The 126,466-nt window shown below is 38.5% G+C and overlaps 1 protein-coding gene and 1 long non-coding RNA gene across 5 annotated transcripts; one reads left to right on the forward strand and one right to left on the reverse strand.

Moving 5' to 3' along the window:
* Positions 1-4,011: 4,011 nt before the first annotated feature.
* Positions 4,012-99,135, reverse strand: MIB1 (MIB E3 ubiquitin protein ligase 1). Of its 3 annotated transcripts, none has more exons than XM_055559356.1 (21): positions 98,763-99,135; positions 80,016-80,187; positions 78,075-78,204; positions 71,633-71,737; positions 70,274-70,340; positions 68,757-68,961; positions 64,182-64,365; positions 62,790-62,934; positions 60,542-60,675; positions 55,952-56,059; positions 46,585-46,782; positions 45,329-45,480; positions 28,363-28,495; positions 26,329-26,415; positions 24,524-24,685; positions 22,239-22,420; positions 20,554-20,746; positions 16,123-16,201; positions 13,136-13,249; positions 11,662-11,762; positions 4,012-9,299 (listed from the first exon to the last, which is right to left on the reverse strand). In XM_055559356.1, the coding sequence occupies exons 1-21, from the start codon at positions 98,989-98,991 to the stop codon at positions 9,159-9,161; spliced, it is 3,021 nt and encodes a 1,006-aa protein (XP_055415331.1). In that variant the 5' UTR covers positions 98,992-99,135; the 3' UTR covers positions 4,012-9,158. The 3 variants fall into 3 exon arrangements, with proteins under 3 accessions (XP_055415331.1, XP_055415332.1, XP_055415333.1); XM_055559357.1 differs by lacking the exon at positions 98,763-99,135 and adding an exon at positions 86,363-86,514; XM_055559358.1 differs by lacking the exon at positions 98,763-99,135 and adding an exon at positions 86,279-86,492.
* On the forward strand, positions 34,252-38,679 carry LOC129636089 (uncharacterized). Of its 2 annotated transcripts, none has more exons than XR_008706633.1 (4): positions 34,252-34,266; positions 34,464-35,819; positions 36,215-36,380; positions 37,539-38,679. It is a non-coding gene; the product is annotated as an uncharacterized LOC129636089 (long non-coding RNA). The 2 variants fall into 2 exon arrangements; XR_008706634.1 differs by lacking the exon at positions 34,252-34,266 and having other exon boundaries at positions 34,569-34,583; positions 35,230-35,819.
* Positions 99,136-126,466: the final 27,331 nt, after the last annotated feature.

Below are 126,466 nucleotides of genomic sequence, written 5' to 3' on the forward strand. Positions count from 1 at the left end.
GTTCTAGGGTTCTTTTTACATTCTATATACAAGCCCCTTTATGTGTTTTGCAAGTATTTTTTTCCAACCTGTGGCTTACTTCTCATTTTTTCAAAAATGTCTTTTGCAAAGTATAAGTTTTTAATTTTAAAGAAGACCAATTTAACAATCGTTTCCTTCATGTGTCATGCTTTTAGTGTGGTATCTAAAAACTTATAACTAGGGAGTTCCCTAGGGGTCTAATGGTTAGGACTGGGCACTTTCACTCCCATGGCCCATGTTCAACCCCTGATAGAGAATTCCTGCAAGCATGCGGCAAAAAAATAAGTAAAACAAAAAGGGATGGAATGAAATGAAGTAGAATAAAATACATACACACTAAACTCAAGGTCACCTGGATTTTCTCCTGTGTTATCTTCTAGAAGTTTTATATTTGGCATTTCATATTTAGCTCTATGATGCATTTTGAGTTAATTTTTGTGAAAGGTGTAAGGTCTGAATCTAGGTGTTTTTTTTCCCTACATGTATCTGCCCAGTTGTTGCTGGGGTTTTTTTGGTTTGTTCTAGTTACTAAGTCATGTCTGACTCTTTTTGATATCCCAGGCAAGAATATTGGAGTGGATTGCCATTTCCTTCTCCAGGGGATCTTCCTAACCCAGGGATCAAACCTGCTGTCTCCTGCAGTGGCAGGATTCTCTACTGCTGAGCCAGTTGTTTCTGTACCATTTCTTTAAAAGCCTACCCTTTCTCCATTTCATTGCCATTATCAAAGATCTGTTGACTATATTTGTGTGGGTCGATTGGTAGGCTCTCTGTTTAATCAATCCACTTGCCCAATCTTTTGCCAGGATCACAGTCTTGATGGGTTTTTAAAAAATTGAGATACAGTTGATCTACAATATCTTATTTTAGCTTTATAGTAAGTCTTTAGGCAGATATTGTTTGTCCTATGACTCTGTTCATTTTTAGTATTTTTCTAGCTATTCCAAGTCTTTTGCCTTCCCAAATAAACTGTAGTATTGGTTTGGTGATGTCTATAAAATAACTCGATGAGATTCTGTTTGGGACAGCACTCAATCTATAGATGAGGTTGGGAAGAACTGATATCTTAACAATACTGATTTTTTCTATCTATAGTCATGGAATCTCTCTCCATTTACTTAATTTTTAAAAATTTCTTTTATCAGAGTTTTATAGTTTTCCTCATATAGATCTTTCACATGTTTTGTTATATTTATACACAAGTATTTTTTTGGTGCTAATGTAAGTGGTGGGTTTCCCTGATAGCTCAGTGGTAAAGAATCTCCCTGCCAGTGCAGGAGACATGGGTTCAATCCCTGAGTTGGGAAGATCCCCTGGAGAAGGAAATGGCAACCCACTCCAGTATTCTCGCGTGGGAAATCCCATGGAGAGAGGAGCCTGGTGGGCTACAGTCTATGGGGTCAAAAGAGTTGCACAGGACTTAGCGACTAAACAACAAATATAAATGGTATTATTTTAAATTTCGAATCTCAACTTTTTATTGTTGGTATATAGAAAAGCAGTTAACTTTTGTACATTAACTTTTTATCTTGCAACCTTGCTATAATTGCTTATTAATTCCAAGAGTTTTCCTGTCAGTTCTTTAGAAACTTGCAAATAGACAATCATGTCATCTACAGACACAGTTTTCTTTCTTTCCAATCTGTATAGTTTTTACTTCCTTTTCTTGTCTTATTGCATTAGCTAGGACCTTAGAAGGGGACCTCTTTGCCTCTTTCTCAACCTTATGGGGAAAGAGCACCTAGTTCCTAAGTCTCAAAGTAATGTCAGCTGTAGGTTTTTTGTAGATGTTCTTAATCAAGTTGAGGATGTTCTTTTCTGTTCTTAGTTTGCTGAAAGTTCTCACCAATTCATTTGCCCATTCATTCTTTTGCCATGGGCAAAAAAAAAAAATGGATTCTTAACCACATTTGCCCATTCATTCTTTTGCCATGGGCAAAAAAAAAAAAAAATGGATTCTTAACCACTGGACCACCAGGGAAGTCCTAAGGATCCTTAAAAGTGGAAAACTTCAGGAGGCAGAAGAGGCATTGCTTGTCAGACTCACATGCAGTGTGAGACTCAGCCGGCCACTGATGGCTTTGAAGACAAACAAGGGCCAAGGAAAGTGGGCTGCCTCCAGAAACTAGAAAGAGCAAGGACACGGAACTTCCCTAGGAACAACCAGAAAGCCCCGACAGCAGGTTGAATTGAGCCCAGGGAGACTCAAGTCAGACTTCTGACCTCCCAAACTCCTACTGTGTTAAGCCAAAACATTCATGGTAATTTGCCACAGAGCAATAGGAAACGAACACAATACTCTTGCACTATTACATTCATACTAAAGGCATATAATCTTTGTGAACTTCAGTCTTTCTTCAGTGTGGTTTGGCCATGGTCAGCAGCCAAAGATACTCTGATTCAATTGTCTATTTTTGTATTAAATCAGGGTTAACTTCACCTATAAAGGCTTCTCCCAAACTGTACATCAATATTTCACTCAAGATATTACTTGTTCTGTGGAACTAAAAGGAAGTAAGGTCAACAGTCTTAAACGAATGAGAAATAATATTTATACTGATTGAAAATCTGCCTTTCAGAGAGTTGCCATATCTAAGAGTGAGAACCTAACATGAAAAGGCATTTTAAGCATGAGTACATGGTATCTGATTCTAAAATCAGTGCAAAGGCAGCACTGCCCAGTGGTTGCACGGACATAGCATCAACTCTGGGACTGACAGTCACTGTTCCAGGTCTTGTCTTATCTTTTCATATAAATGTTTATCATCTTTTTATCCTTAACATAAAAATAAATCTCTCAACTAGTTTTGTTATAAGGAGAAAAAAACTATTAGCCAGATGATCATTCTTTAGCAATTAATTTATGGGAGAATCATTTTAGTGTTCTACTTTAATCCATGCACTCGTTCTATCTTTTAAACTCCTATCACTGCCCTGCAATGTATCATTTAAAAGCTTTCATTATTAGTCAGTCTGGGAAATGCTACACTGTATGACTAACAATTTTAACTTCTCTGAAGAACAAATACCTACCAATGATAAAAAGTAGAAATCAGATTTTCTAAAATGGGTTTATTTTAAAAACCTATACAGAGTTTCAATTTAATAAAAAATATTGCCATGAAATGACTAATTATACAGCAATAGAAATAAACCCCCAAATACAGTTAATTAGAGGTTATAAAAAAAATTAATTCACAATTTTAAAGGTGGAATACATATGCTTTTTTTTTTTTTCAAATAAACAATTTTAAAAGGTTTTTGTTTTAGATGGTTTTCCTATTAAACATCTGAGTTATATACATACTTAATTTTTGAACTAGACAACCTCCCAGTAACTTCACAAATAAGTACTTCTATTAACTTGAAAAATAAAATAACCCACAAACCCTTCTATTACTGATTTAGTCACAAAATGCTAACAAAGTCAAGTAAATCATTGTTTTAAAATGTTTACCTCTTGAAAATGAAATCTACGTTGGAGTTGTGAAGTATAATAAACTTTTTATAGAAGTTGAGTCTTTCATGACTAGTAGATTTATTTTCTATCAAGTTTATCCTTTAGACTACTTTTACAATATCTCTTAATCCTGAGAATGTGAGGTGTTAAAATAGAAAAACCTTTGGCCCCATTGATAGAGAGGTACCTTAAATGTAAACAATTGCAATGAGAGCCTTCTAGACGTGAGCACCCATGTCTTGTATAGAGTTGGAGATATATTTCCTTGTTTCTCAAAGACATGATAATTTCCTTCCCAATAAAAAGATTTGATGTATTGAGATTTGTTTTCAAATGCCATAAGGAATCAAAATTCATGTTTACATCTATAGAGAATAGTTTTAAAAGATCAGCGAAAAGCATTATATAATGATATTACATCATACACTTTATTAATGGTAAATGTTTGTGTTTATTTTTAAAAGCTTAGCTCTTGCTAAGCACTTTTTAAGAGAAAGCTAATAAATGAGAATCATTTGCCATACAAAAACTGTATTCACAAACAAGACTTTAATCAAATGAAAGCTAAAAAACACTGGAAAAAATACAAAGCAAATCACTGCTATGAGTCAATTAAACTGCCTTCTATCACTAAATATAATGTATCTAGAATGACACAAGTACACTGAACAGAAAATTCTGTGGATTCAGTCTAAGTAAGACCAGCGTTAAAGAGTGTCATGCAATTCATGATTTTCTTAAAAAAAAGTTTTTTTAACCGAATCATTTAAACAAAAGGTCTTCTTTTCATTTGAGGGGAAGACAATCTGTTTTCCAAACAGATTCTCCTTTTTTGCTAAAATAGCAAAAGGTATGAATTCTAGCTCCTCTTCCCAGGTGCTACTGATATAGGACTTGGCATAATGACTTAACATAGAAGTACTTTCCTGGTAACAGTGTCATGGCCATAAATAATCCATTAAAAAAAATGATCAAGTGCAAATCTAAGAAAACTTCCTTTAAAGAATTACCCAAACCCAGCACACAAACAGTATCGCTATTACATGAGCTAAGAAATACAACTTATCAATGTGTGTATGATGATAAACGCACACCAAAGACCACCTTCTATCAAGTTTTAGTAGTGCTGCCAAGTTAATAATTCTTTCAAGGCACTGAAGAATTATGTAGATGGATTTTCCCAAAATATAACTAACAATTGCTTAAACTGTTAAAAAGCCCTGAGTCAGAACTTTCAATAACTTCCTGAAATTATTGATTTCAGACCAAAATGGCACATTTGTTTATTCTATAGAAAATTACAAGACCACTTTGCTTTTTGGAGGGAAGAAGTCATGTTTATGAAACAAAACTAAATAGACTGCACAAGAAAAAAAAATATTCACCAATATTATCTCTCTTACACATTTCATTATTAATTGTAACTTGCAGTTACGGATTTAGGCACCAAACTGATGTGGCAAGTCACCTTTGCTTCCTCAACAAAATAAAAATCTCCATTTTTAACCTCAGGTTTCCATCTCCTCCTTAGTCACAAATATGAATAAACGCTGGAAAATACTCTGGCAGAAAAGGAGGCAGAACGTGCCCATGCAGCAGCTTACACTTTAACTCACCAGTTCTACTATCTACTTCCTATCTTTATGCTCTAGTTTCACCCACTACCAGCCACTTACCAGCAAACTGAGGCTCAACCTAAAAAAATGTCCCCCTCGTTGTAGCAAAGCAATGTATACATGAGACAGCATTAAATAGCTTTTCCTCAATTTTAGTGTTTTAAAGAAGTACAACTGTAATTAATACTGTTATAGTTTTACATCTATGTAAAGGTTCCAAGGCTATACATGATTCATCAAGTAATGTCAGTAAGCATTCCTATTATAATACTCAAGCAAATAAAATTAAGATTCCTTTTTGAGAGGAAAAAAACATCTTGAAAACAGTTACAAGTAGACTTAAAGAAAACTAACATTTTCAACAACAAGGCACACAAAATTTGTGAAGTTCTAATACCTTGTCAATTTAGTATAAATTCAAAGCTAACCTAATTACAATGTTTAAAAAGTGTGCTTCTCCCCTCTGACTCAAAATGAAATAAATCCTTCTAATTAACAGATATTTAAAACCTACTCAATTACGACTGATGATGACTGGGAGGGAGAAAAGAAATTCTGTCTTCCCCAAACTTGATTATTCACCATCACTGTAGGTCTTGCAAATACAAACTCTTAAGATAGTCAGCTGTTTCTCCAGTTATATTTAATCAAAATGCTATTCCACTGGAGGAGGGAGAAGAGGACTGCTGCTTGAGGGGTACAGTTTCAATTCTGCAAAATGAGAAAGGTGAATATACTTCTACAGTTACTGCTTTGGTAAAATCTACATGATCTCCATTTTTCTCTAAACTCAAAAACTGACTTTTCTTTTCCTACTTGCTGCAATCCCTGTCATCCCCTCTATCCAATTCCATCACCAATTCTCCAAGTTCATAAGTTTAAATAATTCTTAGTCCAAAAGGGTCCAAAATTCACAATAAACAAAAAACAGCATTGGGCAATACATTACACTACAATACAAGACCAGCTATTTCTGCCACGTAAAAATGACCTAGCAAGCTTTGAAATTTGAATTGGACACATCTTAAGCAGCATGCATTGCAATTTCCTAAATGCTCTTACAGGCTAAAGCCATCAAAGACATAAATTTAAGAAAATTATTTTCAACATTATCAATTAATTTTATGCCTCAGTAGCTAGATGGTCAATCTGCAATGTTTAAATTTACATACAATCAAGCATAATTTGGCCAGCTAAACTAAAACACTTATGTAATATAATATTCCAATACTAATACAAAATGACCTTCTCTTGAAAAACTTCCTTGCTCCCAACAAAATGAAATATGTTTATAGTTTAAACAGCAATGTTAAATTATGGGAAGAAAAACTATTAGAATAGCACCATCTGGTTAAGTTGTGTGTATGTTTTGGGTCACAAAGCTGACAATATTAGAATAAAAGAAAAACTATGGTAGAGGTGAGAGGGTACAGAGAGGGAACCCTAATGACAGCTCTTCCAAAGCATTAGGAAGAAATGCTATCAGTATCTTTAGATCCCTTCTTTTTGAAAAGAATACTTCAAATACGCAATGGCTGCATGATAAATTCTGTATGTGCTTAGAAACTGACAATTTTTTCAGTGTTGTGTATCTTGCTCCTGAAGCCCAATAAATACGTTTCTGAGTGAATGCATGACAGTTTTGGTGTGTTTTTTTTTTTTTTTCTTTCCTAACGATTCTAGGAAAAGCAAAAGCTCCTTCGAGGCACAAGATAAAAAGATGATCATGACAAGGACACATCCTAACTGGGAGTACTGCTGAGACTTATGATAAGAGGTAGCCGTTTCATAGAATTAAAGGAAAGTCACTTAAATAATGATGCTCTTAAACTTATTCTCTCTCACAAACCAAAAATAAATTTAAAATTATTTTTCAGGTGCTTAAAAACACGAATGAAAAAACATTTTCTTTTCACTAGACAAATTTCAAAGTGGTACAAATGGAGAAAATCCACAAGTGTACAACACTACAGTTACAGTGACTTTGTGACTTTTATAATAGTTCACAGGTTACTGTATTTTTAATATGGAGGAAATAAGCTAGTCTGGAAGGTGAAGCTGCCTTTTAGGGATGTAAGCTTGAGCACTGTCGCTCAGAAGACCTAAAACAAGAATTTAAGTGAAGTAAAGCTCCGGACTGTACAATTCTCTGGTTGGTCAAGCTAAGCACGAGTCAGCCAGGTGCTCCCTCCTTATAGTCGGCCTTGTGGAAAAGAGATGGGCAGCACGTGGAGGAAAACCCTGACTTACACTGTTTACAGATCTGAAAGAAAATAGTCTTGTCTCTCTATGTGAACATCACTGGACAGACATTCTATGTTTTTATAACTTCAAAATATGGCTTCAACAACAGCCTCAGTAGCCTGTTATTAGGTAACTGAGTACAGTCAATATAAATTTTCAAATTTAAAATTTATAAAAACTTTTACTGTTCTAAATGGTAAGTCACGCCACTAAACGCAGATACGGAATTACCGAGACTAGAAAGGCAGCAAAGTGCACCATTGCTCTCACCAGGGCTTGCAGAGGCAGCAGGCATTAATGAGCCAGAAACATGGTATTATGAGGGCTAGAGACCTTGTACTTTCCAATTTAATTGTTGCAGCAGGAGAAATGAAATAAGAACCAGAGTCAAAGGGGAAAAAACCCACAAAAAAGATACTTATCCTTAGGAGTCAACTTATACACATATAGTAGATACTACTGTAAACAGGTGATATTTGTATAATCTAGCAGCAATGAACCCCAAAACACTTACTTATGTGTATATTCATTCCAGATGTTGAAAGAGAAAAAAATAATTAGATGCTCCAGAGTAAAACAAAACAAAAACACCGATAATCAGACATATTTCTGTAAATATCCTAGTCACTCTTTCTAAATTAAGTTATTTACAAGGTCTTGGATATTGCTGACAGGTTAAGTAATATCCCCATTGTTAGGTATGATGAGAGACTGCTTTCTTTATAGTCAGCTCTACTATCTAGAAGATGATGGAAGGAGGCCTCTGAGGAGGACAGCGACAGTGACGGTGGCAGAACTGACGCCGAGGAGAGAGGGCCAGCGCCTTACTGAGGACAGTGCTTTTCCCTTCCCGGATTCCTGCTACTCGGCGCATCGGGAAAGGTAAACTGAACCCCGGGGGCCCAAACAGGGCAACACCATTTCACTGGTCAGATCAAGCCTGAGTAAGGAACCACAGGGGAAACTGAGGCCCATTTTTCACAGTTTTTTACAAGCTGGCTGAACAAACAGTGTACAAATTGATGTAAGAAGGGCAACTCTAACAGTTAATAGGCACTCTTTTATTGGATGCCCCCACCCGCCCTGCCTTCAGTTACCCACTGTGATTGCTTAGTTTTACTTTTCATGTCTCAGTCATTTTGAAACAAGCAAAACAATTTTCCTTTGATCCAGAAAATAAGTTAAATGCAAAGTCACTATTCTCTCATTCTATATCTCCATTTTCTCTGAGAATTTAGAGACAATCATTTGGATAACTTTATGTTACCTTATAAGGAGAATCCTCACTTCAGTATTCCTTTAATCATGCAGAACTTGTACTATAATTTTATCATGTAATATATGAAGCATAATGGTTTGACTTGCACCTTTCATATGATACATGACCTTTCTGGGTACCTGTGTCAACTCACTGTACAAATCATGATAAACTGAAAGACAGCTGACCATAAGGAAGTATATCTTTTGAGGTCTAACATTTATAAACTATGAGAGAAAATGCAATGAAAACAAAAAATAACAGGAGATGCTTAAAGGACTTTCTCCCTTAGATGCAGAAGGCAAATTATATATGAATTACATGGATTTGATGTTTCAATTGAAAGGAAAACAAAAAATACACAGCTTCAAACACTGTTTTGTAGAGTTTTTGTTGTTGTTGTTGTCGTTGTTCTGGTATGTTTAGAGTCTAATTACACTCTAGCAAAGACACTATGAAATTAAAAATTAATTCATTAGAACCTCCAACTAGCTTAAAAAGCTCACTAAGATCTCACAGCCAAAATATTTTCGCTAACAGAACACAGGGGGTTTCTTAGTTAATACAAAAGAATCCTCCGTTCGATAGCTTTTCGACAGATGGGACATTCACTCATCCGGTCTCCGCAGAGCTGGCACGTCCCATGGCCACAAAGGAAGATCATGTTCTTCAGACGATCCAAACACACAGGGCACATTGTCTGCAATATGAGATAATAAACAAAGTAATAAATGCTGAGCTATTTTCTAGTTTGAAAGTATAATCTGACAACTCTGCAAAGTCATTACTTTTTTTGTTGTTGTAGTCAAATAATCTTTGGCTGCTGGACACTTTTAAATTTTGAATCTTTAAGATATCATCCTTATAAAAATAGAAATACTGGCTGTACTGTCAGGTCAGTATAAAATGGTACTATATAAAATAAATAGTACATAAAATTAAAAATGCAAATGCCAAAATCTAATAGGAAAAGGATGAAAATAGCCCCTTCAGCCTGACTCAGATTGTTCAACTCTAGGTACCAGGTTGTTCTTGTATGAAAATAACACAGTGTATTGCAGGAAGCAGCGGAGGATATTGCTAAGAACATACACACACGCCAAGCACGATGCTAGACGTGATCCAGGCCCAAAGCTTGTATCACTCTCACTTCAAAAGAGGAAACTGAGGCTTAGTGACGCTAAAGACGAGCCAGAATGTGAGCTTGGGCGCGTGTGGCCCCAGAGCTCCTGCTTTTAGACGTGAAGCTGCGCTGCACAGCCTTCAGTACAGACCCTCTGGTTAAACACAATTAACCTTAGCCATTGCTAAATGTAGCTTCATCAACTGAGAAGAATTCAGGAGTGTATTTCTATGAACTTTTCTAGAAAAAAATCACACACTCACAAAGTACATTTTACGTTTATAAAAACATTATATATCTTAATACTTCATTCTGAATTATATCTTTCCCAAATAACACAGAAATGAAATAATTAAATAAAAATGTCCAGATTAATAAATCAGCCCTAAAGCCTATAGGAAAATGTAATTACCAACTCTGACAATATCAGAAATCATCGTGAAGAAAACGATAGAAAAAAAGAACTACAGTCTCACTTGCTGGCTCCATTCTTCCAAGGTAAACTTTCACATTTATCGTCGAAGTTTTGAGAAGAAAAGGGATAGAAAAATCAGTTTTTATTTTAAAAAGCCAAAGCAGCTTTTTAAAACTACAATAGTTTCTTTTTCATTAAACTTCCCAGAGGTTTATGTAGTTAATTAATAACTCTTATTTCCAAAAGTAAACACATCTGTGCAGTCCAGGGTTAAGTTACTTTGGATTAATATAGCCTTAATAGCATATAAAATAAATCTTTGTTTTTTAAAGAGACATTGGGGTAAGAGAGAGATTGGAGGTTTAAAATTTAAAGAGACTTATTCAGATGCTTTCTCTTGGTAACCTTGAAGGGGTAAGAAACCTCAACATTCCACAGAAAATGAGCTTTAACTATTTAAATACTTTAGTGATGAAATATGGACATAAAGATTATCTAAGAAAGAAGAAACTTCAGATAGAAAAGACAAGCGTGGGACTCTGCACCACTGCACGGCAGCACTGCTGCGACTGCGACTGAAGAAAGCCCTTCCTGCTCAACCCTCTGAATTAAACCAGATTTAACTGCTGGGTCAAACGGTAAGATAAGAGGGGAAAAAGACTGTTTTTTAAAACCAGAACCTCTAAGTTTTAGGTAACGTCTTCATTTTAATGTTGCTTTTGTTAAATATTAAGCAGATATGAAAGAGTACTTCTGTTGGTATGTATAATATATTAAGAAACAAATAACCACCACCCAGCTTAGGCATGAATACGCCCTCCACACCCCTCACTGATAACGACGTTTCTGAATTTAACATTTATCTTTCCCTTGCTTTTCTTATGGAGAGTATGTGTGTGTGTATCTTTTTCTCTTTTTCACTGAAGTATCACATCTATAGAGAAATGTGCACAGGTCATAATGTACAGTTTAATAAAAGCTCACAAACTGATCAAACGTAAGTAAATAACTTAGGTCATGAAACGGAACCATCACTACTCATCAAACTGCCCCCATGTCCCAGCCAAAAACAACCACCATCCTTCGATTTTAAACACTATCTGTGTGATTATTTTTTCCAAGTTTTCATCCCCAAACAAAATCTTATTTAGTTTTATGAGATGATGACAGACTTTCCCAAAGTGTTTTTACTAATTAATATTCCCATCAGCACTGTGTGAGTTGCAGCTGCTATGTACTTTGTCTGAACACTCGATACTGACAGTTTCTAACATTCCCCCCTCAATCTGACAGGCAGGAAATGTGTGACGGAGCATTTTCTCATGTTGGGTGTGGTGCGTCTCCTAGTTTGTCAAGCACTTGATGAAATCTTCTAATCAGATCTTGCTGACTGCAAATATTCAAATACTACAAGTGATACACTAATATGAACCACGCTTGCTATAGACAACGCTAGTAGTTTTTTAGAAAAAGATGCACTGGCGCTCTTGGGAGTCGCTCTTCACTGTGGAGAAGCGCCGTTACCTGCTCTTTGATGTCCTGCAGCTGCTGCTGCAGCTTTTGCACATCTGCATTGACATTGGTATTATCCTTGTCCTTCTGCAGCACCGGAATATTCCCACTGGCTAAAGCACACACAAAGAATCTTAATGTTATGACTGTTGTGAAGCAAAAATGATTTTTTTATTTCAAAATTATTACTTTTATTTATTAAAAACACGATACTATTATTCGAATGCTCTTAAAAAACTTTTTTCCCATGTGGACAACAGATACAGCAGTGACATTCATGTTAAACTTCTTCATTTATAATCTTCAAAAAGTAATAGGTTTACACATTAATTTCTAATCATGTTTAACTCAGGTGGACAATAATCCACGCTACAAAGAGACTTCCGGGTTTTCCAAGGCTCTCCTGTTGCTACTGATCCGAGATGAAGAACTCCATGAAAGAAAGGTCCATGATACCTACTCAATGGAGGGAAATTTTTCACCTCACTTTTCCTATTCTCTAGATACTTGGACTTTTACTCTGGTTAATCTGTCCCCAGGATTTTTACCCTGCTCTATTGGGGATAAAAACAAAGTGGCTACACTAACGTTATTCCTCATCCTACACAGAACAAAGAAATCAAAGAGACCATCCAGTTTACGTCTCGTGCAGAGATGAAAACTATGTTTATACCACTATACTACAGGTGACCCTTGAACAACACAAGGGTTAATCAACAAATAACTTACAGCAGCCCTCCAAATCCACAGTTTCTTCACATTACTGGACTCAACCAACCACACACAAACCATGTAGTCCCGTAGTATTTACTACTAAAAAATATCCAAGTTTTGGGAGTTCCCTGGTGGCCTGGTGGTTAGGATTCCAGGCTTTCACTGCTGTGGCCTGGATTCAATCCTTGGTTGGGGAACTGAGATTCCACAAGCCATGTGGTGTGGCCAAAAAAAAAGATTCAAGTTTAAGTGGACCCCGGCAGTGCAAATCTATGATGTTCAAGGGTCAACTGTACAGAAGATTGAAGGTAAATAACTTACTTTTCATCTTTCCACTGTTCACTGGGTTACACTTCCATTTATCTATAGTTACTCTGTCACAAATAATGACTATTTCATAAAATAATTAAACACACTAGGTAAACCTATTACATAAAGGAATAAGGTTAATACATGTGTAAACTGAAAAAATAATTTTTAATATGATGTCCTCCTGCCCTGAGACACAATAAATTTCATCTTAAAAATAGTCAAAGTATCTTTAAGAACACAACAATACTTTGTTATAAAACACACATGGGTACTTCCTTAAAAGACTAATGCTTAAAGCTCCAAAATATTACAAGTTAGAAAAACACAATTGCAGGTTTCCCATAGTGCACCTGTTCCTTGTAGATTCAGGTCACATACCTTGCGTTACGAGCAGGCAGTACAGTGCACTCTGAGAAGACGTGTCTATGGAAATCCCGACAAAGTAAGAAAACCCACTTACAGATATCATCGGTGGCGTCCTCTGCACTTTTCCCTCCACAGCACATGATGAAGGGCACTCTTCGCTCAACTACTGCCCGACACTGCACACACTTCTTCATCAGGCTGGCACAGTCTGCAAATGGCAACACAACACATCTCACAGAAGAAAACGTGAACAGGGGTGCCTCCCTCCACTCATTTAACAGTGAGATAAACACTAAGTTACAGCGATACACAATTCTACCTTCTCAAGATGTTACCCACCGAAGAAAGCATATTTTTCACTGGTAGCCTCTAGAGTAGAAAGCCCACTGTTATGAAAATAACAGCATTTTCTAATACACTGGAATAAACTGAGGGGAAGGTTCAAATTTTTTTTTAAATATGTAACATAAATATTTCAAGATCTTAAGGCTTAAGAATAAAGGAGGGAGAGACCTTTCATGAATTTAACTACTGCAACAAGAATTATAAGGCTGCCAGCATGATATTTTTAAAGACTACTTTCTTTTGTAAGTATTTTATCACTAGTCTCTTAAATTCCTAAAATATACTATACAATTCTCTTCCTCCTATCAAATTGATGCAATCTAACAAGGAAATTGCTTAGTGACTACTTTTTTAATGTTAGCAGTCAGGACAATTCATCATAATGGACTATCTTTCTAATACCTCTGTATTAGAGGTAGAATGCTTTCCCATTCAAAGAAGACATTCTCAGGCACAATTCTATGTTATGGACTATTAATGTTACACCTAAAGTTATTAATTAATTATAAAATAACACATAGCGCTTCAAAACAACCTTTCCCATTAGCATTTATTATGAAAAGTGTACTCCATATCTTAGCCTATAGTACCAAGTGTCTTTGTCAATTCAAAAACAGGAAAAATAACAAAAACTGTGGCAGGGTATCTTTATGATATGATAGTAAACCTTAACAAAGCATAAAATCACCAATGTGGACAAGGGGGTCATAGACTCTCAGCAGTGCTGATGCTGGTGGACCGATGTTCTGTCAAGGTCGATCTTCTGCCAAGGCCTAAACAGAGATGGGTCAGATGCTGGCCTCGGCAAGATGAACCAGGTAGGAGCTATTGCTAGCAGACAACTGGTTTGGGATTTGTCTTCAATTTGAGGGCAGACTTTTTTCTCTTGAGTTTATAATTTAACAGCCTGAGTATGTAATATGTAGCCACTATTATTTCAAATAGATAGCATCCCCAACTCAATGGGCAGGAATTTGAGCAAACTCCAGGAGATAATGCAGGACAGAGGGGTGTGGCAGGCTACAGTCCATGGTGTTACAAAGAGTCAGACACAGCTTAGCAACTGAGCAACAACAAGTTATTTCAAATTCCTGTAACTATTAGGTTAGGTTGTTATATTATTGATATAAAATCTGTCTTCAGCCTGTCCAAAGGGCTGTAACTTCTCCTTCCTTGATTACTGTGCTGTGGAGACTGGACCACCTGCTGTACTATATATTCCTTGAGAAAGGGACATTTTTTCCCCCGCAATTTCAGCTTCTCTAGCAAATATATGTTTACCAATAACAATATATCTGTAAAATGGAGAAAGCAATCTACTTTTTAGGTTTCTTATGAAAATAAATGAGGAAATACTCAAAAAGAGATTACAATAGTTGGCACAAATTAAGAACGCAATATAATCAGCAGTTGTTCTCATTATATTCTAAAGCAAAAATAATGTAAAAACTTTGGGGAACTCCTGAGGGAAAATATTACACTAAGGCTCTAGAGTCCATATTACCAACTATTAACTATAACCAGCTTTATGACAGGGTCAGCAAACCACAGACTGCAAGCCAAACTCAACTGGTCACTAAGCTTTTATAAATCAAGTTTTAATGGAAAACAGTCCCACCCATTTGTTTACATGTTGTCTAAGGCTGTTCGTGAGCTACAATGACAGAAGCAAGCAGCTGGAAAGGGCTGAGTTGTTACTGCAGAAATCACGGGGCCCACAAAGCCAAAAATGTTTTCTAGTTGACCTTTTACAGAAAATGCTGGCTGACTCCCAGGCTATGAAAACTTGCATAACCTGAGCTCTTTTACTTAAGACAGAATTCTCTTTTTTCTTGCCCTCTGACAGCTGATAATAGCCATTATACCAGTCTCTGTAAACAGAAACAATTAACTTGGAGCAGAATGTTACAGCAGAAAACCTTGATCATTTCTTAGTTGACAAGCGGCCAAAAAAAAAAAAACACACCAATGCTTGAAGCAAATCTGTGCCAATGAGATTAATCTATCACACAGTTTTTTACTTTAGTCAGATTTTATATTAAAAACCAACACCTAAGTGACTGAACTATTTCATAAGAGGAAACACCATATTTTAGCTTGGGCCCATTTAAGTACAAATTGTTAAACATGTTTAAAATCTTTCACTGACAAGTAAAAATTAAAAGGGAGAACATTAATACTAAATATATTAACTTGCAAAGAACAAGGGAGACATGTAAAAGCAAAGGTTAAAACGCCTCTTAAATTTTAATATTACCTCCATAAAGAAAAGATTTCTATAAGCTCTCTTGACATAGAGGTTAAGGAAGGTTAAGAAGGCCAGAAATTATTGCCCCAAATGGCTGCTGTGAGTGGTTCAGCAGTGGAGAGTGTACACAGGAGAGGCTCCACAAAGGTGTAGACAAATGGAGATGTGTTCATTTTATACGTGGAAAAAGGCCATACTAAATGTTTCAACGTTCATTTTTGGAAACAAAGAGGTCATTTTATTTCATTTATGCTCACACATAAATGAAATAAAAAGTTGAGCTGGGGGAATGCAGTGCATCCAGCTTTCGCTAACACTTGGGACTAAGGAGGGAGAGTGGTGGCATCTGTACCGCGTACAAATGGGGAGTCTCAAAGGCTACCAACACCTCTGTTCGTGAGTTACTTTTTAAAAAAATTCAAAGGTATAATTTACTTCGCTTTCTATTTTTATGATAATTCTGAGAAAGTTCTATTTGGGCTACTTACTCTCACAAGCACACATGTGTCCACACGGCTGAAAAAGAACAGCTGCTTTCTTGTCAGAGCATACCACGCATTCTTCAATCTGTGAAAAAGAGGGTACAGCATAAGCGTGAACATCTACAAATAAACCGAGTGACTCTAACAGCTCCTTTTGTATCCAAATGCATTGCTTCTCTGTAAGGAAACTCTTCCACACAGAGGAATTTACCACAGGCTTCTCCTCTGTCCTCGATCTAGTCTCTTGGTCACTTATTCTCACATTTTTTTAAACACCCCAGCTAAGCTGGCCTCGTTCCACTTCAGTCTCCCTACCTGTCTGAAAGAATGACACCGAAAATTCCACTTCCTCCAAGGTCAGGGAAAACAGACTAGATTTCAGTTTTCTTTTTGTGCTTAAACTACTTTTGAAAGAAACATTAAAAGGACAAACGACTGAGATAAGATAGATTTCTAACATTCATAAAAATCTAACCAGATTAGCCAGACTGCTAAAGCTTGAGGAGGAGGAGGGAGGGGTTTACTGATCCACATCTGAGGACTGCCACCTAGCACATCCTTTCCCAGAACATGGACCCTCCCCCCAGCCACTGGCTGAAGCCCAGAGCTCTGAACTAGTCTTTTCCCTGATCTCTAAAGCCAGAGCCCTCCACAGAGTAATCATGATTTCCCTGTTTTTCTTCCTCTTCTCCACTTAATCTGCGTTCTGCGTGTATAATGATTTCTTAAGCTTGCTCTGGTTCTCTGACCCCCACCTGCCCACCACCCTTGGCTCCACCTTCACCTTTCACTCATCCTCCTTCCTTCTGACACACATTCACCCCTCCTTGTGTCACTTAACAATACTGTTCACTGATCACCTCTTCACCTAAACAACCGAATATTGGACCTTCCCAGCTTAGACCTTGCTATGGACATAGTAACTTCATGGGAAGCAGTAAGACATGGTTGGTCAGAATCTTAATGTTCCTGGATTCCAATTCCAGCTCCAGTACTAACAAGTTACCTAACACTGTGGAGATGAAGCTTTTAAAAACTGAACAATAAAGAACAATCCTTCTTCACAAGGTAGTAAGAGTCAATTAGAAGACAGGGAGAGGAGTTAGGTGGCGCTTATTCAGGTATATCCTACAACAATTCTAACTATCAGATTGGGAGGGGCGGTGGTGGTGGACATCTGAAGTAAGACAGAATATGATAGAGGAGTAGAAAGAGTTATGAGAAATATTTAAGAAGACTTGGTAACTAATAAAATGTACAGAATAGAGAAGAAGAAATCTAAGATATCTGCTAAGTTTCTAACTTGATTTAAAACAGTTGAAAGAAACAAATTTCAGTCTCCTACAGCTTCTAAGATGCAAGACCAGGGTGGTCTTTCCAAGTCTACAATTACACAGCCAGGCTTTAGGCCTGTTCAAGATGTGACTACAAAGAAGGGAACGATAACCGTAAGCCCCCAAGCTGCTAGCACTATGCAGTACAGCAGCACAACCACAGGAAGGGGAGCAAACCAGGAAGACTCTGGAAAAGTGGCTAAGGGGCCCATACCCTGGAGACACGTACATTTTTCATAGCTCCCAAGAAAGTCTTTCCTTTCTCTAAAGGAAGGAGTGAGGACCATGGTAAGTTTCAAAGGTGTGCGCGTTAGCTATCTGCTGGCTAGTAAGCTAAAAAGAAAAGCAGGCACAATCTGGGTGAAAGAAGAAATGAAAATCCCAAACATCAGCAGCTAGAATTCTGACTGATTCAGCCATCTCTATGTAAGGGTATCTTCATATAAATATTGTAGGAATTATATGTGCTAAATACTGGCCAAACATTAAAATGTGACAGTTGAAAAAAAAAAAAAAAAAAGAATAAATTAGATACTATGTGTAAAGTGTTTAGTTCAACCCTTAATATACAATCAGTGCCTAACACATGATGATTCTCTGCTCGTCACTATATAAAAAATGTGTTGATTCCCAACACAACTGTCTATGTATCTGAATTGCTTATAAAGACGTTAAAATAATCTAGCAAACCAATATAATAATCACTTACCCATTCAGCTATTAGTTCTTTAAAAAGACCTTTCCATGCATAAATGTTACCCCTTCTGGATTTTCTCCCCAGGTTACATACCCAAGAGTGGAATTACTATATCAAAGCATGTTTATTGTAAAGGTTTGTATGTATATTGTCAGGATGGTCTCTCAAAAATTAAAAAAGTGATTCAGCCAACTGCAGTGTGAAGAGAGTACTCATTTCCCACTTCCCTGGCTAGCAATTTTTGAAGTTTGTTTTTGCTAATTTGACAAGAATGGTTAATAATAGTTCATAATTTCACATTTGTATTTCTTTAATTGCTAAACAGACCAAGCTCATTTATTCTTCCTCATCCAAATAATAGTTTTACAATTTATCTTCATGAAGATGTTCATGATCCTTTAGCCACTAGGGGTCACTATTTCCTTATATTCAAAGGCTCCACAACCAACCCGACAAACCTCCTGGGAGGGTATGTGTAAGTTTTCGCACTTTTGCACAGGAACGAAAATTCCGTAACTTAAAATACAAACAGAAAACTTTCTGATTCCTGGAGTTCAGAACTAGACTAAACAGGAGTAACAACACATTCCTTCCTTTCTACCTTCCTGTTCTGTCAACCCTCTCTTGTAGACACTGTTTATGACACAGAGGAAAGAATAGGGACTTAAGAATCAAGAAAACTGAGTTCAAGACCCAAGTGTCAGTGTACTTCTTTGAGACTCAGTTTTTTCCACTGAAATCACCAGAGCGACTAGAGGATCAATAAGAGTTACCAGCTGAGACTCGCTTTACACAAGCCTGGGACCTGAACTCACTTCACATGTGTCTCACAGCACCGACGACATCCCTATACACAAGAGTAGCTTTTACTGTTAAGTCACAGTTTGTCAAGAGATTACTAATTTATAGCAGGGAACGATCATATACATCTCTGACTTGGTTATAAAACAAGTGCTCAAGAAACGTTTTTGAAATAGGGTTTAATCTAACAAAAAGTTTCAAGCACAACAGCAGAATACACAGAATCTAAAAACAAGAGAATGACTTAAATTTTTATTCTTTCAGATTCTTTCCCAAACTGTCACTCTGCCAGCAGGTAACTAAAGCAAATTATAAATACCAAGTAAAGCGATTCACATTAATTTATTAAAGCAGGGTTGACACAAACATAATGCATATGAAATGCCAACACAGTGCCCGGCATACAGTGAGTGCTGCCAGTATATCCTTCTCCCCTTTATAAACAGGTTAAACAATCACATATGTTAATCCAATACCTCTCACCCAAAAATAACTCCTGGAACTTTTTCCTGTGCCTAAAATTTTGCCAATGATATAGTCATTTGAATCATAAAAAGCATACAGTCTTAGAAGAAGCCCTATGAAAATGCAAGAAGCACTGGCAAGTTTTCACCTTTCAAGTCACTGCCAGCTAGTTCATCATGAGAATTAGTGCCAACTTGTTTCTAATAATGAATGTTAATATATAGCTTAGGAAATATCTAGAGAAAAATAAAAAGAACAACAAGGGAATGAGAAAAAGAGTATAACCTTCATAAATGAAGCCAAAGAAAACCAAAGTATCTTTTGATTTAAGCTACTCACTTTGAAAGAAATTATTTGTAAGAAACTTAAACCTCACTTTACATATACACACATTAAGAAAAACTAAAGAAAATAAATTATTTCACAAACTAAAATGAGTAAGATGATAAAGTACTAAGTTAACATGGGGAAAAAAGAAAGAAACCAGAAACTCAGAAAAGAATCTGCTTCTCAAAAAACAAAAGGAGTCAGATGAGATAAAAAGTTCAGAGATACAGAATTTGGCCATAAAGAAGTACAGGATTATCAGACTTTATCTGCCTAATGAACAGTGGGACACAATATCAAATGAGTAGCATCATCTACGAAGTTTTCTTTCCAAAAATGTCTAGGTTGAAACTAATCAAGCTGTGAGAGCTAACTTCCAGTTCAAAGAAATACAAAGGATATAGAAACAAAGAACACCATGATAACACAATCAAATAAATCCAGACTATTTGATATTCTAATGAAAAAAAAATCAACTGGTCTTCTACAAAGAGGAATACAAAACAATTCATGTGCTCAAAAAAGGTGTAATATACAAGTAACTAAAACCACAAAGTGGAATTAAACACATCTTTAGGTGATAAGAGACTTTTAAAGTAAAATAGTAGACAACTTTTATTTTTAACTAATAGTGTAGTTTACATGTTTTAACTGGTGTCTTGATAAATGTATAAATAATACATTCCCATGTTTAGATCTTGCTTAGGAAGAACAAAATTAAAACAGACACACGGCATCATATAATCTTATTTATCATTAACTGTAGTCTCAGAGATCAAACAATAATAAAACGCTATACGAAAAACATACTACCTTGGTCCTGGACTGAACTTGCTCTTTACAGAGGAGGCATTTCTTGACTCGTGGCGAACACAGAGAACAGGTAGCAATATGCCCACACGGGCCAAACAGAGTGTCTCTCTTCATATCGGAGCACACCATACACTCTTCTAAGGTTTCAGAGTCATTACTGATCATAGAAGGACTTCGGGAGCCCACCTGACCACTAATAAAAGAAAATAATTCTAATCAAACCGATCAGAACATCTGTCAGAAATTCATTAATTAAAATGTTTTAAAACATCTAGAGCATCATTCGTTTGCATAAAAACTTTAGTTATGTTTAAAAACTAAGCCTTATCATCTGTATATGAAACACTGTATATATTATATTCTTCTACCTCTCTGCATTTTTTTAGTACATATAGCACGATTCAAATTTCAATTGAACAAATCATCACCCAATGAAAAAGGGTGAATCTTCTAACACAGAAGTCAAATACACTAGCTTAAAAAAAAACTAACATGAACAGTTTCACTCAGAATCTTTTTTTATCTATACAGAACCAGCTGAGGAAGACACAGGACACAGGAATAAAACAAAAATCCTAACTAGAGCCTATGTTAGTTGCCCTAAGTACAGACAAAGGAAGCATCATCAGAATCCACAACAGACAGGGAACTGTGAAAAACAGGTCACTGCAGCTGCTGTTTTGACATTTCTTTAAATGTATCCTTAAGGAGCATAAAGATTCTATTACAGAAAGGCAGAACACACCATAAATATATATACACGACACAGAAATACATATGCACAACCAACCACAGCAACAGAAAACGGACACACTGTTTCCACTACAGCCTTCAGAGACTCATGGAAACGCACCCTCACACGTTCGCAAAGTGATTTCCCCTACACCCCAGTGTTCAAGTTACTATTGCAGTAATTACGGTGCCTTTATCCATATATTTTTAGATACATTCTGTCTTTCTCTAATAGAATTTTACGTTCCTTAAGAATATACTTAACGATATGTATATACCTCTATATACAACTACTTAGCCATAAAAAAAAGAATAATGTCATTTGCAGCAACATGAATGAACCTAGAGATTATCACAGTAAGCAAAGTCAATCAGAGAAAGACAAATATCATCTATCACTTATGTGAACTCTAAAATATGATACAACCTGAACTGACTTACAAAACAGACATAGAAACAGACACAGAAAACAAACTTACAGTTACCAAAGGGGAAAGGAGTAGGGAAAGGATAAATTAGAGGAGTTTGGGATTAGCAGATACAAACTACTACATATTCAATATAAAATAAACAAGGTCCTACTATATAGCACAAGTAACTATATTCAGTATCTTGTAATAAACCATAATGGAAGAATATGTATACATATGTATACATGAATCACTTTGCTGTACATCAGAAAATAACATTGTAAATCAACTATACTTCAATAAAAAAATACTTCATTATATTAATTTCCCTGTGACACAGCTCTATGTATGGATTCCAAAGAGGTGTCATTTCATCACTATACATCAATTTACAAGAAGAAAGAAAGTACAAAGTTCAAGGGACAACTACTAAAATGTTTAATGACAAGAACCAAGTCCTTAATTGTGAAACCACATGACACTTTATGTACAGAATATTTTATGTACAGAATACTAGGTTTTATGAAAATAAATAACACAAACCTGACTTTTTCTTTATGACACTTTGCCAAGGCTTTGCAGAGACTTGGATCAGGACAGAGATCAAGTGGCGACTGACCCTTCTTATTTCGGATGCTAAGGTCAGCACCGTTAGCAGCCAAGAAACAGGCAATAGATGCAGCACTCTTCTTCTCAGCCCCCTGGGTACCAAGTCCCATTATTAACTGAAATCATATGAAAAGAGTCATTATTTTCCTTTAGGAATCTGTTATCATTTCTTATCACCAAACATACATACATACATACGTGTGTGTGTGTGTGTGTGGTGTGTGTGTGCTTGCGTATATATGTATGCATGTATATATGAATATGTATGTGTGAATAAGAAAATGTCTGGAAGGAGCATACACACTACAGAGACGTGAGGACACCTACGGGGCGCAGTCCTAGCATCATTCCCCTCTCACTCACCCCGTGTCCTCAGATGTACAGTATGAGGACTGACCCATCCTCCGGGTTCAGAAGTGAACCAAAGATGGTCCAAATCAGTCAGATACCCACTTCATCTGTGCTTAGTTCAGGGGTGAAACACAATGTAAATCAAGTTAATTAAAGCCCGTAAGACTCAAGAATGGAACTTCTGATTTAGATATTGAGGAAACAGTACTACCTTTTCTAACAACTTGGCCCTGGAGCTGTTAGCAACCAACTTGAAACAATAAGGGGAGAGATAACTGAGAAAAGAACCAAGAGCTAGGAATTAAGACACAAAGTGGAGAATGAGACAAATCAGGTTCTACTGTCATGCGAGCTACTGACTCACACATCTTGTGTGAAAATAGTCATAATAACTGTTAACACTGATGGAGCATCTACAGTGGACTAAGAACTATTCTAAGCACTTTCCATGAACTAACTCATTTAATCCTTACAACCTTATGAAGGTAGTTACTCCCTTCCCCTCATTTTAAAATAAGAAAAACAAGGCACATAGGAGTTAGAGTATTTACCCATGATCACACAGAAAGACAGGCAGCAATTAGCAAACACTTTGGTCTCAGAATCCTTTTACATTCTTAAAAATGATTCTAAAATTCATACGGAAAGGTGAAGGACCTAGAATAGTAAAGCAACTTTGAAAAACAGGAAGAAAGTTGGACTGACCTCAACATTTATTATAAAGCTACAGTAATCAAGACAGTACGTTGGCATTACAGAGCTAAAGACACAGATCAACAGAAGAGAACTGATTTTAGATAAAGGCACAACAAGCGATTCAGTAGAAAAAGATAGCCTTCTCAACAAATGGGACTGGAATGATGATATCCACAAACAAAAAAAGATGACCCATACTTCATACTGTGTATATAAAAATTAACTCAAAATCAATCACAGACCTAAATGTAACAGCTCAAACTTTATAAACTTCTAGTACAAAACAGGAAAAACCTTAGTGACCTTAGATTTAGCAAAGATTTCTCAGGACACAAACAATAAAAGAAAAAAATTGCTAAATCAGACTTCATTAAAATTACTCTTTTTCGACTCATAGACTTAGAAAATTTTCTGGTTGCTGGGGGGAAGGGATACTTAGGGAGTTTGGGAAGGTCATGTACACACGGCTATGTTCAAAATGGATAACCAACAAGGACCTACTGTATAGCACATGAATTCTGCTCAATGTCATGCACCAGACTGGAGGGGGAGGGGCTTGAGGGAGAATGGACACATGTCTAAGTGTGGCTGAGCGCCTTTGCTGTTCACCTAAAACCACCACAACACTGGTGACTGGCTATACCCCGATTCAAAATAAAAAGTTTAAAGTCTGAAGACAAAAAAAAAAAAACTATTGCTTCAAAAAATACTGTTAAAAGAATGAAAAGACAAGCCACAGACTGGGAGAATGTATGTGCATATCGCATATCTGGTATGGAACTTGATTCAGATTGGTAGTAAGAAAACAGTTCAACAACATAATACATTAAGGTCTTAAGTGACAGCTTTGTCAAATATATATGGGTGGTAAACCTGCAAATGAAAAGATGTTCAATACCAGTAGTCATGAGGAAATGCAACCCCAAACCACAACAAGACACCACAGCACTCCTGCTTGAATGGCTTAAGTTGCATAAGGAGAACCAAACAACTTTCAGTAAGAATGCGAACAATACAGTCAGTACTGACTAGTGTTTAGCTCATAAACTAAATCCCTACATTTGTACTTTTGATGAAATATCTGATCAGATGCAGGTTCAATGAGCCATAAATAAGACCTTGCATTAAAATACGCTCCTCCTGGCACGGAAGTGACGATTATCTTTGCTCACCGTGTTTTTGGATGGCTCCCAGGCAGCATCAACCTTCCCCACATCCTGCATATCTTGAAGCTGACGCAGCTGAGACAGAGTGTGATGCCGCAGGGCTTCGTGCAGAGGAGTGTCCCCATCCTTATCCTGAATATCTAACTTGGCACCTGCACGGACCAAAAGCTAGAAGAGAAAAATGTCTCTTTTTCCTAAGTATTCCACCCACAAGAAATTATAATACATCTAAAGTAACAAAGTTTCAGTTACATAAGATGAATTTGTTCTGGAGAGCCCCCCATTGCATGGTGTTGTATCATGTTCTTACAATTTGCTGAGAAGGCAGACTTTAACTGTTCTCACCAAACAGATACACAAACTATGTGTGATGGTGGCTATGTGAATTAGCTTAATTATAGTGATTATTTCACAATGTACACCTGGATCAAAATACGAAGCTGTACACTTTAAATGTATACAATTTCCATCTGTCTATTATAACTTAATAAAGCTAAAAAAAGTAAAATTAAAGTAACAGTGTGAGAGCCCTATCTGACGGGGCTGCCCTGACAGTTAACTTCTGTGTTTGCTTGCCACCACTCTGATCCCTGTGACCGCTTACAAATAATGATGAGCTTGATTATTCAAACATACTGAACTAGGGACAGCAGAAAGAAACAAGAACCAACATGCAGCTTAATTATTCTACTCTAAGATCAAAATAACTGGAGGAAATTCAGGACATTGTTTTCCTCTCCTTTTAATTTCAGATATGTGAGTTGGTATATTTTAAGTATTTCCAATAGGACCAAATCACAATACTCAAAATTCTTCTATTATTTAAATAAATATGCATTTATTTTTTTCCATCCCCTGTGGTCAATTTTCTCCAAATGTGTGGTTATAAGGGTTATAAGTCCAAACATCAGAGAAATGAAGAATTTCTGGCAAGAGAATTTTTTATAAATGTGAAATGTTTGCTAAGTTACAATCTCTTACATATAATGCATAATTGATATACCTCAACAGATATTTTAAGCAGTAAATACAAAACTTTGCTTTAACAAGTTCCCTAACCTTTCTGTAAATGTTATCAGAGTTTTAGAAAAACACCACACAAAGAAATCAATCTCAAGCATACAGTCCTGCCTGTTTTGGCAAATTACTATTTTGCTCTTTTTTTGTTCACTATGCTTCAAAAAGATTATATAAAACGTCCCTGTAGATAGGTCTCTCAAATTTAAATTGGCATCAGAATTACATGGGGGCCTGTAAAACCAGAGATTGCTAGTTCCCACCCTTAGAGGTTCTGCTCTGGTTGGTCTGAGATGGGGCCCAAGAATTTACTTTTCTGCCAAAGCCCTAGGTGATGCTATTGCTGCTGCTCAGCCTCCAAACTTTAAGAGCCACTGCTCTGCAAAAAAGTTTAAACAGATCATCTTTCAAGTATTTGATCTGGAATCACCAGATTAGTAAAATAAAATTACGTATGCCAGCTTCTTTGAAATGTTTGGCAAATGTCTAGCCAAAGGCTTTAATTACAGCTCACTCTCATTTATAAAAATTAAAAGGAAGTATACTTTTAAAAAATGTATATGTTACTTTGAAATTCTCTGATTTAATATTCCAGGAATTTACAAATCCTGACAACAAAATTATAAAAACTCTGAATATAAGAGTTAAGATTTTTCCTATTAGAAATTAAAACTCTTTATCCAACTGATTAAAATACCAGCCTAGAATCATAATTTTACCTCTAACTACGCCTTCGGAGAAGCCTAACAACATATCATTTACAGGGGTAAGATGCACTTTAGTAGACACGTTACCCTCACAATCTGGGTGTGCTGCCGCTCCACCGCCAGGTGGAGGGCCGTCTGCTGGTTCACGTTCTGGATGTCCAGGTTTGCGTTTCCCTGAAAGAAGAACAAGGCTTACAGTTAAATGTGACAAGAGGGAAGCACATAATCTAACTCTCTATGAAGAAGCCATAACACTGGATGCTGCTGAGCAAGCCCCCTCCAAGGGCTAGACCTTGTAATATATGGTAACAGATGTGAACAGCAGGAAGAAGTGGTGAGACAGCCAACTTTCTGAAATAGAATGGCAAATTTAAAACTATTTTTACTGTGGTGATTCCACCTAAGGACAGTTACAGGACAAAGGACAATACAGAATCAAACACGGCTCCCTTTTAATCTCCGTTACAGAGCCACAGACATAATCAGCTCATTTTAAGTAAGTACTTCCTGAAAATGTATCAGTGAGTCTTCATATTGTATTTGGAAATTCAGAAGACCTAGAATGTTAAAGTAGGTCTGAAAAAAAACAACAAAGTTAGAGGACTTACTCCAACTGAGTAACTGATTTCAGTTACTGATTACTATAGTGACTACAGTTATTATTTCAGTTCAGTTACTGATTACTATAACCAAGCAACAGTAACAGTAACCAAGACAGTGGGCTTCCCTAGCAGCTCAGCTGATAAAGAATCAGCCTGCAACGCAGGAGATCCCAGTTCAATTCCTGGGTCGGGAAGATCCCCTGAAGAAGGGATAGGTTACCCATTCCAGTATTCTTTGGGTTCCCTGGTGGCTCAGCTGGTAAAGAATCTGCCTGCAACAGAGGAGACCTGGGTTCAATCCTTGGGTTGGGAAGATCCCCTGGAGGAGGGCATGGTAACTACGCCAGTATTCTTGCCTGGAGAATTTCCATGGACAAGAGGAGACTGGTGGGCTGCAGTCCATGGGGTTGCAAAGAGTTGGACACAACTGAGCGACTAAGCACGACCAAGACAGTGTGGTACTGGCTTAGGTCCGTAGTTTGGATTTTGGATGAAAAGGAATTTATCATAGTTAACAACACTTCTAAGAGAATTAACTTTAATAATAAAGGCTTATAATGGCAGGGGAAAGGCAGTTTAGCTTTTGAACTGTTTCTTTCTTTAAATGTCTTTGTACAGACTGTCCATCTTATGATATAAGACCCAATTACACGTAATGTACTATCTACTAAGTTTCCCTGCCATTTCATCTTCTTAACTAGACTGTAAGTTCCTTGAAGTCAGGAGTCACAGATAATTTTTTGGAAACTTTACTGCTTCCCTATGGCATATGCTTGTCTGAAGCATTTAAAAATTTTGCTGAATATACCAAAACATCAAAAAATTGCAATCAATAGGTTCCCCTCAAAATCCAAGCTCATAAAAATGTAGGGGTATCTTATTCCTAAGATAAATGAAATAACTAAGGTGAGCCTACCCTGCTATCCACACAGATTCAAGGGGTCCAGCAGTTGTTGAGAACTGAGTCCCTAGGTCCTAACTGCAGCCTGGTGTCACCTGGTAGCAACTCGCCACACTGATTTAGACATCAACATACTGGTCCGTGATGATACAGCTGAGTGACACTTCCACAACAGTGGCAGTGAATCTGGAAAATCCCTTTAAGTTGATGCCTATTTTGTTGGACCAACTCAGGAAGGCTGTGCAGAGAGAATACTGGAGGTGTTAAGGATCCACACCCACCCTACCCACACCCCCACTATTTCCCTCCACCGAAGCACCACTAAAGACTAAGTTCATACTACAGCTGAATTTGCATCACCATGGGATTTTACTGTCATCTACCAGTAAGTAGTTCAGTTCAGTCGCTCAGTCATGTCTGACTCTTTGCGACCCCATGGGCTACAGCACACCAGGCTTCCCTGTCCATCACCAACTCCTGGAGCTTGCTCAAATTCATGTCCATCAAGTTGGTGATGCCATCCAACTATCTCATCCGTAAGTAGTTGATAAAGTAATAATAAATCAATGATTAGCAATGACCCAAAATTGTTAAAAATTACTGAAATGCTTTTCCTACCTGATGCACCAACAGTTCAGCCACTTCTACATGATTATTAAGGGCAGCCAGATGCAAGGCAGTATAACCATCATCTTTCTTCTCATCCACAATCCACGGTCTTGGTAATTTAGACAGTAAAACACGCATTGCGCTGAAAGGCAAATTTATATTAATTTGATATTTAGTTATATATTTTATTATTTTCTTTATAAAAAAATATTCAAAAAAACTCATAAAATCAAATGAAAATATTCCTCTTTAAAGAAAATTATGCCCTTAAGAGACAAACAGAAATTCAAAATTTCTAAATCTCAAATGCACAGCCCTTTGACATTTTAAGAGGTAAACAAATTATCACTGTTTGGAGAGTAGAATCAAAATAGAATGGGAGTGCTACAAAGGGAAACATTCTGAGAGGGAAAAAAACCAAAGGTGAAATATACCCTAATAAGGACATAGTTTGAATCTGTGGAATCTCTTAGGTTCAATTAGAGTAGTATATATTAATGAAAGAGTTAATGAAGAACAACCAGGTAACAAGAGTTAATTGGGAAAAACAGTGATAATTAAGACAAATTTTATGTGGCTGGCAGATTATCATGAATTCTACGGGATTAAAAATCTGATATATGTCATTTAGTAGTGCTAAATCTAGTTGATATTGAAACACACAAAATGGCACTCAAATATTTAAAATTTACAATATGATAACCAAATATCTCCAAAGCAAAAAAAAAAAAAAAAAGAAAGTTATCCTAAAGAGCACCAAAGATTAAACCAGGAAAGATCAGGGGAACTAATTACTGAGAAACCATGCTTTGTAAAGAAAAGGCTAGCCTACCCTCAAAAAGGAAAGTAAAATAAGAAGCAATTTTTCTTACCATTCATCGGTAACTTCTCCTAACAAAGATCTTGTGTGGAAAACTCATAATTTGGGAAAAATCTAAAAATAATTATTTTTTTTTGTTTTTAAAAAATTTGGGAAAAATTTCCCTGAATATCTGTCCACTAATTGTTGTTGTTTTTTTTTTTAAAGACTGACACCTGAGATAATGAAGGGCTTCTATAAACAGTACTGGACTTGGCACAGACAACACTGATATATGTATTAGATATTGAATGTTCCCCCACACCTAAAAAAGGCAGTAAACGCAGAAAAGCTTTTAAAATTCTGTCATTAGAGTATAAAAGGGCAAGAAGTTAACAGTAAGATACATATTGGGATAGTTCTTCCTAAGGGGGCACATAGGGGAGAAAAATCTGAAACAAATATTTTAAATGTATGGAGAAACAGTCTGAAGATGCAGAATAAGAACGCATGTAAAAGAAATTGTTAAGTCTCTAAATAATGAAACTAAGACCTAACATGATACAGAACATGTTTCTTTAATGGCAGTGGTCCATGAATCCCACGTAGGAAGTCCAAGACATCTGAGAACACGCTTTAAAGAATCCACGAATCTCTAAAATTGTACTCATATCTGGAAGTTTACAGCTTTTATCAGATTTTCAAACAGGTTAATGACCCAAGGCATATTGAGAATCAAAACTTAAAAGACAGCCTTCAGTGGTTGTTACTAAAGTTAAAATCACTGTCCATGAATGACAGACTTCTTTGGAAATCTGTGGAAGGCCAGGAACCATTCCCTCCCCCAAAAGTGCACATAAAAATCTTTACATATAATTTTGAGGGAATCTAAGTTCCATTCATGGACCTCATACAAAGCTGAAGATTCTTGCTTTAGTTCATTTTCAGTAATTGTAAGGGCTTCCCCATTCAGTGGATTAAAATAAAATACTAGAAATTATGTAGGTTTTTGACTCAAATTCTTAACGGTACATCATCATATGAAAAATAATTTGACATTTTTATTAATGTTAGTGTTAGTCATCTCTATGGGCCTATAAAGTCATATGAAAAGAGTTCTGTAAGAACTAAATGAGGGAATGTAATAAATTGTTTTAGTATAGTCTAAAGCTCTTCAATATTATAGTGTTATTACAGTTCTAAGTTTATAGACCTATGAAGTACACAATACAAATTTCCCTTTTCTCCTTCCCAAGAATTCTTCCTGTATTCTTGATTTTGGTTATTCTTATTATCATTTAACCAGCCACCCCAGTCAGAAATATGGGAATCATTCTAGACCCTCTCCTCCCTTCCCACTCCTGCATTCAATTTGTTCTGCTGACTTTCCCTTTTAAAACTAAACTATTATTTCCTAAATAATATCTTTTATATAGACTTTCATTACCTTTCCTCTGAACATCTGTAACAGCCCCCTTCCAAATCTAGCCTTTATACCCCTTTCACACAAATCTACCCATTTCCCATTTTCACAAATTCAAAGTCATCGGCATTCAAATAAAAAAAAGGCTCCCTTTCACATAACTAAATCTTTTTAGGATTGGTCTTGATAAAATTTATTCTGAAATATACTTTTTGTTTTAATATACTTTTAAAAGAATATAAGACTAAACTTACCTTATGATAACCGAATTATAATAACAAAATCAACTCCTGATTAAATGCTCTAAGTTTTGGAGAAATACTGCAAATAGCCCCAAATCAAAATTAATGCAAAAGTCAACAGCTAGCTAGGAGTGGTCAGATTAGTTTTTGGTTTTGCCATTTTTAAATAAACTTTTAGATTTTAGACTTACGGAAAATTGTGAAGACAGTACAGAGTTCCTCACCTCTCCTGTTAATACTGTACATTAGGATGACACATTTGTTACCATTAAGGAACCAGTACTGACAGTTATTAACTAAAGACCATACTTCACTCCAATTTCCTTAGTTTTATTTAACGTACTTTTTCTACCACATTACACTTAGCTGTCATGGCTCCTGAGGGTCCCTTTCACTGTGACAGTTTCTTAGACTTTCCTTGTTTTTGATGATGTTGACAGTGTTGAGGAGTACTAATCAGTTATTTGATAGAATGTTCCTTGCTTGTAATTTGTCTGATGTTTTCTGATGATTACAACTGGGATTATGAGTTTTGAGGAGGAAGTCTCAAAGACAGTGCCATTTCATCACATCAAGGGTGCACACTATCAGTATGACGTATCTCTCAATGTTAACCATAGCCATCTGGTTGAGGTAGCATCTGTCCACTTTCTCCACTGTAGAGTTGCTCTTTTTCTCCCTTTCTCTACTACAGAGTAATACTACACTCTTTGGAAGAAGTCACTACAGGTAGCCTACTCTTAACAGGTGGAAAGTTATATTCTACTTCCTTGAAGATAGAGTATTCACATAAATGATCTGGAATTCTTCTATACTGGAGATTTGGGGTAGCTTAATTTTAAGAGCAATCTATAACCTTCTCGTCTTAATAAGAAAGCTGCTAATTAATGTTAGTTCTTAACCTACTGCCTTCACAAAAAGCAAACAAAAACAACACAACACCTCAAGAAAAGTCAATCTTTGGGCCCAGCCTGCAGTATGAGCTAAGAGAAAAAAAAGAACAGTCTCTGGTCCCCTCCCCTTCATGTCCAGAGTAGTTCTGAATGGTCTGTCTCCTTTCCTCCTGTGGGGCAATCTGAGGACTCCACAATACAACCAACGAAGGTCAGCTGTTTCCACAGCACCTTAGCTAATTAAGAGGCTTCTGTTGTTATGCTGCAAGCACTGAGGCCCTTAGAGTTCCTGGCATAAGATGTTACCAGTTCAATAAATCAATAATTTTACCAAGCCAACAGACTCTCACTGGTGGAGCACTGTATGAGATTTGAAGATACTTTCCCCAATGTTCAAACACTCTTCTTTATTTCTCAATCTGGTTGTTTTCCAAAAGGTTAAGGACATGGATGGTTTAAGGATAAGATCTTACTACCAGTTAAGCAGGCATTTGTGAATACTGCCAAAGAAGCATTAAGTTCCGGAACAACTAATAGTGGTGCCGAGCATAATCCTTGGCACATGGTAACACTCAAACGTTTGCTGAATGATGAACAAATGAGTTCTAAGAAGCAGAGGGGACAAGCAGCTGTCTGCACTGGTATGTAACAGTCAAATGGCAATGGCTCCATTTTTAGGACCTGCCATGCTTTGCAATCTTTCTTCAGAGATGGGCAACATTTTTCCAAACAAACCCTAGTAGCTAAACTGAGGAGGCCTTACATATTAGTATTACTGAATGTAAAAAAGACATTGAAATAATAGCATATATTAGGGGTTCAATAAATTCTGAATATTGAACAATCCCTCAAATATAATTTAAGCATGTTAGTACAGAATCCATAAAGGAACCTGCTAAGAAAGTTGATAAATCTCAGAAGTTCTGTAGGCCATGCTAAGAGCAAGTTAATATGTAACAGTTTGATCACATCTTTATTCAATACACACCCACCCCTATCTAAATGGATGGAGACAAGAATGATATCTGTAATAATCATTCTAGCAAATGAATATGGACAGTTTTTATTTTCTTTCATCTATTTAAAGGGATACACAGACATGACTCAAATGTTAAATTTTAATTTTTTTGGTATGCTTAATTTTGCTCCCCACAAACTTTTTTTTGACAGATACTGAAATTAAAAGGTTCATTAATTTAGCTTGAATTCATTTACTAGGAATTTGGTAATGCAGTAGAAATTAGCTCAAAATGACAGATATGCGATGACAATACAGGCTGCAGGAGGACTCGATCATTCTTAAAGCAGGACAACTAAAATGATCTCTTCCGCACTGTAAGCCAGGGACGCCATTTTACTCATCTTTATTCCCTCTGTGTGCACCTAGTATGAGGTGCTCAAAGTTTACTTGAATGAAACAAAGGAAGAAACAATCAAACAAACGGTCGTTTTTCTCAGCATACCGGGGCCAAGAATGCTCAACATGCTACATTTCTGGTATAGGTCCCAGTCCCCTCGAGTCCAGGCCCTAACTGCTTGCATTATTATAAACCACAGCAGTGACAGGCACAGGGGTAAAGATCTAAGTCTGAAGCCAAACCACCTGGGCTCACACTCTGGTACCAGCAAACAAAAGGGCTGGTGAATTGAGCAGGGTACTTGCCTTCTATGCCTCAGTTTCCTCATCTATAAAATGTGTAAAGAATCACAAGTCCTATTTCGTAGGACTGTTACGGGGATTTTAAAGGCCTTAGAAAAGTGCCTGTCCTTTCACATACACTATGTAAGTGCTTGCTTGAGAGGTGGGAAAGGAGGACTTTCACGGCTACAAAATGGTCAGGATATACGAGGCAGTTTAAAAGTCTTCAAATTAACCGATCTTGTACTCTGAGATGCATCATCTTCACACAATGTGTCTAAAATTACTTCAGTATCTAGAAGCATGCTTTATGTCACTGTTTTAAAACAGCCATTCAAAAATAATTAAACTGCTAAGTTATAAAAAATGCTAAAGACAAAAAGGATGTCAAGGACAAATTTCCCTTGTAGGAGAATGAGCTCAGAAAACTGATAACAGTTCTTTTTGGTTCTTAACTGAATCGATGGATGTGAGAGTTGGACTATAAAGAAAGCTGGCTGCTGAAGAATTGATGCTTCTGAACTGTGGTGTCGGAGAAGACTCTTGAGAGACCCCTGGACTGCAAGGAGATCCAACCAGTCCATCCTAAAGGAAATCAGTCCTGAATATTCATTGGAAGGACTGATGCTCAAGCTGAAACTCCAATACTTTGGACACCTGCTGCAAAGAACTGACTCATTGGAAAAGACCCTGATGTGAGAAAGATTGAAGGCAGGAGAAGGGGACGACAGATGATGAGATGGTTGGATGGCACCACCGACTCAGTGGACATAAGTTTGAATAAACTCCGGGAGTTGGTGATGGACAGGGAAGCCTGGCGTGCTGCAGTCCATGGGGTTGCAAAGAGTCACACATGACTGAACAACTGAACTGAACTGAATCAATACTTAAGAGACTATATATGAATTAAGAACAAGGTATAGTTGGTTTTTCCTAGGCATTCTTAGGTTTGTTAGATCTTAAATTGTACCGCCATAGGCTTGCGGAATTTGATGTTAAATTTTTTTTTCTCCTTGGTTAAAAAATAAACCTCAATATTAAAATTTATGGTGATATGCTATTAAAGTTTAGGACAAAAGTATTTTTCCCCTATAACATGTGTTATGTGACAAAGTTACAGAAGGGCTTCCCTGGTGGCTCAGCAGTAAAGAATTCATCTGCAATACAGGAGACGCGGGTTCGATCCCTGGGTCAGGGACTTTGTGACTGAACAGCAACAAGAAATTACAGAAAGGTTAGTGACTATTTTGAGTCTGTAATAAAGTGTGAAATGATCATGCCTAAATGCTATCTCAGAAAAGTAAAGTGGAACAGCAATGTAGAAAGGAGGAAAAAACCACTTCACATTTGAAAATAAAGTAGAATTTAATTAATGCATTATAATAGTTATATAACTATACAAAGTTTCAATAGAAAAGTAACACAATTACTAAAAAGACCCTGTTTCTCACCTAAGCACTACTAAAAAATTTATTAAAAGTGACACTGAATTAAAAGTTTTTTTTAATTTAAAAGTTTTAAGTAGCACTTCCAAGATTTCATTTACACATTCCTCCTTTCCTCCTGAGTGATCTCTTCACCTTCAATATATTGGTTCTACTTCCTCTTTCTACATATTTTTCCATTCAATTATTATTTATTAAATTTAAAAAGAATGTATAGCAACAACGAGCTTTAAAGGTAACACTACAAAATCCCTTCAGGCCTTGAGCTATGTAAAATATCATTATCCTGATTTTTTTGTTTGTTTACTGATTTAAAAAAACAGGTTATGAAATATATTTTGGCAGCAGAGCGACTTTACTTGTCCCGTATCTGTCCAAAGCCCGTCTTGCTACTAGCCAGGGTAATATTTTTTCTCTTTCCTTTTTTCGCTGCAGTGCTTCTAAGTATAGTGGCAGCCGCATCAGGCTTTCCTAGCCTCAGCGCAAGCTCAGTATAAATCTGGGATGTGTAAGTGGAAACATGAGAGACCGCTTTATTTGGCAGTGCTTTGAAAAAAAAAAAAATGCAGGACAAATGGCAAGGCAGTGTTTGGATCGCAGGATGAACAATCAATAGGCAGAAAGCAAGATAGAGGCTTCCTCAGCTTTTGGATCGACAATCGACAGCTGAGAGACTATTTTTTGCTATGGTTGACTAAATATGGTCAGGGAAGAGAGAGGCACAAGAGAGCCTGTTTGCCTGGGAGTGCATGTTTCAAATGCTTAGCTGCCTATAAAGCTGAACAGTTCAGCCTGTGGCCACTGAGGGAAGAATATAAGTTAACCTCAGTACTGACCATGTGGAAGTCCCGACCTTGCTTGCAGACTTGACCTCTGGATATGACAAGGTAGCTTCAATACAGATCTACCATCTAATCCTGGCAACTAGAAACAAACAAACAAAAATTCCACAGCAAGAAAGATGCAGAATTATTTCCTGAGAAGTCAGAAGACCCCAATGTCCTCTGGTGGGCAAAGGAAACAGGGTGAATGTTTACAGTTATTTGGTGGGGGGGAGTGAGGTGTGTTTTGGTTTTTGCTGGGTTTATGTGTGTGTGTGTGTCTTTTTTAGTTTGTAAAAGTAACGTCCTCTACAACTTTTTCCCCATTTCTGAAGTATTCCATCTGAGCAATTAGTGAGGTGCATTTTCTTGGCCTTTGAAGCAAACTTTCCCGGTTGCTTCACTTTCTATACACCAGAGACAAGGTACTCATATCCATTCAACACCAGTAACAGGACATTCCAAATCAAATGGCCAATGCTGACTCAATTTTATTGAAATGTTTTTTTTTTTTTCCCCTTAAGCATAAGGAAAGGGAGAGGGAAAAGATGGCTGATATACTTTGTTTGTTCACTTGTTTTTCAAATTTATCTTAAAAGGTGGGGTCCTGTGTTCACTGACACTTCCCCTTTACTTCCCCCGGCTCATGAAAAGAAGCGCTGATTCAGCAAATAGAGTGAAGAGCCGATCAAGATGAGATGGCTGCTGCTGGCATGACTCTCTGGGTCATTCTCTCTCTCCCTGCTCATGACACTAAGCTCACAGGTAACACAGCACCACAGGACAGTACTTTAATGAAGGCTTATGGTTTTCTGCATGCTTACCTATTATCGACTCAATACATGCTTTTATTGTTAAATTCTACCTGGGCAAAGCCGTTTCACAGTTCAAGCAGAAACCTTATGCAGTGTAAAAAGGAATGCTGTTCAAATATCATGACAGATGATTCAATGTCAAAGCTATACAAGTCCATTCCTGTCTTTTACATTATTAAAGAGTCAGTCTTTACTGTTTCAGATTAAGTGGTGATTCTGCATCCCTAGGAAATGGCCACCTGCCTTCAGAGCATACTATCTTTTAAAAACTATTAACTCTTTCAAGGTTTAGTCAACCAAGAAACTTGGGAGATCACAAAATGCTTTTTAATGCTTCCTCTGATAGCTGGGCACAAAATTAAACCAGAATATGGATGGTGAAATTCAAATACTGCATTGCTGAAATTGCTGTAGTACTGGACCATCTCCTGCTACGTGGTCCTCTGCTCTCTGTGAGCTACACTCACTTCTTACAACGGGCTGCAGGAATTCTACTTTCCATGTCTTTTACACCCCCTCCTCTCTCAGATCTGAAATTTTCTTATGGTCTTCTTATAAATTAACTTCTTAATGCCACAATAATAAAAGGCAACTCACCAACTATAATTTGTTTTCATGCTAAACGATCAAGTTAAAACCCAACTGCTCACTAGCCAATACCTTTCAGTTCTTTTAAGTGTGACTTTGGAAAACTTGATTGTTCTGGAACTTATCCTTCATATTGAAAAAAAAAAAAAAATCAAAGTATCAGAACCACTCAACTCACCAAAATTAGATATTAATTCCTTTATCTAAATTTATATTTAACCCAGACAGGATCACCAAACTGCAAAAATCAGGTAAGTAACTAATAACAAAGGAACAACACAGAGGTTTTCAAATGATCATGAGTTCTTATCCGTGACCTTAAAAACAAAACTAACAAAAAAAATTATCATTAAAAAAATTCAGTTCATTCATACTCTAAAAAGATCCAGTTTTTCTCCCTGTTTTTTCAACTTTAGAATCAACATCAGAAGTAGTACTAATTGGTTAATTATTAAGTCTTTAATAAGATATCTTGCTGGTAAAGAGTACATGCACCAAATTAATTATTGTCTACTTGTAGGTTCTAGAAGCAAACTACAAAATAAGAAGAGATTTGCTCTGAAGACTATGAAGAAACACTAGGCTGATCTTACCAATTTCTGAAATACACTCTGTAAATCCCCACTGATTCAATGGATCTCTCTCAAAAAGAACCAAACCAGGACAAAGTTCAACAGATAACTGGTCAATGTTTAGAAGTGTATGTCCACCAAGAACAAGGAACCATAAACAGCACTAATGCCATGCCTCAGGTAAATGTGTTATAAAGTTTAGTCTTTGATATTCTCTGCAAACGATCTACCACTGCTCTCCATCAGTAAGCTGAAAGTTTTACTAAAAAATGGGAAAATAAAACATTTCATGTTTTTACAGCTAACAACTTAGTAATACCTACTCAGAGTACATACTTCTTTATGTACCCATATGAACATACAATGCTATGGAATGTAAAGAAGTATGTATTTTTGGTAGGCAATAAACCCCCAAGAGGAAACTAGACTGCAGCTATGTGAATGACCTTCGTATGTTAAATTAACCTATCAAAGAGATGACCTTTGGCAATACTAACACCAGAAAATGTACCTATGGAAACTAAATGTTGCTGATTTATATTTCATGAGGAAAAAAGTTCTTCTGAAGTAGATTTAAAATTAACATGGAATTCCTTTTAAATCTTTTAAGTTTAAAGCATATGACATTTTACATTTTTAAATTAAGTACTCACATGATTAAAATTTGAATACAAAAGAGAAAACAGCGATACTAGTACAAAAAAATGATACACATGACCCATTTTCTGTCTCCACAATTTAATTTTAATTTAAATGCATCATATTAGTAGGGCTGACATTTAACAAAAGCTGACTTCATTTGCATTTCAACAGCTATTCTTCATATTTTAATATGAAGAATAATTATAATTAACAATGTAATTATAATTTAACAATACTGTAAGAATTCCTGAAGCAAGTTTTGGTGTTTTAAGTTTTCTTTCTCAAAGCTACAGACATAGTTATAATTTTAAAAGACTATCTTTCAAGTAAAATTCTACTCTCAAAGAAAAAAAAGTGGTCCCTGTCCTTCTCCCTAATCTAGTTTCCACTTTCAATGCTATATAAGTACTTAGTTTAAATCAAGACATACGATTTATTCAAGAAAAATGATAAAATTCTGGGAAATAGGTATAAATCAATAGGGCACACTGGTCACAGACTGCCAAATATTAAAATAAATTAATTTATTACCTATACTATCCTTGAATTTGCTTTCTCCAAAAAGGGCACATAAAATGAAACACTACAATCATGAAACCAATTTATCCAGAAAGAATAACCATGGTACTAGGCAAATACAATTCAGTTTTTTATAAACATGATAGCCTACTGTTTATAGTATGCTAGAGATATTAAAATACATTTTGTATCTTATGTAAAATTTATTTTGTACAATATATACTTATATTGATAAATATTATAAATGATAAAGCTCTTAGCAACAATTTATTAGTAGCTATTTTAAGCTACTATAATAGATTTAGAAAAGAAATATTAATATTCATATATTCTAATCATTTCTTTTGATTAGAGTATTCAGACATATCACATGTCTAAATTTTTTGTCACAGTTGAATAGAAATGGCCATAAGGTTATCCATGAATTGTTAATTTTCTGTTTAATAAGACAACTAGATAATTGTCAAAAGGTGATTTTCATTTAATCAGATTAAAAAGAGAGAATGACTTACATACAAGCATAGAAGTTATAGAATATTTATTGTAAATTACAAAAAGTTCATTAATTTAAAAATTTTACATTTTCAAAGAAAAAAAAATCAGTTCAAAGCTTAACTCACTCAAGAATAGACCTTCTTCCTGATTATCCACAAAAAGGATGGCAAAGCTTTCCATTCATTAAGTTTAACTACCCATACCCTAAACATCAAAAACTGACGATATACACCTCAAAAATAGAGGTTCCTCTATGAAACTACTCAAAGGGTATTACTATATCTACACTTTATAATAAGCAAATTATATTCACCATTCTATGGGTATAAAAGTTTTTAATAATTATTTTAAAACATTCCAGCAACTAAGAATCTTGTTGCTACAATATTAAGAACTTACAAACCTTAGAAAATGACAGTATCTATTATTCATTTGAAAAAGTATAATTATACACTGATCCTAGTGCTTGCAAGTTAAACTTAACATATCTAAGAGTATTTTCAATCACTCTAAAATGTCACATCTATCACTTAGATCAGCTGTTCATTTTTAACTGAGTACATATTAAACTCTGGGCATCTGCTGACACTGTTGTAACTCAAACATTTCAACTGTCTCTCTGACAGGGATAACAGATGCTGACATTATCAAATGCTGTACTATTTTTTTTCCCCCGGCCTCTCTTGCCCCGATATGGCCAGTATATGAAACTGAACTGCCATCCAAAGCACACTTGAGCAACTGGATCTGCTAAACAGCTCCCATAGAACTAGTAAAAATAGAAGTCAGTTTTATTGCTATCTTCAGCACTTAAGTCCAGGCAATTTAACACCTGTTTCTTTTCTATTAGAATAAATGATGGAAATAATTGTAGTTACATTAAATTTCACCAGCAGCATGATACCCTTCAGCCAACAGATGCGGGATATACTTAATACGACAAGTGTTTGAATATTGCCTGAATTAGTGTTGACCTTCTCCCAGTTTGGTTCAAAACATGTAACTATTTCTTTACTGTTTATATTTCAGTGAGAGCACTTACCTTACAGGCAAACTATAACTGTTCAAAGTTTTTAAAAGTTATTAAAAAGTTATTTAAAAAGTTTTAAAAAGGTATTTTCAGAAGACATCCCTTCTCAATATTGCAATTCCCTTTTAACAAAAACTTGCTGTACTGAGTTTTAATAGTAATTTTCATACTCAAATTCATGATTATTGCTAACCACAATGTATTATTAAGCAGATAATGAGAAGTAACCAGGCAATCTGTACCTGAAATGACAGAGAATTCAGTCAAGGAACTAGACTTTTAAAAGAGTTCAATTATTAACCTATGGTTAGTGACACTACATAAGCAAAAAGAAAGAAAAATAAGCTATCATGCATGGCAGTTCCTTCAACACAAGTCTAAGCAATACACTGAATACACGTGTGATCTATTTATAAACCAAAGGGTACCAGAGGTACTTTTATTAAGGCCATTCATCCTTCCCCCCGTCAGCAACTTGCTGTTTGTTAGTTCTTAAGTATTATGCTAAAAAAAGAAGTGGCGGTAGGAAAGTGTGACTGACTAGCAGTACTCTTCCCTAACCTATTTCACCTGCTTATTTGGTGTACTGCTTAAAGATAAATAGAAAACATTACTCTGATACACATCAAGGTCTATATGCTCTTTTTAAATGGTGCTGGTTTTGAAACAGGTCACTGTCTATATTTAAGAATTCAGCAAAGGTGTTAAAAATAAAGATGTACATTGATAACTCCTTAATGCACTACCAACGTGCTAAAGGGTAAAGACTTCTGCACGACTGGAGTGGGAAACAGCACAAAAAGTGCCTTCAGAAAATAAAGTTTTACAATCCATGGCTGAAATACTGATACGAGATTCTCTTAACATTTGAGGAAGGACCATAATCATAATTTTACAAATAAAAAAATTTCAACTGTTTTAGGTCCCCAGCTAGCAGCACGGCAATGCTTTGCTAGAGCTGGTAAAATGGAACCAAATCGCCTCTTCAATGGATTTGGTCCCCTTCAACCAGCTGTAGCTATGCATTGATTACTACAGGACAGCCAGCGTTTTCATTTATCATTATCAATCACATGTCAACTGATTTCAACTTACTTAAATTATTCAGATTATGGTTTAAATCAAATAATTTGTAACTGTTAATTCTACTTGAAAGAACTATAATAGTATATGATGTTAATAAACAGTTTGGTGAAAAACTGTGTGAATGATATAAGGCTTTCAAATAAAATTATTTTATTCATTTATGGTCTCTGTATTAAATTTCCTGTCCTTCAGAAATGAAATGATATTGAAATGCAGACTGTGCCACAAAATTTAAAAAAAAAAAAAAAAACTTCTTTCAAAGGAAGAAAATATCTGAGAAGGTCACCTGAAACCCTAACAGGAATGCCACAGTGTGGACATGCGCTATTTTAAATTAAAGAAAGGTGTAACATTATATGGGTTTCCCTGGTGGCTCAGCTGGTAAAGAATCTGCCTGCAACAAGGGAGACCTGGGTTTGAATGGGTTGGGAAGATCCCCTGGAGAAGGGAAAAGCTACCCACTCCAGTATTCTGGCCTGGAGAATTCCATGGACTGGATAGCCCATGGGGTCACAAAGAGTCCAACACAAGTGAGTGACGTTCACTTCACTTCATAACATTATATAAAACAAAACTCCAGAAATGCTGAGTCACTACCTTTCATATGATTAGCAATTAATTGACTGCTATTTATCAGAACATTGATAGTTAAGGTGGAAAAGGAAACAATGACACTGCAGAGCATTTGGCAGACAGACTTAAATAGTAAGTATGTAATTCTTCTGATACTGAACCAAAAGACTTTAATCCTCAAAAAAGGAACAAAATACTAAGCATTGCTACCTTTTACTTATATAGATATTTCAACTCTCCAAACCTGTTTCCTCAGTTGTAAAATGAGAAGACTTTTTTCTCTTAATTCTGAGTTTCAGTGGTTCCTTTTGTCTTACGACATCACTGGTTAGTACCAGGAAAGAAAAGTCAAAAAGTTTAAGAATAAGAAATCTGATATAAAAAAAAAAAAACTCAACATAACCCAGCTTACAATTACAACAAATAAATAACTTGCATCATCTTCTCATCCTCTTTCATGTTCAATTAAAATCATCCTTTATCTGGCAATCTACAGTCACAACTGCATAAAATGTCTTAAGCAAACAGGAATTAAAAGTCATATACCTTTAACTAAAGCACCACTTTGTTGTAGAATGAAAGTGTTTATTTTTTTCTCTTTTTTTATGTCATTTGACACCAATTACCCGGTTGGAGGAGTTCTCAGGAATTAAAGAAACAGAAGTAGTATTTTTCCCCCTCCTTGGTTTAACATTATTAAATATACTAGCCTGCTCTCAATGTGCTCAATAAAGTTAAACAATTCAAAATATTTAAAAGTTACTCATCTCCTAAACACTTTAGTTTTTAATCTACCTTAAACTTTACAACTTAAAAATATTATATAACCTAAATTAAATTCCCCCAAGAAAATCTTTTTGCCAATTCTAACTTGAAATACTTGCTCTGTATGAACTCCTGACAATTTCTCTACAGAATTTTTATATTTTAATTGATTATATACTCTTGTGATATCTAACACTGTCTTGTCAAATGAAGACTAACATGTATTGAGTCCTCACCTACAGTCAAGGCATTATGGGAGATACACAAATATTTGTGCCCAAAATTTTAACAGAAAGAAACATAAAAATGCACATACTAAGGGACAGCACAAAGAAGATAACTGCAGAAAACAAGAACACAGAACAAGGAAGTATAGGGCAAACAGAAAATCATTTCAAAGATGAAATCTAAGACTTCAGGGAGAAAGTCAGTTAAGGGGATCTTAAAGAAAGAAAGTGCTTCATCAATGAAGGAAAAGAGCAGAAACTTTTAGGGAGAGAGAGTAGTACAGTATAGCTGAAGGTCAAGGTGGGCAGAGAGATTTTAATTAGTGGGCTATAAACTTAAAAGATAGGCTCATGACACACAAGTCAGCTTGGTTAAATCATTCACTGTCCATGTGTTCCAGCCTTACCTCACAGCCCAAAATACAGAGGAAATAATATAAGGCAGCTAAGATCAAATGATTCTAAAGTCAAATAGACCATGCTCAAGTTCCAGCTGTTCCACTAGGCAGCTGCATGATCTTGAATACAAGTATTGAAAAACTTCATTTCTTTATAAGCCTCATATTCTTCATCTATAAAATTAGGATATTAACACCTGCTTTCTGCTTCAAAAAGCTGTTCAAGGGATTAAATGAGATAATGCATGTTAACTACTCGCATGTGGTAAATCTGTCATCACCACCTTTTATTTGAAAGGCAGGGAACATATAATACTATTTTCTCTCCTTTACAGTGTCAACATTAAATATTTGAAGTGTTCAAATATTGTAATTTGAAAAAAACAAATCAAGACATAAGCTAAAATATGGCCATTTATTTCATCCTAGATTATATACCTATTGTTACAGTACCAATAGTCAACTTGAATAAACTCCTTTTGTTCTCTGTGCTCACCCTCTAGTGGCGATCTTAAGAAGCTAAAAAAAACAGCAAAAAATTATTGTAAAAGGAAACATGATGTAAAAATGCAATAGGGAACCAAAGAATAAGAAATCATGGTGTCTACAGTTAATAATATTGCATTGTATATCTGAAAGCTGCTGAACGAATACATCTTAAAAGTTCTTATCATAAGAAAAAAATTCAGAACTATGCATGGTGATGGATGTTAACTAGACATATTGTGGCGATCACTTCACAATATATACAAATATTAAATCATTATTTTTAACACATGATATTAATATAATAAAGTGAAGTGAATGAAGGTCACTTAGTCTTGTCTGACTCTTTGCGACCATGGACTACACAGTCCATGGAATCCACTAGGCCAGGGTACTGGAGTGGGTAGCCATTACCTTCTCCAGGGGATCTTCCCAACCCAGGGATCGAACCCAGGGATCGAACCCAGGTCTCCCACATTGCAGGCGCATTCTTTACTAGCTGAGCCACAAGGGACATTAATATAGTATCATATGTCAATTACATCTCAAAGTTTTTAATTTAAAATTTTTAAATTATCAAAATAAACTTCCAAGTAAACATCTTCCTCAGTCAATACACATAGGTTGATTCAACTATAAACACAAGACACCTAATGAAGGATTTTCTTTTTTTAAAGTTTATTTATTATTATTATTACTATTATTATAATTATTATTTTGGGGCCTCACCACGAGGTAGTTCCCCAACCAGGAGCTGAACCCAGGCCCTTAGCAGTTAGAGCACAGAGTACTAACCATTAGATCCCAGGGGAATTCTCCAGAATTTTCCAAAATGCTTCTCAAGGTAAAATTGTTCCAAAAAATTCATTTACAGAAAGTTCAACGTTAAGCAAAGCTAAGCATTTTTCTTTTCTGTGAGACTCTGCAGATCCTTTATGAATTTTATGACTTCCCAAAAGTCTTTCTCAAACTTCACCAACAAGCACTTTTTTCAGTAGACTACCTATTACCCTAACAATGGTTAGAAGACATCTGTACTAGAAGTTTATAGTTAATTATATTATCAATAAAAAATTAGGTAACTTAAAAGTGTTTTAGTCAAAAGTTTAAAAAAATAATTACCGTGCAAATAGACAACTTGGAATAAAGAAACAAAAAAACAGATAACATGAGGTTTTGGTAAAAGGATGCCTGAGAATGATCTTGAAGACACATAAATCTCCAGGTGGAATGCATTTTAATTAAACCTTTAGAATACAAGCAAGTCTTCCTGATATTTTATACCCATATTTAACATATATTTAAATAGTCATTTCATGATACTTGTATTAGTTTAACAAAAAAAAACATATAAAACTAATCTATTTTAATGAAGACATAATTTCCTCAGATTTTAAAATGATTTAAAATATTAAAATAAGCCAAAATCACTTCCTTATAAGCATCGGAAAAAGAGAGCCTGCAACAGAAAACTATTTTTAAATTGCATAGGAAATAGTAAAAGGTGACATCTTTACCTGGGGTTTCCTCTCAGTGCAGCATGGTGTAGAGCATTAAACCCATTGTTGTTCGTAATGGTAACATCTGCTCCAGCTTCTAGAAGAACTGCCAGGATGTCATCACGTTTCTTACTTATTGCATCATGAAGAGGAGTATCGCCTTCAGAATCCTTTTTTTATTTTTTCAAAGTTTTAAGAGATTTAATTAGCTCTTCTTCAATTAATTATGATATGTAAAGTTAATTCTTATAATGATCTACTAAGCAAAGAAAAACAGAAGCCATATCCAACAACCAGTAATAAAACATGCTGTGTGTTAAATTTCAAAATGCAGGCAAGAAATACTAGCCTCACTATAGTAAAGAAATTTCTAGTCAATCTAGATGGACAATACAATAAACATGCTACAGTTTGCCAAAGAAAATAAAAAATAAAAGCAAGGACGTATCCTCAAATACATTAAAATTTTAATGAGATAGAAAAGCTAACCCCCACCCAACTCATTAGCTTACAATGGGCCGCTATACCACACTCCTACCATTAACGGTTACACCCTAAAATTCCATACCTATTATAAAATCAATCCTAAAACTCCATATATATTTTCTAAATCAGAAAATCTTCCAAGACTAGATTAAGGACTAGACCAACAATCTAAGATAAACTAAGCTACAATTAAAATAATTTAGACTCCTCTGAAGTAACTATTATGAATTGCTGAAGCTCACTGTCACGATCAATAAAGTTAAATCAACTCCTAGCTGATATTTTTACAAGTCCCCATCGCCAACTCCCCCCATACAAAATCAATTTACTGACACTTGCTTAACAAAGGCTTTTCTAAGAAGGAATAGCTGCCAATTTTATGGCATGCTATGGCACCCCACTCCAGTACTCTTGCCTGGAAAATCCCATGGGCGGAGGAGCCTGATAGGCTGCAGTCCATGGGGTCGCTAAAAGCCAGACACAACTGAGCGACTTCACTTTCATTTTTCACCTTCATTCATTGGAGAAGGAAATGGCAACCCACTCCAGTGTTCTTGCCTGGAGAATCCAAGGGACGGGGGAGCGTGGTGGGCTGCCGTGTATGGGGTCACACAGAGTCGGACACGACTGAAGTGACTTAGCAGCAGCAGCATACCTTTGGAATCATTCACTATGACTGATCATACAGAAAGGACTGATAACAAAGGAATGCTTGCCACACAAACTAGTATTGCCATTCAAAAGAATCCTGGAAATACCTGCACAATATAATTCTTTAATGGTTTTACCTGAAGACTGGGATGACAGCCAAAGTCCAGTAACGTCTTCACCACCTGAAGGTGACCTTTATTGACAGCAATATGAAGCGGTGTCTGCCTGCGCTTGTTTCTAGCATTCAGATCAGCACTGCCCCGGTGCAGCACTTCTATAACAGCTCCTTCATCTCCAAAAGCAGCATGGTGAACTGCTCTATCGCCATCTTTATCCTAAACAGCAGCATTAAGTCTCAGTCAGTGAATGTTTCAGAAAGAAAAAAAAAAAGTGACGCTACTATAATAATTCATCAAGAACCAGATTAATGTAAGAAAAGGAAACATAGTGGAGCCAACAAGATAACTAGAAATTCATTTGACTAGTGATTAGCTCCAAAGATAAATTATGACCTGGATCATTATATCATGCACACACGTACTAGACCAACAGTTACATCAGAAGTAGTCTGATTCTTCAGTACTCCTAAATTACCAGCCATGATGGTAAGCCAACATTAGAAAAATGTTAGATCACAACTATATATGAAGTTTTTTCATCAAAAAAATCTTACACAGACTTCTTAATAACATAGAAATTATACTAACAGTTGAGTAATTTAAAAAAAAAGAAGGAAGAATGCCAAACAGTATGATCTCAACCAGCTTTAAGGGGGAGAAATACATCCTCATGTTAACACTGGTTATCTCTAGCTGATGAGCATACACTTCTCTATATATTCAAGAACAGAAAAAAATTATTAAGCACTTCATTTAAAGATAAAAATGAAACACAAACAAGTATAATTCTATACATCCAAACCACCAAAACTATTTCAGAGGGATCCAGTAGGTATGCCTCACCTAATGTTAGCATATTTCTGAGAAGATGAAAGATAGAAAAGGACCCAATTGCTTAAGTGTTTCTCAAATGTAAGAGACTGCTTTTTTAAAAAAAATGCTTGTACTGAACCATAAAGATAATATACATAGTCCATACCAAAGAGAGTCTCACTGTTAGATGCAGATGGAAAAGGATATTATAAGGGTACTGCTTTATTCCATACACATCTCCAATATTAACACTCAAGTAAGCAGACTCTCAGACTTTCTCCAACCCATGGTAGCCCCTGGGAGACTCTATAGTTTCGGCAAGTGGTTTGAAAATCCATATTGCACTTGGGCTTCTGAACTATTTTTCAAAGATAATGCAGATAAATATCACCATGGTTAAATACATATAAAACAAATGAACACGACAGTTGCTGAATTCAAAATAGTTTTTGGTCTTTGCATATTTTCTCAAATAGATGCTAAAAGTAAAACTGCTCACGCAGGAGTCCACAATGGCTTGACAATCATTCTTGAAAGGCCAAGAAACCACAATTCAGAAATTCTCCTCTACTAATATTCCAGCAGAACAAGGTTAGGAGTTTTTGTTACTTCTCAACCTTAAGCCAAAAGGAACTAGCAAACTACTACAGGGAAGAGTAATGATTGAACTCTTGTGCCTCTCAGCAGTATTATATCTAAAATTCCAGAAAAAAAAACAAGCTTTAAAAAAAAAAAAAAATTATGTTTGTGTGTATATATTGTTAACTTCTCTAGTAACACATTTCAGTATTTCATAATCTTAGATTTAAGATCTTCCTAATTTCCAGTCTAGATTCATTTTCTGTTATAATTTTTAAGTCTATCTAGTGGTACTCCTTCCATTAGAAATGAGAACATCCACTGACACTCACTGAATAAAGATAGGAACTATTTATGAAACGTACTATATATTGATGACTGTCAGAGAACTGCTACAAAAACACTTTAATGCAGGTTCCAACAACAATTTGCTTATGTTAAAAAAAAATAATACCTAAAAAATTAAAACCCAAATATATATGTCAAAGGGAAATACATAAGGAAAATGTAAAGATTTTGGAAAATACATACACGCACTAGAAAACAACAATTAATTTCCAGATTTTTATTCTAAATTAGAAAACCTCACTTCCACAAAGACTGTAGCTTCCAGGTTTTGTTGCTTTCTTCCAAATTTATCTTAAGTATTTCAAAAGGCTTCAAACAAGACCTTTATTCTCTCTCTGATACTGCCACCAAACAAGTTGTTGAGGCCCAGCACAACAGCTCACTTCCAAAAGGTGATCTAAAGAGACTTGCAAAGGGGCCCCAAATTTAATCTAACACTGCTCTTGGTCCTTTCCACCCTCTTCCCCCCCTTCGTTTCCTCCCAACCTCTAAAACCTGCTCTTGTTCCACCCTCCCCTCTACTGGCTGATAAAAACCACAGTCAGCACATTCAGGACCTATCAGTCAGGCTCATCTACTTCCTTTTGCTGAACCCCTACAAGCAAGCACCAAGTTCGATGGCTTTCACTCTTCAGTTAGGCTCTGTTTTCTCTTGTCCAATTCTACATCTAAGTGATTCAGGCCTTCTTGCATTCTCATTCACCTGACCTACTGCCATAGCTCACCCAGCCTTCTTACTTCAATCTATTCTTCATACAAAAAACAGAATTTTCTTTATAAAACACAAAATTTATGTTTAAAATTATTTCATGTAACTCTATAAAAAACAAACCTCTTTGAAAGCCTACTTCTGTGGACCATTCCAGACTCATCTGCTGCCCTCTTTCCTCACACATAAAACTAACTTAACCAACTGACTTGAGCCCAGATGTTCACGTGCTGCTCTCAGACTTCAATGCTCTTGTTCATTATGTTATTGGCTTGAAAACACACATTCTTTAAAACTCAGTTCAGGCCAACTCTTCTCTTATGAAACTGTCCCTGCCTCTCACAAAATTAGTTTAACTCTAATTTCTAATTTATTTTCAGCAAATTATGTCAACTACTTTATTATTCTCAAATTTCATAAGTAACATCGCACCTCATTTTATTTTCTATAAAACTCATTCAATTAATCAAGATGCTGCTATCCTGATCATACTTAAACCTAAACAGACTATGTAGATATGGTACATTCTGCTGTGTTCTTTCATTCATTCAGTAATAATGGACTAGGTGCCCACTATGAACTCAGTGCTGTGCTGTGCACAGAGATAAAACAACAGGCAAGACAAAACTCCTGTCCTCAGTTGCCATTCTAGTGGGGTAAAGAGAACATTAAAAATGAAATATGTAAATAAAATGTAAATGCTTGGTAGGAGGAAATGCCAAGGAGAAAAGATAGCAGGGAAGAAAGACAAGACAGCCAAGCGATGACCCCTCCCAAGGAAGGTGTGAGTAAATAGCTGAGAGAAGTGAGAAAGGCCCTGAAGACATCTGGGGAGGAGAAGTGCGAGGAGACAACACAGTGGCAGCAGGAAGGATGAAAGTTGTGTGAATTCTGGATAAATTTTACAGAGCCAACGGGATTTAGTGATATTCCAAATAAGGAGTACGGGGGAAAAAGAGGAATCAATGACAATTTTTAAGACCCAATCTGTGCAACTAAATAAAGGTGCTGATAAGAGAGGACTATAAAACTATGATATGGCCCCTTTAAAAATCTGACCTTTTTTGTTTGGGTGATCTCAGATTGCACTCTGCCTTCCTGCAAAAGGCCCCTTAAAGACTGTTTTCTGGGTCTTATATTAATAAATCAGATCTTTTCATGTTTTTAACTATCAGTATTTTGTGGTAAGGGGAGTGTGCAGGGAAAGAGAAGTGGAAAAGCCTCTAGCCACAACCTGAACTAACATGGATCCCTAGGAACCATGTACGCTGATTCCTAGAGCCATTCTGGAGGTTATTATTCTGAGTACTGATTTGTTTTCCAAAAAAGAATTTCCTTGAATTGAGTAGTCTTAAAGTCTACTTGCCAGTTCCTTTGCAGATTACAGTTAAATACAATGTTTCTACAGTTTTGTTTTCATTAACCAGATAAACAGAATCACATAGAATTAGCATCTGCGATTTGTTCGTTGTTTTTTTGGTTTTTTTGAGAAATTGCTAGCTTTCACTGAAAAGAAAAGTGAAAGTGAAGTCGGTCAGTCATTGTCTGACTCTTTGCGACCCCACGGACTGTAGCCTATACCAGGCTCCTCTGTCCATGGGATTCTCCAGGCAAGAACACTGGATTGGGTTGCCATTTCCTTCTCCAAACTTTCACTAGTTGGAGAGAAATGTTTAATAAGAACACAGATAATAATGAAACCTTAAATTTCCATTGTGTTTTATATTATAAGTGGTATCTTAATTGTTTCCCTTACTCACTCTCCACCCCTTCAAATTATTATCATAGATGAGGAAACAAAAGGTTAAACCAATTAAACTTTTTGCCCAAATATTATTTTAGACAGCAACAATACCATTCAAACTTGGGTTTTTTGACAAAAGTCTAGTAGTATTCCCTATTAATATTCTCCATTGAAAAGAGCTGTCATTAATCTTAAACAATAAAACCACTTAAAATTTGCTGATATCATCAGTATATATTTGTACTATATTTAAAAAACTTATTATAAAGAATTCACTTTTTAAAACTGGGCTTCCATTCAATCCTCCACACCTTTACTCATTATATTCATCAGTAGAAAAAAAAAAATACTGAGTACCTGGAGGATGAAAAAATGAGCTCACCCAAATCGACATACCTAAAATCCCACAGTCCTCGGTGCCTTTACCTACACATAAACAGAATGTAACCCTACTGTATTCAGTAGATCATACATGGAGACAACCAACTTTCCAAAATAGCTCTGAGTTTTCCCTAAGAAAAAGAAATAGGGAAAAAAATGTAACCTAATCACATATTTGAAAGGTATAATATAAAGCAAACAATTTAGCTTTCTAACAGCTTAAATCAACTAAAAAATCCGAAATAGTCATCTATACTACGGGCCAGCAAACTTTTCTGTGAAGGGCCAGAAAATAAATATAAGTTTTATAAGCTACATGATCTCTTGTCACAACTACACAACCACTCAGTTTTGCAGCTGGAGCACAATAGCAGACTACACAATAAAATAAATGAATGAGTGTGTTGTGTTCCAATAATACTTTTAAAAAGAAATGAAGGGCTGGACCTGGCCTTCGGGCTATAGATTGCAATCTGTGAGCTATACTATCCTGAGCTCACTTCCTGATGCAGAAGAATAAAATTAAAGGATGCAGAATGAGATTCCCAGAGAACAAAATATATTATTCTCTTTATTCTTCAGCTAACTTCAAAGCTTTTAATAAAATTGGATTTTTAAAAAATCATTGTTAAATTATTGTGTCTAGGTGTGTTAAAGGTATAATAAAGGTTTTAAGAGAAGAGCACTTATCTTCTAGGATACATACTAAAACTATTTACAGATGAAATAATATGATATCCGGATTTGCTTCAAAATAATTCAGTGGAGGAAATGAGAGTTAAGAGGGTACTGATAAGACAGACTTGGCCAGAAAAAATAACTCAAGTGGAATAATGAGTACACAGGATTCATTAAACTATTCTATTTTTACAAATGTTTTAAATTTCCAATAATAAATTTACAAACATATCGATTAATTTATAAATGATGAATCACAATTTTAACTGCATTTGAAAAACTAACTATTTTCTCTCTCTTTTAAACCAGGATTTCCAATCAGCATTGCTGACATTTTGCACTGGATAATTCTTTGCTGTGGGAACTGCCCCGTACATTCAAGGATGTTTAGTAACAGCCTCGGTTTCTATCCATTATACGCCTGTCAGTCCCTTTGCTCCCCACCAAACAGCTGTGACAGTCAAAAATGTGCCCACAAAATGTCCCCTGTGGGCCAGAAATGCCCTCCAATTAAGAATCACTGTTTTAAGTAAATTATATTGCTATTTATTACAATGTTGAATCTTACATTCTAGAAATATGAAACTTTGCTGAACTTCTGCTTTAGTCTTAGGCAATGATTTATATTTCAACCCAATTTTTAAATGTAGTTTTCCCTTTACCCACTGGGAAACTGTGTTATTAACTTAATCAGATGTGTAGTTACCCCTTTTTCACACTATCTCTACAAATTACATCTTCCTACAATGGTTTTTATAACAGAAAATGCTCAGAATGGAAATAAAAGAGGCAGTATGGTAGAAGGCCACACATATCGATGTTTAGTAACAGATGGAGTTTCCAAATTGAATGATGTCATTTACAAACTACTGGCCTCACTCCAACTCCAATCTTACATGGAGAGTAATAACTGTTTTGCTTATTTGAGCTCAATTAAGAAAGAAAAAAAAACCCTATTCTTGAAAAATAGTGCCGCCTTCATTCCCAGTCCCCTAGCCGCAGCCCTACTCTATACAACCTCTCATGTGAACAAGTCTTTAGAAACACAGATTTATGGATAGTCTCACTTTGTAAGGTTTAGTAATGCTGAATCACAAAGTATAGCTTTTTTTAAAAATTAGGCAAAAATTTTTTTGATTTTTAAAGCCTCTCAGCTGATTTTCTTTAATCAGAAAAGTTTGGGGAATTCCTTGGTGGTCTAGTGGTTATTACTCAGCACTTTCACTGCCACTGCCCAGATTCAATCCCTGTTCAGGAAACTAAGACCCTGCAAGCTGCAGTTCAGTTCAGTTCAGTCACTCAGTCGTGTCCGACTCTTTGCGACCCCATGAATTGCAGCATGCTAGGCCACCCTGCCCATTGCCAACTCCCCGAGTTTACCCAAACTCACGTCCATCGAGTCAGTGATGCCATCCAGCCATCTCATTCTTTGTCGTCCCCTTTTCCTCCTGCCCCCAATCCCTCCCAGCATTAGGGTCTTTTCCAGCGAGTCAACTCTTGCATGAGGTGGCCTAAGTACTGGAGTTTCAGCTTCAGCATCAGTCCTTCCAATGAACACCCAGGACTGGTCTCCTTTAGGATGGACTGGTTGGATCCCCTTGCAGTCCAAGGGACTCTCGAGTGTCTTCTCCAGCAACACAGGTCAAAAACATCAATTCTTCGGTGCTCAGCTTTCTTCACAGTCCAACTCTCACATCTATACATGACCACTGGAAAAACCATAGCCTTGACTCAGTTCAGTTCAGTTCAGTCGCTCAGTCCTGTCCGACTCTTTGCAACCCCATGAATTGCAGCACGCCAGGCCTCCCTGTCCATCACCAACTCCCAGAGTTCACTCAGACTCACGTCCATCGAGTCAGTGATGCCATCCAGCCATCTCATCCTCTGTCGTCCCCTTCTCCTCCTGCCCCCGATCCCTCCCAGCATCAGAGTCTTTTCCAATGAGTCAACTCTTCGCGTGACGTGGCCCAAGTACTAGAGTTTCAGCTTTAGCATCATTCCTTCCAAAGAAATCCCAGGGCTGATCTCCTTCAGAATGGACTGGTTGGATCTCCTTGCAGTCCAGGGGACTCTCAAGAGTCTTCTCCAACACCACAGTTCAAAAGCATCAATTCTTCGGCGCTCAGCCTTCTTCACAGTCCGACTCTCACATCTATACATGACCACAGGAAAAACCATAGCCTTGACTAGACGGACCTTTGTTGGCAAAGTAATGTCTCTGCTTTTGAATATGCTATCTAAGTTGGTCATAACTTTCCTTCCAAGGAGTAAGCGTCTTTTAATGTCATGGCTGCAGTTACCATCTGCAGTGATTTTGGAGCCCAAAAATATAGTCTGACACTGTTTCCACTGTTTCTCCATCTATTTCCCATGAAGTGATGGGACCGGATGCCATGATCTTCGTTTTCTGAATGTTGAGCTTTAAGCCAACTTTTTCACTCTCCACTTTCACCTTCATCAAGAGGCTTTTTAGTTCCTCTTCACTTTCTGCCATAAGGATGGTGTCATCTGCATATCTGAGGTTATCGATATTTCTCCCGGCAATCTTGATTCCAGCTTGTGCTTCTTCCAGCCCAGCATTTCTCATGATGTACTCTGCATATAAGTTAAATAAGCAGGGTGACAATATACAGCCTTGACGTACTCTTTTTCCTACTTGGAACCAGTCTGTTGTTCCATGTCCAGTTCTAACTGTTGCTTCCTGACCTGCATACAGATTTCTCAAGAGGCAGGTCAGGTGGTCTGGTATTCCCATCTCTTTCAGAATTTTCCACAGTTTATTGTGATCCACACAGTCAACGGCTTGACTAGACTGACCTTTGTTGGCAAAGTAATATGTCTGCTTTTTAATATGCTGCAAGGCATGGCCAAAAAAAAGTCAGAAGGGTTGTAATATTTTAGTTTGTAGTTTCTGGATTCATTAAAAAATGGGATGTTCAAAATGTAATATTTACAAAATATTACATGATACTAAGTCTCTCTTGCATCACCAAAAAAAAAAAAAAATCCTTATAACACATACTGGGCTCCTAAATTGACAACCAAGATAGATGTGACTTAAAGCTACTCTGTAAACGCAAAGTCAAATTATATAATCTCATTTAGAAATGCATCACAGTAATAAAACTAGTGTATAGTTTACAAATGTCTAATATGCTAATGCAAAACTTAAGCTCTAGGGAAAAGAAAATGCCAACACCAAGGATGACCTAAAAAAACCACTGGTTATTTAGTAGCTATTCAGCAACTCAAGATATACATATCTAGGGGAAAAAAGCAAAAAGAATGTAAGACTTCTGTTTTCAAACATGTCTTTAAATTTTTATAATTAGTAAAAACAGGCTGATCGACAAATTTCGCCCTCTAACATTGAAATCCTTATTAAATAGCTTCCTCAGAGGGGAGTGTCATTTGGACAAAATTGCAACATTTTGCCCAGTTTGAATTTGATAGAATTTGGCTTATTCCTAAATAATCCTGCATTAGACTAAAACAAATACAATTCTAATATATTTTTAAGTGATGCAGTCATAGTTAACTGCAACAAGGGAAGCCCTCTGCCCACACCAGCCAATGAAATTTCAATGCCAGTAAGAATCATTAATTTCTTCTTTAATAAGAACATGTTCTACATTAAATTAAGCACATATACATACATAGTGTGATAAACACACACTGTAAAATCTTTTAAAACCCATATTAAGGTTAAGAAGCAGTAAGACTAAACAAATTCTAATTTACTGGTTCCCTAGTGAAAAAACAAAAAAAAACAAGGAAAGCCCTCTGTGTGTCATAGATAAGGGAAAATCTTGCCCCATGTGATTTATATTCCTCTTTCCTCAATTTCCCCAGTATGAGTCATGGGTAAATACTGCAAGCTCTCAACAGCATAGTAGTCCTACGAAAGCAAAAGGAAACTCAACCTTCTTCACTTAGGGTTATGCCTAGAATATCAAGAGATCACAGAAAAACACAAAATGCTTCATGTTGTCTTTTCTCAAATTTTTTTCTTTTTAATCAGAAGTCTTGAGTTAATATTAAATTTCAACATGAAAAAGAATCAATCTCAATGATACAGAAGGACCATTTCTAGGACATTAATTTTTACTTAAATATTTTTAAAACTTAATTACCTCTGCTTCTACATCCACATTTTGCTTCAAAAGTAACTTCAAAATGTCAACATGTCCATTCTGACTAGCAGCTTGCATAGCTGTGTGACCAGCACACTGTCCGTTCACCTAAATACAAAAAGAAAGGACGAAGGAATGTCACAAAAAGGGAAGAGCCAATACATACACATGGTGTAGGTTTAAACCCAACAAACTGAATGATCCTATGAGAACAATTTAGGCTGGTGTTCTATATTTCCTGTTACAGATCACCAGAAACGTGACCTGTATCACATTTCTAAGTTAGGGAGGGATTCAGGCACTCTGAGAGTTCCACTGTTAAAAGAGTTATGGAAGAACTTTTAGCCAATCTGCAAAGTTGAAAACAGAAAAGGATGAGAGGGAAGGAGGGACAAAGGGAAGTTGCATTTATTTTAAATATGTGTCTACTTTAATTATTATTAAAACTCAGAGTCTGTTTCAATGAAAAAAAAAAAAAAAGTAATGAGGTGAATGGAAGACTTTTAGAAAAGATACTGTCTAGTATAGTATAAATAAATTCAACAAATACAGCCAAATGTCAATGGTAACCAAACTACCACAAAGGATACATAAATGAGCTACCAGGGTAGCTATACACAACTGTTCAACTGTTCTACTATAGAGCAGCAATATCCAATTACTGTTCTACAACTGTTCTACTATACAGCAGTAACATCCAATCTTTTCTTCACTTCAGGTGTTGTGTAAATGGATATGGAAATGCAACATGGAAAAATGGACATTTTTTCCAAAGAAGACATTTCAAATGGGTGACATGAACATAAAAAAGATGCTCAATATTGCTAATAAACAAGGAAATGCAAGTAAAAACACAATACCATTTACATTATCACCCCCTAAAATTAAGCACTTAGGTATAACTCTAGTAAAATGTGTATAAAATGTACATGAGGAATAGTACAGAACTCTGATAAATGAAATTAAGGAGCTAAATAGATGGAGCGATACTCCATGTTTGTGGATAAGAAGACTCAATAATGTCAAGATGTCCGTTCTTCCCAACTTGATCCACAGATTCAACATAATCACTATCAAAATCCCAGCAAGTTACTGGATGGAAGTTTATACGGAAAGGCAAAAGGCCCAGAACAGTCAACCCAGTATTAAAGAAGAGCAACAAAGCTGGGGGACTGACACTACCTGACTCTGAGGCATACTACAAAGCTACAGTAAGCATGACAGTGTGGTACCGGCCGAAGAATAAACAAACAGAAGAAAGGAAAAGAACAGGAAGCCCAGAAACAGCCTCTCATAAATACAGTCAAGTGATTTTTAACAAAGAAGCAAAGGTAATACAACAGAGCAAAAACAATCTCAACAAACAGAACAGATGGAAAATCGCTATATCTTTCCATTTCAGTTTATAAAACCTAAAACTGCTCTAAAACTAAAATCTAAAATTAAAAACTTTTCTAAAATTTCCATATATGAAAGACATGATTTCCAGGATAAAAAGATCAAACATTAAAAGCAACGGATGAAGATAGATCCACAACACTGTACAAGTTCAGACACTGGTGAAAAAAGAGATCTTCATGCTTGAAAACATAAAACAGCTCACATGAAGGATGAGGAATCAGAGGGCAACTCTGAATGCTGGAAGAAAATGGAATTATTCTGAAGGAAAATGATATCTAAACTTGAATTCTCCTCCCATCTAAAATTTAACTGTAAGGTTAAAAAAGTTATATACTGAAAGTGTATTTCTCATCACCCTTTTTCTGAAGAAGCTACTGAAAGCCATACTTCACAAAAAACAGAATAAAATTGGAGACAGAGGGACAGAGGATAAAGAAAACAAGAAATCCAGCACAGGAGAGAGGGGAAAGGAACCTGGAGGATGATGAGTTAGAGACATTCCAGATGGATCCCGTCAGAGGCACTGAGAGAAATCTCTCTCAGATGAAACACATACATAATCTGATGTGCTAAATGTCTTAAGAGATTACACAGTTAAGAGAGAATTCTGGAGAAGAATTAATAATAACAATACAGATTACTAACAAATAAAAACAAAAGTGTTTAGATTATGTCCTGGGGTTAAGAGAAACAAGTGAACCCTTTGGAACAATGGAAGTGTTCTACATCTCAATAGGGCTGTGGATTATGTAGGTGTATGCATTTGTCAAAACTGACTGATCCATGTATTTCACCATATGTAAATTACATCTCAGGTGTGTTTTTTTTTTTTAAGAACAATTATGAACACCAAAATCACTACAGATGGTGACTGCAGCCATGAAATTAAAAGACGCTTACTCCTTGGAAGGAAAGTTATGACCAACCTAGAAAGCATTTTCAAAAGCAGAGACATTACTTTGCCAACAAAGGTCCGTCTAGTCAAGGCTATGATTTTTCCTGTGGTCATGTATGGATGTGAGAGTTGGACTGCGAAGAAGGCTGAGCGCCGAAGAATTGATGCTTTTGAACTGTGGTGTTGGAGAAGACTCTTGAGAGTCCCTTGGACTGCAAGTGGATCCAACCAGTCCATTCTGAAGGAGATCAGCCCTGGGATTTCTTTGGAAGGAATGATGCTGAAGCTGAAACTCCAGTACTTTGGCCACCTCATGCGAAGAGTTGACTCATTGGAAAAGACTCTGATGCTGGGAGGGATTGGGGGCAAGAGGAGAAGGGGACGACAGAGGGTGAGATGGCTGGATGGCATCACTGACTCAATGGACGTGAGTCTGGGTGAACTCCAGGAGTTGGTGATGGACAGGGAGGCCTGGCGTGCTGCAATTCATGGGGTCGCAAAGAGTCGGACACGACTGAGCGACTGATCTGATCTGATCTGATGAACACCAAGGAAAGCGAAAAGTTGTGCAAGAAAACGCAATCGAGTATCCTCCACAACTCAGATATGCATGCCATTTGAATAATAACATGCAAAATTAATTCTAACATCAACAAAATTACAATGCAATACCACATTAAGAACCTGGAAGAGGTATGCATGTGTGTGGAAAGGACAGGCTAAACGTGGAGAAGGAAAGTGGAATCCTCGCCTTCACAGAGCAGTATCAAAACATAACTTCAAGTCAAGAAATAACCTACAAGTCAAGAAATAACTATAGAAGTATGTTACTGAAAGATGAAGAGGTAACTATATGAAGGAAATCAGCTTAAAGAGGTGAAAATAGTTGCCTCTGAAGAAAAGGAAAATAACACTGAGAAGGAGATGCTGCTTTTCCTAAAAAATCTTGGAGAACTATTTTTCCTTATAAGTTTTTAGAATGTACTACATTCTAAAAACACAACTGAAATAAATCAGTAAGGAAGAAAAAATTAAGTGTAATAAAATGTAAATCTGCATAAGTGAATATAAAAGAAGTCTGACTCTACGTTCCAAACACACAAAAAAATCTGGTACTTTAATATCTGAAACTATTTGTGACATAGCCCACAACCAATCAAGAAACTACTGTGCCATGCTGCTGCAACTGATCCCCAACAAACCTGAAATGCCACATGAGATCATAGGAATACGAAGTTTATACCTTATAAATTTCGGGATTCCCTGACAGATCAGTTGGTAAAGAATCCGCCTGCAATGCAGGAGACCCCAGTTCAATTCCTGGGTCAGGAAGATCCGCTGGAGACGGGATAGGCTACCCACTCCAGTATTCTTGGGCTTCCCTTGTGGCAGTAAAGAATCTGCCTGCAATGCGGGAGACCTGGGTTTGATCCCCTGGGTTGGAAAGATCCCCAGAGAAGGGAAAGGCTATCCAGTATGCTAGCCTAGAGAATTTCATTAACTGTATAGTCAGTCCATGGGGTGGCAAAGAGTCAGACACAATGGAGCACCTTTCACTTTCACCTTATAAATTATAGATCTGATCTCTTTGTATGTCCGGCATACTTACATACAAAGATATGGTAACGAAAGCCCTGACTGCACAGTGACAATGATTCAAAGTGACACTCAACCTACAATCCTTTGGCCAGCACTGACTGACATCGTATTGCTTCCAGAACAGTAGCGATGCTAAAGCCAGTGAATAACTAAGTGAGAACCACAATTTGCAGTTTGAACCCATTTAAACTATGGCTTTGGTGAATGGTAACATTACAACACATTACAAATTAAGATTTACAAAATGCATGACTCCTAATTCAACTGCATTATGAACCATGAAACAGTCAACTTTCACAAGGAGGAGAGGGGGAAAGCTTAGGTTAAATGTTTTGAAAAGAAGGATGGATAATTGCTTATAAAATTTACTAAAATACATTGTTAAAACATTGTAACATTTACATGAGAAAATTTCACTGAATTTCCCCAAAGGACACTAACTACTTAAAAACCTAAAAGTAAATTTTGACATCATAAAGTTCAAAAGTCAGTACTAAAATAAGAAAATGTCAATATCTTCTAGAAATGCACAATGAAGAAATAATGCCCAGTGTCATCTTTAAAATACCTGAGAAAAACAAGGAAGAAGGAATAGATGAAGCACATGTGGCAATATCTTAATAACTGCTAAGTAAAAGGTTCGTTTTAACTATTCTATTTTTGCGTATGCTTCAAATAAATTTTAAAATGCTCACATCCACATCTGGTCTTTTTAGCAAATCTTCCACTTTAGCAACATCTCCATTGGCAGCAGCCTTAACTAATTCTTCATTGAGGTCACCAGATTCTTGGGTTTCAAATAATTTCTTCAAGAGTTGGGAGAGTCTTTCTGTAAAGCATCAAATAAAGCTGCTAATATAGGAGGATCTCAAATCTTAACTACTAACAGACAAGCATTACCCACATGCCTATAATACACAGTTTTCCTGTTTTACTATGTCTATCATTAATATTACTTTGGTACTAAGCTACAGATACTACCCTCGCAAGTTACAATTACTACCATATAAAACTGCTTTCAATCTGAGCCCACAATTATTCCTGGTTTACTCCAATTCATGTACTTCAAGTTAAAATTTCAGAAAAAGAGTCATACACAAACTATGATTCAAGATTTTGGAGTCATACCAGAGATATTATAAATGAACACACTACCACAGGAGTATCATAATGATACAAATTGCCTTTCAGGTCTTGAGCGTATCTTACTGCTCTCAGACCTCAATGCAACAAATCAGTGATTATGATACAAAAGCAATATAATCTCTATAGTCTCTGGGGAAATATTTTAGGGACAAACCAATTTTCAGTTGAAAATATTCAAATAAAATACTTCAAAGGTGCCAACTGACTGGTTCTGACTAAAACAAGAAAGAACCAGATATGTGCTTATATAAACCTTTCATAAGGCTTTTTTTTTTTTTCTCCAAATAGCATTGATCAGTAGAGAATCTACCCAGTTCTCCTTAACTCTAGGATCTACTTACTGGAAAGGAAAGAAGTCACAAAGTGAGGCCCAACACCAAACCAACATTATTTGAGAAAAGGATATTAACAATTTTTCACTCTTTCAATATGTAATGGGTTGGCCAAAAAGTTCATTTGGGTTTTTCTGTAAGATGTTATGGATGAAATTTTGGGCCAGCCTGATAAAAGTCAGCCTACTGTGATGCTATCTAACCACAAGGTAAAAATAAACACCACCTGATTTAACCTCAAACACATTAGCAAATTACAGCAGGAAAGAAGAGACACAAGCAGAGGAAGTAGAGGCAGTACAGAATAAAGCTGGAGGCCAGCCAACGTTTTCCTTTACTTTCATACTGTGCACAGTTATGGCTCCATCTTCTCTTCTGGATGTCAGCTATATTCGTACAGTGAGTTGTAACCAGTTGTCTAATGAACTGAGTGTGGATATACAGCTGGATCACAAGAAGAAAAGCTCTGGGCCTGAGTCTACCCAAGCATCCAGCATACTCACATCTCAGCACAGCTCTCTCTACCCACTGTGGCCTGTACAATACCTCTCATAAAATGACAAGAGAAAGGTATGGCTGATACATAAAAATATCTGAAAGAAAGCCATCTGCTAGCAATAATATTGGAAATTAAAAAAATAAATAAGGCAGTCAAAGAAAGTGATGGTTCTGTGGCAGAAAACAAATGTTCTGACTAAAGAGTAGCATGCTGAATTTCAGGTATCTCCTCTTTGACATGGAGAAGCCCTTGATATATCCGAGAAAAAGAACATGTTTATGGAATTTTCACAGGGTATACCTCAGCCAGTGCAAAGGTGGTTCATCATATTAAAAAAAAAAAAAAGAGAGAGAGAGAGACATTTAACACAAGTTTAAAACGTTTTTCCAGTGGTCATGTATGGATGTAAGAGTTGGACTGTGAAGAAAGCTGAGCACCAAAGAATTGATGCTTTTCAACTGTGGTGTTGGAGAAGACTCCTGAGAGTCCCTTGGACTGCAAGGAGATCCAACCAGTCCATCCTAAAGGAGATCAGTCCTGGGTGTTCATTGGAAGGACTAATGCTGAAGCTGAAACTCCAGTACTTTGGCCACCTCATGTGAAGGGTTGACTTACTGGAAAAGACCCTGATGCTGGGAGGGATTGGGGGCAGGCGGAGAAGGGGACGATAGAGGATGAGATGGCTGGATGGCATCACCGACTTGATGCACATGAGTTTGGGTAAACTCCGGGAGTTGGTGATGGACAGGGTGGCCTGGCATGCTGCGATTCATGGGGTCGAAAAGAGTCGGACACGACTGAGCAACTGAACTGAACTGAAAAGGTAGTTAATATACAAGTGAGGTAATGTGATCTGAGAGAAAATTAAGATTACATACAACATTATCTGTGTACCAGAACTGGGAAATGAGGAAAGGTTCTAACGTAAACCACATTGCTTTTAAAGAAACACAAAAGAGAACATACCACCAGACGCGTTGCTAATGGCTGATCCCGCGGACGCCACCTTGGAAACTGCCGCTGGATTATATGTCCAAGATGTTCCACATACTTCCACCTTTAAATCACTGTCTGAATAAATCTGCTGTACTCGGCCAACTTTACCTAAAGTCTTAAAAACAAGATTAGATTTATGTTTCCAAGTTTACATTATAGAAATCAATCATCAGTTTTTACATGTTTGAAGTATTCATTTTACTTGATTCCTAATTTTAAAAACTTTTAAAGAACAATCATATTCAAATAGGTTATTTACTAGCCACAAACTTTATAGAGTATCTTTAAAAAATATTTTAATAAAACTATTACACTTCCACAAGAATATAAAAATAATCATGACAATCTTATTCAAAAAAGTAACCTTTTAAGATACCTCTAGAAAACTTGTAACTAAAGAAAATCTGATTTCTTAAAAAAAAAAAAACTTAAACCAAAAAGGGCTCAAAGCTTATATCTATGTTTAAATCCTTTTTGGAATCAAGCCTAATTTCAAGACAGAAGCATGAAAGTCACTGTCATTCTGGGGTGAAGGATCAGGAAGCCTCTTTGTCTCACCTTAACCTTACATTCTCCACTAAAGGCTCTATCAAATTAGATTTATCTATCATATATTAACTATAGCCCTCTATGGATCTTCCCAGGCTTATCTAAGGGCTTCCCTGGTGGCTTAGCAGTAACAACTACACCTGCCAATGCAGGAGACCCGAATTCAATCCCTGGGTCAGGGAAGATCCCCTGGAGAAGGGAAAGGCTACCTATATTTTTCCCTGGAGAATCCCACAGACAGAGGAGCCTGGTGGGCTACAGTCCATGGAGTCACAAAGAGTTGGATACAACCTACCAACTAAACAGACATAGAGAATGGACTTATGGACGTGGGGAGAGGAGAGGAGAGGGTGAGATGTATGGAAAGAGTAACATGGAAATTTACATTACCATATGTAAAATGGATAGCCAACAGGAATTTGCTATATGTCTCAGGAAACTTAAACAGGGCTCTGTATCAATCTATAGGGGTGGGAAGGGGTGGGAGATGGGAGGGAAGTTCAGGAGGGAGGAGATATATGTATACCTATGGCTGATCATGTTGAGGTTTAATAGAAAACAACAAAATTCTATGAAGCAATCACCCTTCAATAAAAATAGTAAATTCAGAAACTAAACAACAACAACAAAGTTACTCTAACTGAAGTAAATTTAGAAAATAAAAGGCATACAGATGTTAAGCTGCCAGTGAAGAGTACAATTCTCAAAGGATTAAGCTAATTTATAGTTTCTAAAATTAAAGTCATCAAAGCTTTTCAAAACTACGTAAGCAAGCTATAGTTCTGACTCCCAAAGGACTTAATATACACTTACTGGGAGCATAGCTTCTGCCCATTCTCCATGTCCTCTCTGTAGAAGTTTAATTCTCTCCAGATCATAACAAACTTGCACAAGATCACCCACTTGAAACTGAGAGGTGCCTCCCTCTGCACCCTGCGCAGCATCCCCACTTCGGACAATGTTTGCTTTAGTGAGAACAGCAGGGTTAAAGGTCCACCTAAAAACCAAAGCCAAAATTCAAAATCGATACGTTTACTTAACTTCAGCACAACATTCACAGTTAACCACTGGAGGGAGAAAAGCATTATAACACATCCAAAGTGTAAAGCAATCCTTTACAATTATATCTTGAATGATCTGTATTTCTTTTTAGAATTTATTACACAAATTTGAGAGAAGAGTCATCCATAATCTTACCATACTAGTATGATACCCTTTTGTCTAGATTTATTATCGCTTGCATGCTTTAAAAATTGTTATAAAAGTAATACACACTCGTTGTTAAAGATTAAAACATGTCAGAAACGTGTACAGTGAAAGTTCCATTGCACACAAACACACCTGGATCACCATTCTGCACGCCACTAGACACCATGGTTAATATTCCATTGTATATGGAATGCAGATCTTCTATTAATATGCTGAGTGATGGTTTTAACAGAGAGCTAATTTGCCCAGCTGAAATGATCACTCTTCTTTTGTAGCTTCAGAACAGCCTGAATATTCACTTCTCACAACTACTTAAAACATTTCAATGCAGCTATTTCTGACTTTATCTATCCAAATTTAAAGGGAAACTTCTTCAAAGTAGAGGACCATGTCTTAACTGTCTCTGTAATTCTAACACTAATCATGGGCCCTAATACAGGATAAGTACTTAATAAACTGTTCTTAAAGAATAAAAAATTTTTTTCTCTAAAAGTCAAGTGTTATGTTACTAATAACACTAGTACCCAACAGAATTTGGACCAAGGACGAATTCTGCAAGTAATAATCCTCATCTGTGTTAATTTACCATTTCCAAATAAGAGGCCATTTAAGACAACATGTGTTAATACACACTATTCTGAACTTAAATTAAGATTTTTTTCCCTTCTTTATTGAGATGTAATTCACATACCATACAATTCACTCATTTAACGTGTATAAATCAGTGGCTTTAGTATATTCAGTTGTATAACCAACCACCACTATAATAATTTTATTTTCATCATCACAAAAAGATACCCCCATAACAATCAGCAGTCACTGTGAAATCAACTCTCTCTTCCCAGCCTCTAACAACCAGTAATATACTTTCTGTTTCTATGAATTTCCTTATTTTAGACATTTTCCATAAATAAAATAAGATAGTATGTGACTGTTTGTGACAGGCTTCTTTCACTCAACAAATTTTTTCAAGATTTATCTATGTTGCAGCATATGTCAGTACTCCATCCCTTTTTATAGCCAAATAAAATGTTCCATTGGGTGGATATACCACAACTTGCTTATCCATTCAGGAGTCAATACACATTTGGCTTATTTTCACATGTTGGCTGTTATGAATAATGCTTCTACAAACATCCGTATATAGATTTTGGTGTGGGCACATTGTAATTTTTTTGGATATAAACCTGGAAGTGGACATATTGGGTCATATGTTAACTCTATATTTAACATTTTGAGAAACTACTGTTTTCCAAAGCATCTAGACCACTTCACCTACTTATCATTAATGTAGGAGGGCGTGGTTCCAATTTCTCTATACCCTCAACAACACTGGTAATTATCCTACCTTTCTATTCTAACCATTCTAGCATGTGAAGTGGTATCTCATTGTGGTTGTGAACTAATAATGTTAGTAACTAATAATCTCCTGCATCTCTTCAAGGGTGATACAGAATGAATTGTGTCCCTCCAAATTTCACATGGTAAAGCTCTATGGCTTCTATGTAACTGTATTTGGAGACAGGGCCCTTAGGGAGAAAAGTAAGGTTAAATGATGTCATAAAGGCGAGGTGCCATGTGAGGACAATGAGAAAGCAATCCTCTCCAAGCCCAGAGGAGGTCTCACCAGAAACCTACCCTGATGGCACCCTGATCTTGGATTTCTAACCTCCAGAACAGTAAAAAAAAGAATAAATAAATAAACATCTGTTGTTTAAGCCACTGGTCTGTGATATTTTGTTAAGGCAGCCCTAGCAGACTAATGCAATGCATTCATTGACCATTTCTGTACCTTCTGTAAGAAGCTTTCCTGGTAGCTCAGATGGTAATGAATCTGCCTGGGCCAGGGTTCAATCCCTGGGTTTGGAAAATCTCCTGGAGAAGGAAATAACAACCCACTCCCGTATTCTTGCCTGAAAAAATCCCATGGGCCAGAGGAGCCTGGTGGGCTTCAGTCCATGGGGTTGCATAAGTCGGATACAACTGAGCAACATTAATATCTTCTGTTAAAAAATGTCTTTTTAAATCCTTTGCCCTAAATCCAATGACTGGTGTCATTAAAAGGTCATATACAACCATCTTTTCATAATTTTCTATGTAAAAGATTTCAGAATTTCCATGAGCTCAATTAACTTTCTTCTATGCCTCCTTAGGGTTTTTTCCTCATGGATGGCTAAGCTACAAGTGTTGGCTTGATGAAAAGAAAATAGTGGGCCGGAGGACAGTTTACGTGGCTCTAAGAATCAGATCATCTTTGATTCTGAACTTGACTAACCAGGGATTAATTTGAATGAATTTAAAAATAAAATGTGTGTCTCACCCCAAAAAAGAAGAAGGTCATGTGAAGACATAGGGACAGACAGACTCCCAGGGGACAAGGCCAAGTGCCAGAGGCAGAGAAACAAGTGGCGCACCGGCCAGCCAAGGAACACCAAGGGTCACAGCAACCATCAGCAGCCAGGAGAGAGGCGCGGGGCAGACTCTCCTCAGCCTCCAGAAGGACTCAGTCTCCCCAACACCTTGACTTTTAGCCTCCAGGATTGTCAAAGAAGAAACTTCTGCTGTTTTAAGCCACTCTGTGGTAATTTGTGGCAATTCTAGGAAACGAATGCACCATCTAAACAATAATAGGTCTTCTGATCCATAAACATGAAACATCTTTCCATTCATTTAGGTCATCTTTAATTTCTTTAATAATGTTTTATAGTCTTCAGTGTACACATCTTGTACTTCCTGGGCTAAATTTATTCTTAAGTATTTTATTCTTTGATGCTATTATAAACAGAATTGTTTTCTTATTTTCATTTTCAGGTTGTTCTTTGTAGTGTAGAGAAATACACTTTTTATATTATTTTTCTATATTAATATTATATCCCATGACTATGCTGAATTCATTTATTACTTCTAACATTTTTGTTGATTCCTTAGATTTTTCTATGCATGAGATCACATCATATGTGAACAGAGATGGCTTAACTACTTCTTTCTCTTTCTTCTCCCTCTTGTTTCTTTTTCTTGCCTAACTGCCACAGCTTGACCCTCTAGGACAAGATGGAATAAAAGCAGGGAGAGCAGACATTCTTGTTTTGTTCCTGATCTTAAAGCAGAAAGCATTCAGTCTTTTACCACTGAGGATGCTGTTCACTGTAGGATTTCAGAGATGCCCTTTATCAGACTGAAGAAGTTCCCTTCTTTTCTTAGTTTATTTAGTATTTTTACCATGAAGGATATTGGATTTTGTCAAATGTTTTTTGTGCATCTCTTGATATGATCACGTATATTCTCCAGATCTGAACACAATTAGAGCTAATTCTATACTTTGGTTAGCAATTTGTTTATTTTTCTTATTCTATATATAAACCCTCCCCTAAAGAAACTTGGAGAGTTAGTTTCTTTAAGTACATGGCAGTAATACAGATATGACAATTAACTATTATTTTTTCTCTAAAATACTATAAACATATTAGTAAACTGGATACATTTTGGCCCCTAGGGATAAACAAATAAAAGGCACAGGCCCAGTCTCCAAGAAACTTGAAACCTAGAGATCAAATAAATAACCATTTTAGTGGATAACAGGAGGCTTAAACAGACAAATATTGTATGCATGTACCAGGGAGGGCAGCTGGAGAGAGGAGGCAGGCATATATTCAGTATTTACAGAGGCACTGGAGTTATCCAGAGAAGAGGAAGACAAGGAGCGTGGAAGGATGGTGTGTAAGGAAGGTTATAGAAATGACTAAATGCACACGGTGCTGTGTTGCTGATACCGATGAGCGTGTGGCAAGGTAGAGCTGTGTCACCATGAGACAACAGGAGACAGGGACCAGAGGAGTTCACTGTTATTACCCTGTTCATTCAGGGTAGATTGATACAGTCCACCAGGAACAGACAACTTTTTAGCTACACTTGGACACAATACTGATACAATGTATTCTGCTCACTAAAGGGAGAAAAAAGTGCACAGAATATTCACACACACACACACACACACACACACACAGAGTTCTTACTTGCTTCCTTCCACTTTACCAAGGTATTCTGGATTTTCTTCTACTACTGAAGAAGTTAGCTGTAAGAAGTCTTTGTGATGTCACATTATTTGCTTTTTGTAGGCTCAGAGTTCCTCTGTAGACAAATTTCACTTGCCATTACTGAAAATTAAGAAATACAACCAACCTATTGCCGCTTGGATACTGTACTACAATGTCATGATCTTCATCAATGCCACAAACTGTTCCAGTTGTAGTCAAGGTCTCAAACATGCCATCAGTCCATCCGCCATGACCGTGCTGCAAAGACTGTACAATTTCAAGGTCAAGATCTATGTTGACCAGGTCACCAATCTGCAGTCCACCAGGATTCCTGTTGCCATTCTGCTCACCTGTAATTGCAGCGGGAGGTGACCAAGGACAAGGAAAACCACAGCAACAACAGGCAACTGCACTGTTTCAAATTAAAAAAAAAAAGCCCCAGACAGTTGAGTTTCAGTTACTATCTAATCTTAAAATGTTTTGAGAATAAAATGTGAGTATAAAAATCTAGAATTATACAGCCTTAAAAAAGAAAGAAAAGAAAACAAACAGACTCAAAAGAAGAAATAAAGTAATGATTTATAACAATGACTGAAGAGGAGCAGCATCTATAGATGACAAGACACTGACTATCAGAACACAAAGCTCTGGGCATTGGTAATATTCACCTTTCGCAGAACTGGATGACCTGTTGAAGAGTCAGGATAGCTAACTAAAGAATACAAAAGAGACTACTGGAATTTTGTTTCCTCTGAAGTGCTTACTATTATTATTTACCAAATGGTTTTTGTGATTTTTGCCTCAAGAGCATTTTTAAATATTTTAAAAGCCCATTTCCAAGATTATTTTCAAAGCTACTTCTGGGACAAAGGATGCATGATCATCAAACACTATGCTGAGGGATCCTAAATGTGTATGTTGATTCTACACTTTTCTTGTAAAGCCCAAATACAAAAGAAGAATGTTTCTGAATGCAAGACAGATGATCTCATCTCTCATCAAAACCGTAAGATTTTCTTTCATATTCTCCTTTTTTTCTAAAAAATTAAGGTATGCTGCAAGAAAACAGCACTTGGGGGCAATAAGGGAAAACAAATGATTTGAAAAGAACACAGAGTTCACACCAAACCCGCTAAATCAGAAGAGCCTAAAGGCTTAATCGGAAGAATGTGGCAAATGTTCATTGTAGCAACAATGAAGAATCTATAAAACGAAAGTAGTTTTGGTTTTCTTGTTCTTTATTTTAATCATACATTATATTTATCGTATTATCTTAATCTTGGAGCTGTTATATTTTCAAAGGAATTAAATTCTAAGGAATTTATAAATATTAAATTGTTAGGTCTTATTCTCAGCAAAGTATGTATAAGTATGGTAATACAACACAAAATTTTTCAACAAGCTCATGATTAAAACAAAAAAGTTTCATACAGTATTGTATGCCCTATAAATGATGTATCAATTGAGCAAGACATGACAACTCTTTCAGAGACTAAATAAATCATTAAAAAAGAACAAATGCTTTTAAAACCAAACACAACCAAGAGCATGCCTTTAAAAATCTTTAATGATAACTAATTTTCTTAAAGCCCAGTTGAAACGCTTTTCTGATTCCATGAACTCTGACCCATTATTTAGAAATGTTCTCATCTGCTAACTCACCTAGCACAGGACAATGATCTCTGTAGAAAGAACCTCCTTTGGCATCCTGGACACACTTCAGATCAGACTACAAAGAAAAGAAACCAAAAAAATCACCCTTGAAAGCTTCAAGTATAGCTCAATACCTAAAATAGGCAAAAATGTTCATTCAGAACATATCCTCAGCAGAAGTAGCTCTGGGTTAATAACCACACTAAACACTGCTTTCACAAACACCCATCAACAACTATAAACCTGATCTTCAGATATGTCATACTTCACGCTTTCCTTTATAGTTCAAAATTAAAACGTCTGGATCTTTACCACTGAAATATTTTCAAAAACACATGTTGGAAAAAAAGAACTAAAACAAAAATCTTGTATTTAAAAATTACATAATACATTCCATTTAAAATACATTCCATTCTTTTACCAAAAAGAGGTCAACTCATTTGATCTTTCTAATCAATTTTATGAGATATACAAGGTAGGCACCAACTCATTTTATATATATATATTGGAGAAGGAAATGGCAACCCACTCCAGTGTTCTTGCCTGGAGAATCCCAGGGACAGGGGAGCCTGGTGGGCTGCCGTCATGGGGTCGCATAGAGTCGGACACAACTGAAGTGACTTAGCATATACACACACACACACACACACACACACACACATATGTATAAAGTGACCAATATATACTTACTATATTAAGAAAATGAGCTCCTTTACACACACACACACACACACACACACACACAATCCAACTCTCTGTTAGTTACAGCCTCCTTTGCCACTGGATTTCACATTTAGTTCAATCCTAGCCAAAGAGTCATGGGTCAAGCTGTTTTAATATGGTACTTTAACCTAGCAATTCTACTTCTAGGAATCTATCTTAAGAAAATACACCCATAAATGTACAAAGACATATGCACAAGGATATATGTCACTGAAACAGTGCTTGCAACAATGAAAAACAAAAACAAAAAACCAACCCAGACACCCATCAACAGAAATTTCATAAACAATGGCATAACCATACAAGGAGTGCTACTCAGCCATCAAAAAAGAATGAGAATCAACCAATATATAAATACTACTCCTTAAGCACTTGAGTAATGTTTCTAGGTCAGTCATGTTCAATTATCAACAGTATACTTTAAAAATACAGGGAAAAAACGCCTTAAAAATAATGTTAACACCTATTATATTAAATTCTCACTTTACAGATGTTCCTTCCTACTGCATACTCATGATTCAGATGGCTGTATTATGATAAAAGGAAATGACACAACAAAAAATGAAAGATTACAATAAGGGCTATTTTTAATTTCCTTTCTTTCACCCATCCAATATTTTCATCTTTTATGGTTCTTACACTTACCATGCCCTCAAAGCCAACTCTGTACAGGTTCTTAGCACCATTATCCCAGAGAACGTAGGCTGCGCTATGCGGGCTTGATGCACTCCAGTCTTGGATCTCTGTTACCTAAGGGAAATTTTTGAGGGAAAAAAAATCTTTAAGAAGAGAGAAGAGGCTAATTCTTTTAATTATATTTAAATCTTTAAAATTACTTCAGTTACAATCCTGTGTAACAGGATCATGAAAAACACTTACTTGCCAAATATATGTCACTTCTAACATATAGTTGAATTAGAGATATTTTTCCAGAATATTATAAGGTTATTTCTTAAAGCACTATAGAAACTTTATTTATTTATTTATTTTTGGCCATGCTGCATGGCTTGCAGTATCTCAGTTTACTGGACCAGGAATTGAACCTGAGGCCAGAGCAGTGAGAGAGAGCATGGAGTCCTAACTACTGGACCACCAGGGAAGTCCCTAAAACTACTGCAGAAATTTTATATTGAGAGGCTTGGTGATTACAGTGATGGATTATCAGCAAACACATAATTCAAGTCAAAATTTAAAATCTGTACTCTTAAAGGGTTCCTTCTAACAGCAGTGTTATTCTTTTAAACCTATTTTTTGATACAAAATGTAAAATCTTTGACCAAATACCCAGAACAATTCAAGATAACCCAGCTCTCTGGTCAGCTGAATGCGGATGAGCACAGGCTCAAAGGTCGTGTTTAAAGAAGGCCTGAGAGATCTGGTTCCTCCAGCAGTGCCCCTCAGCTGCCCTGAAAAGCAGGCCATCCAAGCTAAAACGCCCCGACTACAACAGAAACCCAGACACCACCTCCAGGCCCCACATGCCACCAGACCAGACGGATTCGTTAGAGCAGTCAATATTTAAAAAAAAAAAACAAAAACTGGAGTTGCTATTGATTTAGGGCCAAGAATCAACTACACAAAAACGACACACAGTGCGCACTGAACTTGGGGGTTTTCAAGTGAACCAGTCTACAGCCCAGACAGGGAGGCTGTACGTGTGCAACTCATGACTCTCTCCATCTTGACACTTACCAACCACCCTTCATAGTTTCTCAGAATGCCAGGCTGATACTGAGCGTAATCTTTAAGGTATGCCCTTAAAAACAGACTACTATTTCAAATAAGACACATAATGACCGCTTCATTTTCACCCTGTGCTAAAGAAACAATTTTGCATGCCACGTATTTTACAGTGCTTTTGTGAGATAAAAAGTTTTTATGCTTAGGACTTGATTAAATACTTGAATAATATTTCAAAGCATTAGTAAATAAGTATTCTTTATAATTTTAAAATAAATTATGTTATAAAAATCTAACACAAACTTTAAAAAATAATTAAAAAATGAAATGAACATTAGACTAAGAAAAAGAAAATTACCAGTACTTTTAGAGTCCCCTGCATGCCTCTCATCAACGCCACCCCGCTGCCTCCTAACAGAGGTAACTACCATTCTGACTGTGGAGTCCATGGCTGCCATGCTCTGTTTTATGATTTTCACAACTAACCACTGTACAATCTTCAAAAGCAAGAGTTTCTAACATTCTCAAGTAAAACATGCAATTTGTAGGAAAGAAAAATCGCTTTTGATTATAATACAGTCAGATTCTATTTCATTTATTTTTACAAATGCAGTGTTAGATGAAATAAGCCTGTGCTTTTATGAGAGGGACAAAAAAGCATTTGATCAACTTTTAAAAAACAAATTTTGTTTAAATCAAATTCATCCTAAATTTCAAATTACTTGGAACATAAGCAAGTTCATTACTCAAACTGTGAATCACTAAATGAAATCACTTCATTTGTGAACGTGATTCAGTTTATCAAGGAGGAAATAAAGTGGAAAGCATAAGAAAATAACTTCATTAATTTCTTACTTTCGATTCTGATTAATAAATATGTGTGGAATGGCTACTAAAACCATTAGGTAGAAGGTCTCTGAGAAATTCTGTAAAGATCAAACTGACAAGATCTGCACTGATCAATCTTAACACCACTAATAGGATATTCAAGATTTTACAGGCCTTCTTCATGTGCGATCTAAGTACACACACCAGAAGTGAGGTACTTTTGCCAAAATAAACTTGACCCTGAATCTACTCATTTCTCTACATCTAACAAGTTATAAGAAATACAACAGTTAGAAGAACACGTTAAACAATACCATAAAGAATCAGTCAGAAAAATACAAAGAACTTGATTTCTTCAACAAATAAATGGCAGTTTTTAAAACACTGATAAATTCTTAAGTTGGATGTTGGGTGCACAGGTATGTGTTATATTATGCTTTCCATTCTGGTGTATGTTTGAAATTCTCCATAATAAAGTTTTTTAAAAAGAAGAAAATATATCTAGTGTATGTGTATGAAGCAATTAACATATATTCAAAGCATTTGTAAAATGAAAACAGTCTTGAAATACTAACACAGATAGTTAAGACCATACTACACATTTCTATGCTATCCTTACATCATGTCTGTCAAAGCCTGCACTTGACCTGCTTATTTTTGTGTTAACACTGTTGTCACCATGAAAAAACCACGGCACATGCAGGCATGTGATAGGCCATAGGCGGTATCAGTACTAACACAACATCAGCCCAATGTGGTACCTATCCCTTAATGTGGCTCAAACTAACCCTACAGTTGAGAACACATAGTAATGAGAATGGGGAATCCTGAACCCCAAGGAAAAAAGATAAGAATACACTACCACCTTCATGTGGGTTACACCAGCGGACTGGGAGAGAGACGCCAGCCATGAAAGAAAAGGGGGAATTAAAAACTTTATTCATTCACACACAGGGTCAGAAAGAGTCAGACAAAAATTATATTGCATTTCAAACACGTGCTTAAATAATGTTACCCTGAAGACTTCCTATTACATTAAGTTCCCTCACTCAGAGTCATATGTGCAAGATGGTTTCATTTTTCTTTTTGTTCCTAAAATGTAACAAGTATTAAATCAACAAACCAAAAATGTAACACTGATGACTCAAAGCTTCAAAATTGCTACTCTGTATTCCACCTAAGAAGCGTCAATATAACACAAATCCCGAAAAGTGCCATTTACGTGGCTTCAGGCTTTAGCAGCAACTGCTTTTGAAAAGGTGATGAAAAACAGTTTTTTTTAACCCTCTGACCACATAATTAAGTGTGAGGAAGAATATAAAGCTAAACCACTTTCTAGAATGAAAGTATTAAAAAATTTACTTCTCATGCACTCTTTCAAAAAACATTACTAGGACGTGTACTCCATCAAAAGGAAGAGTAACTACGGAAGATGATGTAATGGGATACAGAAAACAGAAGATCCAGCCAGGAAAGAGACAAAGGCATCCATCAGAGGCTTGCCAAGATGCCTGCTGGGTACCAGGTGTCAAGGGCAATCTGACTGCAGCCACGTGACTCACAGGCCAGACATGCTGAAGGCTTTCATTACCAAGATGTCCACTGCCATCATATCAATTTATCGACCTAAGGACACACTGCCTGAGTGAGCCAGACCCAAATTCTCAACTGAACTTGGCTTATTGGACTATGTAATGATGAGGTTCCCACTCTCCCCTGCATTCCCCCATTCCCTGCCACCTAAACCAGCTGAGGTTTCTCATCCCACTCAACAGAATATTCTGCTTTGCCTTATTCCTAAAACTTTGAGGTGTATCATGGTAAGCTTGGAAGCAAACAACACATGCCCTCTGACTACATTCCTGTCCGGTGTACAGCACGCGGTCCATACTTCTGCCCTTCCTGGTGTCCTGACCGTGCTGAGCCCCGTGTTTTCCAGGACCTACTAATGACTGTGTCTACTGACTACCCCAGAAAGACTCTTACAAGCTCCCAGGGATGCCATTATCCAGAGACTAAATTCAGTTTATCTTCTCCCTAGAAGCTTTCGTCTAAAAGCACAATTCTGCTCGGTCTTTACAAAGGCTAGATTTCTGCTTGCTACTTGGTTTCTCAAAAACTTAAATCCTAAATGTTGTAATACAGAGCACTAAGTCATACAGTAATAAAGACAAACAAGGGAATAATGACAGGAAGAATTAGTTACCTTGCAGGGCTTTGCAGCTGGGAAAGAGTAAACAGAAGGCTTTTACAGGTATTCGTAACACTCTTTTTTTAATCCGTAGAGTAGGAATAAAATTTACTTTTTAAAATTTCACTACTATTCTTCAAGCTTCAACATATGTTTTATACACCCTATGTGACACAGGATTGCTGTAAATGACTGCAGAAGCTGTTTACTGCACAAAAGGCCTTGCCAAAGAGGAAAGCAGAGGGTTACATCCAGCCTGAGTTCCACTCACCAAGACCCTCTGCACTGGGACAAGGCTGTCCCTGTGCCCACCCCCCAAGGGATACCTCTGCTCTGCCACTGGCTTGCCAAGCATGCCCCCATAGCACTCCATTCAGCCACAGATGGTGTCTTCCCCAAACTCACACTGGTCTATGGTCCAGTGTTGCTTCTAGAAACGTGCTTCTCCTTATGGTTGCCCAGGGTGCAGGTGGGGAGGGGAGATGAGGGATAGTTAGGGAGTTTGGGATGGACATGTACACTCTGCTGTATTTCAAACAGATAACCAACATGGGCCTGCTGTATAGCACAGCACAGGGAACTCTGCTCAATGTTATGTGGCAGCCTGGATGGGAAGAGAATTTGGAGAATGGATACATGTATATATATGGCTGAGTCCCTTTGCCGTCCACCTGAAACTTTCACAACGTTGTTAACTGGCTATACCCCAATACAAAAAAAAAAGAAAGAAAGAAATGTGCTTCTCAAACTTTAATGTGCACTTGAGTGACTTAGGTATCTTATTAACATGAAGATTCTAATTTAGAAAGTCTAGGAGGAAGGTGACCTATTACCTAGCATGCTTGTAACAAGCTGTCAGGTGACACTAACGCTGCTGGCCACAGAACTTAGATTTGAATTCTGGTTCTCCATCTCCTCTAATGAGAACACAGGTCTCCGAAGAGTAGGAGCCTTGTCTTTTCTGTTAATTCCTACAACCTTCACGCCTGGAACAGAATCTTGCACCTAATTCAGTTCAGTTCAGTCGCTCAGTCGTGTACGACTCTTTGCGACCCCATGAACCGCAGCACACCAGGCCTCCCTGTCCGTCATCAATGCCCGGAGTTCACCCAAACTCATGTCCATCGAGTCGGTGATGCCATCCAGCCATCTCATCCTCTGTGGTCCCCTTCTCCTCCTGCCCCCAATCCCTCCCAGCATCAGAGTCTTTTCCAATGAGTCAACTCCTCTCATGAGGTGGCCAAAGTATTGGAGTTTCAGCTTTAGCATCAGTCCTTCCAGTGAACACCCAGGACTGATCTCTTTTAGAATGGACTGGTTGGATCTCCTTGCAGTCCTGCACCTATGTGGTCAGTAAATATTTACTAAAGTTTTTCTTAAAAAGCATTGCTTCCTAATAAAAATCAAAGTACTTAAAAGATAAAAGACTAAAATATTTATCTGACTTCCAAACGTTAAACATTAGACCTTATCATTTAAAAATGAAATCAATACAGCAATACTCTGAATTTGGAAAACATTTTATTTGACAAATGTTTAAAAATCTTAAATTCAAAAGAATTTATATAGCACCAAGTAGTACAAGAGGCCTTCAAGTCCCTAGGAAGAATTTCTCAGATGACACAGACTTTAAAGTCATCATTCCTTAATGCTAAGAACAATATTTTACAGAAGGTAACAGTGGAACAGGGACTGACGCTGAAGTCTCAAAGGGAAATGCTATTAATTTCAGTACACCAAGCAAAACACCCAGAACACACATTCAGGATTTGAAAACACATTCAGTACACCAAGCAAAACACCCAGAACATACGTTCAGGATTTGTTGACTGATCAACGACTGCATCATCAGCAAAAACAACACGAAATCCAAAATAAGCAAAACCAACAACCCACTTACCCTGATATCTCTGGTTATCCCACCCCATTAAAGAGACTACAAAATTCCCTTCAGAATAACTGCTGTAATTGACCCCCAGACCACTCTACCTATGATCTCTCAGAAACGCATCTGTGAGGGAATGGAACATAAAGCAAGTAAATGCACATGAAATGTTAATAACAAGAAAGCCAAGAGCATGAGATACTGCTTAAGGAGGACTGGCCCAAAAAGGATGTTCAGAAAGGCATTCTGGACAGCAAAACAGCAACGTGAAGCCTAAAGGTGGAAAAGAAAATTTTCTACCCACCAATCTTCTCACTGAACACCAACGTGTACAGCAGAGAGGGAACAATCGTTTTTCTTCCCAGGGGAAAAAAAATAAAAAGTTTAAGAAACTATTATTGGCCTTAAAGAAAATGGGCCACAAAATTCAATTACAGTAGTTTTAACATCTACTGAATATACAGTATTCGAGAATAACATGACGAATAAGAAACAACCTTTACCTTTCCCCTGCGTCCATTCCCTCCGTCCTGATCTTCCCACTGCCAGTCCACTCCTCGTACCACTCTGGCACCTGCAAAGATCCCTCGGGCCGTGATCTTCTTTGATTTTCTACGAGACTCTAACAGAACCCTAAAAGAAGATTATCTATTTTCAATTTTATATAAAAATAAAATTGGTAATGGGTGGCAATTTATTTTTTAAAATAACAACTATATAAAAGGTTATTTTGAAAATACAAAAGATTTTTCTTTGCTCTGGTTAACACCATAACAGCAAGTAACAGGAATACTTTCCACATTCCCTAAGGTATGCTGATGAAGACATTAGTAGTTGGAATAATAACAACAGTTTATATTCACTTAGCTTTTCCTATACATAAAAACAGAGATATAAACTCTGTTACCCACCTTAAGATAAAGGTACTGTTTATTACATTACTCATTTTACAAAAAGTCCCAAAGAGGTAAGCATCTATAAGTTGCCCAAGGTCACAAAAGTTAAAATGGAATGGAATCAACACATGAATCCAGTCTGACCACTGCAGGGTATCACTGCAACTCGTCACTACTTTAGAGACGGCATATACAAAACCCAACAACTGCCAGGCACGCACTGCAAACGAGGGCCTGAGAGAGACGGCACCACGGCAATGGCAAATGACGAATGGCACTCGACCTTGGGCAGAGGAAGACAATAAGGAGTGGTAGGGACTTTGGTGAGCGCCAGAAGACGCTTTGTCTAAAGGGGACAGATGCTCCTGGGCTTCAGCCAGCCGCTGCCAGGAACAAATGCAGGCCCTGCGGTGACAGCCTGGGCAGAGGGGGAGTTAGAATTCATAAATTGATCTTTCTGTGAAATCACCTTTCACAGAAATTCACCTTTCACAGGTTTTACAAGGTAAGTAATTGCTCAAAAATTGAGAGCAAGTCAAGCAAAATACATCTGTGGCCTGGATCTGATCTACACCAAACTGTCTCTAAAGCAGTGTACACCTACAAAAGACTACGGACCTTGAAAAAGATTATACATGCAGCTACCTAGACAAGCATGGTTCTCCAAAGCCTTCCACCCCTTATTTTCCTACAGCTTTCTCATTCCTAAAAAATCAAATAGAACTGGGATTTTTAAATTCTACTTTCATCTCACTATTCTATTCATTTTCAAAATGTCTTTACTACACTCCAACTTTAAAAACTGTAAGCAAGAGACAAAACTAAATAATTTGCAGAAAATGACTCAACAAATGGCAGGGCCAGGATTTGAACCAGGACAGTATGACATAAAAATCCATCTTTCTATTACTCCTGTTGCCGCCTCCCTTCACCGACTTGACTCGTTTTTCTGCATTAGTCACAGCTCCCTGAGAATAATACTCCATCAGCGAAAACTCTGCACCCACTCACACTCAACACTCCTCTCTTTGCTCCTAAGACACTTTTTATGTATCTCTATATACAGTCCAAAACATCACATGATAATCACTGCTGATCAAACAATGACAATCCCTTAACCTGTAAACTGCTTTAAGAATAACATGCCCTGTTTATCTTCAGATTTACCCAAGTACAGTCTTAAAGCTCTATAGTCTGAATAAATGTCTCTTGATTCCATAACTGTGCCCTAGTGTTCACAGGATAGAATGCATACGGAGAAAACCATCAGCCTTCCTTGGGCCACCCTTGCACATCCAAACACTGAGCAGGGCCACGTCTCTATACAAGAGAACAAACAGCCCCGATTATCCTGGAAAAATGCACCTAACTCCGCTGCACTAGTTCTCTTCTCGTCTGTGGTGGCCCTGGTCCCCATCTAGCCTGGTATCTGCTACTTCCTACTAAATCAGCTGTCAGAAGCTATTTCCTAATCCTATTTTTAAGGCTGAATGGTACAAAAAATGTAACAAAGAATCGCAATTGGAAAAGAAAAATTGATTCCCATACCGCTCACTCCCTGGTGTGGTAATTCTATAAAAGCGATGCCTTAAATGATGTTTATCTCCATGATAACAAACGGTGCACAAGTCGTAATTTGTACACTCCGCACACTTCCACCGAATGCCAATGATCGGCTGCTGGCGGCAGGTATCACACATGGTTCCATCATGCTTGATGCCTGTTAAAACAGAGATGCATGCTGACATTAATTTCAAGTACTGTTTATTTGAACAGTATTCCCTGAGGGAAAAAATAGGAACACAGCATTTTACAAAATAGCTCAGTAAAGCAAGAAACAATATTTCAAATGAACCATATAGTTTCAAGATAACAGCAAATATTCTAAAGAGTACAAATTACAAACTAAACCTTTTCTATTCCTTCTTTTTTCATTAGTAAGAACACTTCTCAGTAGCACTTTCCTTGCTCTCATCCAAACCTGAAACTTACGTTCAATCCAGAGAGAGAAGGAAAAATCCTTTATCATCAAGATGTTTCAGACTTCAAACACATTAAAAACTTTTTGAGTAACACAAACCTATTCTCCAGGTAAATAATTCCAAAGAAGAAGACAGTTTTATTCTCATAATACCAGAAACAGTCAATTAACTTAAGCTTTTATCCCTAGGTAATGACAACTTTTTGCTTCCCAGTTTAATGGGAAATAACATAGCTGAGTTTGTTGTTGTTGTTGTTGTTGTTTCCTTAAGGAAAAAGAAGTAATAAATGCTAGAAAAAGAAAACAAGCACTTGGTAAAACAACCTCCACCAAAAATACCCCGTACAAAGACACTGTATGGTAATAAGACGAGGGAATACTGCTCCTTTACTACTCTGTTACATTAAGATCACTTGTTCACGTAAATTAAAGCCAGGGGTTTTTAAACAATGTGTGGCCTGTGCATCAGTGTCACTACTTCATGACAGGCTGCATGGTCACGCCCGCTGCTGACACCTCCTACATCAAATTCTGGCTCTGTCAATAACAGCTTTCTCTGTGTCCACAGAAGTCATTTTAACTAAAATATTTACATGTAAAACTACAGTATTTATTTCAAAATACACAGTGGAGAAGGAGGGGAAGTACGGTGAGCTGAGATGAAACAAGACTGCTCATTTGAAGTTGGGTAACAGTTAACACGAGGGTTCATTATACTCTATGTTCTGTATAAATTTAGAAAAATTTCCAATAATTAAATTAAAAATGAGTCCTATTAGTTCTCAGAACCTCATTCCCTTTGGAGGAAGTGATATGATCTTTAAAGGAAAGGTATGTTCTAAGAATAAAATGAGAATGTGCAGAATATGCAAGAACTATAATACAAAAGTAGTACCGCTGTAACTAAACAAGAACTCATACACTTCTGCTACTTCCCGGAGAAGAGAAAAACCCTACTGAACTCATGTCTATATCCAAGTTTAAAATCTCTATAAGGATGGTAACCAGATTCTAAATTAAGTGCCTACACTGAGATGGTTAAGATGTAAAAGGGAGGGAGGGATGGGGTGGGGAGAAATGAACACTGGAAGGAATGAGCCCTCACTAGGGAACTGAACTAGCCATCACCACTCTGAACTCGGACTACCTAGTCTCTGAGAAATCAATTCCTGTTGTTTACAAACCCCCCAGTCTGTGGTAGATTGTTATGGCAGCCCAAGCAGACCAGGACAATATGGAAAGAGAGATTGTGAAGCTGAAGTGATATAACAGAGGCAAACATACTTAGAAAGGCATTTAGAGCAAAAAGGCAAATATAAGGAATTAGACTGCACTTAACCTTAATAGAGATATATTAAATGTACTAGTCAACAAATTCTAACTTAATGATCAAAGCTGTCATATATCCTTGGCAAATACATCAATACTTTATACAAAAATTAAAGAACAAATTTCTCAATTTCCCAGAGACTACATATGGAGAATAATCAATTAATTCATGTGTGGATGACCTTCATTTTAGCAAATTACCCACCCTCTCCATGCACTAATTACTATTTTATCTCTGGTTTTTCCCCAAAGCTCATAGCTTCCCTGAGCTGTACCTATCCCCTGGGTTCCTTTCATTGTGTTCACTCCACGATAGCAACAGAGGACACACCTGCCATTCGAGACAGGCCTACTCAAGGGTAGCTCATCCGGCCCTTCCCATTCTAGCCTACGGCTAATTAATTCTGACTGCCTCAATCATGGAAGTGATCATCTGCCACAGGCTCAAAGAAGATTAGACTCCAGCTTAACAGACTGTAAACTAAAATTAAAAACCAAATTTATGGCTGCACAACTCAGAGCTACCAGCATTCGCTGGTACTGCATGCTTTAGTGTTTTTAGAATATAAATCAGAAAGCCAAATGCAATTTGCATCTATTCTTCCTTTTGGGGTGTATAAATGTGTACAGAGAAAGGATTTGTTTGGTGTTTTTCAATCATATAAGGAGGGTTTTCTTTTGTTTTGTTTTTTTTTCCTAAGTAGCAAGGAATCCATAATCTGGCTAATCACAAGGGTTACTAAGAATCTGCTATATTTTTATTTAAACCAATATATAACCTTTCCTTAAACTGTTCGTTTTGAAAACATAATTTTGTAAATATTCTTGTAATTATTATCTCCCAACACAAATAGCAAAAGTCTACAGAGTTAAGAAAGAAATTATCCTGGCTCACATTAAGATTTTAAGGTAAATTTTAAAACCTATCAACAAAGACTTTGAACAACTGTCATATCTGATGCAAGGCTACTAAAGTGAATTTTAAATTTTCATAAAAATCGCACTTTTTAATAATGGCAAAAATCACTATATGAGCAGTTTTTTAATTCATCGATTTTAATACTGAAATACAGATATACACCTGATTTAAGATTTTACATCAGTTACATTCCTAGAAAACTGAGTGTATACTTAAGATGGAGGAAAGGTGTAACAGATTATTTTCTAAAGAAAATCTCACCGACTATATCCACCCCAAGTGCTCCTCTGACAACAGGACAATGAGTAACAAGTGACCATCAATAGGCAGGTCTGTTTTCTTCCCCCCTGAATCAGAGGGGACATTTGCCTTGGTTAGCAGAAGGTGGCGAAAGTGACACCGCATGATTTCTGTGCCATTTGTCTGACCATGTGTCTCTCTCTCCCCCTTTCAAGATTCATGGCGCCCACTACCCCTGCTGTGCCACGTCGTGGGCGCTCTCTCATTCTAAGTCTGGCTACCTGAAGCTGTCACAGAGAGGTGGAAAGACATGCCCAAGGAAGCCTGGCTGGGCCAGCCCCTCCACTGTTGACTCTTCTCACTGAAGCCCCAGACACTGGCGGAACAGAGGCAGGCCATTCCCCACTAAGCCTCGAGCACACAAATATTTTCCACAATACAAAGTTTTGGGGTATTTGTTATGCAACCATTGCAACTAAAACAAAGCAAGTTAAAAATAAGATACAATCTTTGTTATAGTTCTCTGGAGTACAGTGTAGCAAAAATAAGGATAATGAGCTAAATATGAAAAAAGGAAATCATAAAAGTGTTAAATAGTTGAACAGCATCTTTTATAATCTTGAGTAAAGTCTAAGCATGACACAAAATGTAGAAGTCACACACATAACCATGTAAGCACACCCATACAGAAAGTGTACAAATGGAGAAAACCAAGCCACTCCTCCCAACTGCACACAGTGGGTCGAGGCAGCACAGATGAGGAAGGGGAGGGCGCTTCCACATTTGTTTGCTGTTTGTATACTTTTGAATTAGTTTTTTGGTTTTTTAAATTGTTTATTTTAATTGGTAGATAATTACAATATTGTGGTGATTTTTGCCATACACCGATATGAATAAGCCACAGGTGTACATGTGTCCCCCATCCTGAACCCTCCTCCCACCTCCGTCCCCAACCCAATCCCTCTGGGTTGTCTCAGCACACCGGCTTTGAGTGCCCTGCTTCGAGTGCCCTGCTTTGAGCATCGAACTTGCACTGGTCATCTATTTTACATATGGTAAGATACACGTTTCAATGCTATTCTCTCAAATCATCCCACATATAATGATTGTGCCTTCTCCCCCATAGTCCAGAAGTCTGTTCTTTACATCGGGGTCTCTTTTGCTGCCTTGCATATAGGATCATCATTATAAATTTTTCATCTTTATAAATTCCATATATATGCATGAATATATTGTATTGGTGTTTCTCTGACTTACTTCACTCGGTATTAGAGGCTCGTTTCATCCACTCATTCAAACTGACTCGGCCCCATGCATTCCTTTTTATAGCTGAGTAACAGTCCATAGTGTGTATGTGCCACAACTTCCTTATCCATTCATCTGCCAACAGACATCTAGGCTGCTTCCATGTCCTAGCTACTGTAAACAGTGCAGCAATGTACACTGGGGTACATGTGTCTCTTTCAATTCTAGTTTCCTCGGTGTCTATGCCCAGCAGTGGGATTGCTGGATCATAAGGCAGTTCTATTTCCAGTTTTTTAAGCAATCTCCACACTGTTCTCCATAGTGGCTAAACCAGTTTGCATTCCCACCAACAGTGTAAAAGGGTTCCTTTTCTCCACACCCTCTCCAGCATTTACAGTTTGTAGACTTCTTGATGGTAGCCATTCTGACCAGCGTAAGATGATACCTCATTGTGGTTTCAATTTGCATTTCTCTAATAATGAGCAATGTTGAGCATCTTTTCATGTGTTTATTAGCCATCTGTAAGTCTTTTTTGGAGAAGTGTCTGTTTATTATAATTTCATAACTTTAAAAAGGAAGTACAAGAGATACCAACTTTATCTTCCTGAATCAGCACACATTACAAATAACACATCCCTGTATGTGAAGATGGTGTCAAGAAAGCCAGTCAGATGGATATTGTTGCAAGGCAAACAGAAATTGATACAGTATCTACAGAGAGGGTACCGGCAAAATGTTTTAAATGCTTTTTAAAGATTTTGACCCCGCCTTCAAAATTTTAAAAAGGTACACCCAGTGATACCAAATTTTTTGTAGTAAATAAAAATTTAACATAACTGATGTTGAAAATATGAGACAATTTATGTATAAACTAAGGTAATCCATAAAGAAAAATTCTCTGTGGTTATTAAACTACATTGCAGAAGAAACATTACTGAGATGGTAAACAATATTATTATTTTATAAAGTAGTTTGCTAAGAATTACAATACAGCACTTTGGTAAATAAATTACATTATATGTATAACACATATGCACAGAAAAATTAGAAAGGTAACCCCCAAAATGTGCTTAATGGGATTCATTCCCCTTTGTGGTTTTTCAAGTTTTCTACACTCAGTGTATATTAATTGTAGGAAGCAGCTGGGTAAGAAGGGGCATTTAATATGCAGTATAAGCATCAGAAATGCTGGTATATGTCCCTTACAATTAAAATAAAAGCTGAAAATAAAAATACGAGGAACTCCAATGATTTATAGAAACCAACTTTCAAATTGTTACGTTAGCAATGTGGTACGTAACTACAACTCAAAAGTTTTTTTCTTTTAACCCATAGCCTAACCTAGTTATTCCATGCTTATGAAAATAAAATGCATACCTAACATGTACACTCCTTAATCTGTCTTAACTCAGGAAAACACCAGGACCCAAAACTGCATAATATCAAAAGAGCAGTAACAGTAAATGTCCACACAACAGTTACATTTCTGAACAAGGTCTAAGATAGGTCTCCTTGCCATCACAAAAAGCCAAGCATACTAAACAAACTGGCCCAACACACACTGAGAGGCACACCCTAAACTACTGGTCCAGCTCCTCGAAGGAGTGTGGACTGATGAGAGCCAAAGGGAAAATGTATCCCCACCTGACCAAAAAAAGACAAGTCCAGGTTTCAGCTAGTCCCCTATTTACATATTTTTCATCTCTAAGTGCATTTTCCACATGTACAAGGATAACATTCATCAGCTCATAATCTGAGTACACACTTTCTTTAAATGGAACCATTTAAACACACAATGATAACTGGTTAAAAACAAAACACCCTCCTACAATTCATGGTTTCAAGAATACTTCAAGAAAACCATTAATGCACACAAAAGCATATCCAAATCCTTTTTTGGTTCCCACAGTTCAAATGCCAACAAAGCTACCGAACAGCTGTGAAACCGACCAATGCTGAGAACTGGAGAAAGTCAACAACGCAGCTGCTCCAATACCAAAATGAGCAGGAGAGAATTTTTAATGACAATGCAATGAATTGACTTTAAAACAAAAGTTGATATTTAAAGAAAACATTAAAAAGGAGAAAGAGTCTTACATGAACAAGGCCAACATTTTAGTAACCTCTGACTGTGGTAGCTTTTTTGTTTGCCCTTACTTCATCCACCCAATTCATTCTCACCTAAAACTGTTCTCTTCCATTCAAAATCTCCTCAGCCCTAGCAAGAGTTATTCCTTAAAATTTCCCTTTCTTGAAATTTAATTCCTTAACTAAACCCATTAGTGCTTTTTCTCCTTATAGAATACCATATCACCCTAGAGAGTAACGCTCTTTCCCTTTGCTAAGCTTTATGAAGACATCTGCCACTGTTAAATGAACCACCTGATGATAGCTTTTGACTCATTCTAATATTTAAATGACCATCTGCTCTACATTTAATGACATCTCGCCTAAATTCAGTAACTTAGAGAATTTACATAGCTTAAGTCTTTTTGTTGGCTAATTTTATGAAAACGGTAAAACATGCTAATTGAAATCAATAACCACAAGTTCTTAAAAGAGGCAAGGAAAACAGTTTAAATCCACAAAGCATTGATTTAAGTAAACTGCTAAATTTCTAGAGAGAAAAGATGATCGAAATAGAGAAGTTGCTCACTATAAGCAGTTCATTATGTGAAGCAAGAGTAAATAATGTAAATGTTCATTAACAAGAGAGTGCAGACATATATTAGGTATATAATGGAGTATCTAAAATGAATCTTTAAGAGCCATACAATTCAACATGGATGAACTCTTCAACCATAATGCTCCATTTTAAAATTATACAAGAATACAAAAATGTTGATTGTTTACAGATATATACAACATAGCATAAATGTAAAGAAATCCATAAGAACTACTAATTTCTACACAGTGGTAGCAGAATTTCTACATAGTGGTTACTTTAGCAGAGGAAGGGGATGAAATTGGGAAGAAGTACACAGTGTTTCAAACATCAGAAATGCTTTATTTGTAGATAGGTGCACAGGTATTTATTAATCACTCCTGTACCAGGATATCTTAAATACTGTGTAATAAACTTTTAAAATAAAAGATAAGCATTCCTAGACTAGTACAGTGCCTAGTTAACCCTCTACCTTTTCGCCCTAATTAAAAGATTTCACCTAACAGTAAAAAGTAATATACAAGTCATCAACCAGTGTTTAAACGCAATTACTTATTGTGGCATAACTATTTGCTGATGTCATTCAACTAACCAGGAATTCCTATTTCTGATTTATGGATTCACTCAATTTTAAGCCCAAATCAGTGTAACAAAAAGTTTACAGAGATTAAAGAGGGTTAACCAACTAGAATATGCATCTTATCCTCCCTGAACCATCACAGTACTTATTGTTTAGAAACTGACTGAAGTGTAATTAAAATTCCTAATGAGGGCGAGGCCTTTGTGACCTGCCAGCTGCTTGGTATACTCCACATTCCTTACTCTTGAGAAACAGTAAATTAGTGAAAATAAGATTATTATTAATACTAACTACTACTTAAATCAGTACACCAAGCTAGGTGCTTCACATATATCACATAACCTTCCCAACAATATTAAAAGGTAGGCATTATTATTCTCATTTATAGATGAAGAAATCGAGGATATGTGGGCTCAAATTCAAACCACGTGAGTCTGATTACAAAGCTTGGCCTCTTATGCTCTTGACTCCACCTGGGTTTTTTCTTTACTTAGCTCTGATTTTGTTTGAAGAATAATTACATATCTAGGGCATCATGTTTCTCATTTAACATACTACACTCAAAATAAAAGCTATTGAATCCCATTCTAATAACCAAATAAATCTCAGAGAGATACATTTTAAAAACTGAAAAGATCGTCTGCGTGCCTGACTCTGCAACCCCATGGACTCCTCCCACCAGGCTCCTCTGTCCAAGGGATTTTCCAGACAAGAACACTGGAGTGGGTTGCCAAGCCCTTCTCCAGGGGATCTTCCCCATCCAGGAACTGAACTCTTGTCACTGAGGTCTCCTGCATTGGCAGGCAGGTTCTTTACCACTAGTGCCCCATGGGAAAATGAAAAAATTATCTATTTCTTAGTTAATTTCAATAGTGTAGTAGAGTGAAACACCATTGACTTCCAACCAACTCTTATTTTGAGTTAAGGATATGTCTTTGAAGTGTCTCACTCAAAATCTACGATTCTCTCATCTTTTCTGTTGGACAAGTTATTCTCTCATCTATTTTTTCTACTCTACTTTATTAAAAGCTTGCATAACAATCATGCCTCACACAATTCAAACAAAAGAAACAAGGTATCAAACCAGGCACACAACTAGCAATTTCAGTAATATATTTGCTATCTATTTTAGCACTTGTTACACAAGAGTAGAAAATGAAATGAAACAAAAATGAGAACTATCCATTTTTTTCCCTCCTAACAGATAAAACTTCATTATTTCATTTTAGAAGCAAAACATCTATGTACCTTTACCTACTCCAACTACAAAAACAGGTACAAAAAAAGGTACAAAACATCTATGTACCTTTACCTACTCATTTGACAGATGAAGAATTAAAGTTTAAAGAGATTAATGTTATAAAGTATGGGGAGTGGGGGAGAACTGACAAGCCTGGATGTCAACCTCAACCATCAACCAATTACTTATGAAATCTTGGGCAAACCTGTTCATTTCCCATAGCCTGTTTTCTCATTGGTAAAATGAAGGCTATCAAACAACACTTTTATGAGGACTAAATGAGATAAAGTATGTAAAAAGCTTGGCATAGTTTCTGACACATGATGCAAGTCCGGTAAATGTCTGTTCCTCTAGTTAACACGTCCACATGAGGAAACAGAGAATGAACAAACACCTTAACTCCCCTACTAACCCGGTGCATTTTCCACTGCTCCACGAAGAGAGGCTGGGAAAGGGAGGTAAGCAAGGTACCATAATGTAAAACATCACAATCCCAAGCTTTCACGATTTATTATTACTACTAGCCCTACAAAACCCACTCCAGTGTTCTTGCCTGGAGAATCCCAGGGACGGGGGAGCCTGGTGGGCTGCCGTCTATGGGGTCGCAGAGTCAGACACGACTGAAGCGACTTAGCAGTAGCAGCAGCAGCCCTACAAAACTCCCAAAGTCCAAATAATGATTTTTTTAATATCAGAAGTTTCCACCCCATTTCTTGCTTTTTTAGGAACAAAATTATCATCAAGACAATAAACCCACCCCTGGGAGAAAGCCATATACTCTTATCATGAGTATGCATAGAGAATATAAACTAATCCTAACCACAGCAAGCATCTACTAAAGTAAATATGCTCCCAAAGTCACTCCAAGCCAGAAGTGAGTGTCTGGACTACCTGCTACGTTCCATTATCTCCTCCATTAGTTTAAACCCCACCTTATCTTAGTTGTGTCCTACAAGTTCATTTAAAAGCCGGTTGTTTAGAATTCAGGATCATTTTCCCTCAGAAATGAACTTGTAAAGATAACATAGATACCAGACTATTTCATAAGAACCTATTTACACACAGCTAATCTATGGGAAAAAGATCAAATTGTTTCTGTGTTCCTAGTACGGTCTGAGGAGGTGGTTTATTGTAATGCAAACATCCCAGTTTAAAAGGGGGTGGGGGGCAAGCTAAACTGTCCATGGGGACATCTGAAAGTATATGAGCAAAGAAATGGGCTTAGGAGCATGAGGAATGTTGTAAAAGAGCCATTTTCCCACAGATACTTAACATGCATAAGCTCTTCTCTGGTGACTCAGTACAACAGTTTCCAAAGTGAGGTACATGACCCAGGAAATACAAAAGAATGTGCTTTGAAATGGAAGAGACAGGCTCACGATCTCTTATCTATCCAAAATCCCAAAACTCTCAAGTTGTTTGTAAATGAGCAGCAAACTGAGTGGTAAATCCCGATCTGAATGAACAAAAGGCTATGTTGTTGTTTTGTTCAGTCACTCACTCAGTTGTGTTCGACTCTTTGCGATGCCATGGACTCCAGCATGCCAGGCTTCCCTGTCCTTCACCATCTTCTGGAGGTTGCTCAAATTCACGTCCATTGAATCAGTGATGCCATCCAACCATCTCATCCTCTGTCGTCCCCTTTCTCCTCCTGCCTTCAATCTTTCTCAACATCACGGTCTTTCCTAATGAGTCGGCTCTTCACATCAGGTGACCAAGGTATTGGAGCTTCAGCTTCAGCATCAGTCCTTCCAATGAATATTCAGAAAAAATCAGTAGCTTTGACTATATAGACCTTTGTCAGCAAAGTGATGTCTTTGCTTTTCAATATGCTGTCTAGGTTTGTCATAGCTTTCCTTCCTAGGAGCATCTTTTAATTTCATGGCTGCAGTCACCATCCACAGTGATTCTGCAGCCCAAGAAAATAAAATCTGCCACTGTTTTCACTTTTTCCCCCTCTATTTGCCATGTAATGATGGGACCAGATGCCATGATCTTAGTTTCCTGAATGCTGAGTTTTAAGCCAGCTTTTTCACTCTCCTCTTCCAACCTCATCAAGAGGCTCTTAAGTTCCTCTTCCCTTTCTGCCATTTGAGTCATATCATCTGCATATCTGAGGTTGTTGAAACTTCTCCCAGCAATCTTGATTTCCAGCTTATGATTCATTCAGCCCAGCATTCTGCATGATGTACTTTGCATATAAGTTAAATAAGCAGGGTGACAATATACAGACTTAATGTACTCCTTTTCCCAAATTTGAACCAATCTAGTGTTCCATATACAGTTCTAACTGTTGTTTCTTGAACCACACACAGGTTTCTCAGGAGGCAGGTAAAGTGGTCTGATATTCCCATCTCTAAGAATTTTCCACAGGTTGTCATGATCCACACAGTCAAAGGCTTTGGTGTATTCAGTGAAGCAGATGTTTTCCCCTTAGTATAATTATTCATACGCTTTCTGCAGAAATACTGGTGTATCTGATATGACAGGTGCTGCTCTGGACCTGGAAGTGGGCGATATGTACTCTGTGGAATACCATATTACAGCTCTAAAATCCAAAAGTTTATAAACTCAGTCCCAAGCATTCTGAGGAGAAGGCACTGGCACCCCACTCCAGTACTCTTGCCTGGAAAATCCCATGGACGGGGGAGCCTGGTAGGCTGCAGTCCATGGGGTCGCAAAGAGTCGGACATGACTGAGTGACTTCACTTTTACTTTTCACTTTCATGCATTGGAGAAGGAAATGGCAGCCCACTCCAGTGTTCTTGCCTGGAGAATCCCAGGGATGGGGGAGCCTGGTAGGCTGCTGTCTATGGTGTAGCACAGAGTTGGACATGCAATGGCACCCCACTCCAGTACTCTTGCCTGGAAAATCCCATGGACGGAGGAGCCTGGTGGGCTGCAGTACATGGGGTCGCACAGAGTCGGACACGACTGAAGCGACTTAGCAGCAGCAGCAAGCATTCTGAATAAAGGGTATGGACTTCCATTAAAACTTTCACATTTACTATTTTCTAAAAATCTAAGAATTAAATTAGGTTAGTAATTATACAATACTCAGCTGATACTAGAACCCTCAGTGGGTCACTAAAAAAAAAAAATCATACAACACACACAATACAAAGTGTAGTGAGGATGGGTGGGAGTTTGACAGCTGAGGGTCTAACAATGTCGCTCACTTCTGGCACACTAAGACATAGCTAGGCAGACTTGCAGAATACATCTTAATGATATGAAACCACACGTTGATTATCTTGAGATAAAGTGCTTAAAGTTTCTTTTTTTTCTACAAAATAAGAGTAAGTATTCCCAAATTGCACACCTTTTGTAGAATGAAAAGTGGTTGCTAACAGTATGCTTCCTAGAAGATACATATATTTTTTAATTATACCATTTAATCTGTCCCTCCAGGTAAAGGTGATGTCTGACAAGAAATAAGAAAATAAATGCAGTCTAAAGGGAACTAGAGTAAGCAAGGTGAAAAGTGACATCTGAAGATACTTCCCTCGTTATGTGGTCTTTAAGGCTGAAACACTGTGTGTCACCAATAAACTCTAATATCTGCATCCATAAAAGAAAATCATTTTATTTCATCTTAAATTCAGTGGATTCTGAATTCATTTATTCAAAATATAAAAGTGAAACACCTTCCAATTTGTTTGTAAGAAATGATCAGGATCAGAAAAGATGGAAAACTACCAGCTAAATTTCAATAAAAATGTTTACTTAACTGGTAAATGAAATAGAAACATAAGACTGAGTTAGGTAAACACACTGCATTAATCAGGGTCCAGTCAGCAGACAGGAAACCACGCCAATCCACCACTTCTAAAAATGGGAAAACAATGAAAAAACAGGATTATTTAAACGTAAGAGTCTTAAAGGAGGGGTCCCATAGGGCTGGATTACATGTTACATGTGGGATACATGTAAACCATTAATGTCCAACAACAGTGTTACATTAAGTTAATCAAACAACCATATCACAGACTAGAACAATTTATCTCAATTTTCTAGTCAACTTTCCCTCAGGAAAAGTGGTACAAATGGTGATCATTTCTGAACTACTATAAACAGAAGAGAGGATGATGAGGTAAAGCAATGAATTAACTGAGTTTTCGTCCCTATAATGGGCCATTCACCAGCTTTGGGACTGAACAAGTTTTTTCATCTCTCCAAGCATGAGTTTCTTTTTATCTGTGTTAGGAATCCACCTGTACATCTAATGAGTTCAAAGCTCTTTGAGAAGAGCAATTTATTCAGAAAATACTCATCTAGAGCTATGGTTTTGATAGAAAATGGAGATACAAGGAACAAACACACACACATTCCTTCCCCTCCAACTAATCATCTCATGCAAAAGACAATTACAACCAACATCCCTGTAGCAGCAGAAAGGAGCACAGGGTACACTGCAATCACACTGTCTAGCAATTAAAGGTGGAGGAGAGAACCTGTGGGAGGCTACCTGGAGACACATCCAAAAAGAAATATCTAACCACAGAGATAAGCCTGTAGTTTGATGGCTCCGTTGGTAAAGAATCCGCTTATAATGCAAGAGGCCTGGGTTTGATCCTGGAGAAGGAAATGGCAACCCACTCCAGTATTCTTGCCTAGGGAAATCTCATGGACACAGGAGCCTGGCAGGCCACACAGTCCATGGGGTTGTAAGAGTTGGAAAATCCCAGGGACGGAGGAGCCTGGTGGGCTGCAGTCCATGGGGTCACTAAGAGTCGGGCACGACTGAGCGACTTTACTTTCACTTTTCATTTTCATGCATTGGAGAAGGAAATAGCAACCCACTCCAGTATTCTTGCCTGGAGAATCCCAGGGACAGGGAGCCTACTGGGCTGCCGTCTATGGGGTCACACAGAGTTGGACATGACTGAAGTGACTTAGCAGCAGCAGCAGCAGGAACTAAACCACCACCATATATTAAGATAGCATTACAGGTGACTTCCCTGGTGGTCCAGTGGCTAAGACTCTGTGCTCCCAATGCAGGGAGCCTGGGTTCAATCCCTGGTCAGGGAACTAGACCCTACATGTCGCAATTCAAGAGTTCGCATGCCACAACTAGGGCTTCCCTGGTGGCTCAGACAGTAAAGAATCTGCCTGCCATGCAGGAGACCTGGGTTCGATCCCTGGGTTGGGAAGATCCCCTGGAGGAGGGCATGGCAACCCACTCTAGTATTCTTGCCTGGAGAATCCCATGGACAGAGGAGCCTGGTGGGCTACAGTCCACAGGGTCGCAAAGAGTCAGATACAACTGAGCAACTAAGCACATGCCACAACTAAGACCAGGTATGTCCAAGGGCCAACATCATCTCCATCACCTGGGAGCTTTTAAACTACCCTTGCTGAATTCCACACTTAGTGAATCAGAATCTGCATTTTTAAAGGTTCCCAGGTGACCTGCATGCTTCAGTTCAGTTCAGTTGCTCAGTTGTGTCGGACTCATTGCAACCCCATGAATTGCAGCATGCCAGGCCTCCCTGTCCATCACCAACTCCCAGAGTTCACTCAAACTCACGTCCATCGAGTTGGTGATGCCATCCAGCCATCTCACCCTCTGTCGTCCCCTTCTCCTGCTCCCAATCCCTCCCAGCATCAGAGTCTTTTCCAATGAGTCAACTCTTCGCATGAGGTGGCCAAAGTACTGGAGTTTCAGCTTTGGTATCATTCCTTCCAAAGAACACCCAGGACTGATCTCCTTTAGAATGGACTGGTTGGATCTCCTTGCAGTCCAAGGGACTCTCAAGAGTCTTCTCCAACACCACAGTTCAAAAGCATCAATTCTTCGGCGCTCAGCTTTCTTCACAGTCCAACTCTCACATCCATACATGACAACTGGAAAAACCATAGCCATGCTTACTCTCTGACAAGTACTGATAGAGGGGTAACTATTTCTTGAGAACATGAAGTTGATTTCTTGAGGTCCTCGTTCAACCAAGTTGCAATCTACAGGGAGTATTAAAACTAGATGGACTTTCATCATTTAGAACATCATTTTAGTAGATGAAGATAAAAAAGGAAAAGGTATGTTATCTAAGTCTTCAAAATAGATAGGCTCTTTAGGAAAATCAAGCTTTCCTTACAGATGCCTTTAGCAAAAACCATCTCACAATGGTTAGGACTTCCCTGGTGGCTCAGACGGTAAAGCATCCTTCGGGAGACCTGGGTTCGATCCCTGGGTCGGGAAGATCCTCTGGAGAAGGAAATCGCAACTCACTCCAGTACTCTTGCCTGGAAAATCCCATGGACAGAGGAGCATGGTGGGCTACAATCCACGGGGTCGCCAAGAGTCAGACACGACTGAGCGACTTCACTTTCACTTTCATCTCACAATATCTCATCCTTTTCAGGTCTGGCATCCTACTCTCCAAACACTGTTCACAAAAGTCCTATTTTTTCCCAAGGCTCTCTCCCCCGATAACACTCTTTTCTCTTGTAGATCAGAAGAGAAATAAGGGAGCTCGGAAAGGAAATGCTGAGGGTTATTAATCAACTTCACTTTTTAACCAGGGTGAGCACTTCTAGGCCTTCAACTGAGTCATGATGTCTAAGGAGTTGGTCCACGTGTGACCAAAGAAGCACTCTTTGCCAGAGGTGGAAGAAAAGGACAAAGAACCACCCCAAGACAGCCTGGACCAACAATACCAGAAGCTGATTTTAAATAAAATCATCTATACTTCTAATTTTCACTATCCATACTCAGGAGGGTAGAAAGAACCTTAATGGGCAACGCAAATTATCTTCTCCACTCTTTCTCTGGTAACAATACAACACTGAGGTCAAGTGACCAAAAAACGAGCAGTGAGTAAAAATACATTTCTCCCCAATCCTATCAAGTCAGTATCTAAATGATAAAATGTTGACTATACCTACTTGATTACACAGTTCCCAAAATGAACTCCCAATGAATCCAATAACATAGGTATTTCCACAATCTTCTTACTCACTACAAATTAACCAAATATATCTGGATACAAGACAGAAGTTATATCATTCAAATATACACTAAATGCTCCTCTTTTCAAAGCTTGACTATCCTAGCCATAAATTCAAACTTATCATATGATACCCGAAAGAAATAAAATAAAGCTTATGTGCCAAAACCTGACAGACCCCACATACAACCCTTGGACAAAATCTCCAAAACACAGTAAAGGAATAACAGAAAGATTCAAAATGACTCAACCACTCCAGAATCCTTAATTCTTAGGAAGTTTCACAGAATTTTATTTTAAAACATACCCATTTCTTAATTCCCAGACTTCAATAAATTTTCTATTCATATAATGTGAGTACACATAAGAAACAAAAACTTGAATAATCAATCTCAGTTGTCCTGGTAAATATAAGAATTTTAAAAACAATGAAGTTTAAGAACACAAAAGGCATAAAAATATAACAAACACCTACACACCCAGGACCCAGTTTACGACATAAAATTTACCAAAAAAATTACCACACTACACTTCCTTCAACGTAAAGATATCCACTCCCTTGAGTTTGGCATTTATTATTACTTTTTGGTATACTCTTACCACATAAGCACATATCCTTAAACTAATGAGTATCAACTGGGGGCAACCCTGCTCTCTAGGGGGCACCTGGCACTGTCTGAAATATTCTGGGTTATCATGGCTACTACCAATGGGCAGAGGCGCGTGCACAGGGGAGCCCCTCCAGGAAAGAATTATCTAATCAGTTCCAAACAGCAATAGTGCCAAAACTGAGAAACCTTGTCCCAAACAGTAAACAGGACTGTTCTACATTTTAACATAGCAGACGTTTTCTCCTTTAAGAAACCTTACTTTCTTGCTTTATTTGCTAACACTAATTTTCTATAGGGGTTTTAAAAACGTTTGCTAACAGCATCCGATGAACAAGATGAACTGATACATACCAATAGATTAAATAATGTGTAAAATTATCTTGTAAGCTAAGATTTTTAAACCTCTGAAAAATACCTGTTTTTACATAAGATAATGAAACTATTTATAGGACAGATATATTTCATACTATAAAACATACAGGGAACAGGAATATCCCTTCAAAACCTGCTGCAGTAGAGGATTTGTTACACTTTACCTTTACCCTGGAAAGATATTTAAAATTTCCCATAAACCTACCATTACGGATCCCAAGATGCCTTCAAATTGTTGAGTTGTGGTCAAAGTTTAGCTTGCGCCAGCAGGATAAAATTTTAATTAAGAGTGTCCAGAAACAAGAATATGCCCCATAGAGTGTTGTTAGGAGGGCAAATTGGTAAAAATGTCTCTGCAGGGCATTTAGTCAACATCTACCAAAATGTTACATATGTGTACCCTTTAATGCGGCAATTCCACTTCCGCAGCGCTCAATACACATCCATATACATGTTCAAGGTCTCATTCAAAACATCCTTGTAAGTAAGACCTGGAACAATACAAATGTCCATCAACACACCACTGGTTAAATAAAGTACTGCATACAATCACTGGAATATTATGCAGCTATAAAATAATAAGGTAGACCTGTATTTGCTAACATGGAACAATCACCAAGGGGCTTCCCAGGTGGCGTGAGTGGTAAAGAACCTGCCTGCCAATGCAGGAGACATAAGGAACGCAAGTTCGATCCCTGGATGGGGAAGATCCCCTGGAGACAGGCATGACAACCCGCTCCAGTATTCTTGTCTGGAGAATCCCAAGGACACAGGAGCATGGCAAGCTATACAGTCCATAGGGTTGCAGAGTGGGACACGACTGAATCGACTTAGCATAGCACATAGTATAACAATCAATAATAGGTACTATTAAGATAAGAAGCAGAAGTACAGAAGAGAGTAATACAGTAGTTTCTTAACACTGTTTTAAAAGGGTTGCAGATTTACAATACATTGATATTTACAAATGCTTCCAATGAGTATTCTGTAAGAACACACTGGTGGTCCCTTCCTGTACCGGGAAATCTTTTCTTTTGGCCCTGCACATAAATCTTCTGCAACATTTAAACAACCAGCTAAGAAACACAATTCTAGGCATTATCTATTCAATAACTGAATTGCCTTTGTGTTAATTTCCTTTCTATTGGCTGCTAATAATAACTATGTACCCATTACAGGATCTGTTAGATTTTGCCAAACTCAATCATAAAGCTTTAGAAATTGCTAAAGCATGCTGAAAACTATCAAATATGAAATCTGAAACTATTTCCTACTGAACAGGGTCCCAAGGATAAATCTACGTGAAAACGAATTCGATTAAATTATTCTGAGAACAAGCTTTCAGGTGATTACATTATAGAAAAATTCTAGAAGCAGTAACCAACAGTTCCCTGAAATTTGACGAATCGAGAAAGACAATGTACTCAGAGCCTTGTTAATGGATAAGTCTGCCTTAACCTTACAGATGAACTGAGATGTTAAAAGATACCAGGTGACCCCTATGCCTATCTTCCACTTGAGAGAGTATTTAACACAAAGAAAGGGTTCAATATTGAGGCTGTTTTTCCTTCTATTGCTATAAAGATACACAAGGAAACAATTTAGATGAAAAATCAGTCCACAGGGTATCAAGTGGCATTCAGCTACAGAACTCCAAGTCTTTCTGCATGTCAGAGGAGGAAGAAAGGGAATCGCAACAAAATTGAGGTGCCAACGGCCCCTCGGTAATTGTTATCGGCCAACGAAACACCATATGGCAAGGCAAGCCTCCCTTCAGAGACTTATCACTTGGAGGCTGATTATTTCAATTCAATTGGACAGGCCTCTCCAGATCCCTTCTCTGGAAGAGGGGAGGGGTCTGTCGTCTTCCCGGTGCTTTGTGCCTTCCACGTTTGAAAGCATCCTTGTACTGGTGCAGCCATCATTTCCCTTGGGGACTGGGCGGAGGGAAGGGAAGCAGGGGAGTCTTTTTTTCTGTAAGTTTGTGTTTACCAGGTAAGGAACCTAAAATTCCCTCTGGCTCTTTCCCTACCCGCTCCCTCCGGCCGGGCGCGGCGGGAGAGGCGTTGGACCGCGGGGCTTCGCCCAGGCCGCCCGACGCCCCCCACCCACTCCGCGTCGCCCCTGCTCCACGCGCAGGCCCCGAGGCCCGGGGGCCGCCCTTACCCGTGGGCGCGCTGTCCAGGATGCGCAGGTCGTAGGCCCCGGAGCAGCGGTAGTTGGCAGCCGTGCCGTTGTCCCACACCACCACCACCTCCTCGGGGCTCTCGAAGCTCCGGACCGTGCCCACATGGCCCTCGCCGCCGTCCTGCTTCCCCCACTTCCAGTCCGGCCCGCGCACTACGCGGGCCCCGACTCCTTCCACCATCACCCGGTTATTCCTGGAGTTACTCATCGGGGCCCGAGCGGCGGGCTCTGCCGCCGCCGCCGCCGCCGCCGGGGGGCCCGTAAGGGAGTTGGGCCCGGGCCGGACTCTCGGCGCCGGCGGGGGCGGCAGCGAGCCCCGGGGGACGTGGGAATAATTCACGGGGGCGGCGGCGCGGTCCCCGCCGAGCCCGCAGCCGCTCCCCAGCCGTCGTCGCCGCCGCCGCGCCCCCCTCTCGGACTGGAGGCCGGACTGCAGCGGCTCGGAGGCTGAGGCGGCGGCCGGCGGGCAGAGGGGAGGGGGCCGTGGGCGGGGACTCCCCCGCTTCCTCCGGGCTCCCCGGCCGGGCTACAGCGACGGCCGCCAGGAAACCACGCTCTCCCCCGACCGGGAGCGCGGGGAGCGGAGGGGGCCGGGGGAGGCTCGCCCGGGGGAGACGGCGCGGGCGGCGGGGAGCAAGCGTAACTGCCGGCCTATCTTCTCCCCCGGGCCCTCGCCCCGGGGTGGACGCCCGAGCGCCGGCGCCGCCTCCTCCCCCGTGGGCGGTGATGGTACCTCCCGGCGTCCGGCGAGCGCCCGGGCCCAGGGGCCCCCTTCTCTCTGCCCCCGCGCACGCCGCCGCGCTCCGCCCCGCCACAGAGTCCCCGCCGGGCGAGAGCGGCTCCACATCCGGGTACTGGCGCACCCAAGGCCGGAGCAGCGCGTCCTCTGAGGGATTAGGAAAGGGACCCTCAATAACACTGCGATATAGGCTTTGGGAAAGTCGCGCGACTAGGTGGGGGAAGGAAGGAGAGGAAAATCCAGCCCTAAGCGTCTCGCCCAGGCCCAGTGAGACTGCGCACGCGCGCAGCCTGGAGCCGGGAGGGGTAGATGCCCCGCCCCAGTCTGGGGCAAAGGAGAGGCGGCTCCCTGTGGTCGCGGCGGACCCGGGTGGTGCGGCGTTTCCCATTGGCTGTGAGGGGAGGGGCGGGGCAGGGAACTCCGTCTGGACAGCTTGGAGGTGGGGCTGGAGGAAGTGAGACTCTGGATGCCGCCCGGGCTGCTGAAACGGAGTCCTTCTGGGTCAGTCTTTCATTAAAGTTCTAGCGTGGCCTGATTGTACTACGTGTGAATTTGGGATTACATATGGAAGAAAGTGAAGAGGAACTAAAAAGCCTCTTGATGAAAGTGAAAGTGGAGAGTGAAAAAGTTGGCTTAAAGCTCAGCATTCAGAAAATGAAGATCATGGCATCCGGTCCCATCACTTCATGGGAAATAGATGGGGCAACAGTGGAAAAAGTGTCAGACTTTATTTTGGGAAGTTCCAAAATCACTGCAGATGGTGACTGCAGCCATGAAATTAAAAGACACTTACTCCTTGGAAGGAAAGTTATGACCAACCTAGATAGCATATTCAAAAGCAGAGACATTACTTTGCCAACAAAGGTCCGTCTAGTCAAGGCTATGATTTTTCCTGTGGTCATGTATGGATGTGAGAGTTGGACTGTGAAGAAGGCTGAGCGCCGAAGAATTGATGCTTTTGAACTGTGGTGTTGGAGAAGACTCCTGAGAGTCCCTTGGACTGCAAGGAGATCCAGCCAGTCCATTCTGAAGGAGATCAGCCCTGGGATTTCTTTGGAAGGAATGATGCTAAAGCTGAAACTCCAGTACTTTGGCCACCTCATGCGCAGAGCTGACTCATTGGAAAAGACTCTGATGCTGGGAGGGATTGGGGGCAGGAAGAGAAGGGGAGGACAGAGGATGAGATGGCTGGATGGCATCACTGACTCGATGGACGTGAGTCTGAGTGAACTCTGGGAGTTGGTGTTGGACAGGGAGGCCTGGCGTGCTGCAATTCATGGGGTCGCAAAGAGTCGGACACGACTGAGTGACTGAACTGAACTGAACACTAGATCTGATAGACAGTGCCTGATGAAGTATGGACGGAGGTTCGTGACATTGTACAGGAGACAGGGATCAAGACCATCACCATGGAAAAGAAATGCAAAAAAGCAAAATGGCTGTCTAAGGAGGCCTTACAAATAGCTGTGAAAAGAAGAGAAGCAAAAAGCAAAGGAGAAAAGGAAAGATATAGGCATCTGAATGCAGAGTTCCAAGAATAGCAAGGAGAGATAAGAAAGCCTTCCTCAGCGATCAATGCAAAGAAATAGAGGAAAACAACAGAATGGGAAAGACTAGAGATCTCTTCGAGAAAATTAGAGATACCAAGGGAACATTTCATGCAAAGATGGGCTCGATAAAGGACAGAAATGGTATGGACCTAACAGAAGCAGAAGATATTAAGAAAAGCTGGCAAGAAAACGCAGAAGAACTGTACAAAAAAGATCTTCACGACCCAGATAATCACGATGGTGTGATCACTGACCTAGAGCCAGACATCCTGGAATGTGAGATCAAGGGGGACTTAGGAAGCATCATTACGAACAAAGCTAGTGGAGGTGATGGAATTCCAGTTGAGCTATTCCAAATCCTGAAAGATGATGCTGTGAAAGTGCTGCACTCAATATGCCAGCAAATTTGGAAAACTCAGCAGTGGCCACAGGACTGGAAAAGGTCAGTTTTCATTCCGATCCCAAAGAAAGGCAATGCCAAAGAATGTTGAAACTACCGCACAATTGCACTCATCTCACACGCTAGCAAAGTAATGCTCAAAATTCTCCAAGCCAGGCTTCAGCAATACGTGAACCGTAAACTTCCAGATGTTCAAGCTGGTTTTAGAAAAGGTAAAGGAACCAGAGATCAAATTACCAACATCCGCTGGATCATGGAAAAAGCAAGAGAGTTCCAGAAAAACATCTATTTCTGCTTTATTGACTATGCCAAAGCCTTTGACTGTGTGGATCACAACAAACTGGAAAATTCTGAAGGAGATGGGAATACCAGACCACTGACCTGCCTCTTTAGAAACCTGTATGCAGGTCAGGAAGCAACAGTTAGAACTGGACACAGAACAACAGACTGGTTCCAAATAGGAAAAGGAGTAAGTCAAGGCTGTATATTGTCACCCTGCTTATTTAACTTAATATGCAGAATACATCATGAGAAACACTTGGCTGGAAATATCAATAACCTCAGATATGCAGATGACACCACCATTATGGCAGAAAGTGAAGAGGAACTCAAAAGCCTCTTGATGAAGGTGAAAGAGGAGAATGAAAAAGTTGGCTTAAAGCTCAACATTCAGAAAATGAAGATCATGGCATCTGGTCCCATCACTTCATGGGAAATAGATGGGGAAACAGTGTCAGACTTTATTTTGGGGGGCTCCAAAATCACTGCAGGTGGTGACTGCAGCCATGAAATTAAAAGACACTTACTCCTTGGAAGGAAAGTTATGATCAACTTAGATAGCATATTCAAAAGCAGAGACATTACTTTGCCAACAAAAGTCCGTCCAGTCAAAGCTATGGTCTTTCCAGTGGTCATGTATGGATGTGAGAGTTGGACTGTGAAGAAAGCTGAGTGCCAAAGAATTGATGCTTTTAAACTATGGTTTTAGATAAGACTCTTGAGAGTCCCTTGGACTGCAAGGAGATCCAACCAGTCCATCCTGGGTGTTCATTGGAAGGACTGATGCTGAAGCTGAAACTCCAATACTTTGGCCACCAGATGCGAAGAGTTGAATCATTGGAAAAGACCCTGATGCTTGGAGGGATTGGGGGCAGGAGGAGAAGGGGACAACAGAGGATGAGATGGCTGGATGGCATCACCGACCTGATGGACATGAGTCTGGATAAACTCTGGGAGTTGGTGATGGACCGGGAGGCCTGGCGTGCTGCGATTCATGGGGTCGCAAAGAGTTGGACAAGACTGAGCGACTGAACTGAACTGAACATTTTAGTCTTCCTTTTTACAGGGCGAGGAATAGGACAGATTACGACACAGATTAAGGGCGACCTAAATTTCTGTTTATGTAAACTGAAAGCATTTCAGTTCACCATGGGTAATTAGTGGTGTGTTTCTAAACTGACCAGAATGGTTCTGAATGACATGTGTCTTACCTTTATACGGAGTCAGAGGGGTAAGTAGACCCCAAACAGCACAAGTTCCTGGAAAGAGTTTACAAGCACCTTGCCCATTGTAACAACCCCTATCCGTTACATAATCTGGCCCCCAGTCACAAAACACAGCAAAATAAGAGGGCTGTAAGAGTGGTCTCTGGCTGCTTTTACTTAAATGACATTATGGTGTATGGGATTTAAAATAAGTGGTTCACAACCCAGCACGGATGCGAAGTCAGCCTGCTGTCGCTTTTCCTGAGAGTCAAGGGAGCAAGGAGTACTCTGGCCAAATCAAATAATGAGATGTAAAGTATAACCAATGAATAGCAATGTAGCGAAATAAATATTCTTACTTTTTCATGTTCAAAACTGGAAAATACCAATATAGAATGCCAAAGACCAAAAAGAGCTTATTTTAGAAAATTAACAGTTACACTATTTGTTCAAAGTAGACCAGCCTAATATCTAGTCTATTTTAAAGTGTTTTCATCCTGGAAGTGTTAAATGTGCTATTCTCTCTCTGCCAACTCTCCTCTCTTGGGCTCTTTACTGGTTTCCTTCTTTTCTTGTAAACCAGTTAAATTGATCACATGACATGCATGAATAAGTTGATAAAAAGATTTTAGAAAAAAATATAGCCACAGTATGTTACACTGTGGTTGACTTTGTAAAGTAAGCTGCTGCTGCTGCTGCTGCTGCTAAGTCGCTTCAGTTGTGTCCGACTCTGTGCAACCACATGGATGGCAGCCCACCAGGCTCCGCTGTCCCTGGGATTCTCCAGGCAAGAACACTGGAGTGGGTTGCCATTTCCTTCTCCAATGCATGAAAGTGAAAGGTGAAAGTGAAGTCGCTCAGTCGTGTCCGACTCTTCGCGACCCCATGGACTGCAGCCTACCAGGCTCCCCCGTCCATGGGATTTTCCAGGCAAGAGTACTGGAGTGGGGTGCCATTGCCTTCTCCAGTAAAGTAAGCTAACTCAAGAAAAAGTCAGCTGAGATGCTAAGACTCTTAATAGCACAACCTTGCATTTTACATCAAGCCCAGTATATTGATAATGACTTTCCATACGTTTGATTGTGTTTATCTCACCCAGGAGTTTTATACTTATGAAAGTGAAGTCACTCAGTCGTGTCCGACTCTGCAACCCCATGGACTGTAGACCACCATGCTCCTCCGTCCATGGATTTTCCAGGCAAGAGTACAGGAGTGGGTTGCCATTTCCTTCTCCAGAGGATCTTCCCAACCCAGGGATCGAACCCAGGTCTCCCACATTGTAGGCAGACGCTTTACCGTATGAGCCACCAGGGAAGATACTTATAAGGACATCGTGTAATATTTAGATAGGCATTTATTCTCAATGCCAGAGGTTAGTTATAATAGTTTTGAATTTTATTTGCCCTTAAAATGGAAATGGATGTTAAGAAGTGATCTAGCCCAGGGGTTTTCCTTTCTTCCTCCATCCCTTCCCTGCCGTTTGACAAATTGTCTGTTCTTACCGTGTACATATGACCTATAACAGGAGCTAAGTACCCTAGATGAAGTAATAGAGCAAGGCTGAAAGTCTTTTCTATAGTCTTCCTGTAGTCTTCCTTGCCTCCTACCTTTGCAGGAGCTCTAGAGAAACTCATCAAAACTTTTGGAGTACCACTGAGCACAATTAATCAAATTAACCTAATCCCCATATTTGATAAGAAGAAATGAGACCAGCACTAATTAAGTAACTCATCCAGGATTTCCGAGAAAGTTAAGAAAAAAGCAAAAGCTATAACCCATGTGATACTAGATGAATTTCTATATATTAAACACTCTCCTAAACATCCATTACCTTATTAGAGACACTGTGAATTTATAACATTATCATGTCACTAGGACTACTTCAAGGCCCTTAAATAAATTAAATTTGCCAATGGTCTCTAAATATTTTTGTTCACACATCCTTTTCAGTATAAAATTTTTGAACATGTACTTCCAATATGTGTAATTATTACTGTATAACTTACATATGTAGTAGCATGTTACATATTATGTAACATACTCAAAAATAGAAATTACAAGAGGATAAGACACCAAATAAATAGGAAAGTTTTCATACTTTCTGTCACACCAGTGGATCATCTTCTGCATCCCTAGATGTTTAAGTTAGTAGTCACACTGCACTTCGGAAAACACTGTCATACATGTGCCGGTCATGTTTAGAACATATGCACATCTCCAAATATGCCAGTCATTTTGCACATGCTGCTGCTGCTGCTAAGTCACTTCAGTCGTGTCCGACTCTGTGCGACCCCATAGACGGCAGCCCACCAGGCTCCCCCGTCCCTGGGATTCTCCAGGCAAGAACACTGGAGTGGGTTGCCATTTCCTTCTCCAATGCAGGAAAGTGAAAAGTGAAAGTGAAATCGCTCAGTTGTGTCCGACTCTTAGCAGGTGACCCCATGGACTGCAGCCTACTAGGCTCCTCCGTCCATGGGATTTTCCAGGCAAGAGTACTGGAGTGGGGTGCCATTGCCTTCTCTGCATTTTTGCACATATGTAGGCTTATCTTCCCATTTGTTCAGAAACATTTAGGGGTATTCAAAAATAGTACAATTTTTATTCCAACCATAAGAGAAATAAATCCTTGTTCCAGAAATGTAGTAATTTTGCCGTTCACCTACTACTCTATTACTATGAATGCATTTGTGGCTGCTTTATAGTCAGCAAAAATGTATAATATTTGGAGAATGACTTTATCAGCTAGAGTAACACCATCTGTTCTCATGGACACCAAAGCACATAAAGGTTCAAATACAATTTTTGTTTACCATTCATATAATAGCCTAATGCTTTCCTCCACATGGCCATCCAGAGACTTATTCTGTTATTCTACCATCCCCTTAAGTTATCTATGTCGCACTTAAGAAAGTGGAGGAAAAGTAGAGAAGGTTGCATACTCACTTTTCAGAAGTCTTGGACCCAAACAGCATATATCACTCAGTTATATACCATCGCCTAGAAGTCAGCCACATGTAACTTAAAGGGAGGAAAAATGTAGCTTAGTTGGGTGCCCAAGAAGAAAAGTATATCAGCAAGTGTCCACTTAGGAAAACACAGAACATGCTAAATACTCAAACAAGGAATTTAATGAATGTAGTCAATTGTTTGCAAAAGTTTTCAAAGGGATACAGAAGCAAGATGAGATTAGAAAATACTGGAGAACACTATCCCTCAGGACTAGAAGAGGAAATAATGTTACCAAGGACCCATGACCACTGTGCCATTGAAGCTATTGGTGTTGAAACAACTGCTATATTGCAGGAAGTCAGGGGCCCACGCTCACTGAAGCTGCAGGAGACCAGGAGCCCAAAGTCGCCTACCATTGTCTCTGCCACTGCCAAAGTCAGAGCTCCATGAGTGCAAGGCACACTCTGCTGTTGCAACCCCTGAAACCACCCTGCTTGAGGAGGAACCCAGAAGCTGCTGTAAGCTCCATCTCAGAAGCAGGAAACCAAAATGACTTCTCTAATCAGTGATCTCCCACGAATAATAGAAATAGTCTACCCTCTGGAGTACTCAGGACCATTCTCACTCTACTGTACTTAAATACTTACAGGTAACAAAGAAGTAACATCAAGCATCTGCCTAACAGGATGCAACTATTCTATTGAACATGAAGATACCTGCACCATCTCTCTCTCCCCCAAGAAGAGAAGACACAAATTCCCGTCTATTGCCGTATTTGTATCTGAGAGATATTAATTCCAGTTCAGTCAGTTCCTCCTAGATAGCCTGTAACCTACATTTTAATGTAAACAACCACCAATGAAATTCACATTTTCCTGTGCAGACCAAGAGAAAAGAGAGAAGACTCAGACAACCACCAACACTTCCCAGGTGTCACTAGTGATAAAGAATCCACCTGCCAAGACAGGAGACATAAGACACTTGGGTTTGATCCCTGGGTCAGGAAGATCCCTTGGGGGAGGAAATGGCAACCCACTCCAGTATTCTTACCTGGAGAATTCCATAAACAGAGGAGCCTGGTGGGCTAAAGTCCATAGGGTCACAAAGAGTTGGACACAGCTTAGCACACAGACCCAACAATACAACATGTGCTGTGCTTAGTCAGCCGTGCCTGTGCAGTTGTGTAATATAACACAGCACAAGGTCAATTAATGGAGGAATGGATGAAGAAAGTGTGATGTGTGTATACACACACACAACGGTATAGTATTCAACCATAAAAAGAATAAAATCTTGCCATTTGCAACAAGAAGGATGGACCTTGAGAACATTATGCTAAATCAAATAAACAGAAATACAAATAATATGTGATCTCACTTATATATGGAATTTAAAAAAAAGAAGAAGAAAAACAAGTTCTCATAGGTACAGAAAATAAATTGGAGGTTGCCAGAAACAGTGATTGGAGGGTGAGTGTATTGGGTAAAGGAGGTCAAAGGTACATCAGTTCAGTTCAGTTCAGTCGCTCAGTTGTGTCCGACTCTTTGCAACCCCATGAATCACAGCACGCCAGGCCTCCCTGTCCATCACCAACTCCCGGACTTCACTCAGACTCACGTCCATCGAGTCAGTGATGCCATCCAGCCATCTCATCCTCTTCTCTTTCTCCTCCTGCCCCCAATCCCTCCCAGCATCAGGTACATACTTCCAGTTATAAAATAAATGTCATGGGGATGTAATGTACAGCATAACAGCTGTGGTTTAATACCATATTGCAGGCGTCACTGGTGGTCCCGTTGTTAGGAATGCAACCGCCAGTGTAGAGGACATGGGTTTGATCGCTGGCCTGGGAGAATCCCACATGTCTCAGGGCAACTGGGCCCTTGAGACAACTGCTGAAGCCCTCATGCATCCTAGATCCCGTGGTCCTCAGCAAGAGAAGCCACCTCAATGAAAAGCCCTCACACCACAACAGGAGAAAGCCCGCACGCAGCAACAAAGACCCAGTGCAGCCAAAAATAACTAAATAAAATTTTTAAACTTTTTGAATATCGTGTTGCTTATTTGAAATTGCTAGGAGAATAGATCTCAAAAGTGCTCATCACAAGAAAACCTTAACTGGGTGGTGGCAGATGTTAACTTACTTTGATGATCATTTTGCACCACATGGGCTTCCCAGGTGGCGCTAAGTAGTAAAGAACCCGCCTGCCAATACAGGAGAATAAAGAGACCTAGGTTCGATCCCTGGGTCGAGAAGATCCTCTGGAGGAGGGCATGGCAACCCACTCCAGTATTCTTGCCTGGAGAATCCCATGCACAGAGGAGCCTGGAGGGCTACAGTCCATAGGGTCACAAAGAGTCGGACATGACTGAAGCAACTTAGCACACATTACACTATGTACAAATATCAAATCTCTAGGTTGTACATCTGAAACTAATATAATGTTGCATGGCAATTAGACTTCAATAAAAAAAATTAGCCTGGGAAAAGAAAAGGAGGAAAATAATTGGTTTCATATGTAAGTGTTGCAGACTGAACTATGTCCTCCAAAAACATGACCCCTGATACCTGTGAAACAATCTTATTTGAAAAAAAGAGTGTTCATAGATGTAATCAAGTTAAGATTAGGGTCATACTGGAATAGAGTCGGCCCTGAATCCAATGACTGGTGTCCTTACAAAAGGAAAGAAAAGAAGATGTGGACACACAGATGTATGGGGAAGAAGACCTTGTGACAAGAGATGCAGAGGGTGAATGCAGTGATGCCCCTGCAAGACAAGAAGGTCAAAGGCTGCCAGCCACCAGGAAGAAGCCAGCACAGATTCTTCCCTACTCCCTTCAAAGAGAGAGCAGAGCCCTGCCAACACCTTGATTTTGGACTTCTAGCCTCCAAAACTGTGAAAGAATAAATTCCTGTTATTTTAATCTACCAAATGTGTGATACTTTCTTATGGCATCTCTTGGAAATTAATGCAACAAGCAAGGATGAAAATAAGCATAGCTGTTACTGTCCTCATTTCTGTTACTGGTCACAAGACCATAGTTGGTGTTTACAACTCCCCTCTTTCCGTTACACAGTTCATATTTCCTTTTCCCTCTGCCAACACGTCAACTGACTGTAGTCCCATACCTGGCAGGTGGTTCAAGTATTCATTTTTGAAGGACTTTACTCTCAGTCCTTAGTGGGTCTAAAATTTTACTGTGATAATTAATTTCATGTGTCATCTTGACTGTTGACAGGGCACCAAGACATTTGATCAAACATTATTGTGGCTGTCTCTGTGAGGAGTGTCCAGATAAGACTAACATTTGAATCAGTAGACTGAGTTAAGCAGACTTCCCTCCCTAATGTGAGCGAGTCTCTTTTAAACAATTCAAGACCTAAATAGAACAAGAAGTCTGAATAAGAGGGAACTCCTTTTGCCTTACTACTTTCAGCCACGACATTGCTTTGTTTTTTTCCTGGTCCTTGGACTTAACTCAAAACATCAACTTCTCTTGGGTTTAGAGTCCGTGGACTTTTAAACTGGACCTGACACATGTCATCAACTTTCCTAGTTCTCAAGCTTTTGGACTCAGACTGAATGCATTAACTGTCCTTAATCTTCAGCTTGCTGACTGAAGATCTCTGGGCTCCTCAGCCTCCATAATCCATGAGCCAATTCCTCATAATTGGTCTCTTTATTATAAAGATGTGTATTTTTATTACACATTGTTATATATTAATAATATATTTTATATTTTTGTATATGTTATCTATATGAAGACAAATGTGTGTGTGTGTGTGTGTGTGTGTGTTCAGTCTCTCAGTCATGTCAGACTCTTTGCAATCCCATGGACTGTAGCCCGCCAGGCTCCCCTGTCCATGGGCTTTTCCAGGCAGGAATACTGGAGTGGGTTGCCATTTCCTTCTCCAGGGGATTTTCCCAATCCGGGGATCAAACCTGTGTCTCCTGCATTGACAGGCAGATTCTTTGACCCACCACACCCCTGAGAACTGTGCTGTGTGTGTGTGTTTACATGTATATACATCCTGTTGGCTCTGTTTCTCTGGAGAACCCTAATGCATGTAGTCTACCATTAAATTTTACTAGAATTTATGTGTACTGTTTTGAAATATGCCTCAAAGAATCTCTTGATTCCAAACGCAGTTCTTTCCTAACCTTTTCTGTAGCAAGAATCCCATTTCCACTTGGTAATCGGAACCCATGACTCAGTCAACACAGTAACCCTCTTCTGTGCTTGTCAACTGGTTGTTGTTGTTCAGTGGCTAAGTTGTGTCCGACTCCTTGTGACCCCATGAACTGCAGCATACCAGGTTCACTGTCCTTTGCTATCTCCAGGAGTTTGCTCAAACTCATGTCTGTTGAGTTGGTGATGCCATCCAACCATCTCATCCTCTGTCATCCCCTTCTCCTTTTGTCTTCAGTCTTGAAAAACCCCAAGTGTTCAAGTGTCTGTCTCAACCTCCAATTCAGTGGAGATACTTTGGTATTCTCTGGTGGAAACATTCCTCACTTGAAAAATAAGTTATTTCAACCAATAAAACACACAGGTGTAGAAATGGGAATCAAAACAGTTTTTCCAGGATGTTTATGTAATAATATAAAAATGAGTAAAGCCATGTTGATGCGTTGGTTCCTGAACCTATTGAGTATGGGAGCACCATATGTAGGTCACATGTTCAAAGCATATACCTCAGTTTGTGTTCTATGGTCAAGCATTTCATTTCAACCACAACTCAGGAGAAAGCAGAAGCTATTTCTCAAAAGGAAAAATATTTATCAACAGGAGAGGACTTAATTTTGAACTAAACCCTCAGAGTTTCACACTGGGATTCTACCATTAACATTTGACAGAGGATCCATGTTGTATGACAGTCTGTGACAGACACGTGACAACACAGGCTTTGCTGGGTCATATGGCCCACATGACAGAGAAGCTTGCCCTGCAGAGTTTTCTCTTGTTTTAGGAACTACTCAAGACTGGCTTATACAAAGCAATATAAAAGTGATATATCTTGTCTAAAAGACAAAAAGGCTCCTGTGTTTCTCCCTCTTTTTTAGCAGCTAAAGGTACAATTTGCCTTATATTTTAGACAGGATATTCTGATGTGCCCCAGACTACTAGACTCCTGTCAACTTCATTACAGTGATAAGATGTAAATTCTACTAGAGATTATCTGCTATCCACTGGTAAGCACGTGTCTTACTAAGGCATCTAGGGTTCTTATCACTTCTGGCCCTCCAAATCAAGTTAATGTAATGACATTATTGGAGTGGACCAGCACGATATTCTCTGTAAGATGGTGAGACAATCAAGGTCTCTATAAACTAGATTATGACAGAGAGCAGTAAGAAGAAAGACATGAAAGGGGTGCAGCTGCTCTTGTTGGATATGAGCAATGTGTTTGCAATAATGCTTGTCAAATGGTACCAAGAAAAAAGCTCTTTGTAGATCAGCAATAGCTGGAGTTAAACAATGGTATGCTCCACTAGAGACCACATCTAAAACAGTAGCTACAATTCAGTCACTACCTGGTTAATTTTGTAAAAATACACAAGAGGCACCTTCCTTTGCAGGCTAAAGAGCGAAGTTCAATAGGGGGTGACAGGAATCACTGTCTCCACCTTTTTTAAGTCTGACGGTGGCGCTAATCTCTACAGTTCCCTTAAGGATGTGATTTGCTTTGAGTTTATTGTTTTGACAAGGAAGGGCAGTTACAGGACTTCTGTTTGGACTTCCTTACCGTTACGTTTCACTCCATAGATCAGGCGGCCAATATGCATATTCTTCTAGTTGCCAAGCATGTCTGTTCCAACTATGTATTCAGGAACTAGGGAATGAACTATATAGATGGTTCGCTAACATATTTGTACAATGAGCTCTAGACAAGAGTTGATTAACCATGTGACCTTCATAAGCTACCATTCTGATCAGTGGGTCTCAGTGTCCTCTTGGGTGCCCCCGCGGATGGGCTTACTCATAGCCAGTATATAGGAGTTTGTTAAAGAGAACTTTCCCCTTCCTAGTGCCCACTTGATTGGGAAAATGGCTGCTGGTTTTGGGAGGGGGAGTGGGAGAGAAAATAGTGGGGAGAATTATAAGATAATTTTTTGGCTGTTCCAAGGCTTTCTCAAGAAGATACAACTTCCTCTTTATTCAAGAACCTGCAAAATGGCATATATCTGCACATTGGATGCAAAGCCATGGCTTTTCACTGTGATGACTCATATCTGTGACTAGCAGAGCTAGAGACTCTCTGTATAGATCTAGAAGTACTTAAGTGAGATTCCCAATCTATGCCCGTGGAAAGGATTCTGGGCCCTCAGTGATGTGGTGTGATGAGTTAACCAACCCTTCCTTGCTTTTCTGCTTACAGACTTCTTTTTCTATGAAGACATAAATATCTTTCTTGTTTAAGTTGTTTTTGTAACTTGAAGCTGAAAGCAGCCCTAACTAATTCAAGCTCTTGACTCATAATTAGATTCGATACTTTAAAATGTTACTCTCTAGTGACTTTCATTCTCTTCCTTCCTAAAATTATTTTTAAACAATCAAAACAATGTTATATTAGTTGGGATCTTTTCATCTCAAAAGACAGAAAATTCAACTCGAACTGGTTTAACCAAAAGAGGAAATCTCTTAGATCATATTACTGGAAAAAAACACACACACACACACACACAAAAGTTCTAGATTAATATGTGTTTTGACTTAGGAGCTCAAACTACATCTTCAGAATTCAGTTTTTTCTCCAGCTCTCGTTTTCTTTCTTCAGTTTTTCTCCAGCTCTCATTTTCTCCTTTTCTTGGCTTCCTCTGAAAGTGGCCTCAGGCTCCTGGCTCCATTCATTCTTGCTGCTAGAAGTTCAGCCAGAAAAGAGGTTCCCCACCCCCTCCCAATAGTCTCAGCAAAAATCTCCTTGGGGGACAATGACTTTATCCTTGAATCAAACGCTGAGGTCATGATCCATCTGGGTGTCATGTCACCCATAAGTTAGATGTGGTGTCAGCCCTACCCAAAGCAGCAGAAGCAAGGATACCAGTGCCAAAGAAAAATGGGATAAATGCTCAAGAGAAAAAAATGTTTTGGAAAATGAATACTAATGACTCTGTTGAACGTATCATGCCCGTGCTTAAGCTGAAATTGTTTGAATTCTGAAACAGATCTAGAGGAAATCATCTGACATTTTAGATAGGGCCAGCCTTTTGAAGAGAAACTATGTGATAGAATGAAATGAGCACTGAACTCAAGGCACTGATTCAAGCTTACACTGAGGCTACCTGCTCTATGAGCTTCAGCGGATCACCTAACTTCTCTGATTCAGTTACTTCACATGTAAGATAAAAGGGTTAATAATCTTTGTACATAACAGTGCTTTTGATTCTTTTTTAAAAAATATATCCCAACATGCTTAGGTTTGAGAAACACCAAAGGCTGATGTCTGAGGAGTCAGCTCAAGCATTTCTGTGGCCAAACTTGTCGGAAACGCATACATATTAGGGGCCATAATCCTTTTAAAAAATGTTTTATTTATTTATTTACCTTTTGCAGCGCTGTCTTCATTGCTGAATGCAGGCTTTCGGTAGTTGCAGTGAGCGGGCTTCTCATTGCTGTGGATTCTCTTGTCGCAGAGCACGGGCTCTAGATTTGCGGGCTTCAGCAGTTGCAGTGTGTGGGCTCAGTACCACACTTGTGCTGCACGGGCTTATTTTTTCCACAATATGTGGGATCTTCCCAGATCAGGGATTGAATTCATGTCCCCTGCACTGGCAGGTGGATTCTCAACCACTGGACCACCAGGGAAGTTCCAGGGAGCCAAAATCTTTGACCTGTGTGTCAGGCTGGGTTGAAGGCACTCTACTTGTGAGTCCCTACACTCACAGGTAAGGACAATATCAGCTGCCACACATCTGTTGCCAGTCAGAATCTGTCTTTGGAGGCTTCCGACGTGGTCCAGAGGTTAGGAATCTACCTTGCAATGCATGGGACACAGGTTTGATCCCTGGTCTTGGAAGATCCCACATGCCTTGGAGCAACTAAGTCTATGAGCAACAGCAAAGACCCAGTGCAGCCAAAAATAATTTAAAATAAATTAATTAAAAAAAAAGTCTTTGGGAGCTGAAGCACACTTGCATCATTCCCATGTCCCCTCCAATCCCAGCCAACAAATACCACTGCTTTTCCTTTGTCCTCCCAAATTAGGTTCACCAGCCATGAGAACCTGAGTAAAATAACAAGACTCTTGTGAAATCTTAAGATGTGTTTTGTTTTGTTTTCCCAGAAAGATGAGAGAGCAATCCTTACCTTCCTGTTGGCTTGGGAACATAAATTCCAGCAGTGTTTTGTGTTCCCATGAACACTTTGAGTCCTCTCAAGCATTCCATCACAGAAAAAGTTGCCAATCGACAGTGAGTCCAATTATAATTCCAAGTGCTAAACTGTACAAACTTTGTCTTATCTGTTACTTCTCTACCTCCATGATCTGCCACACTTACACTATTTCACTGGAAATTCTAATAGGAAGATGAAAATTCTAAAGGTAGGTGATGGTGATGGTTGAATAACAATCCAAATGAAGTTAATGCCACTAAAGTGTACAGTTAAAAATGGTTAGAATGGAAAAAAAAGATTAAAATGATAAATTTTATGCTATGTGCATTTTGACACAATAAAGAGATAATGAAACAAGAATTATATGATCCAGCAATTCCACGTGTGCATGCTAAGTCACTTCAGTTGTGTCCAACTCTTTGCAACCCAATTGACTGTAGCCTGTCAGGCTCCTCTGTCCATGGGATTCTCTAGGCAAGAATACTGGAGTGGGTTGCCATGACCTTCTCCATGGGATCTTCCTGACCCAGGGGTGAAATCCACGTCTCCCAACTCTCCTGCATTGGCAGGCAGGTTCTTTACCACTAGCACCAGCTGGGAAGCCACCCAGCTATTCCACCTCTAGGTATATACCCAAAGAAATTGAAAGCCCTTAAATATTGACTCTTAAAAAAAAAAAAAAAGAAAGAAATTGAAAGCCTTTACTCAAACAAATATTTGTATGGCAATGTAATTTACAGTAGCCAAAAGGTGAAAACACTCCAGGTGTTCATCAACAGGTGAATGGACAAACGAGATGTGGTATATACATACAATGGACTATTATTTAGCTGTAAAAACAAGTGATGTTCTGATGCCATAACATGGATGAACCTTGAAGGCATTATAATGAGTAAAGTATGCCAGACTGAAAAGGCTAAATATTGTGTGATCCCATTTATATGAGGCACCTATAATATTCAAGTTAATAGAGATAGCAAGTAGATTAGAAGTCACCAGAGAGGTTGGTGGAAAAGCATTGAGGAGTTACTGCTCAGTGGTTACAGAGTTTCTACTCGGGGCAATGAAAACATTTTGGAAATGGAAGTGGTGATGATTTCATAGTACATGAAATGTGCTTGATTACATGAAAATGTAATTAATGTCACTGAATTTTACACTTAAAAATGGTTAATGTGACAAGTTTGTTTCATGTATTTGTTTTATGTATAATACATATATTGATAACAAAACAGCATATGTATTTACTACATAAATCTATAATTTTTTCAAATTTATAATGTAATATACTAAAAACTATTGAGTTATACACTCTAAGTTGGTGAATTGTATGGTATATGAATTATACCTCAGTAAAACTGTTTTTGGCTCTCTAGGTAGATCAGTGGTAAAGAATCTTCCTGTCAGTGCAGGAGACTTGAGTTCAGTCCCTGGGTCAGGAAGATCCCCTGGAGAAGGAAATGGCAACCCACTCCAGTGTTCTTGCCTGGAGAATCCCAGAGATGGGGGAGCCTAGTGGGCTACAGTCCATGGGGCCGCACAGAGTCAGACACGACTGAAGCGACTTAGCAGCAGCAGCAGCAGCAACAGCAACAGTATAAGCCAAATGGACCTAACAGACATCTATAGAATACACCACCCAACAACAAGAGTGCATATTCTTCTCAGCTAAACACGAAAAGATTCTCCCAAATAGGTCTACATTAGGCCGCAAAACAATCTTGATAAATTTAAAAGATTGAACATCATACACAGTACCCTATATGACCATGGAATGAATGGAATGAAACTAATAGCAGAAGAAAACTTGGAAATTTTGCAAATGTGTGGAAATGGATCACACTCTTAAACAACCTTTGAGTCAAAGAAGAAAACCAAAGAAAGAGTAGAAAATAATTTAAGATGAATGAAAATGAAAATGTGTCAGAATTCATGGGAATGCAGCACAAACAGTGCTCAGAGAGAAATTTATAGCTGAAAAATGCTCACATCAAAAAAGAAGAAAGATCCCAAATCAATGGCTTCCCTGGTGGCTCAGTCAAGAGAGAATCCACCTGCAATGCAGGAGACCACCTGCAGCACAGGAGACCTGGTTCGATCCCTAGGTCTGGAAGATCTGGAGAAGGAAATGGCAACCCACTCCAGTATCCTTGCCTGGAAAATCCCATGGACAGAGGAGTCTGGCGGGCTACAGTCCATGGGGTCGCGAGAGCCTGACATGACTTAGAGACTAAACCATAACCACAACAATACCCCAATTAACTAAGAAAAAGGAGCAAGTTATAACCAAAGCTAGCAGAAAGAAGATAATAAAGATTAGAGCAGAGATAAATGAAATAAAGAATAGAAAAACAAAAGAACTAATAAAACTGAAAGTTAATTCTTTGAAAACAACAAAAAGAACAAACATTTAGCTAGATTAAGAAAAACAAAGAAGATGTAAATTAACTAAAATCAAATTGAAAGTGGGGACCTAACAGAGGCAAAAAGTATTATTGAAATATACTATGCCCAACTATGGGCTTCCCTGGTGGCTCAGCTGGTGAAGAATCCACCTGCAATTCGGGAAACCTGGGTTGGATCCTTTGTTTGGGAAGATCCCCTGGAGAAGGGAACAGCTAACCACTCCAGTATTCTGGCCTGGAGAATTCCATGGACTATATAGTCCATGAGGTCTCAAAGAACCAGACACGACTCAGTGACTTTCAGTTTCATGATCAATTATATGCTAACAAATTAGATAATTAAACAAACTGGACAAACTCCTAGGAAAATACATACTACCAAAACTGACTCCAGAAGAAAAAAATTGGGGGGAGTTCCTGGTGTTCTAATAGTTAGAATTTGGCACTTTCACTGCCGTGGCTAGGGTTCACTCCCTGGTTGGGTAATTGAGATCCCACAAGCCGCCTAGTGCAGCCAAAAAAAAGGAAGAAGAAACAGAAAAATGTGAACTGACTTATAACAAGTAAAAATTGAAACAGAAATCAAAAACATTCTCCCCAAAAGAGCCTAGGGCCAGAAGGCTTCACTGGTGAACTCTACCAAACATTCGAAGAATTAACACCAAACACTTCTCAAACTCCTACAAAAAATAAAAAAGGAAGAAGCATTCCTAACTTACTCTGTGACCCCAGTTTTACCCTGATACTAAAACCATCACAACAAAGGGCAAGTGAAGACCAATATCCCTTATGAATATGAATGAAAAAAACCTTCAAAAAATAGTAACAAACCTAACCCAGCAGCATGCTAAGAGGAGTATACATGATAAAGAAGTGGAATTTATCCCAGAAGACAAGAGTCGTTTAACTTATGAAAACTATACCACATTACCAGAATGAAGGCGAAAAAAAAATACATGATCATCTCATTTAATGCTGAAAAAGCATTTGAAAATATCCAGCACCTTTTCATGATGAAAACCTTCAACAAACTAGAAGTAGAAGGGAATTTTCTCACCATGATAAATGTCACTTATGAAAAACTCACTGCTAACATTCTACTCAAAGGTCAAAGCTATACTTTTATCTGAGGCTTAAAGTCCTCTTCCAAGTTCACAAGGTTATTCAGAGAATTCCTTTTCTTGCCTCTTTAGAACTCATGAAGACTTGATTCTTAAAGGCCACCAGCGGGACTTTCCTGGTGGTCCAGTGGCTGAGACTCTGTGCTCCCAGTATAGGGGTCTGGGTTCCTTCCCTGGTCTGGGAACTAGATCTCACATGCCTTGACTAAGAGTTTGCATGTCACAACTACAACCTGAAATGGCCAAATAAATAAATTTTTTTTTTTTTTAAAAAGGCCAGCAGAGATTCTTCTGACCCTCTTTTAAAAGGCTCATCTGATTTACTGTTGTTTTTCAGTCGCTCAGTCTTGTAGGACTCTTTGCGACCCCATGGACTGCAGCATGCCAGGCTTTCCTGTCCTTCACCATGTCCCAGAGCTTGCTCAAACTCATGTCTGTCCAACCAGGATAATCTCCTCTTCAATTAACTCAAAGTCAACTGATTACAGACCTTGATTACATCTGCAAAATCACTTCACCTTTGCCATAGAAGGCAACATAATCACAGAAATTATGGGCCATCATATTTACATGTGAAGGGAGTTATACATATCTGTGCATAGGCATACGTCATTTTATTGCACTTTGTTTTATTGAAACTTGCAGATTCTGAGTTCTTACACATTGAGGTTTTGCGGCAACCCTGCTTTTTCAGGTGATAGTTAACTGTTTTTTTAGCAATAAAGTATCAGTTAAAGTATGTACGTTATTTTCTTTAGACATAATGCTATCATTGCACTCTTAATAGACGACACTATGGTGTAAACATAATTTTCATATGCACAAAGAAATAAAAAAATTTCTATGACTTGCTTTATTGTGATATTTGTTTTATTGCAGTGATCTATAACCAAATGGGGAGAAGGCAATGGCAACCCACTCCAGTACTCTTGCCTGGAAAATCCCATGGACGGAGGAGCCTGGTAAGCTGCAGTCCGTGGGGTCGCACAGAGTCGGACATGACTAAAGCGACTTAGCAGCAGCAGCAGCAGAACCAAATGTAGTATCTCCAAAGTAAACTTGAACATCAGGGGGAGGAATCTTGAGAAGAGGACATCTTAGAATTCTGGCTACCATAGGTTATGATCTTTGATGAAGTAGGAAAAATATCATTACCTTCACTTGTGTTTGGCTATCATCGTCCCCCCTCCTAAGCCCTCAAAGACCATCAATCATACACATGTGAATATGTATACAGGTAAGTTTGGAGATTTCAACAAAGAAGGTAAGAATATACTATTCTGTTTTCTGTTTTTTAAATTTAACTTAAATGAGTTGCCTTGCTGAAGGACTGACTTTAGCACATCCTTGCAGTGTGTCTCATGACCATTCCATACTTGCCTACCGTGTGCACATTAACTTGTAAGCAAGCTATTTGGGAATTAACAGGGCAGGGTGTTTTCACAGATGTCAAAGTGGCCAAAAATATTTCTCTTTCCAACCACATGTGATCAGAAAGCTGCATCTTTGCATGAAGGGTTATTATCTTGACGTTCTATTAAGACGATTTTGATTTCAACCATTTCTCTTGGAGTCCATACGATATCTTCTCTTTCTTTCTCTTTCTATCTGTCTGTTAGTCGTTCTATCTTACACAGAGTGTGTCTTTGGCCTTTCCCTGGGGAAGGAGGAAAAAGAAGCATCAACTCTATGTTCCTCCAGTTGGGTTAGAGCCTGCAAATTAATCTGCTCCATAGGAAGGTATTCTCAAATGACTCTAGTTACCTTGGAGGAAGCAGGCTAATTCATCTCCCTATTGTGGATACTACTTGGCTGCCATATTCTGAATCTAATAAACACAAATTAACCTTGAGGGAGCTTTAACCATCACAGTGATAAACAGTACAGGCTGGGCTGTGCACCAGAGACTCATCTGCCCCCTTGACCACTTCCCAAGCTTTCAAAAAGTTCAACTTGCTTTTTGCCTAGGCCTCCACAGGGGGTCCCACAGGGAGGTTCCTCTTTCCAACACAACTTTTTGCCTGTTACTTGAGCTCTTCCTTATTTTAACTCCTTTTCTCATCCTCAAGTCTCTTGCTTCAGTTCCTAGGGTACAGCGCATCTCCCAAAGAACTCGATCACTTGGAAGTCAGATTGTTAGTGCTAAGGTTGGACTTTGTTAGTTTTGGGGATTGTTAGTACTGGACGGAGGAGCCTGGTGGGCTGCAGCCCATGGGGTCACTAGGAGTTGGACACGACTGAACGACTTCACTTTCACTTTTTACTTTCATGCATTGGAGAAGGAAATGGCAACCCACTCCAGTATTCTTGCCTGGAGAATCCCAGGGATGGGGGAGCCTGGTGGGCTGCCATCTATGGGGTCGCACAGAGTCAGACACGACCGAAGCGACTTAGCATCAACAGCAGCAGTGCTAAAGTTAGGGCTGCTATCAGTGCAACAAAAATTAAAACTGATGGATTTAGGGCCAGAGAGGTTTATTAATAATAATTTGGCAACCATCTTCAATTTTTAATAACAATCCATATAGAGCGATAATTTTCTTAAATTGAATGTAACCTAAAATTTTGTGTTTCATTAAATGTGTATCTTATGATTTGCAGTTCTTGCATTCTCTGTCAATGTAAACCATTTTGTCCTCTTGTTTCTGTGGCTGAAATGCCATACAACTGAAGAGGTTAAGGATTTATGTCATTTCTGATTATAGGTAGGATTTTTGCTTTAACCAAAAATTAAAGGGGAAAAAAAAACAAACCAGAAACATCGCTAAGAGGTTTAAGTTCTCCTAAAACTATCAGGGAGTCCACATAGAAGAGTTATATTCTGAATTCACCTTTATCTTAATGTACAGAAGGATAGATACAGAAACAACTGTATCTATCTATCTACCTACCTATCTATCTATTACTATAAAACAAGGACCCAGATCTGGTTTCTAAATACTGTTCCTTAATAAAAGGTACAAGGGCACATTATACAAAATTTGTGAAGATGCTTTCCTATTTAAAACTTGTCTTCATTTATGTCTCAGAATGTTTTAGCCTATCTTACTTTTAGCTATTTATCTTTTCCTGTGACTTACTCCTTTACAATTAGCTTCAAATTTAAATATATGTATATATAAATGTATACATACATACATGCTGCTGCTGCTGCTAAGTCGCTTCAGTCATGTCCGACTCTGTGCGACCCCATAAACGGCAGCCCGCCAGGCTCCCCCGTCCCTGGGATTCTCCAGGCAAGAACACTGGAGTGGGTTGCCATTTCCTTCTCCAATTCATGAAAGTGAAAAGTGAAAGTGAAGTCGCTCAAGTTGTGTCCAACTCTTAGCAACCCCATGGACTGCAGCCCACCAGGCTCCTCCGTCTATATGGGATTTTCCAGGCAAGAGTACTGGAGTGCCATTGCCTTTTTTAGTATTTAAAAAGGAAATATTCAGGGCTTCCCTGGTGGCTCAATAGTAAAGAATCTGCCTGCCAATGCGGGAGACACAAGTTCAATCCCTGGTTTGTGAAGATACTACATGTCCCAGGGCAACTATGCCAGTGGGCCACAGCTACTGAGCCTGTGCTCTATAGCCCGGGAGCTCCAGCTACTAAAACCTGCATGCCCTAGGGCTGGTGCTCTGCAACAAGAGAAGCCACTGCAATAAAAAGCCCCCCACTTCAACTCGAGAGTAGCCCCACTTGCCATAGCTAGAGAAAAGCCACCCAAGCAACGAAGCCCCAGCACAGCCAAAAAATAACTTTTTAAAAACTTTTTAAAAAGTAAATATTCATTGTGACAATTTTAAAAAGTATAAAGAAAAAAAATCTCTCAGTGGGTTGCTTAGTTTTGACTATTGATTGAAGTAGCTGAAATCTTTATTTTAAACATTTCTACAATAAATAATGAGCCACTGATATTTATTAATCTTTGAATGATTTTTAAGACCATTTTATATTCTCTAATAGTGAGAATATTGCCACATAACAAACTACTACAAAATGAGCAGCTTAAAATAATATGTTTATTTTCTAACGGTTTCCGTGGTCCAAGGGTCCAAGCACAACTTGGCTGAACCCTCTGCTGGGGGCTCTCACAAGGTTGCAGTGAAGATGTTGGTCAGCTGTGTTTTCATATGGAGGCTTAACTGGGGAAGAATCTGCTTTCAAGCTCATTCAGGGTGTTGGTGGAATTCATTTCCCTGGAGGTGTAGCTGGTTGTCAGCTAGAGGCTACCCATAAACCCTAGAGACCAACACTAGTTCCCTGTCATGTGGCTCTATGGGCAGTTTATATGGCCGTTGGCTTCCTCAAGGTCATCAGAAGAGCTTTTAGCTCTAGTATGCTAAGCTAGAGGCTTGCCTGGTAGCTCGGCTGGTAAAGAATCCGCCTGCAATGCAGGAAACCCTGGTTGGATTCCTGGGTCAGGAAGATCCCCTGGAAAAGAGATAGGCTACCCACTCCAGTATTCTTGGGTTTCCCTGGTGGCTCAGATGGGAAATAATTCGCCTACAATGTGGGAAACCTAGGTTCAATCCCTGGGTTGGGAAGATTCCCTGAAGGGCAAGGCAACCCACCCTAGTATTCATGCCTGGAGAATCCCCATGGACAGAGGAGCCTGACAGGCTACAGTCCATGGGGTTGCAAAGAGTCAGATGTGACTGAGCGACTAAGCACAGGACAGTATGCTAAGCTCAGTTCAGTTCAATCGCTCAGTCATGTACAACTCTTTGCAACCCCATGGACTGCAGCACACCAGGCCTCCCTGTCCATCACCAACTCCCAGAGTTTTCTCAAACTCATGTCCATTGAGTTGGTGATGCCATCCAACCATCTCATCCTCTGTCATCTCCTTCTCCTCCTGCCTTCAATCTTTCCCAGCATCAGGGTCTTTTCCAATGAGTCAGCTCTTTGCATCAGGTGGCCAAAGTATTGGAGTTTCAGTTTTAGCATCAGTCCTTCCATTGAACATTCAGAGCTGATTTCCTTTAGGATGGACTGGTTGGATCTCCTTGCAGTCCAAGGGATTCTCAAGAGTCTTTTCCAACACCACAGTTCAAAAGCATCAATTCTTCGGCGCTCAGCTTTCTTTACAGTCCAACTCTCACATCCATACATGACTACTGGAAAAACCATAGCCTTGACTAGACAGACCTTTTTTGGCAAAGTAATGTCTCTGCTTTTTAATATGCTGTCTAGGTTGGTCATAACTTTCCTTCCAAGGAGTAAGTGTCTTTTAATTTCTTGGCTACAGTCACCATCCGCAGTGATTTTGCTGCTGCTGCTAAGTCGCTTCAGTCATGTCCAACTCTGTGCAACCCCATAGATGGCAGCCCACCAGGCTCCCCCATCCCTGGGATTCTCTAGGCAAGAACACTGGAGTGGGAAGTTTGCCACTGTTTCCACTGTTTCTCCATCTATTTGCCATTAAGTGATGGGACTGGATGCCATGATCTTTGTTTTCTGAATTTGAGCTTTAAGCCAACTTTTTCACTCTCCTCTTTCACTTTCATCAAGAGGCTCTTTAGTTCTTCTTCACTTTCGGCCATAAGGGTGGTGTCAGCTGAATATCTGAGGTTATTGATACTTCTCCCAGTAATCTTGATTCCAGCTTGTGCTTCATCCAGCCCAGTGTTTCTCATGATGTAATCTGTATATAAATTAAATAAGCAGGGTGACAATATACAGCCTTAATGTACTCCTTTTCCTATTTGGAACCACTCTGTTGTTCCATGTCCAGTTCTAACTGTTGCTTCCTGACCTGCATAGGTTCCTCAAGAGGCAGGTCAGGTAGTCTGGTATTCTCATCTCTTTCAGAATTTTCCACAGTTTATTGTGATGCACACAGTCAAAGGCTTTGGCATAGTCAATAAAGCAGAAATAGATGTTTTTCTGGAACTCTCTTGCTTTTTCGGTGATCCAGTGGATGTTGGCAACTTGATCTCTGGTTCCTCTGCCTTTTCTAAAACCAGCTTGAACATCTGGAAGTTCACGGTTCACATATTGCTGAAGCCTGGCTTGGAGAATTTTAAGCATTACTTTGCTAGCATATGAGATGAGTGCAATTGTGCAGTAGTTTGAGCATTATTTGGCATTGCCTTTCTTAGGGAATGCTAAGCTAGAATCATATCATATAATGTAATCACAGGAGTGGTGACATTGCATCACTTTTTTCCTATTCTATCAGATAGAACTCAGTCACAGGTTGTATCTGCACTCAAGGAGAAAGGACTATACAAAGGCATGGGCACCAGGAGGAAGAGATCACTGGCATTGTGTTGAGGTCTGAGCTCTCATTTCCTTATCTAAATTGGAAAAGAAAGAAAGAAAGTGAAGTCTCTCGGTCGTGTCCGATTCTTTGCAACCCCATGGACTGTAGCCTACCAGGTTCCTCCATCCATGGGATTTTCCAGGCAAGAATACTGGAGTGGGTTGCCATTTCCTTCTCTGGATCTAAATTGGAAGTAATAGGGAATTTCCTGGCAGTCCAGTGGTTAGGACTCCACACGTTCATCACTGAGGGTCTGGGTTCAATCCATGGTCAGGGAACTCAGTTCAGTTCAGTTCAGTCGCTCAGCCGTGTCCGACTCTTTGCGACCCCATGAATCGCAGCACACCAGGCCTCCCTGTCCATCACCAACTCCCGGAGTTCACTCAGACTCACGTCCATCGAGTCAGTGATGCCATCCAGCCATCTCATCCTCTGTCCTCCCCTTCTCCTTCTGCTCCCAATCCCTCCCAGCATTAGAGTCTTTTCCAATGAGTCAACTCTTCGCATGAGGTAGCCAAAGTACTGGAGTTTCAGCTTTAGCATCATTCCTTCCAAAGAAATCCCAGGACTGATCTCCTTCAGAATGGACTGGCCGGATCTCCTTGCAGTCCAAGGGACTCTCAAGAGTCTTCTCCAACACCACAGTTCAAAAGCATCAATTCTTTGGTGCTCAGTCTTCTTCACAGTCCAACTCTCACATCCATACATGACAACAAGAAAAACCATAGCCTTGACTAGACGGACCTTTGTTGGCAAAGTAATGTCTCTGCTTTTCAATATGCTATCTAGGTTGGTCATAACTTTCCTTCCAAGGAGTAAGCGTCTTTTAATTTCATGGCTGCAATCACCATCTCCAGTGATTTTGGAGCTGAAAAAAATAAAGTCTGACACTGTTTCCACTGTTTCCCCATCTATTTCCCATGAAGTGATGGGACCGGATGCCATGATCTTCGTTTTCTGAATGTTGAGCTTTAAGCCAACTTTTTCACTCTCTACTTTCACTTTCATCAAGAGACTTTTTAGTTCCTCTTCACTTTCTGCCATAAGGATGGTGTCATCTGCATATCTGAGGTTATTGATATTTCTCCTGGCAGTCTTGATTTCAGTTTGTGCGTCTTCCAGTCCAGCATTTCTCATGATGTACTCTGCATATAAGTTAAATAAACAGGGTGACAATATACAGACAGGTCAGGGAACTAAGATACCACAAACTGGGTGATGGAGCCACAGAGAGAGAGGAAAAAAAGGAAGTAATGGTTCTTTTTTTTTTTAATTGGAGTAAAGTTGCTTTACCATGTTGTGTTAGTCTCAGCAAAGTGAATCAGCTATACATATACATATAGCCCATCTTTTTTGGGTTTCCTTCCCATTAGGTCACCAGAGTTCCCTATACTACACAGTAGGTTCTCATTGTGTGTGTTAGTTGCCATCTCATCCAACCATTTCATCCTCTGTTGCCCCCTTCTCTTTTTGCCTTCAATCTTTCCCAGTATCAGGGTCTTTTCCAGTTAGTGGCTCTTCGCATCAGATGGCCAAAGTATTGGAGTTTCAGTTTCAGCTTCAGCATCAGTCCTTCCGATGAATATTCAGGGTTGATTTCTTTTAGGATTGACTGGTTTGATCTCCTTGCTGTCCAAGGGACTCTCAAGAGTCTTCGTGCTCATATGACTATCCCAGTCTCCCAACTCTTCCCACTGCCTCCCCTCCCCCCTTGGTGTACATACATTTGGTCTCTATGTCTGTGTCTCTATTTCTGCTTGGAAGTAATGGCTCTTTTCTTAAGGAAGAGTCTGAATGTGCTTCTTACAGGAAATGTTGCAGGGAGGAAGCCAATTCTGACTCCACGTTGGAACTTTCTTTGACTTGCTTTTTGTTGCTTTTGTTTTGTAATGATACAGAGTATTTTGCCTCAGAGAATCCTGCCCCTCTGCCTGACTGTTAAACTAGAGTGCCTTTGTTCAGAACCCTGTTCACCTGTGGATGGCAGGAAAGAAGAAATTAACACATCCCCTGCCTGAGGCTTGCCATTCTAGGAGATATTTGCAAGATTAATGGCCTTTTTACTTTGAGTCCTCACCTCCCCTCATCTCTAATATGTAAAAGAACCTGGCATCCAGACCCCAATAAAATGGTTCTCTTGTGGCGCTAGCCTGCCATCTTTTTGGTCTGCCAGCACTCCAGTTAAAGTCTCTTCCTTGCCTCAAGACTTCCTCTTTTGGATTCATCGTCCTATTATGCGGTTATCGGAGAGCGAGCCTGAACTTAGTGACAGAAATTTGGGCCTTTTCCATTTCAACTATTTTATTTTAGAGACAAGACTGGAGGCTCTGAAAGAGTAAATGATCTAAGCTTGGTGGATGAGTTCAGAATTGCTTACTTGCAGGTAAGCACCTTTTCTGCACACTGGGATGCCAATGAAGAATTTTATATTTTTCACTTCAAAC

This window comes from Bubalus kerabau, chromosome 21 (assembly GCF_029407905.1).
Source record: "Bubalus kerabau isolate K-KA32 ecotype Philippines breed swamp buffalo chromosome 21, PCC_UOA_SB_1v2, whole genome shotgun sequence".
Classification (NCBI taxonomy): Eukaryota; Metazoa; Chordata; class Mammalia; order Artiodactyla; family Bovidae; genus Bubalus; species Bubalus kerabau.

What these genes read in the sequence shown, in the direction of transcription:
- MIB1 (XM_055559356.1), bottom strand. Translation starts at nt 98,991, where the DNA reads ATGAGTAACTCCAGGAATAACCGGGTGATGGTGGAAGGAGTCGGGGCC. An exon ending in CAGTATCCAAGCGGCAATAG is followed by an intron (nt 64,366 to 68,756) that starts GTTGGTTGTATT and finishes TTTGGTTTTTAG; the next exon opens with GTGGACCTTTAACCCTGCTG. An exon ending in TAAAAAGACCAGATGTGGAT is followed by an intron (nt 56,060 to 60,541) that starts GTGAGCATTTTA and finishes TTTTGTATTTAG; the next exon opens with GTGAACGGACAGTGTGCTGG.